Source organism: Canis lupus, chromosome 25 (assembly GCF_048164855.1).
Source record: "Canis lupus baileyi chromosome 25, mCanLup2.hap1, whole genome shotgun sequence".
NCBI classification, from domain to species: domain Eukaryota; kingdom Metazoa; phylum Chordata; class Mammalia; order Carnivora; family Canidae; genus Canis; species Canis lupus.
In genome coordinates this window covers 2,935,439-3,068,909 of record NC_132862.1, presented here as the reverse complement: position 1 = coordinate 3,068,909, position 133,471 = coordinate 2,935,439, and the positions used below count along the sequence as shown (strand labels likewise).

Sequence of the window (133,471 nt, the reverse complement as noted above, 5' to 3'; positions counted from 1 at the left end):
CATCTTGAAATGGGGATAATACATAAGGTGGTTGTGAGCATATCGGATGAAGGCCCGGCCAGCATTGTTGTTCAATAAATAATCACACCACTGCCCACGGTAGTACGCTGTCCCCGCTGAGAGCACTGACGGCTCCGGTTCTGGGGAGCTACTGGCTTGGTGTCAACGCTTCTAGCTTTGTTCCTCTCTCAAGTGAGAAGAGAGCAAGGCAGGCCCTCGCACCAGCCCCTGGCTCTCTAACCTCCCTGGCCTCCTTATCTGGGCCGCAGCTAAAAAGGAGAGACTTGCGGGCCAAGGTGAGAGCCTAAGGTTGCACGCGCACGTAGGCACGCTCTGTCCACATGTGTTCATTTCAATTAGAAAAAGGCTTCTCATCCTGTACTCACTGGCTGATCCCTTTGGATCAATACTTTAGTTAGGTCTTTTGTGAAATGAAATTTATATTCACGCTCCACTGTTCCCTTAGTAACAATCTCCGGCAATCAGATCTGCTCTCTGGTGGAAATGGCCTTTGGAAAGTGCCTGTGCGGTGCACAGTTGCACGGTCTTACCTTTGCCAGAAACAGTTTTCTGATGTAGCCGGTATCTTTTCCAGAAAAAAAAAAAAAAAAAAAAAAAAGAAATTAACTACATTTAAGCAGACTTAACAAGGTCTTAAAATAGATATAAAGTGGTTTCACCCCACAAGGGGAATTCTTAAAATACTAAAGTACTGTTTTTAAGCCTAGTCAAGTACTTCAGAAAAACTAATTTACATTCCAAACAATTTCTATGCTAATTACAAATGATTCTTTCCCAACCACTAGGTAATATTTTGTGTTACTGTATGTACCTGAAATGAATAAAATTATCTTTTTCTTTCTTTTTTTTAAAGATTTTATTTATTTATTTATTCATGAGAGACAGAGAGAGAGGTGGGGGGGAGACAGAAACAGGCAGAGGGAGAAGCAGGCTCCCCGAGGGGAGCCCGATGCGGGACTCGATCCCAGGACCCTGGGATCACGCCCTGAGCCAAAGGCAGACGCTCAACCACTGGGCCACACCCAAGTGCCCCTGTTTCTTTACTTTTTTTTTTTTTAATCAATATTCACTCATTCAAACTGGCCTTCCTGCAATTCTTCCAGATTTGCATTTTTATTGTATTTCAGATGTGAATTTGAGAATTAGATCCCGTAGTATTGAGGTAAAACCACAAAGACAGATTGACCACAGTTGTCCAAATGAGATGGTTGTGAATCTCAGATTTCCACTGCTTTTGCCTTTCCACAGAAAACGAAAGCCCAGGATGCTCCTTCAGGCTGACACCAAACTTCTCAGTTTGCCTGCATCATTATCTCTCCCCCCTCGGGTCCCCCCTTTCAGCTTCCTCTCTTTTCTTATGTTTGAATAAAACTTTATTTATAAAAATGGGCAGCTGGCTTAAGGCCTCAGGTTCCTCTTTCTTAATGACCTTTCACTCTTCAGAATGGGTCTTCCCCTTGCCCTTCGCTCTGGGTCCTTCCCACCAGGGTATAGACTCAGCTACAGACAGAAAACTCTCTCCCCTACCTTCCAACCACCCCAGTCTCTCTCTCAGCCACCCCTCCCCTGGCCGGTCACATTTATTGGAAAAGTCTCTGCTTCCTCACTTCCCACTCTCAGCCCACTACCTTCCAGCTCTGCCATGGAAACTGATCTCTTGGTGGTTACCACTGGCCTCCTTGTGGGGGAATCCCGTGGCCCTTTATGAGTCCTTCCTAAGTTTTTTTTTTTTTTTTTTTTAAATTTATTTATGATAGTCACAGAGAGAGAGAGAGAGAGAGAGAGGCAGAGACACAGGCAGAGGGAGAAGCAGGCTCCATGCACCGAGAGCCCGATGTGGGATTCGATCCCGGGTCTCCAGGATCACGCCCTGGGCCAAAGGCAGGCGCTAACCCGCTGCGCCACCCAGGGATCCCTGAGTCCTTCCTTATTTAACTTGACCTCTTGGCAGTATTTGACTGCTAACCTCTCCCTCCTCTCTGGGCTTTCCTGCAGCTCGACTGGTCCCCCTCCTGCCTGGGGTAGGGGTGGGCCTTTTCTTCTTGGCCTCTCCCATAAATGCTGTTGTTCTGAGCCTCCTGTCCAAGTCCTCTCCTCCATCTACACACCCCTCCCTAGTGAGCTCATCCCACCTTGGTTTTAATGCTCACTGATGACTTCCAGGTCTGTGTCTCCAGCCCACACGTCCCTCTCGAGCTCTAGACCTCAAGCACCAGCTGCTTCTGGATGGCTTCTTGGATGTCCCCCGGCTTCTCCAACTCCTCATGTCCCAAACGCAACTGGTTATCCATCACCCCAAACTTGCTCTGTGCCCGATGATCAGAGAATGGTATTATTACCTAAGCAAATGCATGGGATTTGTTCATGACCTCCTTCTACCTATGCCCGCCCCCCTCCCAATCCGTCCATCAGTCCAACCCAGGCTTTTGACGGGTCCACCTCCAGGTTACCTCTCCAGCTCTGCCTACCTCTCCCCACCCCCACCTTGGTCCCAGCCACCAGCATCTCACCTAGGTTAGTGGGAACTCTTCTTTCTGGCCCGCACCTGTCTAGCCCCTCCAGTTCATCCTCTATACTGAAGCTGGAGAAGTTCCTCTACGATACAAATGGGTATTCCATGATGTTCTCCACTGCATGTCACTATCCTCAGGTTAAAGTCCAACCTCCTTACTAAAAGGCCCAAATTGCTTCATCTGAGCCAGCCTGCAACATGGGACACATCTCTTTCCACAGCCCTCCTCTCCCCTCATGGTCCGGTCACACTGGACTTCTTCCCTCCAGCTCCTTAGACCCACAGTTCTTTTTTTGCCTCCTGGCCTTTGCACATACCATCCCCTCTGTCTAGGACACTCTTAGGTCTGACTAACTTACTAGCAGTAAATGTGTGGTGGTGATGTGATGGAGTGGACTTCTGAGAGGGGCAGACCTGGGTCCGTATTCCAGCTCTGTCTGTGTGATCTGAAGCCTGTCCACTAACCTCTCTTAGCCTTGGTGTCCACACCTGTAGAAAGAAATAATAATGCTTGCTACGTCTGGCATATGCTGTTTTTTCTTTTCATCTACCTGACCCACCTCCACCTATTTTTTTTTAACATTTTAATTTATTTATGATAGTCACACAGAGAGAGAGAGAGAGAGAGAGAGGCAGAGACATAGGCAGAGGGAGAAGCAGGCTCCATGCACCAGGAGCCCGACGTGGGATTCGATCCCAGGTCTCCAGGATCGCTCCCTGGGCCAAAGGCAGGCGCCAAACCGCTGCGCCACCCAGGGATCCCCACCTCCACCTATTGCGCCCTCTTCCCTATTTGTGTAGAAACAGTGATGATTCCCAGCAGGCATGTTCCTATAACATGGTGAAGCTCACTCCCCCACAGATAATGGGGCCCGAGGTTGGCACATGACCCAAGCTAGACTATCAATCCCTACCACCTGAAGGAGGAGTGGGGACCCAGAGAGAGCCACATGGAGATGTTCCTGTGTGGGTGGCCTGAGCATACACCCAAAGGCTATCAGGAGCCCTGTGTCCCCGGGGGAAAGGAAACAGAGAAAGCTGGTCTGCATCAAAGAAGTTGGAAACAGGTGCACAGAAGCCAAGGCCCGGAGTGGAAGAGAGGGTGGAAACAGAGAAAGAATCTTGTGCCCTTGACAGGCTGCTTCCAGTGACTGACTGGGACCAGCTGCACAGAGTCTGGGAGAAATTCCTGCATCCTTGAACTGAAAAAAGTTTTTTGTTTTTTTTTTTTCTTAAATAGCTAGATTGGATTTCCACTACTGGGAACCAACAAAGTCCTAAGTAACTTACTGATCTTACAGAGTTATGGTGAAAGGTGGAAATGAGTAAGTGTCTGTATGGTAGGTACTCAATGAATAATAAACCATAATATTATTATTAATACATTCAGTGGATGAATGAGGTGAGGACTGAAGATATCAGAACTCTCTGGACCTGTTTCTCTAGAATAGTTTAGAAATAGGAAAAAAAAAAAAAAAGAAATAGGGTCCAGTGCTTAGTACTCTATCATCCCATGAGTAATTTTTTTTAATTAAAAAGGCAAATCATTGCATTTTGGTAATTTTGAAAGAAGGGAAAAATTACACATAATCTCACCCTACCAAATTGAAGCAAATATTTCCACTGCATATGTACAGTACATACTTGTTTTTTTTTTGTATAGTACATACTTGTAATCATGGTACACGCTGCATTTTGTGCCCAGTATTTTTCACTTAGGATATCATTAACATTTTAATATTTCTACACAGGCTTTATAATAATTTTAATGATTACATAGTATTTAATACAGTGTGTTAGATAATTTAATAAGCCTTTCTCTCTCTCTCTCTCTCTCTATATATATATATATATATTTATTTTGTTTTGTTTTGTTTTGTTTTCTACCTTATATCACATTTCAATGTATATTTTTTGTGGATAGGCTACTTTTTATTTTTGTTATTTTATTTTATTTTTTTGTTATTTTATTTTTTAAAAGATTTACTTATTTATTTGAAAGAGAGAGAGGGTATGAGTGGGGGGAGGAGCAGAGGGAGAGAATCTTCAATCTGACTCCCTACTGAGCACAGGGCCCAACTCAATCTTACGACCCTGAGATCATGACCTGAGCCAGAACCAAGACTTGGGTGCCCAACCCACTGAACCACCAGATGCTACTGGATAGGCTATTTTAAATTAGCTCACATTGATTGTTTTAATTACAAAAATAATATGCAGGACTCCATCCTGGACCCTGGGATCACACTTTGAGCCAAAGGCAGACACTCAACCACCAAGCCCCCCAGGTGCCCCCCAAGTCAAATCTTTTTTTTTTTTTTTTAATTTATTTATTTGTGATAGACATAGAGAGAGAGAGAGGCAAAGACACAGACAGAGGGAGAAGCAGGTTCCATGCCAGGAGCCCGAGTGGAACTCGGCTGGGGCTCCAGGATCGCGCCCTGGGCCAAAGACAGGCGCTAAACTGCTGAGCCACCCAGGGATCCCCCCAAGTCATATCTTAATGCATGTGTCTAATTGCAGTATTTCTTTTTTTTTTTTTAAAGATTTTATTTATTTATTCATGATAGTCACAGAGAGAGAGAGAGGCAGAGACATAGGCAGAGGGAGAAGCAGGCTCCATGCAGGGAGCCCGATGTGGGATTCGATCCAGGGTCTCCAGGATCGCGCCCTGGGCCAAAGGCAGGCGCCAAACCGCTGCGCCACCCAGGGATCCCTAATTGCAGTATTTCTTTAGGATGAACTGCTATATAACTCGAATTGTAGGTCAAGAAATATATGGATATTCTTGGGATAATTTCTAGGAAGGAAATTATGAGGTTCAGGTTTAGAAGTTCTTTAAAGCTCTTGATGTGCTATTTTGCTCTTTAAAAAAAGTCACCTTAATTTTCCAAAGTGGAATTTTAGTGGGAGAGGAGGGAAGAGTGCTTTTTTGTCCACCTGGAATCACTGGGTTATGAGGACCAGCTCTCATCCACCTTCCCTTTCTCCTCTGCACCCAGGCATTTCAGGATAATGGCAAAGATTAAACGACTTGGATTCCAGGGGCTGTTCCCACATTTCACTGACTCAATGATTCAGGCAAGTCACTTAGATGTTTCTGAGGCCTCAGTTTCCCCAACTGTTAAGTGCGGTTAATTATACCTACTCTGGAGTAGCATAGTTTTCTCAAAGGTGAAGAGGAATAATAAATCAACTATAAATCTCTGTTCTAAGCCATGCATTTGTTCAGCTTCACAAGGAGACAATGGTGTTCAGTACTGGGCTTTCTTTCTTTCTTTCTTTCTTTCTTTCTTTCTTTCTTTCTTTCTTTCTTTCTTTCTTTCTTTCTTTCTTTTATTCTTTCTTTCTTTCTTTCTTTTTTAAGATTTTAGTTATTTCTTTACGAGAGATGCAGAGAGAGAGAGGCAGAGACACAGACAGAGGGAGGAGCAGGCTCCCTGCAGGGATCCCAATGCAGGACTCCATCCCAGGACCCCGGGATCACAACCTGAGCCTGAGATGCTCAACTGCTGAGCCACCCAGGTGCCCTGGGCTGTGTTTCTGACAAGACAATGGGAGATAGGGTGGTGGAGAGTGTTGAATCATGGGATTTGACCTACCTGGCCAGTGGTAGGACAGGCAGGGGCTAGACCTCTATAAGCTCCTCCCTCTAGCCCCCACTGTCTGGATCTATTCTATGGGGCAAGGATGGTGGCCAACCTACTGTTGTAGTGGCTCCAACAGCAATGTGGGATTCTTTGGCTTTAATTCACAACCCCTTCTTCCCCCAAACCCAGGCAGCCCCTGTAGGTTCCCATGACAACAGCACGCCTGGGAAGGACCAGCCTGAGGGGGAAAAAAAAACAAACAGATTTTACTGTAAGAAAAAGTGGCCAGAAGCCACAGGCAGGGCAAGCTGAGACAAGGGCTAGTGGGGCTGGGTCCTAGGGGCAAAGACCACAGGGGTATGAGGGCAGGCTCCCTGTAGGACAATACCTGATATGTTTGGAGCACTTACTCTGGTCAGACACCATTAAATGTGCTGTATGTGTATATTGACTTGAGTCTATACGACTAACCTGTGAGGTAGGACCAAGACTGTCTCTGTTTTACAGGTGACAAGACCAGTGCAGTGAGGTTGAAACTGCAGCCTGACTTCATTCAGAGCTTGTATTATGGATCTCTAGGAAGTCATAACTCTTCCGTCTACAGCCTTTGGCAATTGATAAAGTACAGCTTCCTTCTCTCCTCACAAAAATGTTGCAAGATAGAAATTATTATTCCCATGTTACTGATGAAGAACCCTCAGGTCAGAGAGGTTAAGTGACAGGTCCCAAATCACACAGCTATGAATAGAGCTGGGATTTGAACTCAGATCTGTCTGAATCCAAAGCTCATGGTCCTTCTTCTACCAAAGTGCCTGGAAGTCCATCTGGAACTTCCTATCTGCACATAGGTACACTTGCCTGCAAGCCTGAAGAGGCAAGTCATGGTTGCTTAGTCTAGCTTTAGGGGTGTGTGTGTGGGGGGGTGTTTCTGTGCCTTTAGCCCTGTGCCAACGCTTTCCTCACACACACACACACACACACACACGCACACGCATGCGTGCATGTACTCACGCACACATGTGCACACAGGCCCTGGCAGGCTGACGCCCTCTTCCTCCCAGCCAGGAATGGGCCCGCCTACTCACAACAGACTTCCCAGGCAGGTGAGCCTGCCCACACCTGCTTGCCTCACCCGGGAGAGGCTGCTGGAAGGCACATCTCCCCAGCCCAGCTCATTCTGTGTAAACAGGCTGGGGCTTCCCAAGGAGGGAGGAAACTTCCGGAGGTCTGTGGGTCTACTGGGACTTTGGGGGATTTTTTTTTTTTTCTAAATAGTATGAGGAGCCTAAACTTCAAAGCTTGGAGCCTCAGTTGCTCCAACGTTAGGATAAGGAAGTTTCTGGCATTCCAAAAGGAAAAGTGTCCCTATTATTCTTCCAGTGTCTGTTTTTTACTTTATGTATGCGTTTTTTTTTTAAGATTGTATTTATTTATTTATTTTACAGAGAGGGAGAGAGAGAGAGAGAGAGAGAGCACAAGCAGGGGGAATAGGAGGGGGAGAAGCAGACTCCTTGCGGAGCAGGGAGCCCCATGCAGGGCTCGATCCCAGGACCCTGGGATCATGACCTGAGCCGAAGGCAGACACTTAACCACCCAGACGTCCTTCACTTAATGTATTTAATTACCTACACCTTGATTTAATTCTTTTCTGGATGTGGCCTTTGATTTTTAAAAGCCCTACAATCACTGTGGTAAGTGCAGTGGTCTTCCATCATTCTATCTTTCTTTAAAGTTTTTCTTTTATTCCAGTATAGCTAATATACAGTGTTATATTAGTAAAAGTTAGTATATTAGTAAGATTAGTAAAATTATGACATTTGCATAAGTTCAGGTGTTACAATACAGTGATTCAAGGGTTCTACACATCACTCAGTGCTCATCATGATAAGTGTACTCTTAATCCCCATCCCCTATTTCCCTCATCCCCCCCAAACCCCATTCTGGTAACCAGCAGTTTGTTCTCTATAATCAAGAGTCTGTTTCTTGGTTTGTCTCTTTTTTTTCTCTTTGTTCATTTGTTTTGTTCCTTAAGTTCAATAAATGCATGAAATCACATGGTATTTGTCTCTGACTTATTTCGCTTAGCATTATACACTCTAGCTCCATCCATGTTGTGGCAAATGGCAAGATTTCATTCTTTTTGATGGCTGAGTAATATTCCCTTGTTTATATATACCACATCTTCTTTATCCGTTCATCAGTTGATGGACACTGGGCTGCTTCCTTAATTTCGCTATGTGTAAATAATGCTGCGATAAACATAGGGGTGCATGTATTCCTTTGAAATATGTCTTTGTATTTGGGTAAATACTTAGTAGTGCAATTACTGGGTCATAGGATAGTTCTATTTTTAATTTTTTGAGAAATCCCCATACTGTCTTCCATAGACGTTTGCATTCCCACCAACAGTTCACGAAGATTCCTTTTTTCCACATCATCACCAACGCTTGTTGTTTCTTGTGTGTTTTTTTTTTTCACTTTACCCATTCTGACAGGTGTACGGTGATATCTCATTGTGGTTTTCATTTGCATTTCCTTGATGATGAGTGATGTTGAGCATCTTCTGCCCATTTTTAAATTGGATTATTTGTTTTTCGGGTATTGAGTCATAAAGGTTCTTTATATATTACGGATACTAACCCTTTATTAGATATGTCATTTGCAAACATCTTCTTGCATTTCATGGGTTTTCTTTTAGCTTTGTTGATTGTTTCCTCCTCTGTGCAGAAGATTTTTATTTTGATGAACTCTCAATAGTTTATTTTTGCTTTTGTTTCCCTTGCCTTCAGGAGACATATCTAGAGAAATGTTGCTACAGCCACAGAGAGATTACTGCCTGTGCACTCTTTAAAAATTTTTTTTAAAATTTGTTTTTAGAGGGAGAGAGTGAGAGCAGAGGCAGAGGGAGAGAGTCTCCGGTAGAATTCCCACTGAATGTGGAGCCTGACATGGGGCTTGATCTCAAGATGCTGAGATCATGACCTGAGCCAAAACCAAGAATTGGACACTCAACCAACTGAGCCAGCCAGGTGCTCCTGCCTGTGGTCTCTTCTAGGACTTTTATGGTTTTGGGTCTCACATTGAGGTCTTTAATTCTACCATTCTATCTTATCTCTGAAAGACTATTCCATATTTTCACCTGGGAACTTACCTCAAAGTTCTTAAGTAAAATCGCTACATTTGCATAAGATCAGTCATTGCACAGATTTTGGTCCTATGCCTTCTCCTTGAAAGACAGGGTATATACGGGAAACTAAAGACATATTTGGGTCCACCCCTCTTACCTCTATAGAGTCAAGGGAGGCACGAGAAACCTCTTCTGCCAAGTGCCTCTGAGGTAGTCAGATGAGGGGCGGAGACCTGAAAGCCTGTTTTACAGCAGGAAGCTTCTACACACATTTCCCCCCTAGAAGCGTAGTTAAGGTTCTTTCCCCAACTCCATCAGTCTGACTATCTGCCTCTATCCTGTTCCCCTCTGAAGCACCCACAAGACATCCTTGGGGATGACCTGGAAACCATCCTAAGCGGCTTTCTCTAGCATTCAGCAGACCCCGCCATGCTTGGGTGTAGGCCCCATTTCTGTTCCGTGCCACCCTGCCAAGGATGGGAAGGGAAGACTAGCACATTACAGCTCCCGGTTTCTCGCTTGTGTAGAAACCAGCCACGAAGCCTTATTTTTAGAGGACCCTGATGTCCATCCACAGGACAGCATGGACTCCCAAGGGGAGCGGGCAAGGGGGAGGGAGGCTGCCGAACAGGGGGCGAGGCCAAAATATGTCAATGTTGTGTTTGTGTTTCCCCCTGGGCCGGGGGGAAGGGCAGGGGAGAGCCTGGCTCACCTGAGGGCGCCTCCCTCCCCACAGGCCCCGCAGGCCGCTGGTGGGCATTTAGCAAGTGCACCCTAGGGCGGCTGGTGGTGTCCACCGGACGGCCGCACAGCACTCAAGTCTGCAAAGTCCAGACTTCTGTCTCTCCCGCCCCCTGGGAATTTCATAAATAAATCCCTGGACCTGTTCCAAGAAGAATTTCAAGGCTTCTCTGCGTGTGTGTGTTTCCAGAAACACAACAACTTTACATGCTGCCTGGTGTGCAACCTCCTAAGCAACTCCTGGGGAGGGATGAGGGCCGGGAGCCTGAGAACGGGGCCTGCCTGGGGCTGGGCCAGGGCGGGAAACCAGCAGTTAACCGGTGGCTTGGGCCGGCTCTGCAGCTGGCTCTGCAGCTGGCTCTGCTAACCTGGCGGCCGCCCAGCCGGCCCCAGGCTCAGGTTGCTCAGCCCCCTCCCCCACTCTTTGGCTTTGGCAGTATTCTCCACCAGGTTTTTGCAAAGTGCTGGGGTCTTAAAATAGCATAAAGACACACACACTCTAGACTATAGTGTCAATTCCCGTACCACAGAATCATCAGAAAGGAGGGAGAGTGGAGGGTAGAGAGAGTGGAGGGCATCTTCCTGAGCAGAGGGCAGTGTGAGTGTGAGGCCCGCCAGGAGACAGGGTGGGCAGCTGGTGTGAGGACAGGATGGAGGAACAAGGAGGAGGGACCAAGAGAGCCCATGTCTGGGTGTGTGTGACACAGTGACACAGCTGATCGTCGTGTGTGTGTGTGTGTGTGTGGTGTGTGTGTGTGTGTGTGTGTGTGTGTCTGGTATCATGAAACCAGAGGCTGTGTTGGTGTGACCAGTTTGGTGAGGAGACTCTGCATTTCCCCCTTGGACTATGCACTTCTGTAGGGCAAGAGCTAAGAACTTCATCTTAACCATCCCCACGCCCTAGCCTGGTGCCTGGCACGTAGGCACTCGATGCCTGTTCCCAGGATAAATAAATGATGGCTGGATGCATGGATTTGCCAGAACATAAAATGATAGTAATAAAGATAGTTCAACCTCAGATGGCAAAATTAGAAATGGGTGCCCCAAAGTTAGAAGGTGCGATCAATCAATATGTACTGACGGAACATCGGGAGGAAAACGGAAGTGGTGGGGTTTATGGTCTGCCTGGGGAAGGAAAGAGGAGCACACCTCGAAGCGGAAGGCTTCCTGGAGAAGTCAGGCCCTGAGCTCCTTCTGAAGGATGGGTACAATTCCTTGAGCTGGAGCTCCAGCTAAGGCGCGCAGGCTGCGAGGACCAGTACGCTCAAATCAATGGAAGTGAAAAGAGGATTTCCTGGAAAGACATGGGACTCTCAGAGAAACGGGTAGCGGAAAATACAGCTAGGACTCATGGAATCTGAGAAGACACTGGGCTGGGTATGTGTTGAGGACAATTTGACTGTTTGAGTGGGTGAGTCTGGAGGGCGTGTGTGCACATGTACACACCCACAGGCACACCACAATAATCTCTCTCTCTCTCTCTCTGCCTCTGCTCTACTCCACTCTCCTCTTCTGGCTCACCCTGATGCCACATGGTCCAGGGTGGCTTCCAGGAACTACTCTGTAGCTCCTGTCACGATCTAAGTAACTCAATTACTATGCCTCCTTGGTTCAAATGCCCACGAGAGAGAAACTAAACGGCTCAGCCAGTCTACTTATTGTTTTTCCTTGGTTCAGATGCCCAACCCTGGTGCAATCATCTGTGAACAGAGCGCAGACCATGTACTCACCCAGGAGAAGGGGGCGTTGGCTCTCACAATCCAGATGGAAAAGAAGGAACAAGGGCTATCCAGGCAGGGAGGAAACTGTGAGTGAGGATTTGAGGGGTGTGTGTGTGTGTGTGTGTGTGTGTGTAAAAGGGGTAGAAGGGAGGGAGAGAGAAGCCAGGACAACAGGAGAGCTATCAGGACCAGGATTAGTTGAGTGACCTTGGGCAAGTTATATAATCTCTGTAGGCCTCAGTCCCTCATCTCTACAATGGAGTCATGAAGATTAAATAAATATAAAGCTCCTGGGGCACCAGGCTCTCTCAATCAGAGGGGCATGCAACTTTGATCTTGGGGTGGTGAGTTGGGTGTAGAGATTACTAAAATAAACAAACTTAAAAAAAATAATCCACATAAAGCTCTTAGAGTAAATGGTCAGTTTCTGTATGCTATTTTTAAGTAAGTCTGGATGGATATTAAGTTCTCATCATGTGGAGGTCTTGACTGCCAGTTTTGGTTCTACCCTGGACATATCATCGATCTTCTCTGAACCTCAACTTCTCCTTCTGTAAAATGAGATCTGACTACTATAATTTCTAAAATCTCCTCCAGATTTAGAATGTCATGGGTTTGGCTTGGTGTTTCGGGCAATAGGGAGCCTGTATGCTGTCAAGAAGGCAGATGACAAAATGAAAGGGGATTTCTTGGACATGGGTATGCAGCGGTATGCCCGGGGCCAGCAGAGAGTGTGGCCAGGAGGTAGAGAGGTTGCAGTGCTAGCAGTATCAGAGATGTGTGGTATGAGGCTCTGGACTGGGGCCTCACTAAGGGTATGGAGAAGAAGGGGCCAGATAGGCAAAAGCGCAGAGGTCCACTACAAGAGGAGAATGACCAGCAGATCCATCCTGTGTGGCCAGAGGGCACACTCAGATATAAACAAGCATGAATCATCAAGGCTGAGGGCACCAGGCCTGTTTACCAAGGGGGCACTGGAGTGGAACGAGGTCAGAGTGGGGGTTAAGGGAAAAAATCTAAAATCGTGCAATGGCCTCTGGAGCAGCAAAAGGGTGAGAAAAGCCAGGGGAAGGTTTCCCTCAAGCACACCAGAGCTCAGCACCATCCCATGGGATCACAAGGCACAGACTGCACATGGCTGATGGCGCTGGGTCCCTGATGCTGTTGGGGCCTCTGGGTCTCAAAGAGCCACAGCAGCCCCACTGGCCAGCTTCCCATCCTCAGCCACCAGCCATAACATTCAATTCCCTCCCCTTCCTATACTGCCCTCCCTCTGCTTCCCTCAGCTCCCTGTCCGTTAGTTCACCCACCAGACCCTATCACCCCACTCCCTACCCCTTCATCCTCCAAATGTCCCCTCTTCTGCTCCCATCCAGGGCTGCTGAGTTTTTCCAGAGGAAACTGTACCAAAGCTTGTTAGGACCTCGGCTTTATGTTCTGCAACACTGTCTGGGCCCTGGTGCCACTCTGACAATCCCTTTCTGCTTTTCCATGTCCCTGCACACCTTTCCCACAGGGGCTTTTACAAATGCTCACCACTCTTCAAGCAGATCCACCGTCATATGCCATCCTGCCTCCTGACCATATTGTACCACAACAGAGGGCTATGACTGCAATTTGACTGAGAACACCCAGGTGGCCCTCTCCTGCCTGTAAACTCCCTTGGTTCACCTTCTCCTTCCAGCCTCTGGCCAAGGCTACTCCCTGTACCTCTGGATCTTGATCTGTGTTCCCCATCCATCCTGGGTTCTGGCTCCATCACTTATTCCTTCTTCTTCCTGTATCTTTGAACTCCCGTTGGCTCCTTTATTGCAGTCTAAGTTGCAATCCCTCCCTTCCTATTAAAGCAAGAAAACACAGCAAACCCTTCTGTGACCTTGTGTATCCTCCTAGAAATCTCTTCCTCTCTCTTTCTCTTGTCCAATCTGGAAATCTATATCTTTAAATTGGATTATTTAGCCCATTTGCATTTATTGTAATCATGGACATATCTGAATTTATTTTCACCATTTTGTTTAGATTTCTATTCATCTTACCTTAATATCATTTTTTCCTTTCCTTTCTTGCCTCCTTTTGGGTAGATTATTTTTTCTCATTCTATTTTCTTTCTTCTCTTCACCTGGAAGTTATGTAATCTGTTTCTCTTTTATTAGCAAATATCTGACAATAAAGTATGCATGAATTCATACATAACTTATACACTTTTTATTTAGCCTTTATTTTTTTAAAAAAAGATTTTATTTATTTATTCATGAGAGACAGAGAGAGGCAGAGACATAGGCAGAGGGAGAAGCAGGCTGCCCATAGGAAGCCTGATGTGGGACTCGATTCCAGGACTCTGGGATCATGCCCTGAACCAAAGGCAGAGGCTCAACCACTGAGCCACCCAGGTGTCCCTAGTCTATATTTTTGAAATACATTTTAAAAAATATTTTATTTATTTATTCATGAGAGACACAAAGAGAGACAGAGAGAGGCAGTGACACAGGCAGAGGGAGAAGCAGGCTCCAAGCAGGGAGCTGGACATGGGACTCAATCCTAGGTCTCCAGGATCAGGCCCTGGGCCTAAGGCGACGCTAAACCACTGAGCCACCCAGGCTGCCCTGAAAGGTATTTTTTATGGGTACAGTAGCCTCCCTTACCTGTGGTTTCCCTTTCCACAGTTTTAGTCATCTGTGGTCAACCATGGCCCAGAAGCAGATGATGCTTCTTCTGACATATTGTTGGAAAGTCAATAGAAGCCTACACTACATTATAATGCCCACGTCATTTACCTTATTCATTTCATGTTGTAGACATTTTATCATCTCACATCATCACAAGGAGAAGGGTGAGTACAGTACAATAGGATATTTTGAGAGACCACGTTTACATGACTTTTATTATAGTATATTGTTATAATTCCTCTATTTTGTTGTTATTGTTGTTAATCCCTTACTGCGCCTAATTTATAAGTTAAACTTTATCAAAGGTATGTATGTGGGCAGCCCGGGTGGCTTAGCGGTTTAGCACCGCTTTCAGCCCAGGGTGTGATCCTGGAGACCTGGGATCGAGTCCCACATCAGGCTCCCTGCATGGAGCCTGCTTCTCCCTCTGCCTGGGTCTCTGCCCCTCTCTCAGTGTCTCTCATGAATAAATAAATAAAATCTTTTTTTAAAAAAGGTGTGTATGTATGTATAGGAAAAAACAGTATATAAAGGGTTTGGTACTATCTGCAGTTTCAAGCATCCATGGGGGTCTTGGAATGTATCCTCTGTGGATAGGAGGAACTATTGTATACAATTTAAGCTGACTGTTATTTTTCTCTTGTCCCTATTTAATTGTTTTTGGATTTTTGTTTTGTTTTGTTTTGTTTTTGGATTTTTGACTACAGAGATTATATTTCTTGGAATTTTGTCTGTGAAAATTCCTTGTAGCCTGAGTTGAAGGTGGCTCATCTAGAGATGATCTGCTCTTCTTTCTTCTAGGTATTGTCAGGAGGTACCAGCAGCCCAGGACCCTTTGATTCTAAATAGTGTTTAGTTTTTCAGATCGCACCGGTAGGGGGAATTTGTAATGAGGCCAGCTTGGGGTTGTGATTCTCAGGGAAGACTTTCCCCCGTTCTCACTCAGAGCCAAGGGTCAAGTCCGGCAATTTTCCTTGCCTATCTCCTCGAGGAGTGAATTATTTCTAGTTCATCCTTCAACCTAGTATATTATTACCCATTATGGGTCACAGCTTTGTGCAGATGGTTGCTTATTAGACTCCTCACCTTGGGCAGGCCTGGGCTCTGTCTTCTGTTCCCTGTATCCTGCTTGCCTTTGAAAACCAAAATTCAAGTTCACCTTGTATACAAATAATCTCAAGGTGAAAGCCAGCTTTGCTATTCTGCTTTCCTCTCTTTTGTTCCTTAGTTTTTGACTTGAGTAATTTACTAAGCATTTTGAGTTGCTTCTTCAGCAGAAGGTTTGCTCAGGGAAACTGGTCCATCATTTTGAAGGAAATCCAAACCTCCCTCTCCGATCACAGCCACATTCTTTTATTTATTTATTTATTTATTTATTTATTTATTTATTTATCTATCTATCTATCTATCTATCTATTTATTTATTTATTTATGAGAAGGGGAGCGGAGGGGCAGAAGGAGAGAGAATCTTAAGCAGGCTCCATGCTCCATGCCCAGCACCCAGTGCAGAGCCCAAAGATGCAAGACTTGACTCAGGACCCTGAGATCATGACCTGAGCCAAAATCAAGAGTTGGACTCTTGACTGACTGAGCCACCCAGGTGCCCCTCAGCCAAGTTCTTTTAAAGAATAGATGAAAAAAAAAGAATAGATGACTCTCAGCCTTTCTAAGCCTTCATTTGCCATTCACTTGCAGCCCACCAGGCCTCTACCCCACAGTGCACTGAACCCACTCGGGTAAGCTTCACCAATGGGCTTCTAGGCAACAGATCCTAGACACTCTTTGTTCCTCATCTTACTTTACCCCTTCTCAACATTAGAAACCATTGATCTCAAGAGAACCCTTTCCTGCCTTGCTTCCATGATTCTACTCTTTCTAGGTTCTTTTCCTATTTGACTGTTCCTTCTCCATTTCCTCTTTCCTGCCAGTGTTGCTGTACTTCCAACAACACCCCTGAGCTGTTTGAACAACTATGATATGCTGCTGACTTCCAAATCCACATCTTCACAGTTCCAGTTACCTACGAGAGGCCCTTCAAACTCAGTACGCCCAATGTGGAGCTCATTACCTTTCTCCCAAACCAGCTCTTGCCAGTCTGTTGGGTGGAGCCACCAAGCATCCGGTCAACCAAGCCAGATCATCTTGGAATCGTCTGGGCCATCCCCACTTCCTTTTCACTTTCCACATCCACTCAATCTTTCAAATCTCTCAAACCCACATTTGTTATTTTTTTCTAAGACCTTATTTTTTTAAGTCATCTCTTCATCCAACGTGGGGCTGGAACTCAAAACACTGAGATCAAGAGTCATGCACTCCACTGACAGAGCCAGCCAGGTGCCCCCACATTTCTTTCCCATTTCTATCGCTGCTGCCTAGGGTCAGGTCCTCCTACTATCTTGTCTGGATTACTGGAATTGCCTCCTCTTTGGCTTCCCTACCACCAGTCCTGCCTTCCTCCAACCATCAGCACAAAGTTCAAGTTCATTTGGTTTAGCAAAGTGGTCTTTCTAAAACAAAAATATGATAAAAACAAACCAAAAACCATGTCTGCTTAGAACCTGGCCAAGAACACTGGAGAAAAGTGCATTTCCAAGTATACTTCGACATCTGTCTATCTCCACAACATCCTTGGGGGGTGGTGCCATTTTGCTCATGCTTCCCCTACATGCCAGGCAATTTTACTTCAGTATCTTGCTCATTCTGCTCTGCTCTCTCTGCTGGAAACAACCTCCTGCTTCCCCTTGCCCCACACAAACCTATCTAGGGGACGTTCTTTGATCTTCTAAGAGTCAGCTGTAGCATGGCCTCTCTGTGAAACCTTTCCCACCTCCTTAGCTTGTGCCTGCAGAGTTGAATCATCCATTCCCTCCTGAGTGCCCCCACTGACCCTTTACTGGTGTGTATTGTAGCATATATAACATATTGTTGCCTTTTTTTTTTTTTTAGAGAGAGGAGGGGGAGAGAGAATGGAGGGGTGGAAGGAGAGGGAAAGATAGAGAATCTTTTTTTTTTTAAGATTTTATTTATTTATTCATGAGAGACACACAGAGAGAAGCAGAGACATAGGCAGAGGGAGAAGTAGGCTCCCTGCGGGGAGCCCAATGCGGGATTTTCTTTTTTTAAGATTGTATTTATTTATTCATGAGAGACAAAGAAAAAGAGAGGTAGAGACAGGCAGTGGGAGCCTCCATGCAGGGAGCCCGGGGTGGAACTCGATCCTGGGACTCCAGGATCATGCCTTGGGTCGCAGGCAGACACTCAACTGCTGAGCCCCACCCAGGCGTCCCCAATGTGAGACTTGATCCCAGAACCCCGGCATCACACCCTGAGCCTAAAGCAGACACTCAACCACTGAGCCACCCAGCTGTCCCAAGAGAGAGAATCTTTTTTTTTTTTAAAGGTTTTATTTATTTATTCATGAGATACATAGAGAGAGAGAGAGAGAGAGAGGCAGAGACACAGGCAGTGGGAGAAGCACACAGAGAGCCTGATGTGGAACTCAATCCCGGGTCTCCAGGATCACACCCCGGGCTGAAGGCGGCGCTAAACCACTGAGCCACCTGGGCGTCCTGAGAGAGAGAATCTTAAGCAGGCTTCATGCCCAGTGCAGGGCCTGACGTGGGGCTTGATCAGGACCTGAGCCGAAATCAGGAGTCAGACGCTTAACTGACTGTGCCACCCAGGCGCCCTGTTGTTGCCTTTTTAAAAATACTTGTCTCTACTGTTGTAAGTTCCATAAGGGCAAGGACCGTGACTTATCTGTGTTTACATGTTACACCGGGTATACCATAGGTGCTCCATGCATGCTTGTAGAATGGATGAATGAAGATGAGCTATTACCTTCTTGAGGTTAATGAGCCTGCTGCCCACCAAGAGGAACTGTGCCAAATCCCCTAAGATGACAATGTCCTGGTGCACTGTGACTAAGACGGCAGCTGTAACACTGGATGGTGTAGTCAGTAGAGAGTGTGGGGAGTAAGCTCTGAAGAATCCCATGACAAAGGGACTGAGCAGGGCAGGCAGGAAGTTTATAGATTGTGATGTGGGTCCAGTCCTAAGATTAAGGAGGTGTACAGAAATGGACGCTTTGCTGAAGCCTTCAGGGATGGTCAGAGATCTGAGCTGTGGACGGGACACAGATAAATTGGGCTCAGTAGGGCTCGGCTCAGTACCTAAAAGGGAAGGTAGGCACATCACAGAGGAAAGCTCTAATTTGAAGGGATGGGCCAAACTCTCAGGAACGGGGAGTGAGGGTCTAACTAACCCCTCCCACACTCCAGCCAGTCTAATTTCCCCCGCTTCAGCTGGATCTTGGAGACCAGTCCTGGGGAAAGCAGGAGATGCTATGATGTTGAAGGTGCACAGGACCAGCAGGTTTGCCTTCAACACTTAATTATATGTGAGCTTCGGCAACTTGCTCACCTTCCCTAGGTCTCAACAGCCTCACCTGCAAATTGCGCACACACTGACGTGCCTCAACCACTTTACAGGATTGCAGTAAAGGTCAAATCGTCATCATAATAATAGCTATTCTTTTTATATCACTTCCTATGTGTTCAGAAGCTATGCCAAGTGCTTTACATATGATATCCTCACAGCATCTTTGTAAGCTAGAACTTTTTTTTTTTTAAAGATGTATTTACTTTAGAGAGAGAGGGAGAGAGAGAGAGAGCACAGGGGAAGGGGCAGAGGAGGAGAGAGAGAGAACTTCAAGCCGACTTGCTGCGGAGCTCGGAGCCTGACACAGGGCTCACTCTCCCAACCCTGAGACCATGACCTGAGCCAAAACCAAGAGTCGGACGCTTAACCGACTGAGCCACCCAGGTGTCCCTAGACAGAACTATTATCAGCTCCATTTTACAGACGAGTGAATCGAGGTTCGGGGAGGTAAAACGCCTTGCTCAAAGTCAATTGCTATCAAGCGAGACGGCAGAACTGGCTTTTGGGTTGTTGACCCGTGTTCTGGTTCCCCAGGCTGTGTATACAGGTACGTAGCTGACCTTGCAGTCTAGGAAGCAGCCACAGGTTCCTTCTGTATCGGTAGCACAGTGCTAGTGCTTCACAAGGTTTCGGGGAAAGACAGTCCCTTCTTTTTGGCCTCAGAAATGTCCCCCTGATGGATCAGCTTCCTCTCCCCAACCACAGGGGTTGGTGAATGTAACTGTATTGAATAGTGTCTCCCCCAAATTCATGTCCACCCAGAACCTATGAATGGGATCCTTTTTTAGAAATAGGATCTGTGCAGATAGAATCAAGTTAAAATTACTTGAACTCATACTGGATTAGGGTTGGCCCTGATCCAGTGACTGGTGTCTTTATAGGAAGAGGGAAATTTGGACACAGAGATACACGGAGAAAAGATGGCCATGTGAAAACGGAGGCAGAGAATGAAATTATGCTTCCACAAGCCAGGGAACACCAAGGATTCTGGGAACCACCAGAAGCCAGAAGAGACAAGGAAGGATTCTTCCCTAGAGGCTTCAGAGAGAGCATGGGCCTGCTGACACCCTGGTTTCAGATTTCTAGCCTCCCGAACTGCGAGAGAATAAATTTCTGTTATTTTAAGCCACCCGGTTTGTGGTACTTTGTTAAGGCTCGGTAACCCAGCGCTGCGCACATCATAGCTGGGTGCCCTAAGTATGGGTGGAGCAGAGCTTGAGAGACCAGTTAGATGGACTGGGGTGTGTGTGCCCATTTTGGGGTGATGAGGGAGAGCGGTATAAAAATAAGGTGTTTACTCATCCAGCCACTGACAAGCTTGTAGACAGGGTCTCTGCGTGACTTTGCACGTGTGTGTTTGTGTGTGAGTTGTGTCTGGGGAGTGTGGCTGCTGTCTTGTTTTTTTTCTGGATGCGAGGAGGGGCATTCTTCAGAATGGTAATAACTTATGAGGATTCCTTTTTGGGAAACGCTGCCCCCACCTCCGGTCATCCTCTCCACGCCTAGATGTTGGATGATGAGGCGCTGTAATTAGAGAGGTTAAGAGGGGCACCTGGGTGGCTCAGTGGTTGAGTGTCTCCCTTCAGCTCAGGGCCTGATCCCAGGGTCTTGGGATCGAGTCCCACATCAGGCTCCCCACAGGGATCCTGCCTCTCTCTGTGTGTCTCTCATGAGTAAATAAATCAAATCTTTTCTTTTTTTTTTTTAAAGAGAGAGAGAGAGAGGTTAAGAAACTTGACCACGTTTTCATGCCAGTTAGTAAGAAAAGGAAAAAATCAGATCTAGAACTCTGGTTCCAAAGACCTAGCCCCCTCCATGAGCTCAAATTGTTTCTCAAACTAAAGAAAGCGAAGTCTTTTCTTTTTTCTTTTTTTTTAATTTCATTCACCCATTCATGAGAGACACACAGAGAGAGGCAGAGACACAGACAGAGGGAGAAGCAAGCTCCATGCAGGGAGCTAGAGGTGGGACTCTATCCTGGGACTCGATCCCCTGACTCCAGAATCATGCCCTGGGCCAAAGGCAGGCGCCCGCCCAACTGCTGAGCCACCCAAGGATCCCCCAGCAAAGTCTTTTCAAAAAGATATGGGCGATTCAGTTAACCTTCTATAACTACTCTTCTCTAAATTTGAAAGCAACACTTGTTTATCTGTAAAATATTCAGAAAACATTGAAATACTTCAAGAAAAAAGTAAAAAAAAAAAAAGAAAGAAAGAAAAATTCTCTATCATGGCCATAACTACTGATCATATCCGGTAATCCCTTTCCACTCTTTCCCCCATACAGTTAAAATCAGAATAATAACTGTAAATAGGTTGGTCTTTTGCTTGCTCATTTAACATGATCACACAAACATCTTCTCACCGTATCAGCTTTTATAAACATAATTTTGTAATCGCTCCATAACGCTCCATCCCATGGATGGGCCCTCATTTATTGGTCTTCCATCCCTGCCTACTTTTTTTTTTTTTTAAGATTTTATTTATTCATGAGGGACACACAGAGAGAGAGGCAGAGACACAGGCAGAGGAAGAAGCAAGCTCCATGCAGGGAGCCTGATGTGGGTGGGACTCGATCCCAGGACCCCGAGGTCACGCCCTGAGCCCTGAGCCCAATGCAGATGCTCAACCCCTGAGCCCCCCGAGGCGTCCCTATCCTGCCTACTTAAGTCTCCAGCTGTTCACAACCATCAACACGCAACCTGTTAACATTTTTTCCGCGCGTGTTTTGTCATCTCTTATTATTTCTTGAAGACGGGTAACAGCAGCCCGTGGGGAATGGGTAGGGGCAGTTTTAAGGCGTTTGTTTGCTGCAGAACGTCAAACTGCTGACCTCGGGGCAGGATGCGCCTCCCGCAGTGCCCCCCTCCCCCCGCCCGCCGCCCCACGCCCCTGCAAGACCGAGCTCAGCTCAGCCCTGCAAAGGGGCGCCGCAGGCTGCGATCGCACAGGTAGTGCGTGCAGGGATCCCCGCCGCGGCCCGCAGGGGTGGGGGGAGGCGGGCGGGACAGGGAGCGGAGGGGGATGGAGGGGCGGGAGCCCGCGCGCGCGAGCCGGGTGCGGGGCAGGGAGCGGGTGAGGCGGGGTTGGGGGGGTCCGGGGCCGATCCCCGCGCGCGCCGCCCCGCCCCCGCGCGAGGCGGCCGCGGCGCCGGCCCCTCCCACCCCTTTAACACTTAAAGGGACACTCCCCTTTAAGGCGGGCGCCCGCGCGCCCCGGCCCCGCCCTTCGGGGGCGCGCGCGGCGGCGGCTCGGCCGGGAGCGCACGTGCGGGCGGGCGGGCGGGAGCGGGGGAGGGGCGGCGCCGGGGGCGCGCGCGCTGGGCGCTGCTGGGCTGCGGCGGCGGCGGCGGTTACTATGGCGGAGTCGGCCGGAGCCTCCTCCTTCCTGCCCCTCGTCGTGCTCCTGCTGGCGGGCGGCGGCGGGCCGGGGCCCCGGGGGATCCAGGGTGAGTCCCCGGCCGGGGCGGAGGCGGCGGGCGCGCGCGAGGCCCGGGGCCGCGGCCCCCTCCCCAGGCGCACGGCGCGGCGGCGCGGGGGGCGCGGGGGGCGCGGGGGAGGCGGGGGCCCGGCGGGCGCGGCGGCCCCTGCAGTCCGACCCCGCGCCGGCCCCCTCCAGCGGGGCGGGGGCCGGGGAGCCCCGGGGGCGCGCGGCCGGCTCCCTGCTCCGCGGAGGGGCGCGGGTGGGCCCCCGAGCCGCGGGGTCCGCGCGTCCAGGGCCGGGGGCCCCCCCCCAGGTGCTCTGTGCCGCCCCGAGGTCTCCTGGTGCTGCGAGCCCTTGCGCACCTCCAATGACAGGGGCAGGGGGTCTCTAACCTTCCCTTAGGGACCTGCCCTGGGGCGTCCCTACCTCCCCTCCCTCGCTCGCGTTCTGGAGAGGGAGCCCCCCCGCCCCGACGCGCAGCCCCTCCGAGTTCAGCGGGGCACCCCCCCCCCCACGGACACATGCCCGGAGGAAGCGAGACCAACAGGCCCCTAAACGTGGGTTTTTTTTTTTTCCCCTTTTTTTTTTTTTTTTGAGCTTGGCTTTGGAATCTCTCTAACCCTAGGAAACCTGGTTCCAGAACGGTTAATCTGCATCTAGGTGTATTTGCTTTCCGCCTGGCTTCCCCCCGCCCCCCACCCCCAGCGCACCGCACCCCACCCCACCCCACCCCACCCCACCCCAGGGGGCCCATTCAGGTAGTCACTTTGTGGATGCCTCTCAGGTGAAATCCTAGAACCTCCCTCCTACCCCCCAAGATCATGTAAAGATCCCACCCCTGGATGGGCTCCCCCTCACCCCCCACCCCTCCACCCCTCCGGCCCTTGGTCAGCACTTATTTACCTGCCCACACAATCCCTGTGGCCCGGCCCTGCCCCCCACGCACTCCCCCACCCTCACACACCCCTCACCTTCCAGCCCCCACAGCCTTCTGCTCCCTGATCCCACCCCCACCCTCCTCCCGGATAGAGGTGGGTACCTTTCCGTGGGACACACCGGCCTGGGCGTGTTGTTTATGAGGCTTTGGGGGCTGAGAAGAGCCGCCGAAACCCTAAAATACCCCGATTTAAGAGAGTCGTCTGGGATGTGTTTTGGCATTGGGGTAGCAGATGCAGGTTATATTTGGCAGTTCTATCGAAGTGATTATTGACCCACAGATGGATCCGGGAGAGGCGATCAGGGCTGTATTGGCCCCTGATGTACAAAGCCCGGGCTTTGACTCCTTCCTCTGCAGCCCCTCACCTCCCGGCTCTGGGAGAGCCAGTGTGCAGTTCTGTGGCTGCCCTCGCCACTAAAAATAAAGATTCTCAGGTGGGCTCAGGCTTCCTTAATAAACCAGACACACGCGAGAAGACATCAGCCTGCTTGGGAGTCTGGAAAACAAGTTCATTATCGCCAGCTTTGATATTTGTTCCCAGCGGTGGAGCCTGTGCAGTGGGGTCTTTGTTCGCTGGCTAATGCTTGTGTTAGGCACCTCGTGTGTGTTCCTGGGGCCCGCCGCTCTGCGCGCGGGTGATCTGCCGTGGGGTCTGGTGGCCGTGGGGAAGGTCTGCGAAAGGCGGCTGACAGTTGTGGTGAGATGATGCTCTCCGTGAATAATGTTTGCTTGCCGGGCCTTATCGTGGGCCATGTTTCTGGAATGTGTAACATAATGTCATTTCTCTAGTAGGATAGTAAATAAGGAGACTCAGTCTTGGGGGTTGTCATTCTTGCGTGTGTCCGGAGAAATCTTGAGGTTCTTCCCATAGAACGTTTTGTACCCTGTCCCTGATATATTGAAGATTTTTAACCACCATTTCCCTGTTGATTTGGTGTAGCGTCTGCGGGGTTTTTCTTGTGGTGAGCCTAGTTAAGAATGTTTCACTGGTAATCCAGCTTAGGACAGAGGGGTTTTTTTGTTTGTTTGTTTGTTTTATTTTATTTATTTAATTTTTTTGGTAGCCTTCCTAAAATGGATGTTTGTTAGGGTGAGGATGGGGTGGGCATGATGGGGAGTTAGTTTCTTTTTTTGGTAAATTGGAAATTAGGTTGTGTGTCCAGCAAACATTCTCGAAGGCCTTTAAACTTCTTGGCCAGACACTACAGTTTTTTCCGGGACACATGTAGTTGCCAATAGTGCATGCTACAGAGACCACTGTTGCAAAAGGCTGGAGTAAAACGTCAGTTCTGGGAAAAATAGAGGCTGTGGGATAACAAGAAGTTGATTGCTTTCCTCCCCTGCACTTCCTCTGTGCGCTCCCCTAGGTGAGCTGGGGGAGTGGCCGGGCCGGCAGCCCCGCGCCTGCCCTGCCGCTCCCTGGGACTTGACATGAGGGCAGCGGGGCTGGGTGCTCCTGCTGGCGCATTAACCGCCACTTGGGAAAAGGCCGGTGACCAGGAGAATGAATTCCGGGTTATGAGCAGCCTTCACTTGACAGGCGTAGCAGGTTTTTGAGGCCTCGCTTTGGAATTTTCACATGGGTCTTTGAAAATGTAAAGTCGCCTTAGTTGGTGGAGGGAGAACAGGACATTCATTTCTTAAGACAAAAGCAACGAGGGAGACATTTGAGGTTCTGATAGGAACATTCTGAATTTCTGTGAACAGACTTGAAAATCTAATTCCAGGCCAAGTCCTTGTACTCTCGTTGAGTGGACGCGGATTTGGGGTGCAGTGGGAGTGAGCCCTGTGAGGGAAAAAGAGAATTCTCTGGTTGGTTATTTGTTAGAAGAGCTCCTGGAACAGATGTGATTAAAACATAATAAAATGGCCACTCTGGTTAAAGGTTGGGGCCAGACGGAGGGAGGAGGCCAGATCGCAGCCCCGGAACTTTGCTCCCTTACAGGTTGTCCTTGAGCGAGTCACTTGCTTAACCTTTCGGTGACTGCCTCAGTTTTCCCTCTGCCGTGCGAGGAAGTAGTCCGTGGAGTTCCTGCTGGGACATTTGTGAGACTCACTCACTGATAGCCAGTTGGCGGAGAGGTATTTTTAGACACAGTCTCTGACTTCAGGGAACAAGCAATGTTGGGTTACTTCTTATCTTATGGGACAGAATAACATACTCTCGGGGTTGATAGAAGCACCACATGCCACAGAGTGGTTCACTTCTTCGGATTTGTGCCTTTTTTTTTTTTTTTTTTTTTTCCCGTGGACCGTTTCAGATTTCCTCCAGGTAATTTCTGTCTTTTGACAGGCGCTTACGTCGGAGACCGGGCAGGTACCTGTGCTAATCAAAGACAGTCTGGAGGGAGTGACCTGCTTTAGGCTTTATTGGTTTGGCAACGTTTTAATTCTTACGCAACTCTGGGTATGTTTATGGCACTATGTAAATGTTACATAAGAACATGGAGGCTGAGAGGTGGCTGGAATGGTGCCTGTGAACACAGGAAGGTTAGACTGAGGACTTCATCCGAAAGGACCTTGGGAATCTGCAATCAGCACAGGAAGAAGCTGCACTTCATTTTCCTCTAAAACCCTTTTTAGATGATTGTGTCTTTCAGGTGGACTGCTGTGTTATAAATAGGTTTATTCTCCACCGGTGAGCTAATTGTAACCTTGCTACCAAAATATGAATCAGTAAACGAGGAGACGAGGAGACGTGCTGCTTCTTTCGGCGTGTCCTGTTGGAGCTGCTTGTTGCGTTTGGGAACATGAGTGGAACCGCGTTGCAGTCTGCTCTCATAATAACTCGGGAGTACAGGGTGTCGAGGTGGAATGGAATTCTCAGTTCGTGGTGCTTTAGATCTTCTTTATTTTTGAAGGTTAAATTAGAATACTGAAGTGGCTCTTTTGTTTTAATTTTGAAATCCTTATTGTTTACTGTTCAAGTTTTGCTCGGAGCAGCAGCGAACATTAATTCTGGAATCCCGCCTCTTTGTCTTGAATTCTTGTGTTACTTGTCTGTTACAGTAGGAGCTGATGTAAGAGGGTCTTATCTCATTTTCCTCTCTGTGTTTATAAAAAGAAGATCCTAGAGTCCTCTTTCTCATCCATCCTTCTGACGTTGGAGGTGCTGCTGGCATTCGGAGCCCATCAGTTCCGCCTCGACTGGGAATGCTGAAGCATTTGAAGGGATCAGCTCCTCAGACCTGCAGTTCAATCTGCATTTCTCCCACTCTGTAGGCACCACCTCATGGCCAGGTTCAAATACCTACCCACCTGCTCTGGGGTTTTGCCCTTCTCAGTGCCTCTCGCACGTGTGGTTTGACCTGAGCTTGGGCTTCCAGAGGTACCGTCCCTGCTCTTGCCTCTTCTCTCTGCCTGCTGGCTTCTCCATCAAGGATAGATGTAAAACCAAGCAAAAATACGATTTCAGAGTGTATCTCTCTTTCCCTTACTTGGTAGAGCTGCCAGCGTTTGGTTGAGCCCTGAAGTTTGCATCCCAGACCATCTTACCAGCTCGCCGGGTTTCAGAGACAGTGCCACTTGAGGCACTGTCTGGTATTCTTGTTGGTTGAGGCAGCTCTGGTATTCTTTTTGGTTCTCTTTCTTCTCTCTCCACTTCATCCTAAACCTGCATTTGTCTTACTAAATATTTGGAATTTTTTTAAAGATTTTATTTATTTACTCATGGGAGACACAGAGAGAGGCAGAGACACAGGCAGAGGGAGAAGCAGGCTCCCTGCAGGGAGCCCGATGTGGGACTCGATCTCGGATCCCAGATCCCGGGATCACGGCCTGGGCCGAAGGCAGACGCTCAGCCGCTGAGCCACCCAGGCGTCCCTAAATATTTGGAATTTAACATGATGAAAGTAATTGCCCGTCCCTTTAGAGTATCCATCACTTCTGGTATTTACATGATTACATATAGGAGAGTTCTTTACTCATTAGGTTGGGTATATGCCTGGAATGGTTCTTGGCTTGGGGAAATAATCCCAAGAGAATAAGATGGACAAAAATCCCTAAATCCCTAACTGTCATGGAACTTAAAATAGCAGTGGCTTAGACAGAAAATAAATAAGTAAACACAATTCTCAGTCCTAAGTGCTCTGGAGAAAATAAAACAGAATTATGTGCTAGAGTGTGCTGAGAACCACCATGTCCTCTCTCAGATTCACTGTTTCATCTGTAAAATGAGGCTCATATAGTCAAGTGTCATTATTCATGGTACTTCTGTTCTGTAAAGTTGACTGGAACACTGGATTAGCGAGTACTGAGCCGCTGCTCCTAGGGGAATGACGGGGCTTGTTCCTGTGAGCCCCTGGTCACTATATTTCCACTGACCCATCAGTACATAACCTTGCTATGTATGTGTTTCTGTTTAAAGACGCCTTATTTAATATATATTGTTGGTTCATTAACCTTGAACTTGAGGCCAGCAGCACTATAATGCAAGCCTGAACGACAGTTATCTGATATAGGTATTTTCTCTGCAAGGCACATCATTGTCTGCTTGAGCTTTGGAACACTGGAGAGCATTTTAGCACCATTCTTGGGGGCCATTTTAAACAGTGAAATCCCCACCGCCAGCAAAAACAAAAACAAAAAGGTGAAAAGCATGGCACAGGGTATACTGTGAAAAGAACACTTATTTACAATGTGAAAGCTGAGACAAGAAGGCAGAGCATGGTTACCTTGTTTGCCATCAGCTGGGAACATGTGCATTGGGTGACTTGGTTTTTTTTTTTTTTTTACCACTCTGAACATCTGTGAATGACCATGAAAGCACCGAGAGTATTGATTTGGGGGTTACAGATAAATTTTAGTGAATATAGAATCTATGAAACATGAGAATCACCTGTATTTTGTTAAAGCTATATAGATCATTTGTGGCAGGGAAAAATTATATCCTATGGAATTCTAAGGATTCCTAGATGGTTTCATTGAACCAGAATTTGAATATAGAGAGAAGTCCCATTTCCAGCCTGTAAATATATAATAATCTGAAGTAACTATGCCTATACTTACCTGGCAGGGGAGATACCATGATCATGAAGTAACTATGCCTAAATACAGTGATCTAAGTCAATATATAGTGATAGTGAGCTGAAGATTCCTTTAGCTCACTCATTTATTGAGCACATACCATGTGCCAGGCACTGTCGTAGGTGCTAGAGATGTAACAGTAGGAGAAAGGACATACAAAAATGCCTTCGTTGATGAAGCTTAACCTTCTGGCTTGTGAGAGATAATAAGTAAAATATAAGGTGATTTTTCCTACCGCAGTCTGCCCTCTGCCTCCGCCCCCCAAGATTTCCTGCCTTTGGAATATAGGACCTTCCAATTACTGAGCATGAATCTAGGTACTGCCTTGAAGGGATTTTGCTGATGCGATTAAGGTCCCAAATCAGTTGATCTTCAGCTAAGGGGACTGGTGTGATCGACCTGATCTAACCACACTAGGTCTTTGAAAGCAGTTTTCTCAGCTGGTTGCAAAAAAAGGAAGTCAGAAATGCTCCAGCTGGTTTGGAAGAAAGTAAACATCCGTGTGTGAACTGCCCAGGGGGCCACCTGGCTGAGAGTGGTCCCTGGCTGTCAGCAAGGAGGCAAAAGGGAACCTCAGGTTTCCATCCACAAGGCAGTGGAGTTTGCCAACAACCGGTGAGCTTGAAAGAGGTCCCAGCCCTGGATGAGAAGGCAGCCCGGGCCAACCCCAGTCACGCTGTGCCTGGACTTCTGACCTACAGAAACTGAGATAGTAAATAAGTGGTGTTTTAAAAAATGTGTGTGTGGTGGCTCAGAGGGATATGTGAGGAGAAGGGAAGCAGGAAGGGAACTAGCTATCTAAGGTAAGCTCAGGGAGACTGAGACCTGGTGCCCGGTCATGCTGTTAATGGAGCTCTCATGTGAAAAGTCCTTGGACCGCACGTGGCCTTCGCCTACTGCCAGTTACCTTTTCCTAGATATTTATGATTGATTGGAGGAGAGAGGGAGAGAGGAGATTGTGGGTGCTTTGGAGATAAGTTTTTTTTTTTTTTTTTTTTTAGGTAGTCCCAATGTTTGGGTTGAGGAATCTGAACTGAAGCCTGTCTATTTTTATTAGGTAGTTATGGTGAACCTGTCTTGCCCCAGATCTTCGTGTGTTGACTTGGTGTACACTTGTGTATTACAGTTTATTTTATTTTATTTTTTTAAAGATTTTATTTATTCATGAGAGACACACAGAGAGAGAGGCAGAGACACAGGCAGAGGGAGAAGCAGGCTCCCTGCAAGGAGCCTGATGCGGGACTCCCCCTCAGGACCCTGGGATCCTGACCCGAACCGAAGGCAGACACTCAACCACTGAGCCACCCAGGTGCCCCTGTATTACAGTTTATAATCGGGGTCGATAAGATTGAATTGTAATCAGTGTTCATTTCTAACATCCAGGACCAAGCTGAATGGTGAGAGGGATACTGAGGAAAGAGTCTGTCCTTGCTCTTAAGAAGTTTACACGGATTGACCTTTCTTCTTGTTGCAACAACCACACAACTAGGAAGAGTTTTGACCCTTCTCGTGCACCTGGGTGACAGAAGTAGTAAAGGCATCTGGTTTACTGAACGTTTACTATATACTCAGGTGTGATGCTGGGGACTTGGGTTATGTCAGTTACTCTGTGCAGCTACCCTCTGAGCATTCTCATCCCCGTTTTACAGATGAGGCAACTGAGGCATGGGGAGGTTCAGTGGCTCAGGTCTATTGGACCCCAAAGCATGTGCTCTGAGTGCTGTACTGTCCCACATCCTACGAGGACTGTGCAAGTCATTTTCTAACCAGTCTCTGCCTCCAGTCTCACACCTGTCATCCATCTCGTTGCTGGATTTAACTTGGGGGAGAGCATGCCCTCTGCGTCTTGTGGTTCCACTGCTTTCATGTGGCCTCCAGGATCAACCCAGACCCCTTCACCTGGCATCATGGTGCACCTGATGTGGTCTCATCTTCCTTACTGTCCTTGTCTCCAGCTGGAACCTGGCATTGTCCATTCGCTGTGGACCTAATATGCCTTGTGTTTTGCTTGGCCTTGGCCTTCTCTTCTTGGCCAAAGTGACCACCCTCCAGTGTGGGACCTCCTTTGTCCTTCTGCTGTCCCGCTGGTCAGTGGTTCTATCCTCTCTGCTTTTCTCTTTGGTCCGTCTGCTCCTCCCACTCTCCCAGCCTCTGCCCCGTAAAAATGGATGCTAGGAACTAGTTTATTCTTTTTTATGTGGCTTTGTCCTGTCACAGACCCTTGCACATTTTAAGTACTTATAATAAGTTTGTTTAATTGGATCCATTCAGTTTTTTCCCATCCTCTCAGCAATATCCTAGGTAAATAATTCCAGTTCTGGCCTGCTGTGCTTTTGGTATCTCCTCTATATGCAGTTGGGTTTTTTGTTTTTTGTTTTTTTAAGATTTTCTGTGTTCATGAGAGACACACAGAGAGAGGCAGAGACACAGGCAGAAGGAGAAGCCGGCTCCGTGCGGGGAGCCCGATGTGGGACTCGATCCCGGGACCCTGGGATCACACCCTGGGCCAAAGGCAGATGTTCAACTGCTGAACCACCCAGACATCCCTCTATATGCAGTTTTTATCCCGGTCACTCAGAAATGCTGCAAACATTTGAGTTACTTGGAACACGATAAGCTCTCTCTTCCTACCTCACCTCTTTCATCTCTGTTTCATTCTACCACCTACCCATTTTATTCCAGCCAAATGTGCTTGATCTCAGCCTCATTAGTTTTATTCTCAGCCCTGGCTGATTTTTTTTTCTCCTTCATTGTCCCAGTTGCCTGAAACCATTCCTCCTATTCCTCTTCTCACTCAAAACCGTGACGTACACGACTCCTCTCCACTCATCCATAGTATAGTAAATAGGTCAGGAAGCAAATACAAAATACCGCTCATAAACATCCTCCCCTGCCCTAATGAGCCACAAAAACGTCTATTTAAGTGCAACAAAGAAAGAAAACAGAATGGTTTTCCATGTTCGTTATAAACTGTTAAGTAAAGGAGAAGTACCAGGTTACTTGCAGACTGTCCGAATGGGACAGCTGAGTCCATACGCTTGGGTCCGAGGAATGACCAGGCACGCTGTGTAGTAAGACGCGCTCATTCCAGTTTTACCGTGACACTCTCCTGGGCAGCAGGTGGGCCCTTGCTAAGATATTCAGGTATTTACAGTCAGCCATAAATTAAGTTGCAATGACAGGTCTCCTTAGCATAAACATCAAACGTCTCTTTTTGAGGGAGAACAAAGCTTTCATTCTCTAGACCTGAGGCTTAAGGGTGAACTTGTTTAAACAGCTCTCTAGGGTTGGGTTTGTCTCCAAGTAGAATGTCAGAAAGGCAGTTGGTGGAATAGATAGTGTGTGGAGCTGGCTTTTCAAACACCTTTCTCTTATGCAAACCCCATTCCGAGACCTTTTCCCAGATTGGAATTAAATACCAAGCTTATCAAGTGTCTTATTGTTAAATCTCTGGTTTTTTTTTTTTTTCCCCTCCTCATACAAATAGCTTCCTTTATTAAGTCAGTTACATTTTTTTTCCTAAGTGCTTTTTTTTTCACCAGTACAGTTTTTGGTTTTGTAGGTACTACTCAATTGCACATGTAAAATTTGACTTCATTTTGGCCCTTGGGTACTTGAGAGGTTTGGTTTTATTTTGTTTTAATGTGTTTTTAAAATCTAATTTTGATGATTATGAAGGGTGAAGATGTAACTTGGGTCTCTTTTATCAACCAGTAGCATCTAATTGCTTTACTTTAACACTGCATGATATTTCTACTTAGGTTTGGGTTTTCGCTGTTGGTGCATTGTCAGTTCCCAGTTATTGTCTCCCGTCACCCCTACCAGGGGAACCGACCGTTACCTCTGTTTCGTGATGGTTTCATGCCCGATGCCTCCATTTTTTAACCTGATTCAGGATTTTCCTAAACATTTTGGCAGTTGTCTAGATCAGGAGTTACTGGACAACATTTTTCTTTTTTCTTTGCCTTTTTAAAGCAGCACGACCCTTTTAAGAATACAAATGTAGAAATGTATGTACAGCAGATAAAAGCCACTCCTGGGAGAGCCCCCTTCCCTCTCAAGTTATTAGGCTGAGATTTATTGCCTGAGATTTATTAAGCGCAGCGCTATTTGCCAGGCACTTTGCTAGACACCAGTGAGAAAATGGTGAAGCAAAGCAGGGCAGTGGCTCCCCCCTTGTGGAGCTCTGAGGTTCCTGGGACATCTTGGAGAGCACAGGGATTCAGGATGAATACAGTCTGAAGAACACGAGACCTCCAGGTTGTTTTTTCCCTTGTTATTTATTTATTAATTTAAGTAACCTCGGCACCTACGGTGGGGCTCAGACTCATGACCCCAAGATCAAGAGTTGTGTGCTCTACCCTGGGCCAGGTGCCCCAAGTTGGTTTTTTTTTTCCTCTATGCACGTATTAGGTGTTTAATGTTTTAGTTTTATAATTGAGATTATACATACTGCTTTTCAAAGACTTGGTATTTTTTAAATTTATGGTAAAACACAACAGAAAATTTACAATTTTTAACCATTTTATTTATTTTCATTTTTAACTATTTTAAAGTGTATAATTCAGTGGTGTTAAGTACTTTCATAATGTTATCACCACTATCTAGTACTAGAACTTTTTCCTTACCCCAGAGGAAACCCAGTAACCCATTAAGCAGTTACTTCCCATCCTCCCTCCCACTCTGCCCCCAGCCCCTGACAACCATTAATGTGCTTCCTGGATATTTAATGTAAATGGAATCATAGGGCAGCCCGGATGGCTCAGTGGTTTAGTGCCGCCTTCAGCCCAGGGCGTGATCCTGGAGACCCGGGATCGAGGATCGAGTCCCACGTCGGACTCCCTGCATGGAGCCTGCTTCTCCCTCTGCCTGTGTCTCTGCGCCTCTCTCTCTCTCTCTCTCTCTCTCATGAAAAAATAAATAAAAATAAATAAATGGAATCATAAGCTTTCACTTTACATAGTGTTTTTAAAGTTCATATTGTAGTGTATATCAAAAGTTTATTCATTTTTATGACTGAATAATACACCACTGTTTGAATAGACCACATTTTGGTTTGCCTTCATTATTTGATAGACATTTGGGTTGTTTCCACCTTTGACTATATGCGTAGTGCTACTATGAACATTCGTGTGCAAGTTTTTGTATGAACACTTATTTCCAGTCTTTTGGATATACACCTATGAGTAGAATTGCTGGGTTATATGGTAATTCAACATTTAATTTATGGAGGAACCATTGAACTGTTTTGCCCTGAGCCAAAGGCAGACCCTTAACCACTGAGCCACCCAGGCATCCCATCTTTTTCATTTTCTTATGGCCTTCCTAGTGGGTGTGAAGTGGTGTCTCGTGGTTTTGATTTACACCTACATTTAAAATTCATTTGCATCTGGGATGATATTGGACATCTTTTCATGTGCTTGTTGGCCATTTGTGTATCTTTTTTGGGGAAATGTCTATTCAAGTCCTTTGCCCATTTTTTAATTGTTTTATGTTGAGTTATGAGTTCTTTTATTATTGTTATTATTTTTTTTTATTCATGAGAGACAGAGAGAGAGAGGCAGAAACATAAGCAGAGGGAGAAACAGGCAGCATGCATGGAGCCTGATGTGGGACTCAATCCCAGGACTCTGGGATCATGCCCTGAGCCAAAGGCAGGCGCTCAGCCACAGCCACCCAGGCGTCCTGGGTTATGAGTTCTTTATGTATTCTGAATACTAGGCAGTTATTAGATACATGACTTACAAATATTTTCTCCTGTTCCATAGGTTGTTTTGTATTCTCTTGATATTGTCCATTGATGCACAGAAGGTTTTATTTTTTTAAGATTTTAATTGTTCATTTGACAGAAAATGAGAGCCCAAGCAGGGGAGCAGCAGGAGAAGAGGGAGAAGCAGGCTCCCCCCTGAGCAGGGAGCCTAATATGGGGCTCAATCCCAGGGCCTCAGGATCATGACCTGAGCCGAAGGCAGACAGACGCCTGACTGACTGAGCCACCCACGTACCCCACGGAAGGTTTTAATTTTGATGAAGGCCAGTTTATGTATTTTTCTTTTGTCACTTGTACTTTGGGTATGCTATCTAAGACAGCGTTGCTAAATCCAAAGTCCTGAAGCTTTACCTCTGTTTTTTTTTTTTAAGTTTTAGAAGTTTTAGAATACAAGTCATAGCTTTTATATATTTAGCTCATTGATCCGTTTTGAATTAATTTTTTGTATATGGGGACGCCTGGGTGGCTCAGCAGTTATACATTTGCCTTCGGCTCAGGGTGTGATCCTGGGTCCTGGGATCGAGTCCCACGTCGGGCTCCCTGCATGGAGCCTGCTTCTCCCTCTGCCTGTGTTTCTGCCTCTCTCTGTGTCTCTCAGGAATAGATAAATAAAATCTTTAAAAAAAAAATGTTGTATATGGTGTGAAGTAAGGGTCGACTTCATTCTTTTGCATGTGGATATCTACTTGTCTAGCATCATTTGTTGAAGACTAGTCCTTCCCCCTGAATGGTCTAGACATTCTTGTCAAGAATAAGTCAGTTATGGTTGTATAGGTTGGTTTCTGGACTCTCAATTCTATCCCATTGCTTTATGTGGCTATACTTAATGCCACTACCACACTGTTTTGATTGCTATAGCTTTGTAGTACGTTCTGAAATCAGGAAGTGTGAGTCATCCAACTTTGTTCTTCTTTTTCCCCCAAGATCATTTTGGCTACTCAGACTCAGAGTTGCAGTCCTGTCCTATCCTCAGGAAGCTGTAGGGGGATTGGATAAGGTCCAAGGAAGACTAATTAAAATAATCATGCGTTGTAATAGGCTATTCTTATCAGTTTGGCCTGTCTGATGGATGCTGCCATCTGGAAGGAGGAGGGCGGAGAGTCAGTTTATGATCGAACCGTAATGTGAAGAGGAAGGGCTACACAAGCTGGTTTGGGCAGCTCATCTTGGATGCTGTAGAACTAGAAAGCTGCCCGGTGAGGTTTGGAAGAGGCGAGCTTAGTGTCTTAGCGTACCTGAGCAGGACAGTGCCCTGTGGTGCTACAAAACTGGTGAAGCTTATTATCCCAAGGAGTGATTAATATAAGCTAAAAATCATAAATATTGTAGCTTTACAATGTTTAAGGACGTTTGTGGATCTTTATCTGCCGGGACAACTGCGGATGTTTTGTGGCTTGCCTCTTACCTTCTGAGGTTGGTGCCGCCACCTGTGCTCTCCCCCCCGCCCCCCCCCCCCGCCCCGTGCCCTGGAGATGTGTTCTGGGGCAGAGTAGTGGACTGAGTGGCTGAGTCTGTGCCCGGAGGGCGGTTTTGGGAATTCCCATGAGCCACGGGCCCGCTGAGTCCTCCCGGTATATGCCAGTGGGTCAGAGAACCCAGCCCATTGCCCTGCCTGCAGTGGGGTTGTCTTCGCCGAGACTCAGCTGTTAATGCCTCCGTAACACGCAGCTAGACGGAGGCTGCGCAGGTTGGGACTTGTTGGTCTTCCTCAAAATACAGCCTCGCTCATGAATCAAATTTGCATCTACATCCTACCACAAACCACCTTCTAATCATATGTTGGAGCCACATTCAAATCCTGCTTAGGTGGTTTTGTCTTCAGTTTAGTTTTGACAGACTTGTTAAGAGCACAGTGCTGTGCTAGTGAGAGCTTTGTTCTAAGCACTTTCGTGGGGGCAGGGAGAGGGAGAGAGAGGATCCCGATCCCACCACCCCGAGATCAGGAGCTGAGCTGAAATCCAGAGTCGGCCGCCTCACCTACTGAGCGGCCCGGGCGCCCCCGCCTTCTGACCACTTTTTAATTCGGTTGTGTCTCCAGTGATTGTGTTACTCCTCTGTTACTGGTTTTCCAACTTATGTTATTTCTACTATGTAACTCCTTGGTTGTGGAATATGGAGAGTCTTAGGTATGTATTGTTTATATGCATGTGTGTAGACTGATTTAACCTGATGAGTCACTGCGAAGTAGATTATAAAGGGCTATTAGCATTCATTAGTCCAGATTTAGTTTTCAAAGAAATCGCGCATAGTTTTGTGATTTCGCATGCTAGTACGTTTATGGTTAAATTCAGTTATTTTTTATGATTTTATTGTCACTTTATTTTGAAAAATGGATGTTAACAGAAAACTGGCCCTAATGTCTATCTTTAAAGTTAAGGAAAAAGTATATCCAATATAAAGCAGAACTTCCCAGTGTTGGATCAGTGGTCCAGACAATGTGAATTTAAAAACAAACTGGATTCAAATTTCAACTGGAGGATTTTAGAGGTCACCTAGTTCATTGCCTTCTTTCTGATTAATCATGAGGAAAATGAGGCTCAGAGAGGTTAAATGACTCGCCCAATGCCACACGACTAGTTACTGGCAGAGCTGAGGCTAAAACAGTCTCTTGCTGTGCTTGCTGTGGTCTTACGGTAACTTGCCACTTCCTAATTAGTGGTTAAAGAGACATTTTCTGTGTGCGAGCCTGCGTGTGCATGCCTGTTTATGTTTGAGTGTTATATTCAGAGGAGAGATTAGAATTTATTGAGCACCTATTTGCTGAGCACTTTTAAAATGTGTTATTCCATATAATTCACACACAGCCCTGTAAAGTGATTATCCCCAGTCCCACTCGACAGATTAGGAAACCAGGGTGCAGGAAGGTTACGAGCGTGCTCGAGGTCACGTGGTTAACGTTAGCGCTGGTGTTGGGGCCTTGGGTCTTCGTGACCCGTCCCTGCCCTAGTGCCCTGCTGTGGCTCTAGCGGTAGTGACCGAAGCCTTTTCAGGGGTGCGAGCAGTCGTGATGGTTCTCTCAAAAATACATCTTTTTCAGACTTCTCCCTCACTCTGTAAACTCTGTCGATGTACCCAGATGTGCGCAGAGAGAACCTTCCTCAGGACACTCACCGCGCTTAGCGGATGTTTGGCTAATCTTCATACCATCTCCGTAAGATAAATGGCATTTTCTGGCTAGGCGGCCGAGGCCCGGGTAGATTCAGAGACTTGCCTAATCCCTTATCACAAACCCGCATGGCCCTGCTCCCAGTTCCGCTCTTCATCCCGTCTCACATAGATTTCGCCACTTTTGTTCTTTCCTGTCTTACACCAAGATTGTTTAAGTACTTCCCAAAAATAATGAGCCACGTGTGGGTGTGTTCGTTCTCCAGAATGAATCACTGTGAAAGAGGCCGTGAACCAGCGGAGGGAGAAGTATCTGGAGCTGGAGCCTCTTGGCCCTGCCGTCTGCTAATTGACAGACTCCGAAGCGAGCCCTTTCTCAGAGGCGGCTCGGGCCTGGCCCCGCGTCCCGGGCGCTCGGAATCGCCCTCGGCGCCCGGAATAGCCCCGACGCTGTTCTCTTTGCCGCGTGTCACGCACGGCACACGTGTTGAGAGGTGTGCACCCCACGGGGAACCCCTTTGTGCCCGCGGCCTCCCCGACCCACGGGGGAGGGGCGCCAGCGGGGGTAGAGGGCTGGGCCTGAGGATCCGAGGGGTGCAGGAGTAAACTCCAGTTAGCGGGAAAAATAAGAGGGGGAGCAAAAAGAGGTATTTGGGGGGGATGAGGCGGTTCCTTCGTCTTTCTTGTGTCTAAAAAGGTTGGAATCCAAGTTTAGGAAGGATGTACTTTTAAAATTCCTTTTATGATTTGGACCCTAGTCCGAAGGGTACCTGCTTTAAACTTCCTGCCCTTGAAAATAGCACGTTACCCTCCGTCAGCAGGGCGTCAGCAGGCAGCCCGGGTGGAATTTCTCCCAGAAGAAAGGGCTCTGATCAGAGGCCTCCTGGGGAGGCTCCACAGCCGCAGCGCAGCGGCGTTTACCTGTCAGCGTGCACGCTCCTTTGTCTCCTCGGGTGGGAGTGGCGAGGGATTGCATCATTTATGGAAAGCCTGAGGAAGGGGCCTTGGGCACGGAGAGGTTTAGAATCCGTCCTTGGAACTGAAAAGCCGAGAGATGCCTTCCAGTGTGTTGCAGGGAGAGACAAAGATAGCCTGTTCACAGCCTGAAGGGGTGAGTTACAACAGGCGCGTTTTTCACGGGGCTGGTCATAAATGTCTCTTCTCCAGGGGCCTTGGTTTGAATGTAGTCCCACTTGGTACCCAGATAGTATTGGCTGAGTGTCCGGCCGGGACTTGGGTGGGCCCTGCAGCCTCCACTGCCTGCGGGCCGAAGGCATCATTCAGCTCCGGCTCCCAACCTCAGGGTCCTGGTGGCCGCAGCCACACTCCTGCCCGTTCCGAGAGGTCAGGGCTAGGTTAGGCCCATGGGAGACCGTGTTGGGGAGAACCAACTGCCGCTGTCTGTGCTATTCTTGTTAGACGGATAAATAAAGGATCTCAGATTCCAGGGCTGCTGAACTGGCTTTCAGAGGCGCCAAATTCATTTACAGTAATTTCCTGTCAACAGTGCACACTTATGTATAAAACACACCCAGCAGAACTCATTAGACCCAGGCATGATTGCACAAACTGCCTATTTCAGGGGGGAAAAGCATGTGTATGTGTGTTTGTATGTATAAAATATGTATTTATGTATATAGTGTGTGTGTATATATATATAATAAAGATATATAATATTTTTTAAATGATATCCAGGGACCTTCCAGAGTAGGTTAAATTTATTGAACACTTTATGCGTCAGCCCATTTAATCCTCACAATAACTTTACGAGTTAGGCGTTAATATTATCCTCTTTGGAGGTTATTCTTTTTCCCCCCCATGAGAGGTGCACCTACCATGGACTAAAGGGAGGAGGACGACATTGGACTAGTGGATGGGAAGCTTTTCAAAGGAAGTGATGCTTAGGCTGAATTTTAAAGGATTTGTGAGAAGTAGCCAGGAAGAAAAGCATTGCCGCAAAAGAATGTGTGAGAGCATGCATACTGCATTCAGAAAACTGTGGGCATGCCTAGTGCCAGAGAAAGAAGATGGGGTTGATGAGCCATCCTCAAGCAAGGGAGCCTGGGTGGTTTTGGATGGAGGATGGAGGGGTGGGGCGGGAGGTGGAATCTGTATCCTCTGAGGGGAAAGTGCCTTCCTCTCATCCTCAGGCATCTACATTTAAAGGAAAACTTCATTCCCAGCCACAAAATAATGTGTAGTAAGTCTAAGGCAAAGTTCAGAAGGTTTTTTTTCTGTTTCTCATAGGCCTAAGATAGGGTACTTAGAAGAAAAAGTTGGGGCTTGGAAGCCTGAATGAACAGGCGAAAAGTTGGTGCTCCCATTGATGGTGTCGTCTCTCTGGCCCTATCTCCATCAAAGCTCCTTATTTGGGAACATCAAGTGTGCTAGAGGATTATATTCTAAGTCTGGAAAAGGACCTAGGATAAGATCTCACCGTTAATGTCAGTGTACTCCCAAATTTCCTGCAGCTCTGCAGTGTGCGTGTACCAGCTGCCTCCAGGCCAACTACACGTGTGAAACAGATGGGGCCTGCATGGTTTCCATTTTCAACCTGGATGGGATGGAGCACCACGTGCGCACCTGCATCCCCAAAGTGGAGCTGGTCCCCGCTGGGAAGCCCTTCTACTGTCTGAGCTCTGAGGATCTCCGCAACACCCACTGCTGCTATACTGACTTCTGTAACAAGATCGACCTGAGGGTGCCCAGTGGTGAGTGGACACCCTTGTTGGACTATTGGCTCATCCTGGAGGTAGGGCACCCCTGCCATCTCATCCTACTCTACTCTTCCCCAATCCCTTTGTTTGGTGATAGGTAAAGGTACCTTTTGGATGTTCCCCAACATGACGAGGGGATGGGATTCCTCCCCAGTCAGATTTGTAGACAAGAGTTTGGGGAAGACAGATTGTCAAGAGGTGAAAGCCACATTTTGGATGCTGGCTGAGCAGCCATGGGCAGCTGGTGAGGAGTGGGAGAGCCAGGCAGGGATCCCCATGGGAAGGTATGGAGATAGCCCCTGATCTGCGTGAAGGCAGCTGCTGGGTGAGTGTGATGGCAAGATGGGAAGAGGGGCCGGAGTTGGAAAAGAAGGACAGCAGTCGGGGCTGCGAAGTATTAGCTGGCAGCCCTTTGCAAGTGTCCCATTTAGAAGGCATGACTGGGGAGAGCAGAGGAGGAGGGACTTCCAGCTGCAGGGCTTAAAGCAGCTGTTTCGAGTGGAAGCGTAGAACCTGGCATCTGTCTGGGGCACTGAGGTGGGACGGCCCCGGGAAATGCCGAGGATGACAGGGAGTTGTGAGCTGGACTGTCGTCGTAACGGGCTCCTCCGTTAGAGAGGTTCACATATGAGGGCGCCAGGCACACCCAGAGCCCGGTAAGACCAGCGAGGTCAAGAGCACCTTGAGCGCAGGCAGGAGGGAAAGGGCACATTCCCGCGGACGGGGGTGTCGGGGACAGAGAGGGCCAGAGCTTTCCCGCGTTTTTACCGTGTTCTTTCCCTCTCCTCTCTCACTTGACCCAGGTCACCTCAAGGAGTCTGAGCACCCTTCCATGTGGGGCCCCGTGGAGCTGGTAGGCATTATTGCTGGCCCAGTGTTCCTCCTGTTTCTCATCATCATCATTGTTTTCCTTGTCATTAACTATCATCAGCGTGTCTATCACAACCGCCAGAGACTGGACATGGAAGATCCCTCGTGTGAGATGTGTCTCTCCAAAGACAAGACGCTCCAGGATCTTGTCTACGATCTCTCCACATCAGGGTCTGGCTCAGGTACTGAGTCCTTCAGCAATTGTGTCTGTCGTTGGTCTTCGTCACCATTTCCCAGCAGGGATAGACCATTCACGGAGAAGGCTGGGCCTTGCACTTGTTTCTGCCGGCACCAAGGCGTTTGGTTTCAGGACACCCCTTCTTTTGGAGTCTGATATGTAATAAGACAATGGGTCCACAGAAAATCTTTGATTCCCTGGGATTCCAAAGGTCAAGAGTAAAACTCTCCATTCCAGAAACCCCGCCTCTCTCCCAGTCTTGTAAGCGTACATCTATTAAAATTCACCTGGTTCCATCTGAGCAGTAGAGTGCTCAATTGAAGGGCCCCTTGGAGAAACAGGAGTGTGCCGGGTTTCTGTGAGGTGGTGACAGCTAATCATTGATCTCTGAGCAACCACAAGGGGAGTTTAAGGACATTGAGTAAAGCTGAGAGCTGGGGTTTGGTGAATCATTGACTTGTACCCGTTGCCCAAGGGTTTTTTTTGGTGGGGGTTACATAAAGGCAGCTTGGGCTTGCAGCTTGGTGTCAGTACCCTTTGTTTCCTGCACTGCCTATTGGTAACCGAGTCTTTCTTAGCTGAGGGAATTGAACTGAACCCTGGCCCTTGAAGTGAGCTCAGAATTCAGGATAAAGGGCCTGGGGTTGCTCAGGTCTCAGGGTATAGCTCAGCGAGCTATTAGATGTGAAACGACTGCAAAAGAGTCTTTTTATTTTTAATGAAGATAGACCATTATTTTAGTGATGGTGGTATTCTTTTCTTGTGGAAAAAAATCATCTGCAAAGGTCTCTATTGCCATTCTAGTTAAAACATACGGAATCATATTGTGAGAATTTTGTGTGTGTTTATGGTATGTTTCCTTGCCATGTGACAAGACTATTGTTCTGTAGGGAAATTATGCCATCAGTCATGGCCAGACATTCCTCCTTGAACACAGGGAATACTTTTGAGCTGTGACATCTCCTGAATTTCAGTGGTTTTGCCTTTATTAAGCTCTGCAGTAGAGAGTGCCAAAATGATGGATATATTTAAAAGCTGCATATTTTTAGGAAGAGAGAAAATATATGTCTTGTTCTTTGCTGAAAGAGGTAGGGCAGTGGTTAGAACTGCCTGACTGACTCTCTGACTTGATTTGCTGTCACAGGAGGGTAGCTCAGGTTTTCTGGAGTCTTTTTTAAGATCAGAACTAGCTGAGGCCAGTGAAGGTCCATGGTGGTTACTTAGTCATCTGGAGTAAAATGATTAATAACTATTTCTCCTTGGATATTTAGTCCCTTCTTAATCCCCAATGCAGGGCTTCCAAGCTGTTCGAGTTTCAATACTGTGGTTTTTAAAGTAGTAAGTCCATGCTGCTTATGTGACTTTCAATTCCCTTTAACAAATACGTGTCGAATGCCCTCTGGGTGGCACAAGGTAAAGAAAGATAAAAAAGGCTGACCCAGGACTGGGTAGAAGAGACCGGGATTGCTGGGAAAGGGTCTCCTGGGGGGAGGATGCGTTTAAAGGGGTCTTGAAGACTTGAGTTGGAGGTTTTAAGAGTGGTAAGAGGACAGGGAACATTTCAGGCCAAGGAAAACCCCTTGAGTGAAAGGACAAAAAGGCACCAAAGTTCACCATGTGTTGAGGGAATGATAAAGAGACTGGCGTGCCCTGCCCACGCTGGGGGGTGAGGACGGGGGTGGGGACTGGCAGGACAGCCCGGGTGGGAAGGACCTTGGGTGCCGTGCTTTCTCCAGTACGGTGAGAGGCATCTACTGGAAGTTTTCATGTGGCAACATAAATGTTCTTATTTTCCCATGGAAGGAATTCTGGCAGTGGTGTGGGGTGAATTCACTCATTCACCAGCCTCCTGTTAGGGCAGGGTGAGGCAGGGCTGCGTGTGGGTGTGCAGGGCAGGAGCAGGGCGACCAGGGAGGCGGAAAGACCAGTTGGAAGTCTTTTAAAGAAGGGCCAGGACTCGGGCAGGCACAGAGGAGATGGATGGGAGGGTTGTGTAGTGTTGTAGTTGGAAGCGTGGACTTTGGGAGACAGTTCTAGACGTTAGTCCCATCTTTGACACTTGCTGCCTGTATGAGTTCAAAGGAGTTACGTAACTTTCCCTTTCAAGCTTTAGTTTTCCCATCTGTAAAATGGGGATAATAACACTGTCTACCTACCGTACAGGTGGTTGTGAGGAAATGAGATAATCTGTGTAAAGCCTTTATCATAGTGCCTGGTGCACCGTAAGCATCCAGTAAGTGGCCTTCCCATCCGCAGGGCGTAGGGGTTAATAACATGTTTATTTGGTCTGGGAGAGGAAGTGAGAGCTCCGAGTCCGTCTTGATGGATAGATAGGGAGACTACTGACGGGGACAAATGAAGCAGTAAATGAGCCCTGTAAAGACAGTAGAGTCACCCTGAGGGTCAGCGTGGGCAGCCTTGTGTGCCGCATGTGGAGCTGGCCCGGGGAGCAGGGAGCAGGGGGAGCAGGGGGAGCGGGGCGCGGTGGGAGCCTCGTAGCCCCAGCCGCCGCCTGGCTTTCGTGGGCCACGCAGCGGCGCCCTCTAGTGGCTGCGGAGCAGGGCAGCCCGGGCACCCCCAGCCCCAAGCCCGGCCTTCACCTTCTCTGCCCTCTTCCCTCTTCAGTCAGCATAAAGCAGATGTGCGTGGACCGGCCCGCGGGAGGCTGGCTGCATGGTTGGCAAATCTGGTCAGATGCTGTGTGCAAACCTGTCGCCCGTACTAACTGAAAGGAGAAATGGCTTAGATAAGGCACGGCTAATGGCATGCGTTTCCCTTCCTTGTGTTCACTCACTCCTAGTCGCGGCCTTGCTTGGCCCTCTGCTGGCTCCCCGGGCCGTGGTGCAGCGGCTGCAGCTCGCCCTGGTCGGTGGACCGGGGCAGAGCGGAGGCACTGTGTGGTCATGGCCTTTCCAGTGTGGCAGTGAGAGTGGGAGTTGCAAAGCTTAGCAAAATTTACAATGTCCGCTTTCTTTCTGTTTTTTGGTCCACAGGGTTGCCCCTGTTCGTCCAGCGCACCGTGGCCCGAACCATCGTTTTACAGGAGATTATTGGCAAGGGCCGATTTGGGGAAGTGTGGCGCGGCCGCTGGAGGGGTGGTGATGTGGCTGTGAAGATTTTCTCTTCTCGTGAAGAACGGTCTTGGTTCCGGGAAGCAGAGATATACCAGACGGTCATGCTGCGCCACGAAAACATCCTTGGATTTATTGCTGCTGACAATAAAGGTAACGAGCTGGGTTTGGAGCCAACAGCAGCCCCAGGTGGAGGGGTGACTGGCGAAGTTGAGCACCTGTGGGCTGCCTTCATAGTTATTACCTGTAGAAGGAGAATCTGAATAAGCCGACGGTCCTTCAGCTTCTCTTCTGTGGAAAGCTTATATAGAAACCCAGGCTGTTAAGCAAACAGTCATTAAGCAGATAAACAAGATAAACCCCTCACCCTTCCGGCTCACTTCCTGTTCCTAACACCCCTTCCCCGCACTCCTAGCAGCGTAGTCCTGGCAGGGGCTCCAGTTAATTGACCTTGAAAATCACTGGAATGAAGAATTGTGGCCTCAACTCCTGCCAGAGAAGAATAGCCCAGAAAAGTATGGGATGTGCGTTCTGTGACACAATCAGCATCATACACGCTTGTAGTGCAGCAGGCGCAGCAGGGATGACCTGGCTGCCCCCAGAATGTTACCTTGTGGTCTCTCAGGCTCGGCTTGTGGACTGCCTGGACCTGAGGTCTCTTGGTTCCTCCTTCCTCTCCCTTCTGATTTTTCTTTTCTTTTTTTTTTAATGTTTTTTTTTTTCTTTATTTATTCATAAGAGACAGAGAGAGAGAGAGGCGGAGACACAGGCAGAGGGAGAAGCAGGCTCCATGCGGGGAGCCCGACATGGGACTCGATCCCAGCACCCCGGGATCACGTCCTGAGCCGAAGGCAGGCGCGAAACGCTGAGCCACCTGGGCGTCCCCCTTCGATTTTTCTTTAGTTTTTGAGTCCCTCTTGTGTGGCCAGGCACGTCCTTGTTTTGAGGGGGCCTTGCTGACCAGCAAAGGAGAAGTAAACTAATGGTTGATACAGGACGTAATCAAACAGCAAGCTGTTCTAGTGAGCACGAATTGGGAGAGAGATAGGGGTCAGGGAGGCCATACCTGAGCTTGATCGAGGACAAGGTCAAGAAGAAAAATCAGCGAGAAGGACACTGCAGACGCGCGTGTAGAGGTTTGGAACCTCGCAAGTAATATGGACGCTCTCTAGGTGGGGGGCAGTGGATGCCGGAGTGAAGGGCCTCCTTGAGAGGATTACATTTTATTCTGAGATAGTAATTGGAATTTCATTCATTAATTCATGAACATTCAGTGACCACTGTGATCATCACACGTAAGAATGACTCACAGTCCTAGCCCTCACGCTCCTAGCGGGGGCGGGGGAGGGGGGGCAGCAGACAGTGGCCAGGTAGTGCACCTGAAGTCAGAAAAGCCGTGAGATGTTTGCAGCTTACATTTTAGAAGAGTCTCCCTGGCAGTTGAGACCCAGGCTGCTCCCGTGACACGGCAGTTTTTACAAGTTAGTGTCTACAAAGCCTACGGAAGATGCTAAGTATTTATTTTTCCTTCCTAAAACAACAACAGACTGCTGATTCTTCACATTGCTGTGGGGGTTGGTCATGGCCTCAACTGCCCCCAAGCTGAAGAGGCTCGGACTTCAACGCAAGGGGAAGGAGGGGAAGGGAGAAAGTGTTTACTCTGAGTAAGCTGTGCCTTTTCAAAACAGCAGCATCTTTTGATGACAGTTGAATTTCACCTACAGTTTAAAGGCTCAGAAGATGCCTTCCCTTTAACTTTAACTGCCTACCAGGGTCCTCGCAGCTTCAGGGCCGGTTGGAGTGCAAGCGTATGTTGGGTAGACCCCTGACTGGTCAACCGGAAGCCAGGCCTGGTGCTGTTCCAAGAGCCACTCCCTTTATTGATTCTGGCGGTTCATGTGCGCGGGGATCTGGCTGTAAAAACTCACGTTAGGGCCAAGGGAGGAGAAAATCGGACTCCTTCGTTTTTGCCTTTTTAGCATGATATATATATAGTATAGTGTCCTGGAACTAGCACCAGCCTGGAATCTGGAGATCTCAATCCAATTTCCAATCTTCCTATTGACAGCCGCATAACCTAATTAGATTACCAGCTTTGGGTTTTTTTTCCTCCTTCCTACTACACACTGCCTCTCATCCCCCACCCCGTATAAAAGTGCACACTGTCCACCTTCCATTGCTCTTCTCAGGAGAAGATGACCTCTCTGGAATACTTGGAATTGTGCTCTTCATGCATTGAAAAGCATTTTTTTTAGTCTGGAATACAATAACGCACAAAGGAGCTCTTTACTCTTCTCCCAGGGAGAGAGCTCATGGCTCGGTAGGAGCAGTGGACTGAAAGGAAACATTACAGATGAGCCAGCTGCTGGGGCTAGGCTGTGCTCACAGGATCTTGGAGCACAGAGGAGGGTCTGCGAAGCTTTCCTCCTTGGCAGCGGTGGGTGCAGCCAGTCATGGTCTAAAGAGTAGGTCTTGGGATCCCTGGGTGGTGCAGCGGTTTGGCGCCTGCCTTTGGCCCAGGGCACGGTCCTGGATATCCGGGATCGAATCCCACGTCGGGCTCCCGGTGCATGGAGCCTGCTTCTCCCTCTGCCTGTGTCTCTGCCTCTCTCTCTCTCTCACTGTGTGCCTATCATAAGTAAATTTTAAAAAGTTTAAAAAAAAAAAAAAGAGTAGGTCTTGTTCTTGACCCTGAGGGCCACCTGCAAGAAAGAAGGGAGCGTGTCTAAGAAAGTATGTTGTTCTTCTGTCCTTCCTCAAGGACACACACTGGTGAATAAGTGTAGATGAAGTGGGGGCGCCCGGGCGGCTCAGCGGTTTGGTGCCTGCCTTTGGCCCAGAGCATGATCCTGGAGTCCCGAGATCGAGTCCCACATCAGGCTCCCTGCAGGGAGCCTGCTTCTCCCTCTGCCTGTGTCTCTGCCTCTCTCTGTGTCTCTCATGAATAAATAAATAAAATCTTAAAAAAAAAAAGTGTAGATGAAATGAGTACAGAGGGGGAGCCTCAGGAGGTATGGAGGCAAGAAGCATGGATTCAGGAATATCTCGGTGGAGTTCGTGTCGTTCACATATTCTTTTTCTCCTGCCTTAACCTTTCTGCTGGTAGTTGTGCCTCTTCCAGAACTCCTCTGTGGTTCTCTGCAGATAATGGCACCTGGACACAGCTGTGGCTCGTCTCAGACTACCATGAGCATGGCTCCCTGTTTGATTATCTTAACCGATACACGGTGACGATCGAGGGGATGATTAAGCTGGCCTTGTCTGCGGCTAGCGGGCTAGCACACCTGCACATGGAGATCGTGGGTACCCAAGGTGAGTGAGTGGACCCCGCCGAGGGGCAGTAACATTGAGTAGACTTTAAAGGCCTGTACCATTCCTGATTTAGTTCCCAGGACTCTTTTCTTTTTAATGAGGTTGGAGGTGGGCCTAACCTCAGAGAGAGAGTTGAGTTTTTCTTGAGAATGAGAGGTGTCTGCAGTGGGGTTTCTTCAACCTCCGTCTCGGGCTCTAGAACATAAAGATTCCATTGTTTGTCATTTGGTGGCCAGGCATGATTGTTGGGTGGTGAGCTCAGCCTGCGTTCTGAGTTGTCACCCCAGAAGCCCACCATACACATGTGAAAGAATGGAGCCAAGAAGCAACAACCAGCTAGGGCAGAGGAGCAGCAGTGGGGTAATCCCGCACGTTCACTGTTGGGACAGTTGGCTTACGGACTGCATAGTGCGTTAGACACTGGGCTTTACTAACCTAGGAAGGTTCTGGAGGAAAAAGACCCCGAGCTTCCTTGTTTGTTGACTGTAACATCAGCTCTTTGGGGGATCGTGGTTCTCCTCAAGCTGGCAGGCTGTGCTGGCCGTGCTGGCTGTGCTGATTCCTGGTTGACCAGGGCAGCAGCTCCTGCCGCCCATGACAGAAAACCAGCCATTAGTGTTGGATCCTGTTCCTCGCTCGCCCCTGTGGTGACAGTAGTGGTCCTTATCTTTGCCTGTTTGATGGTGAGAAGCTTAGCCAGTGCAGCAGCTTTTCCTGGGATTCCTTGGCAGTTCTGACCCGGAGCGTATCAGTTCAGGAAGGCGAGGAGGAGGAGTAGAAGGAATGGTAAGAGCTAATACACCTTTCAAAGCACTTCACTTACTTGAATTAGTGAATTTAATCCTCACATTGCCCTGAGGTAAGGACTGGGGTAGCCTTATCTTACAGAAGAGAAGACAGAGGTACACATGGGTCAGGTTGATTTTTTTTTAGGGTTATCGGGTTAGTGGGAGGCAAAGCCAGAACTCGGACCCATACAGTCTGGTTCCAGAGTCTATGTTTTTAACATTTTCGCTATCTCTCTGTAAAGATCCCTATTTTTTTCTCTGCCAGGGAAGCCTGGAATTGCTCATCGAGACTTAAAATCCAAGAACATCCTGGTGAAGAAAAATGGCATGTGCGCCATAGCAGACCTGGGCCTGGCCGTCCGCCATGATGCGGTCACTGACACCATTGACATTGCCCCAAATCAGAGGGTGGGAACCAAACGGTAGGAAGGCCCTGGGCCTCTGCCCTTGCCTTACCTTTGTACTGAGTAGCTCATGGGCACCCTCTCCCATCTACACAGGAGACAGAAGCATAGAGAAGGAGGTGTGGCCCTTACTCTGAGACAGCTGAAAGCTGAATTGAAACCCCACTCCCCACACTGGAATGCTGCACTGGGGGCATCTAACAGATACAGGTGCCATGAGCATGGCTCCATAGAACTATATACACCTAGCTAGCTGTTCATGGTATTGGGTAGGGAGAGGCAGCACAGAAAGAATGTGCAGGAAGACTTGGGAGATGGGCAGCAGGCTCAGCTGGGACAGAGGAAGTAGGTGCCACCAAAGGGGTGCTCGTGTGGAGACCCTGAGGAGGCAGGGAGTAGGTCCTGCTGGGGGTTAGAGAGCAGGTTTTCCGAGCTGGAGCAGAGGTGTTCTAGGTCAGAGACTGTGGGGGCAGCTTGAGGATTATGGGCCTGCTCCCTGCCTCCTACAGAAGTGAGGTAAGACATAAGGACCGTGACTGTAGATTGACTTCCTGAGTTAGAAATGCAACTGTCGTCTAATGGGTCAGAAGAGGAAGTCTGTTTACCTGCCAGATCTCAATGCATTTCACTCAAGTGTGCTGTTGCTTTCCCCCTTCCTCCTGACCTGAATGAGTGCAGCTACCGAGGCCCCAGAGTGTGTGTGAGGCCTGATGACCTTCTTGGGGCGAACGGGGCGGGGGGGGGGGGTGCGGTGAGGAGAGTGGCATGAGTAGTCTTAATTAACTGAGGGACACTTTGATGATCACCTAGAATTAATTTTCATTTCTCTGTAATTAGGTAAGATAACAAAAGAGATTCAGAATGAAATTTAAGCTCAGCCCATCACCGTGGCTACATTTAATAAAGCCCAAGACCCCAGCAGCAACCAGATATTATGGATCGTTACTGCCCTGTGACCCACTGTACAAATACTTCTGCCAAGAAATCAAAGCATGCTTAAAATACATCTCAATGGTTAAAAAATAAGTGCAGCCGAGTAGCACCCAACCTCTGCTGAAGGATTTGGATTCGAATCCAAAGCATGGGAGTTTGCAGTAAAGAGAATTGATCACTTCCTGCTCCCCAAGGGGCATTCTTGGGGTGATGCCTTCCCACATTGAGGGCCCCTGAATCACTACTTGGATTTAAACAAAGAAATCATCCTTCCCTCTGCATCATCTTGTTTCCTTTGCTGTTGCAGATACATGGCCCCCGAAGTGCTCGATGAAACCATTAACATGAAGCACTTTGACTCCTTCAAATGTGCTGATATCTATGCCCTCGGGCTCGTATACTGGGAGATTGCTCGGAGATGCAATTCTGGAGGTACCTTTCTTTTTTTGCCTTTTCTTGTTTCTACATCCCAGTACAGGTTGCTGGATCACCTGAGGGTGCTCGTGAGAGGGCTGGTGTTTCATTGCCTCCTTTCTTTTTACAACATGTTGGGTGTTTAGTGCCGCGGCCCATCACACATAGATGAGGGAACTTCAGATGTGGTTGTACAAAAGGTGTGTTGACTGTTGAATAGTGGTTTTTTTTTTTCTTTTTTGAGTGAGAGAATGCACACGTGTGCTAATGATTGGGGGAACAGAGGGAGAGAGAGAATCTCAAGCAGGCCCCACACCCAGTGCAGAGCATGAGTAGGGCTCAATCTCACAACCCTGAGATCATGGCCTGAGCCAAAATCAGGAGTCAGCTGCTTAACTGACTGAGCCACCCAGATGCCCTTCTTGAATAGTGTTTTAAATTGTGGTACCCATGGGACGCCTGGGTGGCTCAGCAGTTGAGCGTCTGCCTTCGGCCCAAGGCGTGATCCCGAGGTTCCGGGATCGAGTCCATCAGGCTCCCTGAAGGGAGCCTGCTTCTCCCTCCGCCTGTGTCTCTGCCCTCTCTCTGTGTCTCTCATGAATGAATAGATAAAGCCTTTTTTTTTTTTTTTTTTTTTGATAAAGCCTTTTTTTAAAAAAAATTGTGCTACTCATTCTGGAGGCTTGTTTGGCTTATTTTTGTTTGTTTTTGTTGTTGCTTTTTTTTTTTTTTTTACCCTTTTTATACCTTATCCTTATTATATCCCTTATATACCTTTACTTATATTCCTTACATATAAGGGATACTTATATACTTATATCCCTTACATACCTTTATATCCTTATTAATCCTTGGAGGTTGGGAAAGCCCTGGGCAGGAATGGTCAGGACTGATGCAGGGCGTCTCCTTTACATGACAGGCGGTGGGTATGTTTTGGTACCAGCTCTCAGGCCGCAGTGCTGGGGTTTTGTTGATAAAATAATAGTGGTAGTTTCTGAATGTGGAACAGACAGCTTTTACTAACATAGAATTTTCTCAAAATGAGGTTTTTGTTCTGTGATTTTTTTCTTACATCTTTGGCATTTGCACCTGCCCACCCATGTCAGAATCCCATAAAAGGTAGTATCAGATGTAGCAGGAAACATTTTTTGTCACTAGCTTAGTGTATCAGTATTTTATTCAGTGACTTCCAAGTGTTCTGTTCACCTGAACAGGCTCAAGAACCACTAGAACCTTTCCTTCAGCCATTTATCTCTGATGTAAGAGATTCAGGTCAATGGAAATGAAATAAATTAAAATTAAATGAACTTAAAAGAACCAGTCAGTCTCCCAGCAGAGCTCTCTTCTGTTTTACTGTCCTTTTCCATCTCTGATAGGTTTGGGAAGATTCACAATATGGAGCCAGGCACCCAAGTATTATTCATGGAATTGGACATCTAACATTTTTTTAAATTTATTTTTTAGGTAAACTCTGCCCTCAACGTGAGGCTCAAACTACATGATCCTGAGATCAGGAGTCACATGCTCTGCTAGACTGAGCCAGCCAGGCTCCCCTAATATTTTGACCATTATATACAGATAGATTGAGAAAAACCTGGGCAGCCCAGGGGGCTCAGCGGTTTAGCACCGCCTTTAGCCCAGGGTGTGGTCCTGGAGACCTGGGATCGAGTCCCACATCGGGCTCCCTGCATGGGGCCTGCTTCTCCCTCTGCCTTTTGTCTGTGCCTCCCTCTCTCTGTGTCTCTCATGAATAAATAAATAAAATCTTAAAAAAAAAAAAAAAAAAAAAAACCTGGTTACACAGATCTTAAACTGTGAATAAGTTAATTTGTTCTTTCTCACACCATCCAGAAATTGGGGCTAAGTACTATATTCACTACTCACTATGTATGAACTTACCTAATCTGTACTATAAAACCTAAGAGGTGGGTACTGTTATTTTCATAATTTTGTACATGAGAATGTGTCACAGCAAAATTAGGTAATTTTTCCAAAGTCATGAAGCTAATAAAGTAGGATTGAAACATGGGCAGATTGAGGCATCTGGATGGCTTAGCAGTTGAGCATCTGCCTTCAGCTCACGGCGAGAACCCTGTCCCAGGGTCGAGTCCCGCGTTGGTCTCCCTGCATGGAGCCTGCTTCTCCCTCTGCCTGTGTCTCTGCCTCTCTCTCTGTGTGTCTCATGAATAAATAAATAAAATCTTTAAAAAAAAATAAATAACATCAGTCCTGATTGAGATTTCCCAAGTTGCCTCCAGATTTTTTAAAAACAGTTTATTTAAATTAGAGTTCAAATAACGTCCATCCATTGCAATTGATTGATACACGTCTTAAGTCTCTTATAATCTACAGATTCCTCCTCTACTTTTTTTTCTTCAGCAGTTTAGTCTATTGGCGAATCCAGGTCCTTTGCCCTGTAAAGTTTTCCTATCTAGATTTTGCCAATCACCTTTTTGTGGCATTCACGTTTTACCATTCCTGTGGATTTCCTGTGATAGTTACATCTAACGATTAGAATCTCATCTCCTCTCTCTCTCTCTCTCTCTCTCTCTCACACACACACACACACATATATACACACATTTATATACACACACAGATTTTTTTCCCCCCAAAGTTCTCTTACCAGGCACACAATGCTGGTTATCTCTTTGTTTGTGTCTCTGTGATGTTAACAGCCATCAGTGGTCTTGTCCAAGCCCAATTAATCCTCAAATATTAGCTAGAGTTCTTTATTTTTTTTAATTTAAACAAATTTTTTAAGTAAACTCTACTCCACAACATGGGGCTTGAACTCACATCTTGATGAGTTGCATGCTCTCCTGTCTGAGCCAGCCAGGTGCCCCTAGATTTCCTCTTTAAAGAGAAACTTCCCCTAATTGTCTGTTAGGTTACCAAGATGTGTAATTTGAATAGGGAAGGCAGGAAAAATACTACTTGATTCTTTCCATTTATTTACCATTTTCTTTCTTTTTTTAAATTGTTATTTATTTATTCATGAGAGAGAGAGAGGCAGAGACACAGGCAGAGGGAGAAGCAGGCTCCATGCCGGGAGCCCGACGTGGGACTTGATCCCAGGTCTCCAGGATCACACCCTGAGCTGAAGGCGGCACTAAACTGCTGAGCCCCCTGGGCTGCCCCCATTTTTCAAAACAATGAAAAATGAGCTTGTTCTCTCTTATCCTGTAAAAGTGACTGAAGTTTTTGGTATTTTTTTTTTAAAGTATCATGAACTGGTGGGTTTAAAATATTTTAAAATATTTGCTTCCATTGAAGTGATTAATTAGTCTTGTGCTTAAATGTTCTCATCTCTGGCCACTTGGGAGCTTTTCAAGTTGGTGCCTTTTGACATGACCTTAGTATTTTTTGATAGTTTGCTTGCTTTGAAAAAGGTGTTCCTGGCTAACCTTGTGCATCTCTTATCCCATTCCTGGAACCCGCCCGCCTCTCCAAGGAGCCCGAGCTCCTCTTAGAAGAGCGGGAATCGTATTTAGATCGCAGTGTAAGTGTTGTCATAGATTTTTGAGTACTGCCCTGCTTCTGTTGATAAGTCAGGTGGACCTTTTCTTTTCTCTCAGGAGTCCATGAAGAATATCAGCTGCCATATTACGACTTAGTGCCCTCTGACCCTTCCATTGAGGAAATGCGGAAGGTCGTGTGTGACCAGAAGCTACGTCCCAACATCCCCAACTGGTGGCAGAGCTATGAGGTAGGAAGCTTCCCTGCCTCCTGTGGCTTTTCCATCTGCCTGATTTTTCTACTTTAGAAAAAGGGTTTCCTAATTAAAAAAAAAGTAAAAAAGGGGTTTCCCAGCAAGGAGGCCAAGCCCAGAGGTAACCCCTGAGTGTGTCAGTTATATAGTACTACATGCTGTTGTATACTAAGCCCTGAGGGTCCATGGTGCCTTGTCCTGGGCCTGTAGGTCCTCTTACGAATGGACAGCCTAGTGGAAGAAAAATCTGTATGTTGGGGACCAAGCCAAGAGGTAGTCAACAAGAGGCAGAAAGACTGAGTGGGGCCTCTTAGACCCATCTAACTAGAGACATGGCTCTGCTACCACAGAGGGGAGCTGAGCTCTGTACAAGAGACCAGGAGAGGAATCCGTAAAAGAAGCTTAGCCTGGGTATAGAAGAATCACAGGAAGGACTTAGCCAGAAGACAGGTCTGTGAGGGAGGAGTGTGTGAAGGATTGAGGGTTTGGAGGGTTGGAATTTGGAGGAGCAGGCAGCTGAAGTGGGGCAGAGGCAGCATTTGGGGGGAAATGGAAGTTTATGGCATAGGTTTCTTATGAATATGGCATTCTGGGGTCCTCGAGTCTTCAAGGGGCACAGGGCTTGTGTAGCCAAGTACACGCGGGCCTCCTTTGCCCTCGAGGCTCTGCTTTTAGGGACTAGAACCACTAGAGGGCATTTCTGCATTTAAGAACGAAATCCCTTCGTTCACATTTGAGGTGCTGTCTTCCTGTTGCATAATAGCATTTTCCAAAATGTTTCTCAACACCCTCAGGTCAGGGTTTCTAAGGATGAGGGTGAGGCTGAAAGAGCTGGTCTTTAGCTGCCCCTGTCCCACACGCTCTTCAGTCAGTTTTTGACATTTTGAAACCCAGTGGCCTAGAGTAGCAGCTGGGGACTTCTGTGGCGCCCAGGAGCCAGCAGAGTACGTAGGCGACCGTCCGGATCCATCTGTTGGCCTGACCACCGTGCAGCGGCCGTGTACCTTCCCGCCCCTGACAGGATTGCTGTGCGGGGGCTCCTGTCCTGTTTTTTCTCCACCTTCAGTCTATCTGTGAGCTGTGGGGTCGCAGCCGTGCACGTACTCGTGCCAGGCTGGGTCCGTGTTGTGCCCGGTTCATACAGTCCAGAACCGTCGAGACGGATCTTCCAGGCCGACAGCACGGATTTTCAGAGCCCTGCTGTTTTGGGTGCCCCCATGCAGAGCACGCCAGCCCCGGGCCGGCTGAGTGCGCTCGCAGGGCAGGCCTCCCCTGCCCAGGCCCGGGGGAGGGCCCCGGTGGGCGTGGAGGGAGGCGCCGCAGGGAGGGGACCGGGCCAGGCTCTGCTGAGCGCCAGGAGACACGGTGCTCAGGAAGGCCCCCGGGGCGGGGTCCCTGACGGCCTTGTGGTCCCCGCGCAGGCGCTGCGGGTGATGGGGAAGATGATGCGGGAGTGCTGGTACGCCAACGGCGCGGCCCGCCTGACCGCCCTGCGCATTAAGAAGACCCTGTCTCAGCTCAGCGTGCAGGAAGATGTGAAGATCTAAGCCTCGCCCTCCCTGCACGCGGCCCGGGCAGCGGGAACTACGCGCAGCTGCCGTGCGGAGCGTCCGATGGAGGCCTACCTCTCGTTTCTGCCCAGCCCTCTGTGGCCAGGAGCCCTGGCCCGAAAGAGGGACCGAGCCCGGGAGACTCCGTCACTCCCATGTTGGGTTTGAGACACAGACACCTTTTATATTTACCTCCTACGGCATGGAGACTCTGAGAGTGGACAGGGTGGAGAACTCGATGCCACACCTCAGACTGGCTGTGGTGGGAAGTCCCCGGACCCGGCGCGCCTGGCGGGTGGTCAGGAGTGGCGGCAGGCAGCCTGGGGGCACCCAGGAGAAGCCAGCGTCGCCGGTGCCGGTGCCGGTGCCGTCGCCCGGGCCCAGTGCGGAGCAGCACTGAGGGTTTTCCTCCAGGGACCAACCCAAGCACTCCGAGGTGGAGGTGGCCGGAGGCGCCGCCGGGCGGCCCCTCTCCCAGGCAGCTCTGGGCCCCGCGCCCCTCCTGCCGCCGCGGACACCTGGAGGGACCGCCAGCCGAGACGGGATCTGCCGCCTGTCTGTCCAGCCGTGTGTGCATGTGCCGAGGTGCGTCCCCTGTTGTGCCTGGTCCGTGCCACGCCCTTACACATGTGTGTGTGTGTACGTGTGTGTCTGTAGGTGCGCACTTACCTGCTTGAGCTTTCTGTGCATGTGCAGGTCGGGGGTGTGGTCGTCATGCCGTCTGCGTGCTGGTGCCTCTGTGCAGTAGTGAGCAGCGTCCAGTTTTCCCTGGTGCCCTTCCCAGAGGTCTCCCTCCCGGCCCACCCCCACCCCCACCCCCACCCCCGCGGTGGGACTCCTTTCCCAGCAGGCTGCTCCACCCACCCGTGTCAGCGCCTCTATTTCAGACCGTGGAACCAAAGCTGGCCCCGCTGTCCATGTCAGGCGAGGCTTTTGGGTCCAAGTGTGAGGCGGGGGTGGGCAGGGAAAGAATCTGAGTGGAAGTCTCGGGTGTTGTGATCAGCGGCAACCGTGGGAAATGAGCCAGCCCAAGGGCATCGTCCTCAATGGCATCAAGGGAGGGCGGAGGGCTTTGAAGCCCAGATCCTGGGACTCCGATTGGAATGTCACATCTGTCTTTCATATCCCAGATTCTGGAAACAGCAGTGTATATTTTTGGTGGTGATGGGTTTAGGGTGGGGAAGGGAAGGGGGGGCGAGGAGTGGGGAGGGAGTCGGGGTGGGAGGGAGGCATCTGCATGGGTCTTCTACTGGATTATCCGATCACGGTGGAGGGAAGATGTGAGACTTGCACCCACTTCAGGGGCCCTAGGAAAGGGAACAGCCCGAGCCAAACCTGTTATTTTAACCTGAGTATAGTATTTAATGATGCCTAGAAGCACGGTTGTGGGTGGTGGTTTGGTCAGCATATCTTAGGTATATAATAACCTTGAAGCCATAACTTTTAAACTGGAGTGGTTTGGTTTTCTTTCTTCTTTCCTTCTTTCCTTCCTTCGTTCCTTCGTTCCTTTGTTCCTTCCTTCTCTCTTTTTTAATTTTATTGGAAGGGTCTGAATTTAACTTTTTTTAATATTGTTAAGTTTTTATAAAAGGAAAACCATCTCTATGTGATGATTACCTCTCAATCTCTTTGTTTTTAAAGAAATTCCTACAAAACAACCACAAAAAAGTGCTCCAATCAAACGCACATAGCTCAATCACACTGGAAATGTTTGTCCTTGCACCTGAGCCTGTTCCCACTGAGCAGTGAGAGTTCCTCCCTCTTTGCCCCGGAGGTTAGTCTCTCTTGCACTGTGCACCCCCTGCCCCCAGTTCTGTGAGTGGTTTTTGCATCAGGGCCCTATCCTTTTGTGCATCGTTCAGCTGGTTGCACCTTTTCCTCCAGGCTCTTATTCAACAGATGTTTGCCGAGTGCCTGTCGAGTGTCAGGCACTGTGCTGGGCACTTGGAATATATAGATGTGAGCAAGACAGGCGTCGGTCCTCCTCTGGGAGCACTGAAGAAGGGGCTGATTCAAGTCAGTGGGTGCCTGTTTCAAGACCAGAAGTTTGCATAGTTGGTTCTGAGAGCCTTTTGAGCCTGGAACGATTGCTCTTAGAGAAGACCACCGAGGAGCAGGTTGTCTCCCCACCCCAAAGAGCCCGGTGGTGGGCAGCGAGACCCTCCGGGCATTCGCTCCCAGCCTCCCTCCTGCCCCCGGGGGAGGCGGATGGTGTTTGCAGCCTGAGAGCTCGCCCGCCTCCAGCCCAGTGACTCTCTGCCAAAGCTTGTGGAGGAGGGGCGAGCCTCGCCCTGCTTACGGGGGTCTCCCCAATGCTCCTGGTCTTCCTATTTATTTTCCTGATGTGTTGCTTCTTTCCTTGCATTAAAGGAGATCTGCGCCTCACCCTTTGGGCCAATTTACTGGCTACTGACTAATTTCCCTTGAATACCAATTGTGTCATTAGGGGGACCTTCTTGCCCCACCCCTGCTGATCCCCCCACATTTGCCCTGCAGCAGAACCTGGCAGGGCAGAGGCGGTAATGGAACTTAGACTCCTGTGCCCAAAGTCACAACCAGCCTCTGGGATCTGCCAACACTCCTCGACCCAGGGACTCCCAAGCCACTAGCCTGTTTCCCAGGGGGCCCTTCTGGCCTCACACCCTGGGGAAGAGTGAGCAGTTTTTTGGGGAAGCTCCCACCCCCATCCCCGCCACTCTCAACACCAAGAGTTAGGAGTTAGAGAGGTGGGGGGACACTAAAGCCCGAAGCCGTGGTTTTTGGCCCCTGGGGCTAACCCTGATCCATAGGGCTACCTGCACCTCTGGATTCTGGATTCACAGACCAAGTCCAAGCCCGTTCTTACGTCGCCATCAAGGCCCCCGAACGGCATTCTCGGTACTTCTGTTTGTTTTTGTACATTTTATTAGAAAGGACTGTAAAATAGCCACTTAGACACTTTACCTCTTCAGTATGCAAATGTAAATAAGTTGTAATATAGGAGATCTTTTGTTTTAATATAAGAATGAGCCTGTCCAATTTCTGCTGTACATTATTAAAGTTTTATTCACAGAGCTTTTCTGGCGTCCTCTGTCTTTCGTGCGTGTAGACCGACTGCCCAGCTCTTGGGGGAGAGGCGAACGGGGCGGCCGTCCTGAGGTGCTGTGACCACCCAGTCACGGCCGGTCCCGTTGTCCTCGTCGGAAGAGGAGCTGGTCGGAACGGGGGTCTTCCTCCCTGAAACGCAGGGAGCGGCCTGGCCTGTGCGAGGGAGCACCTTTTCTTGGGCTTTGTCTGGATCTGCTTGTGCCTTTCAGCTTCTCTCCGTGTACAGAACACGGTCTTGATGCCGGTGCGTCCCCAGCCACCGACTCTCGAAGGCAGCCGGAGAGCTCTGCTCGGTCTGGGCCTTGCCCCTTGTCGACGAGAGAGTAAATGTGAACCGGGGGCACTTAGGTGACTGAGATGGGAGCCTTCTGTGGCTCCTCGGCTTTTCAGGGTGTGGGTGGCGGTGAATGTCTTTCTCTAGGCCACAGGAACCCAAGGTAGCAAGTCCTCGAGTCATGGAAGCTCAAGTGTAGCTGGGACCCTAGAGGCCGCCTGCCTGGTCCCTCGGTGTCAGGCACTGGACTCCCCTGCACACCGGCCCCCTGCTGCCGGCCCTCGCCTTCCACACCTGCACCTGCAGCCCATCTGCTCAGTCGCAGGCCCTCGTGGAACCAGGCAGCCTCTGGCGACTTCTCCACAGGCCGTTGAGAGCAGACCTCTTTCTTCCCTGTGCGGCCCTTCAGTTAACAGTAGTTAGGGTCCCTGAAAACTCACCGTGTGCCCAACAGCGCACCGAGTTTGCCTTATGTACATGAACTGCTCTGACCCTCAAACAGCCTAGGAGGTGGGCTTACTCTCTCCCTTTGTGGATTAGGAGCTGAGGGTTAGGTCATGAGCTGGTCGTCTGTGGAGCTCGCAGGGTGGGAAAGACCTTGGGTCCAGGGTGCGCCTGTGCACTGTCCTGCCCGCGTGGTTCCCCGCCCCCGCCCGTGCCCACTGCTCCCCCCTGAACCTAGCTAGGGCCTGCAGCCAGGACGGGCAGCTAGCATAAGCAAAGCGCGGACCGGAACAAGAATCAGGTTGTGTCCGACTCTCGCGGGTCACATGCGAGGACCCCAGGACTGCATCTCCTGGGTTGAGTGAAGCACAGCCACCTTCTTCATCCCGCACGTGGGAAGTCGGTATTTTGAACTCAAGCGCAGGACCTTACATGTTTGCCCTGTTAAATTTCACCAGAGAATGTGCTCTGGCTCCAGCCTGTCTGTATTTAAGAATCCTGATTGTGGGGGCGCCTGGCGAGCTTAGTCGGTAGAGCATGTGACTCTTATCTCGGGATTGAGTTCAAATCCCAAGTTGGGTGTAGAGATTACTTAAAAATAAAATTTAAAAAAATAAAAATGCTGATTGTTATCCAGAGTTTTCCATTGTTCTCTCATCTGAGACTGTTGGGCTGGGGAAAATCCAGTAACTCACCTCTAAAAGTTGGCTTTAAGTTTGGCACATATCCCAGTCACCTGGAATAGCTGCTAATTAAATTGTCCTTGTGCCCTCGCCATAATTCATTTATGGACAGAGATAACAGCAGAAGTCCAAATATCTCTCTGAAGTGGCAAGGTATTATTGTGGCTGTTGCATCTCTTTGTTGAAAGAAAGGTGAAGTGGCTTATGGGGAATCTCAACCCCATTAAAAAGCCTTCCTGTGAAGAATCCGTCATCTTGCGGGGCATGGACCTAAAACTCATTAGGCTATGGGTTGCGGCTTCAGCTTTACCATTCTGAACATCAGAATGGCAACTGTTGTGATGCCCCTTTGTGTGCCCTTGACACAAAAGTCTCACCTTTGTGAGGCCCATGACACAGGAGACCTGGATTCCTTTGAACAGTGTATCACTTGGGTTTTTGTTAAACACATTGTAAATTTTTGTTCCCACCAGGTTGTGTCTTCTGATCTTTACAATCCGGAGAACATGCTTGCTAAGTACAACCAAAACAAAATTAAAGTAGTGGAGTTCAAGAGACACTCAGGAACATGTGAGGGATGCATAATGAAGGTGGCGGGAGGGGGGGAAGGCTTTGGAACAAGCCAGGAATAGTGTACTAGGGTTTTCCAGAGGAACAGAATGGATGGATGGACAGATGGACGGATGGACAGATGGACAGATGGATGGATGGATGGGCTGATGGGTGGGTGGGTGGGTGGGCTGATGGATGGATGGACGGGCAGATGGACAGACGGGCAGGTGGGCTGATGGATGGATGGATAGATGGACGGATGGACGGGCGGACAGACGGGTGGGTGGATGGATGGGTGGATGGATGGGTGGATATTTTAGGGAAGTGACTCATGACTGTGGGGGCTGGCAGGTTTGAAATCAGGCCGACAGCTAGAGATCCAGGGAAGAGTTGACATTACAGTCTTGGGTCCGAAGGCAGTTCCTTCTTCCTCGGGGACTGCAGTTGGTTACGGCCTTCAACTGATTGGACGAGGCCCATCCGCATAATGGAGGGTAATCTGCTTTATTCAAAATCTGATTTAGGGATGCCCGGGTGGCTCAGCGGTTGAGCATCTGCCCTCAGCCCAGGGCGTGATCCTGGAGACCTGGGATCGAGTCCCACGTGGGGCTCCCTGCAGGGAGCCTGCTTCTCCCTCTGCCTGTGTCTCTGCCTCTGTGTCTCTCATGAATAAATAAATCTTTTTTAAAAATCTGATTAAAAATTTTTTTAAAAAAAGACTGACAGAGTGAAGGAGCACAAGCATAAGCAAAGGGAGCTGCAGAGGGATTGGGAGAAGCACAAGGGAGAGGGACAAACAGACTCCCCGCTGAGCAGGGAGCCCCGATGAGGGGCTCGATCCCAGGACCCCGGGAACATGACCCGAGCCGAAGGCAGACGCTTAACCGACTGGGCCACCCGGGCACTGCTGCTGACTTCAATGTCATCACATCTAAAACACATCTTCACAGCAACATCTAGACAGGTTTCACCAAACAACGGGCACCAAACCTTGGAGGTCATTGGACATCCCACACTCGGACAGGATGGAGCTTAAGGAACATGGCAGAGCCTTGGGTCCATCTGGGGCCGCTCCTTGGGAGCCGTGGATGGGGGCTAACGGTGTAGGAAGGTCTAAGGAACAACTGGATAGACGAGGCTCTTTAATTTGTTGAGCGACCCTAATGTGTACAGCGGACAATACCAAGGCCGCCTATGGCCCTCGCCCTTCGAGACAGAGGGCTTGTACAGAACAATAGGGCAGAGTGTGGTGTGTGCCAAGGGAGCCCCGTGCATCCCTGCCCCCCAGGGGCTCCCCAACTGCTGGACTGGACCAGCACGTAGATGACCACACGTGCGAGGCACATGCTGGGTAGGGGTTGACCCAGGGCATCTCAGGAGCACAGGGTGACGTTAGTTGGGGTCAGGAGAGGGGACCTCTCTGTTTTGTTGTAGGTGTTGGCCTGCTGACTGAGGAGAGGGTTCTAGTCAAAAAGAGTGTGTCACCAAGAGCCACAGATGTCCTCAGCTAAGGCTAGAGCAAGGGAGCCGGAGCTGCAACGAGGGAGCCTGCTGGGGCTGTCACACGCTGAGAAGACTCCATCCCTTGTGACAGCTACCTGCGGCCGTCGAGCCAGCAGTCTGGGCTCAGCCTCCAAATGTTTCTCCGTAGCACAGCTGGCGTGGAGTTGCCATAGGTTGAAACCTCTCTGGGGTCCCTGCTTCCTGGCGGAGGGCATAGGCCATTGGCAGGGTCTGGCAGGGGAGTCCCGTGGTCCTGTCTAGGAAGGTCACGGTGCACACAGCCGGTGCGGGGGGGATATGGGGGGGAGATGGTGGCGGGCAGAGCGCACAGGTTTGGGGCGTGACCAGAGGCAGGCAGAGAAAGAGGGGGGCTGACTTCAGATCGGAAGAGGTGGGAGGAACTTAGTTGGGTGCAAACACCACTGTGCCCAGGGAGAGGGAACCAGGGATGAGCCACCAGAGCCAAGGGGGAGGTGGGCCGGGGTGTCCGAGGCCCCAAGGTCCGTGGTTTCTGCCTCCTGTTACCCGGTGTCCTAGCAGAGGCGTGTGGATGCTGTGAGGAAGGCTGGGGAGTTACCCCTCCCTCTGTGCATCCAGCCTGCTCACGTTGGAGACCCCGTGCCATCCCCACCGAGAGGCAAGGTGCTCCCAGGCCTCTGGCCAGACTGCACCCAGAGGCCACCCATATCCAACACAAACTACTTTATCTGCTTTGCCCTGACTCCCAGACGCCCCAGCACAGGCTCTGGGGGCTGCGCTGGATCCTCCCTGCTGCTGGGCTCCCCTGGGCCCCAGCACCAGGCACACACACACACACACACACACACACACACACACACACACACATGCTCTCTCTCTCTCTGTCTCTCCAGTGGAAACTGTTGGGCAATAAGAACCAGTAGGAAAAACAACCACTCCCTGCCCAGGCAGCTGCCCACCGGCTGTCTGTGCCTCCCTCGCTGTCATGCGACCAGGGGGCCCAGGCCCTCATTTGCGCCAGAGCACCCGCTGAGGCCCAGGCCCCTCTCTCCCACCTCCCGGCTCAGAAGCAGCACCAGTGCCCACACAGGAGCCTCGGCGACCTGTTACTCATCGTCCCAGGTCTGGGATCAAGTGACGATGCTGGAGCTGAGTTAGACTCCAGAGCGGCCCGAGCTGCTGGTGCTCTCGCCCCAAGTGCCCCGACTCCCCGACGGTACCCTAGACCTGAGCACGGTGGTGGGGACAGCATTCAGCTGTCCCGCTTCCTCCGCCGGGGACTGGGGACCCGTAGGCATCCAGGCAGGGGCTCGTCCCAGAGAGAAGGGGTGTCCCGCGGCCCTGGGCTGAGCCCCCAGCACAGACAGACAGCCCCATCCTGAGAGCAGAGCCAGGGCAGCTGGAGCGAAAGTAAGAAAAGCTGGGGAGCTGCTCATTCTGACAGGGACTGGCTCGGGGATAAGCTACAGATTGAGTGCAGATGTCTGGGGAGCCGGAGCCCTGGGACTTGTGCAAGGAGGCCTCCCGGAGGGACGTGTCCTCGCACGCAGTTGCAGGCAGCGTGCAGCATGCCCCCCCATCCTCCCCGCCACCCCCGAGCTTTAAGGAGCTGCGGAAGGTAGGATGGGGAGAACAGATGCTAGACAAGAGACTGGGCTTAGGAGGAAGTCGCGGAGGGTGGGAGAAGGCACAGCTTCAAGGACCCCGCGTGTCTGCCGCCCAGAGGACGCCCGCCAGCTGTCTGCCCTCTGTCGGTTGAGTCTGCGCCTGCGGCACAGCAGCCCTGGGGTTGGGGGGTTGGGGGGTGTCACAAACAGAACTTCCGAACCGCGACAGCGGCCAGGCTCCAGAACTCGGTGACCCAAGCGTGGCGTCTCAGCGGGACACAGGCCCTCTTGCACCGGAGGAGACGGAGGAGCCGCGGGAGCTCCGCAAACCCTGCTCTGGGCCCAGGTGGAGGCTGGGCTCCAACCAGACCGGCCTGTGCTCGAAGACTCTCCAGCAAGAGACGTGTGGCCACCAGGGGGCATCGCCACCCAGGTCGTGTGGCATCCTGGGCTCCCCATCCATCCCCTCCCTGGACCCACGGGGAGCAGGAAGCGGGCACAGATGTCAGGCCCCGGGCAGCTCCTAGCCGCTGAATGCAGTCCGGAGACCTCGGGTCTAGTGGCTTCTAGCGCCCGGCCTGCCGCCGGCTCTCCTCCCTGGCCTCGGTTGGCCCCCTCTGTCCTTGCACCTGTGTCGTGCCCGGGCCCGGGGCCCTTCCTTGGCTCTCCAGCTCCGGGCCAGAGGGCAGGGTGCAGTGAGCCTCGCAGGAACTGCATCTCCTGGGCCCACCCTGACCCTGGGGTTCCGAGCTACTGGGCCTCTCTGCTGCTGCGCCCTCCCTGGGGGGCAGAAAGGCGGCCTCCGGGCCAGGCCAGGGGGAGGAGTGCCTCAGGGGCTGAGACACAGGTGCCCTGTCCTGTCGCCCACGGCGCCCACCGCTCCAGCTTTCAGACAAGGCCGAGTCTTTGGGTCGCTGGCCCTTCCCACGACAGGTGCCCTTCCGCTGCTCCCTCCAGGGATGGCGGACCAGGAGCCCAGAGAACAGAAGCCATCGCCTCTCGCTCCGCACCGCCACCCGCACCCCCACCCGCACCCCAGGCGCCGTCTGTCGGGGGCAGGCAGCAGACGGTCCGGGGGTCCATCTGTGATCGCGCTTCACAATACAGTCCCGTGTTTCCCCACCAACACCCCCTCGGGCCCTCGGCTGATGGCCACTTGGTGGTGCCCGGGGGAGGTGGGAGGAGGGAGAGGAAGGCACCGAAGGAGCTGGCCCTCAGCTCCCAGCAGCCCGTGGCCCCCGTCTGCCGCCCCCCACCCAGCAAGCAGCCTGCCATCTGGACTTGTGCACCCCTCCCACCCACACCTCCCGTGGGCGCCGGGCCCGGGGCTGGGGCCAGGGCCGGGGCAGAGCCGGATCCGGAGGCAAGGGAGCACAGAGACAGAGCCCTTCGGGGCTCTCAGGGGGGACCTGGCCGCCTGCCTCCGCACTCGCCAGGCCGGCGCTACCGCAGCTTGCGACGGGGAAGCAGGCAGGGCCGCGCCACGCCAGCCTGGGCCGCACCGGGCGAATGGGGACCCAAGGGACACAGCGTCTCACCGGGTGGGATCGCAGGCTCTGGAACTGGGCTGCCTGGGTTTGAGTCTCGGCTCTGCCACTCAGGGGCCTAGAGCGAGTCACTCAACCCCTCTGGGCCTCAGTTTCCTCACGTGTGAGGTATCGATTTCATAGGGTTGCTAGGAAGAGCGAGTTAATGCACGCAAGGAACAGCACCCGCAGGACAGTGTGCGCAGCCCCATGGCAACTGCCCAATAAATGTCAGCTGTAAAGGCGTAACGTGGGTTTGGGAAGACTGGGGAAGGGGACAGATGGGGACAGTACCCCCCAGCCTCCGTCCGGTGGCCACTGGTGGGGTGCGGAGGCCCCCAGCTTGTGCTGACGCCCTGTGGTGGCTAGCTGCTCTTTAGACGCCAAGACTGGCCTTCCACTTCCTCCTCTCACTTCTTATTTGGGCACCTCTGACGACAGAGACTTCAGCTGGGCCACCCCAGTCTCTCCCACTGCCTGGCAGCCACGGTAACACAAGCGGCAGGTCGGGGGCTGGGGGGAAGATGATCCCAAAGACCGGTCAGACAGTGGTGGAGCACCCCCCTGCCCCCCAGCACCCACGCAGCTCAGGCACGGTCTCCCCCCCCCCCCCCCCCCCCCCCCCCCCCCCCCCGCCAGCAGTCAACACAGAGTGAAGATTTTTCTGCTGCAAAAAGGAGCATCTGAGCTCCAACCTCAGGAGCTGGGGAAAGGCACATTCAGGAGGGACCGCTCCTGACCCCCGGTGGGGACAGGCCGTGGGTGTCCACTGCCTCCTTTTTCACCTCTTCTGGGGCAGCTCTGGAAGGGGAAATCCTCGGCCCTCACCCCCGCCCCCCCGCGGGGCTCGTGCAGAGCCAGGAGTATTTCTAACCTTCACTTCCTTCAGGCACTTCACCCCCCTTTGTCCATACCCCTGCCCCCGCACTGCCCTCCCGACCCTCCCCTCCCTAAAGGCTCCCGCAGCCCCCCCGATGGCCTAGACTCTTCCCCTGGGCTTCCAACGACCCCTCTCTGTGCCCCCCACGCCACCAGATTCTCCATGAATCTCCAAAGCCATCCGTCTCGGGATTTTCAAACCTCGTGCACAAGCCCCTTCACACGCCCGCACACGCACGCAGACACGCACACCCGCCGCAGGTACCCGGGGGACCCCCGGCCCCGCCCCAGGGTGCCCCGCGCCCCTCCCCCGCGGCCAGGCTTCCCCCGGGGCGCGCCCGGGTCTCTGGGCTTCCCCAGCCCCGCGGGGCTGGGGACGCCGCGGGCGGGGCTCGGGGCAGCGGCCCCCGGGGGCGGGGCCTGCCGCTCAGGGGCGTGGCTACGCGAGGCCCCGCCCCCCGCCCCGCCCCGCTCCCCGAGCCTATAAAGGGAAGCGGCCCGCCGCCCGCCCGGCTGGCAGCCCCGAGCCGCTGGCAGCCCCACGCGCCGAGCGAGCGCCGCCTCCGAGGGTCGCCGGGCGCCGGAGCCATGACCCTCCGCCGACTCAGGAAGCTGCAGCAGAAGGAGGAGGCGGCGGCCGCCCCGGACCCCGCCGCCCGGGCTCCCGACTCGGGAGCGGCCCCCGCCACCCCCGCCGCGACCCCGGCCTCGGGCCCCCGTGCGGCCGCCGCCGGCCCCGCGGCCCCCGGAGACGAGCTGTACGCGGCGCTGGAGGACTATCACCCGGCCGAGCTGTACCGCGCGCTCGCCGTGTCCGGGGGCACCCTGCCCCGCCGGAAGGTGCGTGCCGCCCCCGCCCCGCCCCGCCCCGCCCCGGCCCCGGCCCCCGCCCCCCGCGAGCGCGCCGAGCCCGCAGCTGCGCCCGCCGACCCCGCCGCGCACTCCTCGGGGCCCGCGGCTCCCCCGCGCGCTCGTCCTGCTGTCCGTCGCTCGGCCCCCGAGGCCCCCTCGGCCCGGTCCTGCAAAGGCGCGAGCCTGCCCCCGCCGCCCCCGAGCCCGCGGCTCCCCGTCTCGCTCCTCTCCTCGCCGACTCCTCCCGAGCACCCCTGCTCCTACCCGCTCCGTCCGGCCCTCCGCGCCCCTGGGCCCCGCCCCCCGCGCCCCGCGCCCCGCGCCCCGCGCCCAGGTGTCTCCATCACCCCCCCACCCCCCCCGGGAGCTCCCGTCTGCGCGGCTCCGGTTGCCCCGAGGAGGCCCGGGAGCCGCGCGGGGAGCGGGCGCGGGTGGGGTCCCCGGAGCTCACGCTTCCGAGGGGACGCGCGGGTTGCTGCGCTCCGGCTGCCGCCCGGCCCGGCGTCGGGGTGCGGGGCGCGGGGCGCGGGGTGCGGGGCGCCCGGGACTCGGCCGGGACCGGACGCGGCGGGAGGGGGCGCCGGCGCCCGCGGGGCAGGAAGGATGCGAGCCGCGCCCGCCTTCTGCGGCTCCCCCTCCGCGGGGCGCTTCCTCCGGCCTGGGGCACCTGAGCGCTCAGAAGTGGGGACACGCGCCCAGGTTAGGGAGAGGGCGCTGGTGGCCTTTCCTCGCTCAGTCCCCCCGCCCTCCCCTGGCCCCTGGCTCCCCCCCATACAATGAACAGCTTGTTGAGAATTTGCATTTTATGAAAATCGGAATGAAAGACAAAGGGGTCTCTCTATGCTGCGCAGCCCTTCCGTCCCGGCCCGTTTGGGAGCTGCCCCCACCCCTGAGGCCAGTCTTGGGTTCTGGAGAAAGAGGACTCCCTTCTCTTCCCAGCCTCGGGTGGGCCCCGGGGGAGGGTTGACTGGGCGGTTGAGGGCGCGCGGGACCAGGGCTGGTCTGGCAGGGCCTCCTCCAAGGCCCAACATTTTAGGGAACCAGAGAGAGAGGAGCCGCTCCCGGGGCCCCAAGGAGGCAGGAACCCTCGGCTCTGACAGCTCCCTCCCGCCCACCTCCCCAAAACCCTCCCAGTCTCTCTCCTAAGTATAGTGAGACTTAAGGACAAGTTTGAGATTCGGTTTGTGTTTGTTTTGTCCCAGAGAGCAACAAAATAAACAGCAATGTCCAGAACCCCTGGTGGAGCAGGGCGCAGCTGGACACCTGCAGCTGGGATCCACAGTGGGCCCCTGAAACAGCCTGTGGTTTGGGGGAGGAGGGTTGGCCCTACCCTCTCCTGGTTTTCCAAGTTCAGGCTGGGATTGCCAGCCCTCCAGACCTGGGTCTCTGACCCCAGCTTCCCCAAGTGGCTGAGACATTAGAAGGAGATGCCTAACTGTGTGGCAGCGGGTCTCTGGAGGACCTTGATAGGCAAGCCCAGGGTCCCCCTGCCCTTCCTTGGCAACATCTGTAAAGAGCCTCTGCCTCGGCTTTCAGGGTTTGGAGGGCGCCTGAGCCCTGCAGACACACACCCCGAGGGTAGAGACTATTCTAGCTTAATGAGTCCCCTCAGCGCCCCGGGCCTGGACCAGCCACAGTGCTGAGAGTTTCGTGCATCTGGACCCCAGGAGGACTGCTGTGTCTCACAGTCTCCCTTATGGGGTAGAGCCTTACGGAGAATTTTGTGGAGTGATGCTGGAGCCGAGCGGCACTCAGCAAATAGTCACGCTGTTGCCGAAGCAAGTATGGAACTGGGACCAGCCAGGCGGGCACCAGGAAGTGAGGTGCTGGGTCCAGGGGCTGGAGCTCAGGGGAGAGTCTTCCCAGAGTGGACTCTCAGCACCTGCTCCAGGACAGTCCTCCTCTCACCTGCTCTTTCCTCTCTTTCTTCCCACCCAGGGCTCAGGATTCCGCTGGAAGAATCTCAGCCACAGTCCTGAACAGCAGCGGTGAGTCACCAGCACCCCGGAGCCCCTGCCCTGGTCCAAAAGGGTGAGGAGCTGGGGTGGGGGTGGAGGGCAGCACGACACAGCTCTCAGCCCAGGGGGAGTCATGCTCCTACCCTTTCAGCGTGGTTCCCTCACTAGGAGTGAGGGGCAGGTGGGGGTGTGGGCTGTGTTAAGGGGGTGGCAGAGAAAGGAGGTAGGGACTTTTGAGTCATCAGGTACTCCTCATGCCACCCCCAGTCCCTGCCAGTCACCCCTCCTGGGCAGATCTAGATCTGGGAGGGGGAGGAAGTAGAAGTCCTTGGGGGCTCCCCTGAGAGCTCTCCCAGCCCCAGCAAAGCCCCAGGGGGCCCAGACCGTAGCCCAGCTGTGTCCAGCTGTGTCCAGCTGTGTCCAACTGCTTGAGTGTGGCCACCTCCTGCCTCCAGGAGCTCCGTCCTCTGCTGCTCCCATCCCATGGCAGCCCTCTTTGGAAGCATCCGACGTGAGGGCAGAAGTAGGCGCTGCCCTCAGGCCCTGCGCCGCTCAGGCCCAGGCAGACTGGGGCCTGGCTTCTGAAGTGGATCAGCGGACTCCAGCCGGCTAGCTAGATTGGCCTGTTGGGCCCTTGAGCTAAGAGTTGTTTTTATATTTCTAAAGGGTTGTAAAAATAACAACAAAGAACAATATAGGACAGAGGCCCAACGGAGCCCGCAGAGAAAGCCTAAAATATTTACTAGCTGGCCCTCTGCAGAAAAAAGTTTGCCAACACTTGAAGAAACCCAGAGTAACCCAGAACTTCAGTCACCCTGTTGCCCGCCCGACACAAAACACACGGAGCAGGCGGCCCAGCGATCCCAGTGGGGAGGCGCTCCAGGGAGCACTGGGAGTTGCTTGCTGCTCAGCATTTGGGGGGCATCTGGGTCGGGCTGGGAGCTGTGGACCCGGGTCTCCAGGGCCTTTCTGAGGCCGGGAGACTCGAAGGGGCCTTTGGAGGCTGCTGTGACTCTGCCTCTGGCAGGGGCGGGAAGGAAGGGGGTGGGGGTGGGCAGAGGAAACTCTGGGCTCCCCCAGCAGGCGAGGATCTGGAGCGGCTCCAGACCATTGTGTCCGGCGGGCAGGCCTTCAGTGCGGGAAGGGGCGGCCTCCAGGCTCCCCTCCCCCCCGGCCTCACATCTGGTGGGCTGGGCTGGCCGGCGCAGCTGGGAGGAGCAGCTGTGGTCTGGGCTGAGCCTCGTGACCGGCCTCCGGGGGTGGGGCCAGCACGCTCCCCAGGGCCTGGAGTGGGGCCCCGGCTAGGCAGCGAGTGGTACTCCAGGGCTCACCAGAAAGCTGCAGGCCTGCCTCCCAAACTCCGGAGGCCCGATCCCTCTGGGGACCAGCCTACGCTGGAGGCCAGACTGATTGATTCTCTGTGGCTCCACGAAGCTGATTTCAGCTGGGGACTGGGACGGGCGTTCCAGCGACCCATGATGAGAGTGAGTTGTCGCTGGAGACAGTGAGCCCCGCCGGGTGTTCTAGAGCAGACCCCAACGTCAGTGGAAGGCCACGCGATGGGACCACCAAGCTCCTTCTAACCTGACAGTCCCGAAATGGCCCCCGTGTCCCCTTGCAGGAAAGTGCTGACTTTGGAGAAGGAGGAGAACCAGACCTTCGGCTTTGAGATCCAGGTGGGAGAAGCTGGGTGCAGAGGAAGGGGGGGATACGGAGGCCGGCCCGAGGGAGGGCTGGACCCTGCCGCAGCCCTGGCTGATGGTTCCCCTGCCCGTTACAGACTTACGGCCTCCACCACCGGGAGGAGCAGCGCGTGGAGATGGTGACTTTTGTCTGCCGGGTCCATGAGTCCAGCCCTGCCCAGCTGGCCGGGCTCACACCAGGTGAGGTCTGAGCCCAGGTCGCAAGGCTCCGGGCAGGCGGGATGGCCTTACTCCCAAGCAGAGGGGGTGAGAAATCACTTCTGGAATCAACTCCCCTTCCTTCTCCTGTTTTGAGAAGGCGGGAAAGAGGAATGGATAGAGTTTAAGCTTTGGATCCAGGCAAATTGGCCACGTACTGTGTGCTCTCAAGCAGTCCCAGCTGCAAAATGGGGGCAATGACCCGCCAAGGGTTTCCCTGGGCACAGAGCCGAGGCCTGGTGAGTGGCAGATGTTGCTGCTACTGTTTGCCTCCTCCTGGAGTTCTGGCCCTCTGGCCCTGGGCAGGAGTCGGGGAAGGTGCGCCACCCCATTAGATCTGCTTGATGGCGGCGATCAGGGCATCCTGTGCCAACCTGGCCCAACTCCGCGGGGCACCTGTGTTACTTCCTCCAACAAGGAAATGGTGCCTCCAGTTGGGGGGCCCTTGGGATTGGCTAAGTCTAGAGTCCCCAGGCCCCCCAGGAAGGGGATTGAGACTGTATGAACGCCCCCCCAATTCCATCACCACTTTCTTCTCTAAGCCCCCGCCTCCTTGCCCACTTACCAGCAGCCCCTGGTAGCCTAGTGGTGTACGGCAACTCTGCAAAACGCTCTGAGGCCCGCTCTCCCTCCTGATCCCCGAAGTAGCCACAGTGAGGATCCACATCCTTTTTCTACAGATGGGAAATGGGGCCCTTGGAGATGGTGGCTTGCCCTGCCTCGAGTCAGGAGGCTCTGCGGTGGCGCGGGGAGTCAGAAGCCGAGGCCTCTCATGCCTGGGGCCAGTGGTAGTTCCCAGCTGCGTGCTCCTCACCCTGACCCCTTCCTGTCTTGGCTGGGTCTCATGACCGCCTGTGGGCTAGACAGGAGTAACCGGCTCCGGTGGCAGCCCACGGTTGCTGAGAGGGCTCGGCCTTTGGGTGCAGTCTCCTGAGGATGGGGTGAAGGTGTGGGTGAATGAGGGCCCCATGCCCCGGTGCTGGGCCAGGACCAGGTTTCCCCACGACTATGGCGAGTGGCAGGAGGGAGCTCAGGAGTGTTCTGTGGGGTTATGACCCTGACCCTTTCCAGCTAAGCTAGGGGGCTGGGACCGTCCCGTCCCGTCATGCCCCATGGGACACACGCTGACCCTCCTCTCCGCCTGGCAGGAGACACCATCGCCAGTGTCAACGGCCTGAACGTGGAGGGCATTCGGCATCGAGAGATTGTTGACATCATTAAGGCATCGGGCAACGTTCTCAGGTACGTCTGCGTGCCGCCGCCGTCCTTGAAGATTCCCCAGCTCAGCTTCTCTCTGTGTTTCCACACCCCGTGGGCTCTCTCAGCCTCTGATTCCCCAACCTCCTCAGGCTGGAAACTCTCTACGGGACGTCCATCCGGAAGGCGGAACTGGAGGCCCGGCTGCAGTACCTGAAGGTAGAGCAGCCCCGGGGAACGCCCAGCCGCCACCCTCTCCTCCCCAAGCCCGTGCCTCCAGGCCTCACTCTTTAGTTGGGGGCTCCTTGATCTGTCTGAACCTGCCTTGAAAAAAACCTTAAGGTGCCTCCTGGGTGCCGCCTGAGCCCTCCCAGCCTGCGCCTACCCACCTCCTGACAGTGCGACCACGTGGGGGGGTGTCTCTTGCAGCAAACCCTGTATGAGAAGTGGGGAGAGTACAGGTCCCTAATGGTGCAAGAGCAGCGGCTGGTGCATGGTGAGTAGGGGTGGGGGTGCAGAGGGTCCCCTACGGACACCCCTAGTCATGCTTCCCCCGCCAAGGGAGGGGTTCCCGCCGTCTCCAAAGTGAAGAAAGGTTGGGTGCGCTCGGGGTGCAGCCCTGGCCTGGGGTATGTGACCCAGACATTTGCGCTTAACGGGGGCCCCAGTGTCACGGGGGTCCTCAGGAGCACTGCGTGCATGCCCGGTTCCACGGAGGAGCCCCGTGCACGGGTCCCCGCGCCCTGACCGCCCCCCCGCCCCCCCGCAGGCCTGGTGGTGAAGGACCCGAGCATCTACGACACGCTGGAGTCGGTGCGCTCCTGCCTGTACGGGGCGGGGCTGCTGCCGGGCTCGCTGCCCTTCGGGCCCCTGCTGGCGGCGCCCGGGGGTCCCCGCGGGGCTGCGCGGCGGGCGGGGGGCGACGCGGACGACGCCGTCTACCACACGTGCTTCTTCGGGGCCGCCGAGCCCGCGCCCCCGCCCGCCCGCGCCCGCGCCCCCGCCGAGCCCCCCGCGCCCCCGGCCGCGCCCCCGGCCCGGGCTGCGCTGAGCCGAAGCGCCAGCGTGCGGTGCGGGGGCCCCGGGGGCGGCGGGGGCGGCGGCGGCGGGGGCGCGGGGGGCGCGCTCTGGACTGAGGCCCGCGAGCAGGCCCTGTGCGCCCCGGGGCTGCGCAAGGCCAAGTACCGCAGCTTCCGCCGGCGGCTGCTCAAGTTCATCCCCGGACTCAACCGCTCCCTGGAGGAGGAGGAGAGCCAGCTGTAGGGCGGCCGGGGCGGGAAGCTATTTATTTATTTATTCGTGGCAGCCTGCGCGGAAAGGGGGCGGCGGGGGGGGGGGGGGACCCCAGGAGCCCAGCAGCCCAGCGCCAAGGGGGAGGGTCCCCCGCCCCAGCTGGCCTGCCGCCCCCCACCCATGCAAGGGCGCCCACACACCTCCCCGCCTCCTCTAACCCCGGCGGGGAGCTTGGTTGGGTTGGGGACGGTTTGGGGGCGTTCATCCTACATCCAGGTCTGCAGTGCCTTGTGGGGTGTCCAGGAGAACTCCCCTGGAGGGGAGGAGCCCCGTCCCACGAAGCCCTCTCCCCAGCTTTACGTGCTCCTCGCCCTGGCCCTGGGGGACACAGGGCCTGGGGTCGGGCCTCCCCACTCCCTCCACGCACAGCCTCCCAAGGTGCTGGGCCCCCTCCTTCCCGGCCTGGACCCCTAAGGGCTTGGCCCCTCCCAGGGGCCTGTAACTAAGTTGGGTCCTGCCGGGCAGGGGTCCCGGGTTCTTCTCCGCCCCCTTGGGGGACAGGAATGGGCACGTCCAGGTGGGGTGGGGGCAGCACAGACTGTTCCGCCGTTTTGCATATTGTTGCTTCTGAACCACAAACTGTATAAAATTGACGGTTTTTTTGCATCTGTTGTCAGCGTGGTGACTGCGGGGGTGGGGGGTGGGGGCAGGATTGGGCTCCAGCAAGCTCCGACTCTACCACGCACCCCATCCCCCAACACACACGCCTCCCCCCCCCCCCCACATAGACATGCGGCGCACACTGTATTTTACATCTTATTTGCTTGGAGCCTGCAGCCAGGGGGATTTTGACTTACATGTGTGAACCTGAGCAAGAGGCCCCACACCCTCCCCAGAACTCGGGTGCTTCCCTGCCCAAGACTCCCAGCAGGTGGTGGCCAAGCCTCCTCTAAAGTCCTCGCCCGCCCTGCCCTGCCCTGCGCAAATAATTGTGCTTGGAACCCTCTGGGCCCTGGGCCTGGGTCACCCACAGCCACCCCGCCTGTGACCCGCCCAACCACTGACTGCTCCATTGTCGTCGAACTCCCTACTTCTAGAATGAGATTCTAAGTCCCACGCCGGCTTATCTGACCCTCGCCCGCCTCGTTTTCTTTTTTTTTTTTAATTTTTTTAAGGTATTTATTTATTTATGATAGTCACAGAGAGAGAGAGAGAGGCAGAGACACAGGCAGAGGGAGAAGCAGGCTCCATGCACCGGGAGCCCGATGTGGGATTCGATCCCGGGTCTCCAGGATCGCGCCCTGGGCCAAAGGCAGGCGCCAAACCGCTGCACCATCCAGGGATCCCCCGCCTCGTTTTCTTGTCCTCCTTCTCGCTTCCTGCTCTGGCCCTTTTGCTCCTTCGGGTGCGCTTCCCACCCCATCCACTCGGGGCCTCTGCATTCACTCTTCCCATAATTGGCCCCTTCAGTCCTCAGCTCTGCCTCCCGAGGGACTCCCCACCCAGTCTGAAGTAGCCGCACCTTCCACCGTGACAGAGGCCTGCTTTTTTCTGTCCTACTACTCATCACCGTCCACGGTTGTCTTGACTTTTGTGGATTCTGGTGTTTGCCTGGCTCCCGTCCCTATTACGAGGCACACTCCTTGCAGCGGGGCCCAGGGATCTTTCCTGTCTTAATCTGCTGCTTTAATTCCTGCCTGGTACGAGCTCATAGTAGAACCCCGATAACGACAGTGTGTGCCCACAGCATGTCCGTGAGGTGGATGCTACCTTTCTTGGCGGTGACCAAGGGCAAGCGACCTGTCTAGGGTCACACATAAAGCAAGTAGCAGAGCTGGGCCAGAGACTGGAGCCTCGTGTGCCCGTCCTCCCTGGCAGTGACCAGCATACAAGGAATAGCTTCAAGGGGTCTAAGCGGCCCCCTCCCCGATCCAGGCCATCTCCCACCTGCACCACTGCACTTGCCTCCTGCATGGGCTCCCTGCTGCCTCTCTTGGCCCCAAGACCCCTTCACACAGTTTGGGAAATTGGATCATAATCCTCCTCACTTAAAACCCCTATGGCTTTCCTTCAAATAAAAGAATAAAATCCAAACTACTGCCTGTGGCTCACCCATAACATGTTGTCCTTCTGGGCAGACAAATGACAAAAGGACGCACCTTCCTCTGAGCTGACAGCAGCCACACAGGCCCAAGAATTTGGTACCTGGGAGCCGTCGTGCTGGGATGCCCGGCAGGAGGCCCTGCAGGCCAGAGCTCTGGCCCTCTCCGTTTCTCCTCCCCTGACACACGTCTCGTGTTCTCGTGTGTAAGCCACACGCTTCTTCCTGGTCTCATTCCTCAAGCGTGCCAAGCTCTTTCTCGTCTCTGCCCTTTGCCCATGCAGCGCTCTCCGCCTGGAATCCTCTTCTTCACCAGGCTGATTCCTCAGCTTAACACTTTCTCAGCTTTCCCAGATCAGATTAGGCTTCATCTCCAGGCCTCTAGTTGGGTTTTTTTGTTTGTTTGTTTGTTTGTTTTTTCCTTCACACCACTTACTCCCCATTGGTAACTATACCGACTTCTTTGCATAGGTGTCTGCGCCCTAAGGCAGGCACCACAGGGAAACTCAGCCTTGCTTACCTTGTGCCTCCAGGGCCTGACACGGGTGGCACGCAGCAGGTGCTCAATAGTGGGGCCGGGCCAGCCGAGGGGAGGTCATCGCCCCCCCCAGCCCCGCTCCAGCTGATGCTGGCATCTGCGGGCCCCTCTCATTATATCCCTTCGGGGCTGGGTGTCAGCTCCAGGCCTGACACCTGCACCTGGCCGCCCTGCCCTCCCTGGTTCCCGGGGAGGGAGGACATTTGATTAAGAAAATGGAGCTTCCCCAAGCTCCCTGTTTGAACAGCTGCTCTGAGCCACGACAAACAGCAGCTCCCAGAGGCTCAGGTCTCAGGGAGGGGCCCTACCTTTGTTCCCAGCGCCCAGGACTGCCAGGAGACCAGCCGCCCAGGGGAAGCCTAGCACCTTCGTGGGGGCAGGGTCTGTGGCCTCCCCGGCTCTCCTCCCAGCAGAGCTACCAGCCCCTCGCTGAGCAGCCTCTTCCTCCCTCCCCTCCTCCCGTGCAGCTAGCCCTGGGAGTGATGTCGGTACCCCTCACCCAGGTGGAAGGGGGCTCCTGGCTCGGGCACGCACTGAGCAGGGTGAGGGGGTGCCCAGAGGGGGGCTGGATCCCACCTCACAGATGATGGGATGACGGCACCAGCACAGCAGCCTCCTGCCGTGTAGGTGGGTGACAGGGAGTGACTAATGTGCGAGCTGTGATGCTAAAAATTAACCCAGGGATCGTGTTTGGTGGAGGGTGGGGGTGGATGGGAAGGGAGCAGGGACGCGGAATAGTGTGTGGCTGGTATTCCCCTGCCCCTGCCTCCCCTCCTTCAACTCCCACCAGCCTTCTGGTCCCCTCAATGCCTCGGGGGACTCTGTGGGAGCCCTTCCCCAACCCCAGGCCACGAGGGGCCCCGAATAATTCCAGGGAGAAGAGTGGACGCCGCTCTAGGTCTTGTGCGCCGTAGAGTCAGGACACAGCCCTGCAGAGGGAGTTGTGGTCTGGGGTCCCTGCAGAGCCCTGCCTCTGCCCCCATCTCCCTAGCATGGTGGCTGCAGGCCCCTGAGTGCCCCTGGGGCTTCCCCTCTTCCCCAGGCAGAGCTCTGCTCAGGAGTGGAGTGGGGAGCAGAAGTAGACAGTGCACAGAGACAAGGGCAGGTTTCCATCAGCAGTGGAGTTGGGGGTGCGGTACCTGAAGGAAAGGACAGGACCTGTCTCCCAGAACACCTGCATATACCAGCACGCACTAAACACTTCCAGAGCCATTGACCACCTCGGCCTCACAGCGTATCTGAGAACCATGTGCCACTGTCCCCACTTTACAGATGAAGAGGAGGCTCAGAATTGGAGAAGTTGGATGCCTGGGTGGCTCAGTGGTTGAGCATCTGCCTTTGGCTCAGGTTGTCATCCTGGGGTCCTGGGATCGAGGCCCACATCGGGCTCCCCGCAGGGAGCCCGCTTCTCCCTCTGCCGGTGTCTGCCTCTCTGTCTCTCATGAATAAATAAATAAAATATATCTTAAAAAATTAGAGAAGTTAAGGTAGCACAGCTAGTCCCTGGCAGAGCCAGCATTCCCGAGAGCCCGGATTGGGCAGAGGGAAGACTTCCTGAATGAAGGAGTGTGTGAAGGACAGGATGTCAAGATGCTAAGGAACCATTTAGAGGAGCCACTTCTGGGGAGGGAAAGAGGGAGCATGGAGGGTGGATGAAAGGTGGGACCTGGGGGAGCAGGGTCTGAGATGTGCCAGAGAGCAGATGGAGATCAGGTCCAGGGGGATCCAGGCTCCATGTGCGTGCTGTGCTAGAGCAAGGTGAGAACATTCCCATCTAAGGATCGAGGGGCTCTTGAAACTGGGCTCTGGGTGCCACAAAGGGACCTGGGCTTGGAGAAGAGCTTTGCTGACACATATAAGAAGACACGTTAGAAGGAGTAACTCATAAACCCTCCCATTTTGCTTGGAGACAAAACCAGAGAACTTGAGCTGAAGGGCGGCCCGAGAAGAGATAAGATAGGAGAAAGCACTTTCTGCTCACTAATTAGTCACTCCTAAAGTCGGGGAAGTGAGAGGCTGTGGGACTCCCCGGGGGTCAGAGAAATGCCAGGCTGTCTAGTCCGGAGGCTGTCTGGCCCGCGCTGAGGCTGCATGGGCTGGCCTAAAGGAGGAGGAGCGGGCTGAGGGAGGCGGAGAGAAAGGAGCCTGGGGTGGGGAGAAGCCGAGGACCAAGGAGGGCTCCTCAAAGCGTTGAAAGAGCCAAAAGAGAGAGAGAGAGAGAGAGAGATGACACCGCAGGCGAGCCCGACCCCTCGTGGTGACCTCAGAACACTGCACCTCTCAGCCCTGACCTTACAGAAATAGGGTGCGGGGTCTGCAGAGCAGGCCTGCCCCACCCACGCTCTCCCAGAGGGGAGCCGCTTCTGGCCTCTGAACCACAACCCATCCGAAGCTCCCTGCGACCTCGATTCTCCTGGCGCTGGGTGGGCCGTTCAGACCACACTGCTTGAAGGCAGGTAAGTCTGAACGAACGAACAAGGCATTCAGAACTGATAAATCATCACGCTTAATTTATTTCAACCACCATAGCTTCTCTGTGTGGAGGCCCACTGAGTCTGAAGGTGCATAGACTGGAGTTGGGGGGTAGTGGAACACGCCTGCTGAACCGCAAGACGCGGAATTTCTGCCCTAAGGGAGACCTCCTAAACTTCAGGGGATGCTTTGCTCCTGGAGTTTCAAAAACACACCAATTTACACACAAAGAAAAAATTATGGAAAAGAAGGGTGCTAATTAGTAGCAAGAAAACAGGTAAGGATAAATCTTATTGGAAAAGCATATGTGCTGCCAAAGCAAGCACGGACAAGTAAATACACAGGGGCACCTGGGTGGCTCAGTTAAGTGTCTGCCTTCAGCTCAGGTCACGATCCCGGGGTCCTGGGATTGAGCCCCACATTGGGCTCCCTGCTCAGCAACGGGTCTGCTTCTCCCTCTCTCTGGCTGCTGCTCCCCCTGCTTTGCTCTCTCTCTGTCAAATAAATAAATAAAATATTTTTAAAAAGTAAATATATAGTAAAGGTAGTAGGTTAATTATTACAAAGCTAGTATGAAGGTTAAAAGACAAAAGTAGTAAAAATCGCCTCTCCCTCTCTCTCTCTGAATGAATAAATAAATTCTTAAAAAAAAATAAAACAGATTGTTATAAGTTGTTATATGTAAGCCTCACAGTAATCACAAAGCAAAAACCTATAGTAAATACATAAAAAACTAAAGAGAAAGGAACTTAAGTATAGCACTAAGGAACGTCGTCAGGCCACAAAGGAAAAAAGCAAGAAAAGAAGAAATGAGCAGACAGGAACTACAAAAACAGCCAAAGGGGATCCCTGGGTGGCTCAGTGGTTTGGTGCCTGCCTTCGGTCCAAGGTATGATCCTGGAGTCCCGGGATCGAGTCCCACATCGGCCTCCCTGTGTGAGATTTGTCTCTCTGTCTATGTCTCTGCCTCTCTCTGTGTGTGTGTCTCTCATGAGTAAATAAATAAAATCTTAAAAAAAAAAAAACAGCCAGAAAACAATTAATTAACAAAATGCCAATAAGCATATGCTTTTTTAAATTTTTTTAAGATTATTTATTTATTTATTCGTGAGAGACACACACACACACAGAGAGAGGCAGAGACACAGGCAGAGGGAGAAGCGGGCTCCATGCAGGGAGCCCGATGTGGGACTCGATCCTGGGTCTCCAAGATCAGGCCCTGGGCCAAAGGTGGCGCTAAACCGCTGAGCCACCCGGGCTGTCCTAATACTGACTTTAGATGTAAATGGACTAAATTCTTCAATCAAATGACATAGTGGCTGAATGAATTAAAAAAAAAAAGAAAGAATACCTGGGGATCCCTGGGTCGCTCAGCGGTTTATAGTGCCTCCCTTCCGCCCAGGGCGTGATCCTGGAGTTCCAGGATCAAGTTCCTCATCAGGGTCCCTGCATGGAGCCTGCTTCTCCCTCTGCCTGTGTCTCTGCCTCTCTCTCTCTCTCTCTCTCTCATGAATAAATAAATAAAATCTTAAAAAAAAAAAAAAGAATACCCTTCTATGTGCTGCCTACAAGAGACACACTTTAGATGCAAGGACACATAAAAGCTGAAAGTAAAGGATGGAAAAGATATTTCAGGCAAATGGAGACCAAAAGAAAGCTGGAGTAGCTATGCTTCTATTAGACAAAATCCAGCAAGAGGATATAACAACTGTAAATATTTATGCACCCAACATAGGAGCACCTAAATGTATAAAGCAAACATGAATGGACCTAATGGGAGAAAATGACAGCAATACAATAATAGTAGGGAATTTTAATACCCACCATTTACATGACTGGATAGATCATCCAGATAGGAAATCAATAATAAACATGGCCTTAAATGACATGTGAAACCAGATGGACTAAACAGACATTTATAGAACATTCCACCAAAAAGCAACAGAAATATACATTCTTCTCAAATGCACAAGGAACATTCTCCAGGAGAGATGATATGTTAGGCCACAAAACAAGGCTTACTAGATTGAAAAGAATTGAAATCATATCAAGCATCTTTTCCAACCACAATGGTATGAAACTAGAAATTAATTACATGAGGAAAACTGGAAAATTCACAAATATGTGGAGATTAAAACGTGCCACTGGGCATGGCACTAGGCCAAAGAAGAAGTCAAAGGAGAAACAAGGACACCTGGCTGGCTGTCAGTAGAGTGTACAACTCTCAATCTCAGAGTGCTGAGCTCAAGCCCCACATTGGGTATGGAGCTTATTAAAAAAAAAAAAAAATTCCTTGAGACAAGTGCAAATGGCAATAGAATATACCAAAATTTATGGGTCACAGCAAAAGCAATTCTAAGAGGGAAGTTCACAGTAAGAAATACCTATCTCAAGAAACGAGAAAAGCCTCAAATAAACAACCTAACTTAATGCCTCAAGGAACTACAATAAAATAAATGAAGCCCAAATTTAGTAGAGAAAGGAAATAACATAGAGAAGAAAAAAATGGAACAGAAACTCAAAAGACAGTAGAAAAGATCAAGAGCTGGTTCCTCGAAAAGATAGATAATACCGACAAACCTTTAGCTAGACTCATCAAGAAAAAAAAGAAAGAGGACTCAAATAGAATCAAATGAAAGAGGAATTGTCACACCTGACACCACAGAAACACAAAGGATAATAAGGACCACTCTGAACGATTACGTGCAATAGATTACACAACCTAGAAGTGGCTACTTTCCTAGAAATGTGCAACCTACCAAGACTGGATTAGGAAGAAACAGAAAATCTGAATGGGCTGATTACTAGTAAAGATATTGAATCAGTCATCAAAAACCTTCCTGCATGGGGCGCCTGGGTGGCTCAGTGGTTAAGCATCCGTCTTTGGCTCAGGTCACGATCCCGGAGTCCTGGGATCAAGTCCCCACATCGGGCTCCCTGCAGGGAGCTTGCTTCTTTCTCCCTCTGCCGATGTCTCTGCCTCTTTCTGTGTCTCTCATGAATAAATAAACAAAATATTTAAGGAAAAAAAAAAACCCTCCTGCAAACAAAAGTCCAAGATCTGATGGATTTAGTGGTGAATTCTACCACACATTCAAATACTTAATATCAATCCTTCTCAAACTCCTCCAAAAAATAGAAGAGGGGAACAGTCTTAAACACACTTTACAAGGCCAGCATTACTCTGATACCAAAACCAGACACAGATGTCACAAAACAAGGGAATCACAGGCCAATATCACCAATGAACATAGAGGCAAAAATTCTCAATGAAACATTAGCAAACTGAATTCAACAGTACCTGAAAAGAATCACACACCACGATCAAGTGGGGTTTATTCCAGGGATGCAAGGATGGTTCAACATCCACAGATCAGTCCATGTGATTACACCAATAAACAAAATGAAACATAAAAATCATACGACTATCTCAATAGATGCAGAAAGAGCATTTGACAAAGTTCAACATCCACTTATGATAAAAACTCTGAACAAAGTTGGCACCCGAACACAACAAAGACCATGTACGACAAACCCACAGCAAACATCCTACCCAATGGCAAAAGGCTAAAAGCTTTTCCCCTAAGATTAGGAACAAGGCAAGGATATCTACTCTTGCCAGTTTTATTTAACATTGTATTGGCAGACCTGGTCAGAGCAATTAGGCAAGATAAAGAAAAAAAAGGCATACAAATTGGAAAGGAAGTAGTAAAACTGTCAGTATTTGCAGGTGACATGATAGTATATAAAGACTCTATCCCCAATCTGCCAGAACTAATAAATAGATTCAGTAAAGTTGCAGGATACAAAATCAATACATGAAAATCTGTTGTGTTTCTAAACACCAACAATGTTTACAATAAAGAACTATCAGAAATTTACAATTTCACCATAAAGAATAAAATACCTAGGAATAGATTTAACCAAGTAGGTGAAAGACCTGTACATTGAAACCCACAAGACATTAATAATGAAAGAAATAAAAAAAGACAAATAAATGGAAAGCCCATGCTCATGGATGGGAAGAATTATATTGGTAAACCAATGTCTATACTACCCAAAGCAATCTACGGATTCAATGTAATCATCATCAAAATTCCAATGGTATTCTTAACAGAAATCAAACAATCCTAAAATTTGTATGGAACCACAAAAGTCCCCGAATAGCCAAAGGAATCCTGAGAAAGAACAAAGTTGGAGGCATCACATTCCCTTATTTCAAACTATATTATAAGGCAGCAGTAATTAAAATAGTATGGTATTGGCATAAAAACAGACACAGGACCAAATGAACAGAACGGAGATCCCAGGAATAAATCCATGCTGATATGGTTAATTTACTACGAGGGAGCCAAGAATATACAATGGAGAAAGGACAGACTCTTCAATAAATGGTGCTGGGAAAACTGGACAGCCACATGTAAAAAACTGAAACTAGACGACTGTCTTACACCACACACAAAAATTCCCTCAGAATTGAACGTAAGACCTGAAACCATGAAACTCCTAGAAGAAAACGTAGGCGGTAAGCTCCCTGACACAGATCTTGATGATGATCTAACACCAAAAACAAAAGTGACAAAAGCAAAAATAAGTAAGTAGGACCACATCAAACTGAAAAGATTCTGCACCCCAAAGGAAACCATTAACAAAATGAAAAGGCAACCTACTCAACGGGAGAAAATATTTGCAAATCATGTATCTAGGGATCCCTGGGTGGCGCAGCGGTTTGGCACCTGCCTTTGGCCCGGGACGCGATCCTGGAGACCCGGGATCGAATCCCACGTCGGGCTCCCTGCATGGAGCCTGCTTCTCCCTCTGCCTGTGTCTCTGCCTCTCTCTCTCTCTCTCTCTGTGTGACTATCATGAATAAATAAAATCTTTAAAAAAAAATCATGTATCTAATAAGGGGCTAGTATCCAAAATAGGTAAAGAACTCCTACAAAACCCAAACGATCCATGTTAAAAATGAGCAGAGGGGGACACTTGGATGGCTTAGTCAGTTAAGCATCCTACTTGATCTCAGCTCAGATCTTGATCTCAGGATCATGAGTTCAAGCCCCATGTTGGGCTCCACACTGGGCATTAGAACCCTCTTTCTTCCTTCCTTTCTTTCTTTCTTTCTTTCTTTCTTTCTTTCTTTCTTTCTTTCTTTCTTTCTTAATTTATTTATTTATTTATGAGAGACACAGAGAGAGAGAGAGGCAGAGACACAGGCATAGGGAGAAGCAGGCTCCCTGCAGGGAGCCCGATGAGGGACTCATCCTGGGTCCCAGGATCACACCATGAGCCAAAGGCAGACGCTCAACTGCTGAGCCACGCAGGCGTCCCTGGAACCTACTTTAAAAGAAAAAAAAAAAAAGGATGAAAAAAATGGGCAGAGGATTTGAATAGAAATTTTTCCAAAAAAGACACACAGATGGCCAAAGACTCATGAGAAGATGCTCAACATCACTCATCATCAGAAATGCAAATCAAAACCACAATGAGTTGTCACCTTATACCTGTCAGAATGGCTGGTATCAAAAAAAAAAAAAAAAGAAGAAGAAGAAGAAGAAGAAGAAATAATAAGTGTTGACAAGGATGTGGAGAAAAAGAAACCCCCCTGCACGGTCGGTGGGAATGGAAACTGGTGCAGCTACTGTGGAAACAGCATGGAGTCTTCTCAAAAAATGAAAACTGGAATTACCATATGATCTGGCCATTCCACTTGTGGGTATTTATCTGAAGAAAATGAAAACACTAATTTGAAAAGTTATCTGCACCCTCATGTTTACTGAAGCATTATTTATAATAGCCAAGATACGGAAACACTGAGTCTCTAAAGGGCTGAATGGACGAAGAAATCATGGTAGATATTATGTATTCCTCAGCCATAAAAGGCAACTTGCCTTCTGCGGCAACAGGGATGGACCTCAAGGGCATCGTGCTAAGTGAAATAAGTCAGAGGCAGACAACTACTATATGATCTCTCATATATGGAATCTAAAACAAAAACAGGGATCCCTGGGTGGGTCAGCGGTTTGGCGCCTGCCTTCGGCCCAGGGCATGATCCTGGGGTCCCGGGATTGAGTCCCACGTCGGGCTCCTGGCATGGAGCCTGCTTCTCCCTCTGCCTGTGTCTCTGCCTCTCTCTCTGTGTCTTTCATGAATAAATAAAATCTTTTTAAAATATAAAATAAAATAAAATAAAATAAAATAAAATAAAATAAAATAAAATAAAATAAAAAAACAAAAACAACCCAAACTGATAGATACAGATAAGAAATTGGTGATAGCAAGAGGCAGGAGGTGGGGGATGTGATAAATGGGTGAATTGTTTTGATTTTGTTGTTGTTTAAATAAATTGAATAAAAACATTTTTTAAAGTAAAACTTATGCAAACAGTGACCCTCTGGGCCTCTTTCCCCAATGCTTCCCCCGCAGAGTCACTCAAGAACCCCCTCACAGCTGGCCAGATTGAGACGGGACGGCCCCCCACCTGCTGCCTCACAGCAGAAGGACGGGCCACCCGGGGCCCACCACATGTAGCATGCTCAGCTCTCTCCACATCTCCCTGTAATTGAGGCCTGGCTCTCACCCCACTTTCTCTGAAAAACTGGTCTCTGGTGAAGTGAGACTGCAAGACCAGTGATGACCAACTGTGGCAACAAACCACCTGCGAGACATTTACAGTAACTAAGACCCTACCCCTTCCCTTGAGATTCTGATTCAGGACTCTCGGGGTAGGCCGCGGCTCCGGTGTTTTATTTATTTATTTATTTATTTATTTATTTATTTATTTATTTATTTATTTATTTATTATTTTTTTTTTAATAAATTTTTATTTATTTATGATAGTCACACAGAGAAAGGGAGAGAGGCAGAGACACAGGCAGAGGGAGTGCTTCAGGCTCCATGCACCGGGAGCCTGATGTGGGATTCGATCCCGGGTCTTCAGGATCAGGCCCTGGGCCAAAGGCAGGCGCCAAACCGCTGCGCCACTCAGGGATCCCTTTTTTTTTTTTTTAAATAAATGTTTATTTATTTATGATAGCTCCGGTGTTTTAAAGCCACCCCAGGTGCTCAGGGAGCAATTACTGAATGGATGATGACTGAAGATGCTTCTATAGACCTCTGAGCTCCCTCCCACCTAGAACCCTGGCACTCCACGGACCACCGAAGTCTGGCTCCCCTGAGGTCACATCATCCACAGGGAACGATGACCCATGTGGCCCTTTCTGGCCCTTTCTGCCCCGCCGGGCGGTGGCCGCTCCCCCACAGGCTGGGAGCTCTTGGAGGGCAGGAGACCTCATCGGACACAGGTGTGTCCACACCTTGGTAGGAGCCGGTGTGGGCACACTGCAGAGGCACCCGGGACCTGCTCCAGGCCGCAGGCAGGTGCTCAGGGGGGAGGGGAGGGGACAGGAGTCTGGCACCTGGGGGGCAGGCAGGCTAGGTCTTCCCTGCAGGTGGCTGGTCCTTATGGGTTCATCTCTAGGCTAATGGCTGGGGTGGGGGCGTCCGCAGGGGGAGAGCAGACTCGTGGTGGTGCTCGGTGGGGGAGCCCCAGGAGCTGCCTCAAGGGGCACAGGAGTGACCTTCAGGTTCTGGGTTTGGTTGAAGTGGGCTGGGGGTGGGGGTGCCACGTCAGGGCACCACCTGGAATCAGCGGGCGGAAGAGGAGGAGGAGGAGGAGGGCCCTCCCCCCACCCTCAAGCTGCTGATTGCAGACGCAGATTCCAGCCTGGGGGCGCAGCCGTCATTAGCCGGGCTGGGGGTGGAGACGGGGCCTCTGGGTTGCGTTTGGCTGGAAGCTGGGAGGGAAGCAGGTGGCAAAGCTCGAGTGCGTGACCGCCTCCCTGCAGCAGCGAATCCCTCCGCCCCGGGAAGCCCCACAGACGCTCTGCACCCCCGACCCCGACCCCGCCCCCGCCCGCGCCGGGACCTGCTCTCGGCAGACGCCCGCCCGGCTGCAAACCCCCGCTCGCCCGCGCGCGCCCCGGCACCTGACCCAGGGCGGGCACCCACCCTGCAGCCCGGGCACCCACCCCGCACCCTGGCACCTGACCCAGGGCCCAGCACCTGACCCGGGGCGGGCACCCACCCCGCAGCCCGGGCACCCACCCCGCACCCTGGCACCTGACCCGGGGCGGGCACCCACCCGACGGCCCGGGCCACCTCTCCGGGGAGTAGTCCCCTCCCCCTCCCCCGCCCTCCCGCGCCGCAGGCCCCTCTGCACCCCTCGGCACCCCTTGGAGCAGGTGGGCGGCTCGGGGTCCGCGAGGGCGCTCGGCGCAGGGGGCGTGGCCCGGGCGGCCTCGCGGAGCCTGGGGCGCCGCCGCCCCCTGCCGGGCAGACCCGGGAAGCGCGTCCCCGCGGGGTGTGCCTCCCGCGCCGCCGCTGCTCCCGGGCCTCCCTCTCCGCCCTCCGTGACCTCCGCCCCAGGGCTCCGGACGCGCGCCCGAGGACGGGGACGGGGACGGGCACTGGCTCTCGGTGCACAGCGAGGCGCGCTGCTGGGCCTCTCCTACTTCCCGGGGCGTGGGTCACGTTTAGGGGGGACCACCCTCCCCCCACCCTCCCGTCCGTGGCCCATGTGGAGCTGCAGACGGTTCACCCCTAGGGATCCTCCCATTTTGATACACGGCCTGGTAGTCCTTGCCCCTACACAGAAGCATACACACGGATTTTAATAAAAATGTGACCATACCCTATACCCTACCTACTGTTTTATATCTGGCTTTTTTTCCCCCTCTCCAGGTGCACAGGTCCTGGCTAAAAGCCTGGACTCTGCAGTCAGACAGACACCTGGATTCAAGTCCTTCTGTCCTCAGGCAAACCACGGAGCCTCTGCCCTTCGCAGCCCGTTTCCCGTCTACAAAATGGTGCTGATGCCAGGAACAGCCCGTTCGCAGGCCCTGGCACATCCACCCCAGAACCTGGGTCAGCCGTGTTGTCTTGTGGTTGTATTTTGAGCAAGACTCTTCTCCAGCCCCGGGATTCTTGGAGTGTGCAAGATGTTCCCCCTTGTACGTGAGCCGAAACAGCCCGGGGCGGAGAGCCGTCCATCTCCCGGCTGCCCCCACCCCAAAGCCGCTCTTGGCTCACGGGTCCCATTATCCTTCCAGCACACTCGGAATTCCCCCTCCTAAGTGCACTGCAACCGCCCTCTGCCTCACCGGCCTTCCCCCACATAAGGGCTCTAACCCTCCCTTCCCTGGGGTCCCTGCTACCTGGAGCCCCTCTGGCTGTTCCTTTGTGATTAGCAGCCCCAGGGGCGCCTGGCTGGCTCAGAGGATTAAGTGTCTGCCTTTGGCTCAGGTCATGATCTCAGGGTCCTGGGATCTAGCCCCCCCACCCCCTCCACCCCCATCAGGCTCCCTGCTCAGTGGGGAGTCTACCTCTCCCTCTCCCTCTCATAAATAAATAAATAAATAAATAAATAAATAAATAAATAAATAAATAAATAAATAAATAAATAAAACCTTTAAACCCCCCCCCCTCTCTCTCTCTCTCTCTCTATATATATATATATATATACACATATATATATATAAAATTAGCAGCCCCAGGCATTCCGATGCCACTTACTTGCCCTGTCTACACAGCACTTCTTGGTATGAGGCATTATGTTACATATGTGTTTATCTGTACCTCCCCTCTCCCCAGCAATATATCTTTTTTATTTTATTTTATTTATGTATTTGAGGTAGAGCACACGAACAAGTAGGGTGGAGGGGCAGAGGGACAGGGAGAAGCGGGTTCCCTGCAGAGCGGGGAGCGGGGTGCAAGGCCTGATCCCAGGACCTTGAGGCCACGACCCGGAGCCAAAGGCGGACACTGAACCGACGGAGCCACCCCGGCGCCCCTCCCCAGCAACATAATCTTCAAGGAAGTAGAGACTTACGGAGGGTTTTTTATTGCTCTCCCACCCCTGTGGTCCCTAGAAGACTGCCCGGCACAGAGTGGGCCCTGGACAGGTTGGGGTGTATGAGTAAGCCCCCGCTCGCAGGCTCCCTTCCCAGGCAGCTGCCCGCCAGAGGCCACGTGTGTCCAGCAGAGGGCACCACCGCACAGCATTTTGGGGGTGGTCCGGCCTGGGACTAGGATGGGAGAAGCTGATGAAGCCCACGGGCTTCCCACCCTGTGGGCCTCCGTGGGGCTCCTGGGCTGAGCTGTCCTGCAGCGCGGAGCTGGGGAGCCCTGGCCCCGTCCTCCAGCAGCCCGGTGCCCGAGGTCGGAGTACCCTGACCGCTGCCCCGAGACACATGCTAGCAGCTGATGCCTCTGGGTGGGTCACGCCGGCCGGGCTGTGCCAAATGAGGGCAGTGACACCAGCTGCGAGGCTTGCTCGCCGGTTCGCCCCCGGGCCCAGAGAGAAGCGTGCTCCACGTGTTTTGTGAACGTAAATACCAGGCAAATGTGATTTCTACACGCCTTCGCTGGTGGTGGCGGCAGGTCAGCAACAGAAGAGGAGAGATCCGAGGGCACTTGAAGGGAATTGCCAGGCTCAAGGGAGGTGGGCTTAGGAAGATCAAGACAGCGAAGGAGGAAGAAGTTGTTAAAAATAACAACTACCTTTCACCAAGAGCTTATTAGGAGCCAAGGCTGAGGAAAGTGATCTGGAAGGCGGGCTAATTATAGCCAACACTTAGACGATGCTGCCCTGTGCCAGGCACCGCTCAAGTGCTCCTTGCCTACAAACTCATCGGGTCGTCACAACTTGGGGAGCTGTGGCCCATCACTGCCTCCAGGCTGCACATGAAGAAGCTTAAATCCCCAGCTTGAGCAGCTTGCCCGAGGCCACACAGATAGGGCAGGGATACAGACTTAGGCAATCGGCCTCCCGGTTCCCAAGCCCCCGTGGTCACAACCACTCGGAGAAGCAGCTCTTATTGTTGTTTCCCGGGTGGGAAATTGAGGCTCAGCAGGCTTTACAAAGGCTACTAAGGCCATGATGCAAACAGGTGTATTTGAACCCTGCTTGAACCCTGCGTGGTACCTCCCAGTCCCCGTGGAGTCCAGCAAGGAAGGGGCTGGGGGGTGGGCCTGGGGTGTCTCCGAGGGACCAGCAGCAGACACGCCTGCTTTCCCCTCTGAGGGTTGGGGGGGCGGTAAGAGAACAGAGGCCGCGTGGGGCCCAGTGGTTGAAAGAGGCTGCTGGGCGCTTCAAGTTCATGGAAGGAAGGAGGCTGAGCCGCCTTCTGGGCCAAGATGGGAGGGAGGAAATGAAAAGGGTGCTGGTACACGCCAGGCTGTTCACCGTGATTCCACCCAGGCCCATGAGCTCCCTCCCCTCCCCGCCACCCCGTCCACCCCTTCCACAGGTAGAAAAGGGGCGCTGAGGGGCTGGCCGGATAGTGGGAGGTGGGAGCAGCCCCATCCCTTGCCACGAAGGCCCCCAGCCCAGCCCCTGGCTTCCAGCCTGTTACATAAGCTGCTCCATACCCGGGGACTGGAAATAGCCACGGCAGTGCCGGGCTGGGCCGGGGGCATGATGAATGGTCCCCAGGAGCATCAGCTGACCGCTCCCGAAGTGACCTGAGGGCCTGCCGGCGGCTCAGGTTACCCAGCCCTCCCTGGGAGGAGGCCCTGCCTGGCTTGCAGAGGACAGTTCCAAAGTGACTCTGCGTCTGGACATTTATGGTGCGAGCGTCTGAAGGATCATCCTACTCACAAGCCTGAGTGGCTAGGGCAGCTCATAGCCACACTCCGCCCCCGCAGGCCCCCAGGATGCTGGGAGCCGAGCCGAGCCCACAGAAAGTGCTCTGGGGTCCCTGGAGCCAGCACCAGGGACAGCGGGAAGCTCTGCTCCTCTGAGTCCTCCACTCAGGGCCCCAACAGAGAGCAGGAGGACATTGAGAAGTTGGGGGGGATGGGGACAGCTGGAGGCTGTGGGCCGCACTGTTCCGGGGCGACTCTCCAGCCCAACCCCGCACCCACGTCACACCTGCCCGGTCACTGCCCTTATGGCCCCTCAATCGGAGGAGGGGCTCATGCACTCTGACGCCTGTGGAAAGGGCAGAGCCGCTCGACCTCTCGTCACCAGGCGCACACCCCTCCTCCTGAACACAACTTGGGCACACCCTCACAGAGCCCCCGGGGCATGGGGGGCTGTTCTCCCAGTGTACGGGGATCGTGTGTGGAGAATGATGATAAGGGGGGACGCCTGGGGGGCTCAGTGCTTGAGCGTCTGCCTTGAGCCCAGGGCGTGACCCCGGGATCCTGGGATCGAGTCCCACATCGGGCTCCCTGCAGGAAACCTGCTTCTCCCTCTGCCTGTGTCCCTGCCTCTCTCTGTGTGTCTCTCATGAATAAATAAATAAAATCTTAAAAAAAAAAAGAGTGATGATAATGGCTATTGCAATTTTGTGCCTTTAAGTTACTTAGTCCTCCAAAAACAAATGACAACAACCAAATAACAACCACCGCCCTCTCCCTAAAAATATAAGATTAACGCTTTATGTTACCTAGCAATTAGATCAGCTAAGTATTTTCCCCCAAATCCTTGCGTGGAATGAGCACTCCCATCTGAGGGAGTTAAGACCTCTTTACTCCAAGACTCCAGAACCCTCTGACACGTAGCAACGCCCCAACTGGAGCAGCGTGGGAAGTTTTACAAAATCAACAGAAGGCAGGTGAGTTGCCCAACAGAGGCAGTTATCTTCCTGACGACAGATTCCCTGCTCAGTGACCAGACCGACAGACAGACACACACACGGGCACACGCCGTGCTGCTGTTCTTGGCGATCAGGAGTGGGGGCGGACCTCCCCTGCCAACAGCCGTCTCCGGAAAGGCCTGCCTGTGCCCGGGCACTGTCCACCCTCTGCCACCCTCCTGTGCGCCTGTGGGTCCTGGACCTCTGGGCCCGTGGAGGAGGCACAGGAGAGACAGGCCCCAAAGGCACGCCTGAGGGTTAAGGGATACCCATCCCGCTGCCAGGTAAACCCATACGGAGAAGGGCCTGGCCTCTCCTGTTCCCCTGTCTGCCTCCGTGTCTCTCCAGGCGCTCCCCTGGGAGTTGTCACCGGTAACCAAAGCTGGCTCTGCTGGTGAGAGCCGGAGGAGGTGTCGCTTGGCAACAAGGACAGCACACAAGATCCAGCTAATCTGGGTTGCCCTGGCAGGCAGCTGCCTGCTGGCTACCAGCAGACCCCCAGACACAGATGCTTAAAATTTTCTACCTATTTCTGCATCAGGAAACGCCAAGTTCTAGGCGAGTTCCAGAAACCCCAAAACGTCTGGGCTGAGAACGCTTTTTCTCCCCATCCTTCCTATCCTCCCCGTCCCTATTCCTTTTCTTGAGCCCTATCTCCCCTCACAGCCCAGTGACCTCTCTGGGGATCCGAGGCCCTGGTACCAGCCGTGAGATTGAAGGCGGGTCAGTTCACCTCTCTGAACCGCACACTGCAATCGGGGAGGCAGTAACTGGCGGTTCAGTGCATAGGCTTTGAGGCCCTGCTGGCCTGGACACTAATCTGCACCGTGCTATTTCTCAGCTGTGCGACATCTGGCATGTTCTTTAGCCTCCCGGAGCCTTGGTTCCTCCAAGGCTCCACACTAAATAGTGCCCACTTTAGAAGGCTGTTGAAAGAAAGAAGAGACAAAGCAAGGAAAGTGCTTGGCCCAATGCCTGGCACACGGTCCTGCAGCCCTGGGCCAGGCGCTCCTCTCTGGCCGCACGTCCCGACACCCTCTAGTCACTGGGCTCGGGTCATTCACCTTCCTCTGCTGCTCCAGGGAACCAGACTCTCTCCCTGCTCTCCTTTTGCACATATTGTTCCCTCTCCCTGGAAAAATTGACACCCCCCCATGCTCCACCTGACAAAGACTCCTCAGTTGAAAAATTACTTTCTTGGAGAAGCATTCCCTTACCCGTCACCTCTTCTAAATTACAGCTCCCCATTAAATATCTTGTTGGCATCCTGCATTTAGTTTTTCTCTTCTCCCTCTCTCTCTCTCTCTTTTCCCCCCCAGGGCTCAAATGATTTACTGCACAGTACTTCTTACCCATTCGGCTGCCCCTGGATGGGCAGCCCTCTCGTTTTCTCTCTCTTTTTTTTTTAAAGATTTATTTATTTATTCATGATAGACATAGAGAGAGAGAGAGAGAGAGAGAGAGGCAGAGACACAGGCAGAGGGAGAAGCAGGCTCCATACCGGGAGCCCGACACAGGACTCGATCCTGGGCCTCCAGAATCGCCCCCTGGGCCAAAGGCAGGTGCCAAACCGCTGAACCACCCAGGGATCCCCTCGTTTTCTCTTTATGGCACTTATTTATTACTTATTCCCAAGGTGGTTTAGCATTAGTCTCCCCTACTGGGCTGTAAGAGTTCATGTGGGAGGACAGAGGCTGTGTCTGTTTTGTTCTTTAGGATGTCTCCACGGAGGACTTGGCCTAGGTGTTCTCCAAAGTACGTTCCAGCTCCTGTATCTCTTTATTCCTTTGTTTGTTTGCTTTTTGAGGAAGTGGGGAACAGAAGGAGAAGGAGAGAGAGAGAATCAAGCAGACTCCATGGCCAGCGGAGCCCCACTCAAGGCTCCACCTCACAACCCTGAGATCCCAACCTGAACAGAAATGGAGTAGGAGGGTTAACGCACTGAGCCACTTAGACACCCCTGTTTCTCTTTATTTATTTGTTCCTCTTCCTCAGCTCCAAGTTGACCTAAATACTTAAAAAAAAAAAAAAAAGATTTGATTTATTTATTCATGAGAGACACAGAGAAAGAGGAGGGGCAGAGACCCAGGCAGAGGGAGAAGCAGGCGCCCTGCAGGGAGCCCGATGCATGCGGGGGCTGCACCCCAGAACCCCGGGGTCCCGCCCTGAGCTGAAGGCAGATGCTCCCTCACTGAGCCCCCCCAGGCGTCCCCTGACCTAAATACTTTTTGCATCATTTCTTAGGTTCACCGACTCTCCAAGAAACGAGGTCTAACTGGAAAGACAGCTCAAGAATTAAGGGAGTTGGGCAGCCCGGGTGGCTCCGCGGTTTAGCGCCGCCTTGAGCCCAGGGCGTGATCCTGGAGACTCGGGATCCAGTCCCACGTCGGGCTCCCTGCACAGAGCCTGCTTCTCCCTCTGCCTGTGTCTCTCAGGAATAAATAAAATCTTAAAAAAAAAGAAAAGACTTGAGGGAGTTGAGCCTTGAGTCCACTCTCCTGTCCCCCGGGGACGGGCTGGACCAGGCCCCAGCCCCTGCGGACTTAGGGACCCCCTCCCTCCCCGACCCGGGGCGCGCGGGTCCTCGCCCAGGCGGCTATTTGCATACCCCGCACCGGGAGGAAGCGGAGGCCCAGCGGCTGATTTGCATACGCTCGCGCTATTGGTCGGAAGGGCCGCAAGGCAGCCAATGGTTTGCGGCGGCGTGCGCCCCGCGGCCCCGCCTCGGTGACGTAATGGAAGGCTGGCGGCGCGGCGCGGGCTCCCCCCTCCGCGCGGTGACGTAGCGGCTTCCCCGGGCCGCACCCGGCGGCGGGCGGCGGGGGGCGCGGCCGGGGCTGAGCGCGGCGGCGGGGCCCGGCCCTGTTCCTTCCGGCCTGGCGTTCCGGTCCCGGCCCCGCGGGAGGCCCCGCCGGGCCAGGTCTGACTCTGGCGAGGCGGAGGGAAATCTGGAAGCAGACGCTGGAGGATTAGCAAACGCAGCTCCTCCGGGAGTCGCCGACCAGCCTCTCTCTCGCTCGTGAATCACGTAGCCCCGTAACATTCTGCATGTGTTTACGACAAGCCTGTTTGATTTTGTGACTTTAAAAAAAAAAAAATTAAGTTGTCGAGGTTTGCTGCTTGTTTGCAATGAAGGGCCTGGCTTGCATTTAGGGGAAATCTTGGCCTTCGTTCCAGCCTAGTGACCTTGGTCGCTTTTTCTTGCTGGGCCTTTCTCTCATGACAACCAGGGAAAAAGCAAACGTGGAGGCACTTTCGAAAAAGCACCCAGCCAGGCCTCCTCCTCCTCCTTATGTAATTCAGAGCGTGTAACCCCATCCGGGCGGTGTCCCTGGGAGGCCCCTGATCCCTGGGAGAGCCCCAGGAAGGCCCTGCCCTGTCTTTGCGTCCCTATTTTTCCCCCCTTGAATTGCTCCTAAAACTGGGGAGGGGTGGGGGATCCCAGCGAAGTCTTTCTTGATTTCTCAGGATGAGGAAGGGAACCATGAAAGGAATCCCCTCCATAGCCCCTCTCCTCACTCAGGACAGGGGAGCCCCTGCTGGCCCCACAGGGGCTGGGGAACCAACCCCCTTGACACACTTTTACCCCCAGCTCCCGTGGGCCAGGGGTGTCATGGGGTAGAACCGTGACTCCCTGACTGGGTGGATCAAGAGTTTGCTGCTGTGAGAGGGAGGGGCGTGTGGGGAAGACCACCAGGGCTCCGGCTATCCAGGCTCTGGGGCTTTCCACCCCCAGGCTCTCCACCCTGTCCCCCACTCGGTACCTAAAACCTTCAAGGTCAGCCTTTCCCCTCCATGGATGCCCTTCCTTCTCTCTGCCTTGCCTGGTCCTCTCCCTTTACACCCTGAGTGCTCCATGTTCTCTTCTTCAAGGGAGGCCTCTCAGATTAACCCTCCAAATTCCCATCCCAGTGCCAGCTGGAGGCCTCCTGGAGGCCACCCTTGGCGTCTTCTGGCAATGTTTTCATAACCATTCCGTGTCCTGCCTCCCCCATCACACTGGGAAGCAACTTTCCGCCCCAAGAGCTTGTCCTTCTCCCTTGGGAATTTCCCAGACTGTGTGACAGCACTGGCCAAGGGGCCTGTTTTCCCCTCCGGTCCTAGCTCCTGCTAGTCCAACACACGTGGTTGGACTTCCCTCTCGTCAGTTTTCCCATCTGCCAAAGGGGCTCGTGTGGTAGTTCCTGGAACTTGTATAGCAAGAAGAAGGGCTCGAAGGAACAAGATGGTGCGTAGAAACTGGAGCCCTGGTCTGGGAGTCAGAAGACCAGGGCTGTGGTCTTAGCTTGGACACTGACTAGCTGAGTGGCCTGGGTCAAGGAGGCGAGGGGGGCGCTGAGAGCTATTGGACGTCTGTAATGACACTAAAAGGTGACATGGCCTCCATCACTGTGTAGCTCCTTCTCAAGCCCTCAGATAAAACATACCAGCTGGACAAAGCGAGGTGCGTATCCTGCATGTGCACATTCAGGACCAGTTCCCAGGTCCCCCAAGGCCTCTTGCGTGGAAGTAGCAGGTCTGCTACATGAGCCAGGCTACTTCCTACATCCTTTGTAACCACTACCAAAGACACACTCTTCACGACAGCTCCGTGACATCTTGTCATCGGTATGTTTTCATCTTCTTGTTTTAAGCGAAGAAACTGAAGCCCAGACCGGATGAGTAATTTCCCTGAAGTCACACAGTTGGTAATAGTTGGCACCGGCCTCTTGAACCTATGCTCCTTCCACCACCCCGTGCGGCCATCGGAAGCCACACAGGTGTGTGTGTGTGTGTGTGCTTTGGCATGACATATCTTAGTATATGATTTACTTGATTATAAAACAGGAGAATATATAATAAAGCCAAGTTGTGCTAAAGTATTTATAGAAGGGAGAGACCTCTGTGGGTTGGAAGCCTTCATGGAAAAACTGGTAATCAAGCCTTTTTCTTTCTTTCTTTCTTTCTTTTTTTTTTTTTTATCCTTCCTGTCCAAATAAATGTATTTCTCCTACACAGGCAAATATTTTTAAAATGTATTTCGAAAGTTAGATTTCTGGAAAAAGAAAAAGAGAGGGTGGGGGTAGTGGCTTCTTGAAAACGCCTAATTGGAAGGAGCTGCTGGGCTAGGAAGGAGAAGGGGGTGCTGGCCCCAAGGCCTCCCTACCTTGCCATTTTGAAGCTTCAGTTTTTTTTTTTTTTATTTCTATGTCCGCCTAATCCTCGAATCTGGGAAAGAAATGTCGAGGTTCCGAGGAGAACCTGGATTTTGAGACCAACCAGAGGTCCTTGGGATCATTCTGAAGAACGAGAGAAAGGGGCTTCTGAGTTGCAGCAGTTTAGGACAGGTCCACAAAAGGATTTCTGCGGGTGGGCAGGGAGGTGGGGAGAGGAATGTGGCCCCTGGAATGAGGGCTGAGTGGGGCTGTGGGGCCTCTTTTGGACAGTTTTGAATACAGAGGAGATTCTTTGCTGCGTGGGGCCTGGCTTGGGTGCTGGGGATATGATAGCATGCTTGTAATTTAAGGTGGCTCTAAAAATGAGCAGGGCCTGGTGGCTGGTGCAGCAGAGTCCTGGGTCCTGGGTCCTGCCTCATGGCTCTTCCCCGCAACAGAGGAGCAGACCCGGTAACCCAGCCCCACCCAGTCAGCCCCCACCCAGTCCCACTCCCCAGCCTTGGCCTGCCTTCCCTGAACCGGCCACTCGGCCACTCTGCATCGGGAGCTGGTGGGGGGCGGCAGGGGGAGAAGGATTTGCTCTGGACAAGGTAGTTCCCTCCCAGGTGTGAGAGAGAAACCTTCCGAGTACTCCCACCCCTAGGACTATGCTTACTGAGGAGGCAGAGGCTTGGAGACTCGGGCCAGAAGAGGGGGGACACTCATGGCTTCCTGGGCCCTGTGGGGAGCCCCTGTGTATTTCCTGCACTAAGCCCTCCTGTGTGGATTGGGGGAAGTCAGACTCCGAGGAGGGAGCAAGGAGAAGAAGGTAACTATGAGTGCCTACTGTGTACAGGGCACCTGCGCAGCTGTTCCATCTCCCGATCACCCGAAAAGGTGGTTCATAGTATCACCCTCGTTTTATGGGTAAGGAAGCCAAGGTCAGAGGGGCCACGTGACTTGCCCTTGGTCACACGGGAGCGCGGGAACAGCTGGATCAGGGAAGCCACCACCCGCCGCGCCCAGCCCTGCCCTCCCACCTCGGGGAATGCCTCCGCCCCCGCTGCGCGCTTGCATGGAAGCTGGGCACCTGCGCGCGGGGTCCCTGGCCCTTGCGGGGTGGCACGCAGGCCAAGCCATCGAGGCGGGGCGGTGGGTGGGGGGGGGGGCGCCCAAGTCTCCGAGGCCCGGGCCCTGTCCTCTTGGCCAGCCCAGGTGCTGTGCGGCTCCGGGCCCCCGCGGGGCCTCTCTGGGCGCCCCTCTCCCGTCTCCATCCCGGGACGCCCCGGGTGACCTTCATAACCCAGCTCCAGGTGTGCTGCCTGGAAGGTGCCAGCAGGCCCCAGGGCCGTCCCGGCCGAGCGCGCCCCCGGCCGCAGCGGGGCGGGTTATGTAACGGGGTGCGCGGGGGGGGGGGTGCGCGGGGCGGGGCGCTCGCGGCTATTCCGGGCGCCGCTATTTTTAGCCCCATTGATGAGGCTGCGTCGGCCGCCGCCGCCGGGATTCCGGAGACGTCAATGGGCGCGCGTCACGGTCCCCGCCCGCCCACCGGGGGAGGCGCGCCCGGGGCTGGGACGGCGGCGCTGGCGGCGCGGGCTGCGGGGGCGGGGGGCGCGGCCGCGGCCGGAACTGCGGGGCGGGGGGCTGCCCGGGGCGGGGGGCTCCGAGCCGCGGCCGCACGAGCGCGCGGCGGCGGCGGCGGACAGGCGGGGCCCCCGCGCCCCCCGGCCCCGGCCCCGGCCCCCCGGCATGGGCGCCCTGCGGTGCGGAGCGGCTCCCCGCGGGCGGTGCGCGGCCCCGGAAGGCGGGGGTGCCGAGGCGAGCGGAGCTCGGCGGCCCAGGTGACGGGGGCCGGGTGGGGGGCGACGGGGTCCCCGGGACGCCCGGGACGGTGCGGTCTCCGCGAGGGCCGGGAGCCACGCTGGGAGTCCCGGGGTCGGGGCGCAGCGTGTGCGGGGGGGTCCCGCGGGGGTCGGGGTGCAGCTGTGCGGGGGGGTCCCGCGGGGGTCGGGGTGCAGCTGTGCGGGGTGTTGGGGGGGTGCAGCTGTGCGGGGGAGCAGGGGGTGCAGCGTGTGCTGGGGGGTCCCGCGGGGGTCGGGGTGCAGCTGTGCGGGGGGGCGGGGGGTGCAGCGTGTGCTGGGGGGTCCCGCGGGGGTCGGGGTGCAGCTGTGCGGGGTGCTGGGGGGGTGCAGCTGTGCGGGGGAGCAGGGGGTGCAGCGTGTGCTGGGGGGTCCCGCGGGGGTCGGGGTGCAGCTGTGCGGGGGGGCGGGGGGTGCAGCGTGTGCTGGGGGGTCCCGCGGGGGTCGGGGTGCAGCTGTGCGGGGTGCTGGGGGGTGCAGCGTGTGCGGGGGGGCGGGGGTTGCAGCGTGTGCGGGGGGGGGGTCCCGCGGGGGGTCGAGGTGCAGCTGTGCGGGGGGGCGGGGGATGCAGCGTGTGCTGGGGGGTCCCGCGGGGGTCGGGGTGCAGCTGTGCGGGGTGCTGGGGGGTGCAGCGTGTGCGGGGGGGCGGGGGTTGCAGCGTGTGCGGGGGGGGTCCCGCGGGGGGTCGGGGTGCAGCTGTGCGGGGGGGGCGGGGGGTGCAGCGTGTGCTGGGGGGTCCCGCGGGGGGTCGAGGCGCAGCGTGTGCGGGGGCGGGGGGTGGGGGGCTGGTTCCCGGAGGAACCTGCGGGCTCAGAGTCAGCCCCGGGCGCGAGTGTGGCGGCCCAGGCTTTCCAAGGCTTTCTCTCCCGGCCGTGGAGGGTGGGGTTTGGCCCACGGGGCGCTGGAGGTGGCCAGGCCGAGACATTCCTTCCATTTCCCCGCCGGCTGCGGGCGGGGCGGGGGGGTGGGGGCGATGGGTTCCAGGAGTCCAGGAGTTGGGGAGGGGAGGGACCAGACTTGCCCGGTGCAACCCCATCCTGGGATTGAGTAGAAGAAATCGAACCGGAGAGGGTCAGGTAGAGTCAGGAGCCGACCTGGGGTTAGAAATGCTTCAGAAGAGGCACTTACAGGGCTTTCCAGCGAAGCATTCATTTGGACTTGGGGCTAGTGTTGGGGCACGCAGGGCAAAGGAAGGCCGGGGAGAGGTAGGTGTCTTCACAAAAGCTGTGCCCAAAGGGTGCTGATGGCTCAGGGGGCTGATAACACCCTGGACAGGGGGCTGGGGGGGCGGGCTACAGCCATGGTCCTACACCCACTGCAAGTGAACCTTTAGATCAGTGCTTTGGATGAAGACTTAAAAGGGAGGCCGGCTGACTCTTTCTAAAGACCTAGAGCCAAGGGGAATGACAGGTGTACGATAGGATAAAATCAAGATTCCAGATGATGGCAGCCGGGCAGAAGGGTGGACCAAGATGAACAAGATGAATGTGACTGATTATAAATGTTGGGGCCTGTGCTGGAGTGAAGAAAATTAGTTGCAGGAGTTCAGGCCTAGAGCCTGACTCTAAGGGCCAGAGCCTCCCACTTGCTTTCTGGAGTCAGCTGCCTGACAGCTCTGTGCAATCTGAGACCTCTACCCACTAGAGTCGTCCAAGCGGGGAAGAAGGAGGCCTGGCCCTGGGGCTCCCTGGGTCCTAATCCTGGCTTTGTCACTTCCTAGCTGTGTGACCTTCAGCAAGTTGCATAGCATTGTTGCACCTTAGTGTCCCCTCTGGTAAAACTTAGTTCGTTATAATAATCTCTTCCTCGTAGCGTCATGAGGCCGAAATGAGAACGTGCATGTAAAGTGCTTGGTGATGTGTCTAGCGCATGGTGTTCAGTAGGTGTTATCTGCTGTTATATTGTTAATACTAGTAGTGTGCCCGTTTCTGGGGGGCAGGGGGACTTGGCCGATGCAGAGCTTATATCCAGGAAGGCACCAGGGCTGCAGAGGGTCTGCCCACCACATCCTGTGGTGAGGAGAAGTTGAGTTAAGAGAAGACAAATACTTGGTAGGAAGGAGGAGGAGGTTTGGGGGGGCCTGTGTGGAGCTGGGATGCAGGGCTGGGGCTCTAGGAGTCGGGGTCGTAGCCCAGCATAGGGAAGGATCCTCGGACTTTGGATCTGCCGTCGAACAGAAGGGACAGTTCCTTAGCTCCGGTGTCCTTTCCATACCTTCTTCCAGGCAGCTGGCCGGTTCTCTCAGCCTAGCTCTTTTTTGTTTTTAAAGATTTTATTTGTTCATGAGAGACACAGAGAGAGAGGCAGAGACCTAAGCAGAGGGAGAAGCAGGCTCTACTCTGGGAGCCTGATGAGGGACTCGATCCCAGGACCCCGGGATCACGCCCTGCGCCAAAGGCAGACGCTCAGCCACTGAGCCACCCAGGCGCCCCCCGCTCAGCCCGGTTCTGAGGCAGGCATGCGTGAGTCTTCTTCGGCAACATTCCTCAAATATTTCCCAAGTACCTAGTAGTGCTGAGCTGTGTTTGGGAGAGTGAAGACCACAGCGATTAGGACAGATGAGTGAACAGCTCGGCAGCATTAGTCCACTGCAACTAATCAAACCAGGGCCATGTGCGGGCGGTGGGGGCCGAGGCTCTCCAAGGAGGTGAAAGAGGACAGGAGGCCTGGCTGCTGAGAAGGAGCTAAGCATACAGACCTCCCGGGCAATGGCCTCGGTGGAGGGGACAGCCAAAGCAAAGGCCCTGCCTGGGGAGAGAAAGCCCGTGTGCAGGGGGCACAGCAAGGAGGGGGTGCAAGAGCTGGGTCCCAGGTCTGGCCTGATGCTTCCACACCACTTAGGGGGCATCAGTCTCTTCTCCAAGCCCTAGGCTCGCCCTCTGCACAGGTAACTCGGCCCTAGGCTCGCCCTCTGCACAGGTGACTGACCTGGATTCATTCCCCCATCACAGCCTCCCAGGGCCCAGACATGGGGTTCGTGGCTCACTGCCTGGCTTGCTGAGGCCCTCAGTCGAGGCTTGTGGAGGGAATTTTGATCTGAGACAGGAGATGGCATCAGATATCGGCTCCGAGATGTTAAGAAGCACTTTCTGGGCATGACCAATCCCCGACTCTGGCCCCTATTTCTCAGAGACTGGGGAAGATGAGTGCGGAAGACCTGGGCACTTGGGCGGGCCTGACTGTGGTGGGAGCTGTTGGTCCTTCCTGCCCTTCCTCCTCAGCTGTGGACTGGTAGGGAGAAAAGGGAAGGTTGTGCAGGGGAGCCCTGGGGCCTTATTGCAGGCCTGTTTCCGGGGTACGGGACGATGATGGTGTCACTCTGGGAAGCAGGTGTAGCCTGTGAGCTGAGACAGGTTGGAAGCTGATTTGGCCACCTTTTTTATTTTTATTTTTATTATTTTTTTAAGATTTTGTTTATTTATTCGTGAGAGACACAGAGAGGCAGAGACAGGCAGAGGGAGAAGCAGGCTCCCAGGACCCTGGGATCATGCCTGAGCCACCCAGGTGCCCCCTGATTTTGCCCTCTGTTAGGGTTGGAAGCCCCCCAGATGCTCAAGACTGCTCCCCTGCCTTTCACTCCCGGTGCCTTCACCCCTTGGTCTCCATTTCACGCAGAGGAGCATGGGAGTGCTCATAGCTCTTTTAGAGGAGGATCTGGGTACCGTGGTGCAGAGTAGCTCCCTTTAGTCTGTGGACCCTGGGGCAGGGAGGGGTCAGGAGGGCAAGGAAGCCCATTACATCATGTAGCCTCCTCCTTGCACCCTCTACCTCCCAGCATGGGAGCATCTACTTCCCTTTTCCCACGCCTCACATTGCCCCAGAGGGCACCCGGTCCTGCTCTCACTTTGAGGCTCAGTTGAGAGAGGAGAGGGCTGAATTGGGGTGAGAAAAAGGGAAGGAGAGATGTAGGGCCTGGAGTACTCTGGCTGGAAGGGTGGTGCTCACATTTGGCTCTGGAAGGGGAGACCGGGTGCCCAGAGATGGCTTGGAATAAAACCCAGGGCCTGCGACTGGCTCTGACGTGTCCTCATTTAATTTCTCCTAATAACGATAGTGCTGTTGTACGTGTGTCTGGCGCTCTGCTTTGTCCTTTACACACGTGGACTCATTTTAAGTCCCCCGGCAGCCCCGTGGTTGTTCATTTCGGAGATGTCTATCACCGGTTGGCATTTCCACAGTGGGGGAACCTGGGGCGCAGAGAGGTTCTGCAACTTGCTCAGGATTACAGGTGACAGAGCCAGGACTTGAACGCAGGTGCCGGGGTTCCAGCGTCGGGGCCCTTAACCACTTTGCTTCAAGTTGGGCCTTCGTGTTTGGGGCCCAGAGTGGCTTCACAGAGTTTTTCCTGGGAGTCCCCATTGCTCTGGTTAGGAGTCTGGGCTGCCTGGAGTTGGGGTGATTGAGCCCCTGCCCTGTGGGGTCCTCAGAGACTTTAGGGCCCAATGTGGAGCCCCCTAGGGAGAGAGGGGTATTATTAGCCCTGTCTTCACAGTAGCTCCCTTTTCTCTGCCTACAAAATGCCCTTTTGTGCACATCAGGGCCAAGTGTTGGACTGAAGCCTCCCCACCCAACGCAGGAGTGGGGAGGACACTGAGGGGCTGGATGCTGGCACGTGTCTCCGTGGCCCTGAGACGGCCCAGATACCGGCAGCAGTTCCTGATCACGTCCCATGTCCCCAAGAACTGTTTGCCTGGGGCTCTGTGTGCCTCCCGGTTCTGCTGCCCAGCCCAGGGCAGTCCTCGGGCTGGCCTGTCGCCTCTCATGGCCTGGGTCCCGCCCCTGTTTCTACTCCTGTGTTTCCTGGCTGTGCTGTCTCTAGGGATTGTCCCTGCTGGCGGGTTCCTCCTCACTCACACTGATTCTCCCTCCGTAGGCTTCCACCATGGACAGAGGCCCGCCCTGGTCCCTCTCTGGTGTCCCAGTTCCTTCTGCCAGACCCTGAAGGCCCAGGGGTCGGTTGACTGTTGTCCGAAGTCTGTTGGCTCATCCAGACTGGTAAGTGCTCTACAGTTGTCTTTTGTACACCTCTGGGGCCCTCAAGCAGGTGGGGCTGGGGGGCAGAGGTGGGTGTGAAGCTGCCGTAAGTGGATGTGGTTTGGGGGATGGAGGGGGAAGCCCTGCAGAGGTGGCAGGCGAGGTGCTGCTCAACTCCGGGAGATCTGATTTCTTTGGTGATGGGGGTGGGGGGTGAGGGGGGATGGAGAGGGGGAAAGCCCAGCTTTCTTAGCAGGATAGGCTGAGGGGCTCTGTCTGGGGGGCATGGGCTGCTGTGGGAGGAGAGGGGCAAGGGTGGGGGTGAATGACGACTGTTACCAAGGCAGCATGTGTCTGGTTCTAATGGGGTGTGGCCGGATGGCTCAAGGCCAGGCTGGGAGTATAGCGGGGCAGGGCGGGCAGGGCGGGCATAGGGGATAGGAAATTGGTTTGTTTCCAGGGCGTACACCAGGGGAGTGCACCGGGGCAAGGCTGGGATCATCTCCTGCAAGAGGGCAGTGACCACCCCCTTCCTCCACGGCAGGTATGGGGAGGTGCTTCTATGCAGGGGGAGGATCTTCCTGACAAAGGGCAGTGCTAGACCCTCCACGATTCACCCAGCAGCCCGGAGCGGGAGAGTCTCAGACTTGTGGCCACGGCCAGAGGGATTCTAGGCCTCTAGTCCACCTTCTCCTCCTATGGATGAAGAAACGGAGTTATAGAGCAGAGAAGTGACTTTTTAAGATCCTATAGTGAGGATGTGTAGAGCAGAGTTTATTTTTTTTAAATATTTAATTTATTTATTCATGAAAGAGAGAGGGAGCAAGGGGCAGAGACACAGGCAGAGGGAGAAGCAGGTTCCCTGCTAGGAGCCTGATGTGGGACTCGATCCCGGATCCCGGGTACATGCCCTGGGCCAAAGGCAGACGCTCAACTGCTGAGCCACCCAGGCGTCCCTAGAGCAAAGCTTAGAATCAAGTTCTCCCAGAGGCCCAACCTGCTGGTGGACACACGCCTTCCTCGCCTGAGGACACTTCTGGAGAAGGTACAAGCAGATTCAGGGGTGAGGGGTGGAGTGTAGGAATTGAATTTTCACCTGGCCTTTCCTGAGCCATCTCAGATAATAGGATGGGGCCAAGGGCACCACGGTCCTGGTTACCGTGTTTACCTAAGAGAGCTGGAGTTCAGCCTGACACCCGGGCCGGGGACCTGTGATGGCCTTCCTCTTCCCCCAGAACTGTCTCCGTGCCACAGCCCCCTTCAGGCCTTGAGAGATCCCCAGATGAAGTAGGAGCTGGCTCTGTATCTCCCCCAACGCCCCAGACACCATTGTCTCATGTGGTGTTGGCGTTCAGGGCACAGGGAGTCCCACGGAGGTGGCTGCCAATGGGGGAGGATGGGGTGTCCAGTCGGAGCCTGGGTGGAAGGAGGGGAAGCCCTGGGAAGCAGGGCCTCCTGTTCCAGGGGCTGGGCTGGGTGTGCACCTGGCCGCCCGCTGGCAGCAGGCTCCGTGCCACCGACCTTGGGCTGGGGGCAGGGAGAGGAATTACTGTACGGAGGAGAGGCAGGTGTCCCTGGTCAGCCGGGGATCTGGACCCGGGAGGCACGTGAGTGAAGATGACAGCAGCAGGCCAGATGGCTTCCCCCAGCCCGGCCCCCACCCCTACCTTCCCTCCGGGTACAGAGCGGCCCCCGTGGGCAGAGTGCTTGTGTTCCCCTCGTTGTCTGGGTGATGGTGGTGCCTGAGTGGAACTCCCATGCCATATACACTGCCAAGGCCACCTCGAGGGGCTGCCAGCCGGGGCCCCGTGAGTGCTAGAGCTGTTGGTCTTGTGACGTGGGCACCTGTGTGCCAGGCCCGGGCACGGGCCCAGGGTCACGCTCACGCCGGGGCTCCCGTCAGCTGACTATTTTGGGCTCTTGCTGACCTGGGCCAAAGTCAGGCCTCCGCCAGGAGGGCCCCGAGGCAGCTCCCTCTGTCCCCAGAGGCCGGCTCTGGTTTCGGCTATATAAACAGAGCAGGACATGCTGGCTTGGAGACAGCTCCACGTCCTAAGCCCGCTCAGCTGGTGCATAGCCTTGGCCGGGCAGGCCGGGCTAACCGGGCAGTCCCGTCTGCTCCCGCAGGGCTCCCTGAGGCCGCCAGGAAGAGCCCCTGACCAACCCCGGGATTCTCGCCTGGTGCAGCTGTCCAGGATCTCGGAGAGTCTAAGCAGATCGTGAAGAGATAGCTGGTGAGTCTCAGGGATGGGGAAACTGAGGCACAGGAGCTGAGCTGTGTGGCTCTTGTGCCATTGTGACCATCCGTGTTGTGGTTTCTTTGGCCTTGAGAGGAGGGGGGCGGAGGAGGAAACAGGAAGGGCTGACCTTCCCAGGCAGTGAGAGTAAAGCTTGACCGGAGTTGGGTGGTGGGGGGGAGCTGCCCTTGGGAACTCGCTGTGGTCAAGAGCTGGGAGACAGGGAAGGAGACAGGTGCTGGCATCTCTTCGCCCTCCTTGGAGACTTCCACCGCGCTCTCGGTCCTCCCCTTCTGCTGCCCCGGCCCTGGAGGAGGCACGGGCCTGCTAGGCTGGGGAGGGACGCTGAAGTGGACTGGGTGTCCCTGGGTGGGGGGCCTCTGCGTGGGTCCCTGAGCAGGGTCCCTGAGCCCCCTTACCCCCTGTTGGTTGGGTCTAGGGGACCTGGCTTCCCGGAGCCCTCAGCCCCTGCCCTGCTCTCCTTGCCTGGCTCCCTCGCTGGTCTTGGTGCCTGCGAAACAGGGCTGGAGCAAGGTCTGGCAAGTCCGCCAACCATCCTGCCACAAACACGCTCCCCGGGCCCGGGGCCAGGGGCTGCAGCCCGGCATGGAATAAGTGGCAGCTCCTGACGTGGGACGCTCTTGTGCTCTCCTCGGTTCTCAAAAAAAAAAAAAAATTTTCCCCCTTTCTGAACGTGAGTCTCTAAATGAATCCAGAGCCTGTGACTAAAAATACTTTAACAATAGGAAAATGCATCAGTCTTTCCGGCTGGGGCTCGTTATCGGAGGGTTTTTATTTTGGAATTTGAAATTTTGCCCAAGGAGGCTGGGTGGAGACCTTGGGCAGGGGCAGGAGAATTTGGTGGGTGGTGATGTTCTGCAAGGTGGTGGGAGGCCCTCCAAGGGTGGAGGAGAGGAGCTGGCCGGGAGCTGAGCAGGCTCGGGGGGCACGGAGGAGCCGCGAGGAGGGTGCAGCGGAGGCGTGGGCCGAGCCTTCCCAGAGGCACTCGGTGATCTTGTCTGCGTTTCTCCAGCACCAGCGCTGTCTGGCTCTTCTTCCCAAAGTCTGATCTTACTCTTTCGTGCTGATGCTAATTCCTCCTAGCCCTGGAGGGAGGTGAGGGTCGGACTGAGGCAGCCTGGACTAGAGACAGCCTCCCTGGAGAGGGCCCTGACCTCCTCAACTCACAGGCTTTCTCCAGAGTATTAGTTGAGCACTTGCTGCATACAGAGGCTGGTATTTTCCCAGTGCTGGGTGGAGCCACGTCTCTGGGCACGCTCTCATTTCCTTCCACTCAGCCCTGGAGGGGGAAGAGGTGTGGATGGGGTTACTGGTCTCCATTTCTTGAAGGGGGTGCTGACTCCCGAGTCCAGCTGAAGGTCCTGGTATGGGCCTGCCCACCTGCCCCAGGATCCCAGCTGCGGGGTCCTGGAGTCCGGGGCCCCAGGCACTGCTCCATTTCACTGCTGAGCCTCCCGGTGCCCTTAATGAACTGAGCCCTCCCAGCCCCGGGGAGTGTGGAGCGTCTGCCTTGGGCAGATGAGGAACGGCCTCGGAGAGGGCAAGGGACTGGCCCCAGGTGACACAGCAGGCTTCCCAGCTTCTGGTCACAGATGCCTCTGAGAGCCCCCCATCTTCTGTCCCTGCCAGGGCTGGGGCAGGAAGCGGGGGGGGGGGGGGGCAGTGGGAATCTGTTTCCATGGAGGTGACGGCATGTGTGGTCGCGGCAGAGCCAGAGCCAGGGCCAGGGCCGAGGGATGAGAGCCAGAGGCCGGGGCCTGACCCAGCTGCTGGCGGGAGGGCCCCTGGGGTGGCAGGCGCTGCTCCCTCGCCCACAGCACAAGTCTTCCTCCCCACTGCCGAGGCAGGAAGAGGAATGACCAGGTCGTGCGGCGGAAGGGGGGACACTCCCGTGGCAGCAGGAGGCAGAGGTCATCCCTGGGCCCACCACGCGGGAAGCGTGTGGAGGCCTGTGGGTGGGGACGGTCTTGGTGAAAGTAGGGCAAGTCCCTGACCGGTGCTGGGGCGGGGGTGAGGGCTGGTACAGGGGTGGGGGTCAGCGTGGGAAAGAGGCCGGGCACTTCCACTTCCTCATTGCCTGTTTACCCACATCCACATCCACCCTCTGGGCTGGTGAACGATGCTGGACGCAGGCTGCCCATCCGGGGCCTGCCCTGGGCTAGTTACTGTTGATGCATGAAGCTGCCCCCCCTGCTGAGGTCGGGGAGCCAGGGCCTTGCTCTCACATTCACACATAGGTGTGAGGGATGAGTCAGCACATTAGTCCCCAGGCCACATTACCCTCGGCTAGGAGGGACAGGGGCTCTCAGGAAACATCCAGGGTTGACGGAAGGCATCCTGTGTGAAGACCCCTGTCTAACGGGAGACGATCGCCTCTGCTAACTGTAGTTGTGCCCTGCGTGTGCCCACACACCACCTTCGTGATGGGAAACGGGCACTGTCCTCTGATGCCAGCAACACACACTTGAATGAATCTGTCCTCAATGAATTCCAGCAGCGTTCTGCGTCCGTGTGAATGAATGCGTCTCTCCCATTTAGGCGTGGCTATTTTTGAAACTTTTGTCTTTGAAAATGTAACCTACATCACAGAAAAGTGCACAAATCATAGGTGTGAAATCTTTTTTTTTTTTTTTTAAGATTTTATTTTTTCATCCATGAGAGACACAGAGAGAAAGGCAGAGTCACAGGCAGAGGGAGACGCAGGCTCCCTGCAGGGAGCCCGATGCGGGACTCGATCCCGGGACCCTGGAACCCCAGGACCATGACTTGAGCCAAAGGCAGATGCTCAACCGCTGAGCCCCTCAGGTGCCCCCCATAGTGTGAAATCTTAAGAGGACAGTGGGATGACTTTTCCCGGGTGAACACACCTGGCTGATCCTTGCCCTGGTTGGAAACTGGAATGCTTCCGGTCCCACCAAAGACCCCCTCATAGGTGCTGCTGTTTCCAAATATAGACTGTGTGTGTGTGTGTGTGTGTGCGTGCGTGTGCTTGCACACACTTGGATCTGTGTACACTGGGAAGAGCCAAGGCCCAGCAGGCCAGAAGCCACTGTCTGCAGTCCAGAGTGGATCCATGGGCTCAGCACAGGCTTTGGGGGTCAGGGCACCTATATTTGCGTCCTGCCCCCGAGCCTCCATCTCCTCGTTGATAAAATTTGGGTCACAATTCTAAACCTGAAAGGTGGGGGGAGGAATTGACAGGAAGAAACCCTGTGCAGTGCCATGGACTGAGGTCTGACCCTCGAGGTATTCCCCATAATCCCCTTCACCTGTGAGAAGGTGCCTATTATGAAGAGTTAGGCTGGGGAAGGGGGATGGCCTGAAGTCTTGGAGGAGGAGCAGGATTAGAGCAGGAGGGAGGAAGAGGGGTCACTATGAGTGGTGAGAAGTTTCACCCCAAGGTCCTTTTAGGGGAGCAGCAGGGAGCTAGAGGTAATGAGAACACTGGTGCGCTGGGCCAGGCTGTGCTGTGGGAGGCGGGCGGGGACTGTCGTCTCATCTCCCACATGACCTCGTCTCTCCCCGCGCCTCTTGGGCTGTCATGGCCCTGCCTTGCCTTCTAGTCCTTCCCTCTAGTTTTGAATCTCTCCCATCATTACCCCTTTGGTCATTACCTGTCCCTCCCACCCCACACCTCACCCCACAAGGGGCTGTTCACCCTGACCTCGCTCTTGGGGACTGGACTGGGGGACCCCTTGGGAGGCTAAGACCAGCTTAGGCTCCAGGCTTGCCAGGGTCTGCCTTCATTGAGCCTGTCCCCAGAGTTGCACCTTAGCCAGATTCCCCCTCAGAGCTCCAGGATGCCCTGGAGGGCATCTGTCCCACAGGGATGAGACCCAGGGTCCCAAAACCCCTCTTGCCTCAAGCTGGTGCTCCACAGGAGTGAATTTTCACCACTGAAGGGGTGGCCCTGGCTGTGCTCCCACAGAGGGACTCTGCCTTTTTTTTCCTTAGTTGCTTATTTCCAGAGCATAGTGTAGACAGAGCCCGCAGCATCCCTGCCTCCACGAACATGGCCAAGTGGTGGCTGTGGTTGTCTTCCCCTCCATCTGCCTTTGGGGCAGTGAGAATGCAGCCTCCAAACCTGTAGTATCCCGGGGACGTGGGGCCTGGGCTGCAGGCACACATCTGAAGGCTGATGCTGAGATCTGGAGATTTAGGCCAGGCCCTGGGGCAGCTCCTCACCACGCTTAGTTCCCTGGGGCTCCCGGGTGGGCTGGCCACAGATTGGTCCAGCTGCCCCGTAATACACCTGTTTAGCTGGTGCGGGATGGTGGGAACATTGACTTGGCTAATCATGTTTTGCTAACATTGGGATTTTTTGTTTTGCTTTTTTGTTTGTTTGTTTTTTGAGAAAGGCCCTGCTGGGGTGGAGGGAGGCATCCCAGGGTGGGGTGACAGGCTAGATGGGAAGCCAGCCCATGATGTGGCTGGGGCTAGCTTCCCCAGCCCAAACTTGCTATATACTTCTGAGCAAGGCATGGCTCCTCTGGGAATCATTGGGTCCTAATCTGAAAATAGGATGATGTGAATTATATTGGGGGGCAGCCCGGGTGGCTCAGTGGTTTAGCCTTGCCTTCAGCCCAGGGCCTGATCCCAGAGACCCAGGATCAAGTCCCACGTCGGGCTCCCTGCATGGAGCCTGCTTCTCCCTCTGCCTGTGTCTCTGCCCCCCCACCCCCGTGTCTCTCATGAATAAATAAACAAAATCTTAAAAAAAAATTTATATTGGCAGTTTTCTATTTTTTTTAATTATTTTCTTTCTCTTTAAATCCCTATTTTAAAAAAAGATTTATTTATTTTAGAGAGAGAGGGAGCACGAGCCAAAGGAGGGGCAGAGGAGAGGGGGAAAGAGAAGCAGACCCCCACTGAGCATGGAGCCCCACCCCCACCCACCCCCATGGGGTTCCATCTCACGACCCTGAGATCCCTGAGAGATCCCTGAAATCCGGGACCTGAGCTGAAATCAAGTCAGACCCTTAACTGAGCGAGCCACCCAGGTGCCCCATATTTGCAGTTTTAAAGCCTTTTTGTTTTTTTCTTTCTTTGGAATCTCTTTTCCAAGCAAAATCTATGCAAAAACCCAACACAAAGAAAAATAAAACTTTGGTGTGGAAGTGGAGTGTGGATCTTGGATAGGCCCCGGTGCATTATTCGGCCCACGCTTCACCTCCGCCCAGATGGCCCTGAAGGGTCTTCGGATGATGGTTTGGGAAAGACCAGAGCTTTCCGAAGACTGGTCCATGTTGAGACTGTATGCTGAAGTGGGGGAGCTGTGGCAAGTTCTGACCAGATCCCTGAGTGAGATTGCTGTTGCATGAGACTGCTCCGCTGGTGGGGAGGGGGCGTTTGGGAAGAGGAGACAAGCTGGTCTAAGGGGCCATTTCCTTACTGGTTGTGGGCAAGGAGAAGTGGAGGTCACTGGCCTCACTCAGCGGGCCTGCTGTCCTGCACCAGTGAGGCGTGGGCTGTGGCTGGCAGTAGGAACGGGGATCCGAGAGACGTTCCAAGATAGAATTTCAAGAAAAAATGAGAAGTTGCTTGTGGGGCATCAGGAGCAGAGATGGGGCAGTGGGCAGAGGGGGTACAGCGAGGACAAGCTCTGTGGGCACCGCATGAGGTTCGAGATGCTGGCCGGACCTTTGGGCAGCAGGAGAGGCTGGAAACTAGGGTGTGGGAAACCCAACCCGAGAGGTGAGAGTGGAAGTGAGGAGGAACAGGAAGTGCCTCAAGGCTAGGGGGAAGTGCTGTCGGGTGGCCAGATGAGGTGAGAGTAGGGCCATCAGCGCAGGCGCAGTGGAAGCAGGAACTCTTCGAGCTGACTTGCGGGGAGAAGGGGACCGGGTGGGACCCCAGTGTTTGGGGGGGGTGTCTCTTCTTGTAAACGTTAGCACTCCTATCCCTCTCTCTCTTACTTAGCAGGTGCAGGCTCCCCAGGTTCAGGGGTGGAATGGGGGTGTCGAGGTGACAACCAGACCAGGGAGGCCTCCAGGTGGCTGCAGTGCGGCCTGTGCCCGATCCATCGATGCAGCCCTGGCCATCCCTTCTGGCTTCACGGGGCAGGTCGAGGCTACCCTCTCCACAGGTGGTCAGGGGAGGGCGTGAGAAGATCCCCTAGAGATGCAGTGAGAGGCCCTGGGGGGGGGGGGGCAGCGTGTGCCACCACCTCGCCGTGTGACCTTGAGCAAGTGCCATCATTTCCGAGCTTGTTTATTTATAAAATGGGGAAAAAGAGTCGGCACAAATTTGACCAGATTTCTCAGGCCCCGCCCGGTTCTGAAATTCGGTCATTTCCCAGCTGCAGCGCACCCACCCTGGAAGGGACTGGGAAGCGATCAGGGCCAGCGCGTGGAGCGGGGCCCACCGGCCAACGCCTGCCCTCGGAAGGTGCCCTGCGTGGGAGAGTAGGGGGCGGAGGCAAGCGGGGGGGGGGGGCTCGAGGCTCAGACGACCCGGTGACCCTGCTGCTGGGGAGTAAGTGGCCGCGCTGCGCCGCGGGCTGGAGGGGCGCAGGCTGCGGGGGGGGGGGGGGGCGGGGTGCGCCCCGAGGTGCGCCCCAGGCCTCCGGGGAGGCTGCGCGGCTGCGAAGGCGGAGCAGCGGGCGCTGCAGGGAGCTCAGCCCGGGGAAGCCCCGCGGCCGCGGCTCTAGAGCGCCCCCTCCTCGGGGTGGCGCGGCCCGGGGCGCGCGGGGCGGGGGGAGCCTCGGGAGTCCGCGAGCTGCTATTTTTAGCGGGCGCGGCGGGCGCGCGGGGACTATTTATAGATCAAACAATCCGCGCTCCCTGCGTCAATGGAACCCCGCGTGCGTCACGCGCGCAGACATTCCAGCCTCTCGCCCCGCCCCCCGGGCTCCCCGGCCCGCGCCTCCCCCCGCCGCCTCCCGCCGGAACCGCGCCGCCCCCCGCGCCCTTGTATGGCCACAGCTCGCCGGGCCGCGTGCGTCAGTGGCGCCCCCGCCCCTCGCCGTGCGTCACGGAGCGCTTAAGAGGAGGGTCGGGCTGCGCCGGGGAGCCCCAGCGGCACAGGCTGCGGAGCCCGGAGCGCGCGGCCGGGAGCGCACACGCGGGACGGACGGGCGGGCGGAGCGGAGCCGCCGGGTAGGTGCCCCGCGGGGAGCGTGCGCCCCAGCCCCGGCTTTCGGGGGTGTTGCACGGGGGAGACGGCCGTCCGCGCGGGCAGAAAGGATGTTGTGGGGTCGGCGTGCAGGGGCGCGGGCGCTGGGTGCAGCCCGGGCGTCGGGGGGAGCGCTTGCAGCGGGGGCACGACCCGGGCCGCACTCCAGCCCCCGGGCGCCCGAGAGGTGCAAGGTGGAAGCCAGGTGGAAGCCGCGGGGGGGGGTGGGGTGGAGTTGGAGTTGGCACCGGGAGTGGGGACTTGCTGGGGACGAGGCTGCCTGTGGTTCAGCGCCCCCCCCCCCCCACTTGGGTGCCCGAGTGGCCCAGGGCGCCCCGGACCGAGGTGCTGATGGGCTCTCGGTACAGTGGGGCGGGGTGTGTGTGTGTGTGTATGGGGGGGAAGATCCCCAGAACTTGAGTTGCAAGGATCCGCGGGAATCCTGCCAGCTCTGGGTTTCCAAAAGGGTCTCCTTCCTCCCCGGCTGGTCGGCCTCCCCCGCCCCCCCCCCCCGTTCCTTTAGTTGTTTTCTTAACACGTTAGAGGCTGTGGCTTAGTTTGCAGGGATCCCCGAAGTTGGTGCCTGAGCGGTGTTAGGAGACTTCTGGATTGCTGGAGGAAGTGGCCAGCATGGGGGGCTTGGCTGAGCTGTGGAGGGGGGCTGCTGGTGTTCCACTCAGTCTTCTTAGAGGCAGGGTCTGGGAAGCACCGGGAAGATTGTCCTGTGGGGCGTGGGGGGGGGGTGCGGACAGAGGAGAGAGAGAGAGAGAGAGAGGTGTGGAAATCTTGGTCCTTGGGGATCCCGAGTGAGAATTGCTCATGTTGGAGTCCCTGGTGTAGTACCTGAAGGACACCCCCCCCAGCCCCACAGGCCGGTCACACCCGTGCCCCCCTCCCCCCAGTCCCCGTTGGATCCTACAGGTAGGGTGCAGCCCGCAGCTTGTTCAGCGTAACAGGTGCAAACCACATTGTTGCCAGGACCTGCCTGAAGCCGGATCCTCCCTGTTCCCTCCTCCAGCCCCGCCTCTTCCTCCTCCCTGGGGGACTGCTTCTCCCCCACTCCCTTGACGCTGGATGCAGGTCCATATCTGCTGTAGTTAAGTACCTGCGCCGAGGGGGGTGGAGGGGGAGGACAGGTTGGTGGGGGTTGATCCGGATGTGGGATGTCCAAGTGGAGAAACAGGATTTGAATAAGGCTGGAACACCCAGCCTTATTCCAGGTGGCTGCTACCTCTTCTCCACCCCAAACCCATCCCTGCCCCGGCTGTCCTAGCGCAGGGAGACGTGGCCACTCTTATCTCTTGCAGGTGCCGCGTATGCCTGCGGGCGGGCGGGTGGGCACTACGGGGTGGCTGGTGCAGAGCTTGAGGGGCTGTGTGGCCCCCGGCCGGTTGTGGCAGTGTCAGGCCAGGGGTGCGTCGCCCGTGGAGGTGGGAGAGGGCTGGACCCAGACGATACCCCCCCGCCCCCCGCCCCGGGCTCTTGGCCAGGAGGTGGTGCCAGCCTTTGCCCCCTCTCTCTGTTCCCTTGATCGTGGCACTCTGTGTTCCAGCTTGCTTTCTTGCCCCGCCCCCCCCCCCTCCCGGCCCTGGCTGGGAGGGCCAGAGCCGTGCAGACCCCAGGGGTGGACATGGGATGGGAACCCGTCCCGGGGCCGCCTCTGCGCTAGTTTGCCACGGGTCTGCAAACTTGAGGATCTCCTTCTAAGTGGTGCTGTCTCTGCCCCTTCAGGCCGCTCATGATTGAGGGTGTAACCAACCCTCTTTGCCTGAGCGCCTGGGTTATTCAGGGCCCAGAAACTCCTTCGTGGAGGGACCCAGGCGGGGGCAGGATGGCTTCCATCTGCCCACCTCCCGCCAACAGGCTCCTCCCTGTATGGCCACCTCGAGTCTGCTGGACTCAGAGTTCTCTTATAAAACTAACAAGAGGCGATGCTTTGGGGGTAGCAGAGAAATTCTTCTTAGGGACTGTCCATTCTCCTGGAAGTCTAGGGGGCCTGTTCTCTCCTCCTTCCTGCCCCTATTCGGCTTCCCTCCGGCGTACAGCCTTTAAAGGTCTGGAGCCCGGCTACTTGATCCCCTGGGGAACTGGGGATTGCTGAGGAGGGCCGGGGCTCCCTTCCTTTTTGCCTTTGGGAGCATCCCAGGCGGTGCCGAGTGGGTGCCCATCCCCAGATGGCAGGACTGGGGTGCGCGTGGGAGCTGCAGCCTTTGTTCAGTGTGTCGGGTGGGGGCAGGGATGGGGGACAGGCTCGGGGCTGCTTAGGCCTCTTGCTTAGCAGCTGGGCCATCAGTCTCGACTCCTCTTCCATTTTCAGGATGTCCTTCCCAGGCACCGTGGGGGGAGGAGGAGAGGGGGCTTTGCAAAGGCTGTGCTGTGCCTGGGAATATTCCCAGAAGTGCCAGGTTGGAGAAATGACATACCTTCACCCAGAGAGTGGGCTAAGTAAGGCTTTGCCTGGCTGCCTCTCCCACCCACCCTTCTTCCAGCCCCTGCCCACGCCTTACCCGGTGCGGGAGGGCAGGGGGCTGAAGGAACACAGCTTCCCCCTGTTCCAGCAGAGAAATGCTGGCTAGATGCCTTCCCTAGGGTTCCCAGGCTGACCGGGGTGTGGCTGGCCTTCCAGCTGAGCCCACTCCTGCTGGGCCACTGCCCGGGGGCTTTGTGACATGAGGGTTGAGATGGCACTCCGGCTGCGGACCAGGGTTTCTGGGTTCTCTGCTGGGCCATGGTGCCCTGCGTCTGGCTGGGACTCCTGCCACCTGGCTGCTCAGGGACCTAAGAGGTCAGGCTTCAGGCTTCTCTCGCTGACTCTCACTCCCCCCAATCTTGGTCTCCTCCCCCTGCAGAGATGCCCTGTATCCAAGCCCAATATGGGACACCAGCACCAAGCCCAGGACCCCGAGACCACCTGGCAAGCGACCCCCTGACCCCCGAGCTCAGCAAGCCCACCATGGACCTGGCCAGCCCTGAGGCAGCCCCCACCGCCCCCACGGCCCTGCCCAGCTTCAGCACTTTCATGGACGGCTACACGGGGGAGTTTGACACCTTCCTGTACCAGCTGCCGGGAACGGCCCAGCCATGCTCTTCGGCCTCCTCTTCGGCCTCCTCCACGTCCTCCTCCTCGGCCACCTCCCCCGCCTCTGCTTCCTTCAAGTTTGAGGACTTCCAGGTGTACGGCTGCTACCCTGGCCCCCTGAGCGGTCCCCTGGACGAGACCCTGTCCTCCAGCGGTTCCGACTACTACGGCAGCCCCTGCTCAGCGCCGTCCCCGTCCACGCCCAGCTTCCAGCCACCCCAGCTCTCTCCCTGGGATGGCTCGTTCGGCCCCTTCTCACCCAGCCAGACGTACGAAGGCCTGCGGGCATGGACAGAGCAACTGCCCAAGGCTTCTGGGCACCCCCAGCCGCCCGCCTTTTTTTCCTTCAGCCCCCCTACTGGTCCCAGTCCCAGCCTTGCCCAGAGCCCCTTGAAGCTGTTCCCCTCACAGGCCACCTGCCAGCTGGGGGAGAGAGAAAGTTATTCCATATCCACGGCTTTCCCGGGCCTGGCGCCCACTTCTCCACACCTCGACGGCCCAGGGATGCTGGACGCACCGGTGCCTTCGGCCAAGGCCCGGAGCGGGGCCCCCAGTGGAAGCGAGGGCCGCTGTGCCGTGTGTGGGGACAACGCTTCGTGCCAGCATTACGGCGTCCGCACCTGCGAGGGCTGTAAGGGCTTCTTCAAGGTACTGGGCTGCCCTGGCTGCGGCTTTTTGTGGGAAGCGGGCAAGGCCGGTCTCTTTTCCCAGCAGGTTGTCTCTGTGGCAGTCTCCCTGGGGTTCTCTTCCCAACTAGTCCTGCCCTTCAGGAAGGGGTCACCTCTGCAGGTGGGCCACCCTCCTGGGGACCCACAGATGGCAGCGGGCTGCCTGTAGAGGGGTGGTGACACGTGGGCGAGGGTGCAGGCTGCGGGGGTGCCCCCGGGAGGGTACATTCGAAAGGCCAGCCTCTGGTTTCCCTTTGCCCGTCCTCCCCCAACCCAAGGTCCTGGTGAGAAGGGGGCCCCAGGCACTCATGTTCCTGGCGTGAGATAAAAGGATCCGGGAAGAGGGCTGGGGGTGGACTAGGGAACAGGCCGTATGTTTGTCCCAGCTCTGGGTGCCTGCTCAGCTTCCCGTCCCCACCCCCTACCCCTCCTCTGTCCTCGCTTGTCTGTCCCGGAAAAGGCACGTTGAGAAGTCCAGATACCTGGGCTGCCAGGGAGCCCCGAACCCCTGGCCCCTGATCTTGTGTCCTGGAGGGGAGGGGGGTCTCCCTCCTTCGGCAAAAACCTCCCCCAGTGTCCCCAAGATTTTCTCCTTCCTCCCCCCCCCACCCCCCGCCATCTCTCCCTCCCCTGCCACCCAAATGTTAGAAAAATAGCTGTGAACAGAGGGTGCTTTTGTCTGTGATGGCAGCAGGATCTGGACAGTCCCCTCCCCTGCCCCCCCCCCCCCGCCCGACTCTGACAGCCTGTTCCCTGTTGCCCCCCCATCCAGCGCACAGTACAGAAAAACGCCAAGTACATCTGCCTGGCTAACAAGGACTGCCCTGTGGACAAGAGGCGGCGAAACCGCTGCCAGTTCTGTCGCTTCCAGAAGTGCCTGGCCGTAGGCATGGTGAAGGAAGGTGGGTGGCTGGATGGGCTGGCCGGACAGAGGCAGGCCTGAGGGGGGCAGGGGGGCCGTCCCAAGACATCTGTCCTGGTGGGCCGCGGTGGATGGCATGATCTGACCTTACCTGCCTGCACTCCACCTCTGGTCCACCTGCCTGGCTCATCGGGGGCGGGAGGGTGCTCTCTATAGGGTCTCAGGGGCTCTAGGTCCTTAGGCTCCAAGGGACCTCGAGCATTGATGCACAGAACCTGAGTGGAGAGTTCCTTCCCTGGACCCCTTCCTCCCTTCCTTAGCCCTGCCCGTTTCTCTGCAGTTGTCCGGACAGACAGCCTGAAGGGGCGGCGGGGTCGGCTCCCTTCGAAGCCCAAGCAGCCCCCGGACGCCTCCCCTGCCAACCTCCTCACGTCCCTGGTCAGGGCACACCTGGACTCCGGGCCCAGCACAGCCAAACTGGACTACTCCAAGGTGAGGCCCGGCGCGCTCCACACCTAGGGCCTTGGTGCACACTGCACGCAGGCCCCGCCCCAGGCCAACAGGTCGGGGAGAGCGGAGCCCCCTTTGGGCTGCTTGGCTGGAACAGTGCACCCCCCTTAGGTGGGCGGCCAGTTAGAAAAATGTGCTGCTTCCAGCAGCCTCAGCCCCGGGTTGGTGTCTGAGAATTGGCGAGCAGGAGCAGGGACTGAACCTCGGTTCCTCTCTCGCCGCTTCTCCCCGCCCCCCGGGATCTGGTGATCATCCGAGTGGGGGACGGGGCTGTACGAGGGGGCCCCGGTGCAGGGCCCTTCACGTGGCGGTGCTGACCCCGCCCGACCACCTCAGTTCCAGGAGCTGGTACTGCCCCACTTCGGGAAGGAAGATGCCGGGGACGTGCAGCAGTTCTACGACCTGCTTTCGGGTTCCCTGGAGGTCATCCGCAAGTGGGCCGAGAAGATCCCCGGCTTTGCCGAGCTGTCCCCGGGTGACCAGGACCTGCTGCTGGAGTCGGCCTTCCTGGAGCTCTTCATCCTCCGCCTGGCCTACCGGTGAGTTGCCGTTGCACGCTCAGCCCCTCGCCTGCTGCCCTGTCCTCGGGCCCCCCACCGCCCTGACCCACATCTGCATCATCCCTCCCCGCCAGCTCGAAGCCGGCCGAGGGGAAGCTCATCTTCTGCTCGGGCCTGGTGCTCCACCGGCTGCAGTGCGCCCGCGGCTTTGGCGACTGGATCGACAGCATTCTGGCCTTCTCTCGGTCCCTGCACGGCCTGGTGGTGGACGTCCCTGCCTTCGCCTGCCTCTCGGCGCTCGTCCTCATCACAGGTGAGTGGCCAGTGGGGAGCCCGGGAGGGTGAGGGCCCGGCATCTGGCACTTCGGGGGGCGGGGGGGCCCACATTTCGGAGTGAGGGCACCCAGATGCAGAGAGGGGCAAGCATTCGCTCAGAGTGACACAGCTAGGAGGCAGCAGAGCCAGGGTCCAGGCCCCGCAGCGTCTGACCGCAAAGCCCAAGGCAGTCTGTGAATCATCCCCTGCCCTCCAGGATGCACCCTGCGTAGCTGTCGTGTGGGGCCTGGGGTTTTGGGTTTGTTTTTAAAATCTTCTGAATTATGTCACATGCAGGAGAGCTTACGGATGCTAAACCTTGGTGAGCTCAGCACACCCACGTAGCCAGCACCTAGACCAGGAAACAGAACCCCACCTTGTACCTATCCCCCTAGTGTCGTCAGCTCCCCCAAGGGTAACCGTTGCCCTGACCTCCAGCAGCATTAGGTTACCTGTGCCTGTTGGTTACTTTATGCAAGTACAGTTACTCAGGACACAATTTTTTGGTGTTAAGCGAAGAGGTTTTCAGATCTCTTTTTTTTTTCTTTTAATTTTTTTTAAAGCCCCCGAATCTGCACCCATTTCCCTTTCCGCTTAAATTCCACAGAGGACCCAGCCAATATAGTACAAAATCCGGGGCACTTTGGGCTGAAGGAGTGGTGGGTTTTGGAATCAGCTTTCCGTGGAGGTGACCTCTAAACCATACTGCTCGGCTCCAGGGCTTCTCAGAACCAACAGGGAGAGAACCACTGGCCAAGGCAGAAAACCTGGTTAGGGATTTAGTTCGTTTGAGTGACCTTGGGCCAGTCATTTAACCTCTTAGGGCCTCAGTTTCTCATTTGGAAGATGAGGATAACGAGTACGACTGCCTGTCGAGACCACTGGACTTCCAGTGGGGCCTGAATACGGCTCCTGCGGGAACTTTTTTTTGCAGAGCGCAGGGGAGTGTGAGGGATAGCCAGTGGGGACAGTTCTTGGGCAGGGAGCAAGTGGGGCGAGGCGGGGTCTTGAGGTACGGGAGTGGCTGTTCCTCTGGCAGGTGGCTGACCTGCCCCTTCCCCTCTGTGCCCCCCTAGACCGGCACGGGCTGCAAGAGCCAAGGCGGGTGGAGGAGCTGCAAAATCGCATCGCCAGCTGCCTGAAGGAGCACGTCTCGGCCGTGGCGGGCGAACCGCAGCCGGCCAGCTGCCTGTCACGCCTGCTGGGCAAGCTCCCCGAGCTGCGGACCCTGTGCACCCAGGGCTTGCAACGCATCTTCTACCTCAAGCTGGAGGACTTGGTGCCCCCTCCGCCCATTGTCGACAAGATCTTTATGGACACACTGCCCTTCTGACCCCAGCCCAGGAACACGCGTGCGCCGTGAATGCACGCTCCTACACCACCCCACGTGCCTTTAGCCCATGGCCCACGGACCCTCAGAGCACCCCCAGCCTGGGCTTGAGCCGCAGACCAGCCGGCCTCCGCCCTTGTACTGGGTGGTTGGCAGGGAGCTCACGCCCTGGGGGAGGGGGATGCATTCATGGGGGTGACCCCTACTACTTGTCTTAGCCCCCAGCCCAGCCCTGGCCTTCATGTTTTTGTAAGATAAACCGTTTTTAACACACACCGCCGTGCTGTAAATAAGCCAGATGCTGCTGTAAATATAGGAAGGAAGAGGCCGAGATGGGAGTGGGGGCTCGGAGGGAGGGGCGGCCCCCACCAGCCCGGGCAAGCCTCTCCCGCCTCCTTGCACCTGCTCTCTCTTCCCACCCTCTTTCCACATGTACATAACCTTACTCTACAAAGAAGACAAATGACAGATTCTGACATTTATATTTGTGTATTTTCCTGGATTTATAGTATGTGACTTTTCTGATTAATATATTTAATATATTGAATAAAAAATAGGCCTGTAGCTGAAATCGGGAGCCTGTCTATCTCTGACACCTTCCCCCACACCACAGCTCCCTGCCCCCCGCCCCCTGTCCCCCATAATTACCGAAGAGACAGAAATAACTCTAGGTAAGTAGTGGATATTACCAACCTGAGCTAACAGGCCTCAGTTTACTCTTCTGTAAGAGGTGGATAATAATGACACCCACTCCTTGGGGGCGTTACACAGAGCGCTCAGACTAGTCTCGAATGTGCGGAGAGCCTTGGATAAGCCCCTGCCTCGTGGATGGGGCCTGCAGCAGAGCCCAGCTGGCTGAGGGACGAGAGCACCACTCTGGGGTCACGGTCTCTGATTGGGCTTCTCCATCTGCAAAACGGCGAGGGGCAGTGCCTACCTCGTGTTGTTGCTGGGAGTACAGGAGCTTGGGCGGGAGGGCTGAGCCTGGGGCTGGGTACAGGGCAGCCCAGGATGACGTTAGCTGTTGTTAGTAGAAGTTTCTTTTCTGTCTGCATTTTCACCATTCCTCCGGACCTGCCTGGCACCCCAGTAATAAGAGCCGGGTTGCTGGTGGCCCTTGTCCCTTTGGTAAAAAGATTGTTCTGGGGTGCCTACCTGTACTCAAGTGCCCCTCCGTACATCCTCCAACTTCCAAGCTCATCAGTTGCTTAACTGGCTTAAAATGCGGATTCCTCAGATCTATGTCAGAAACTCCGATTAGCTGAGGGGTAGGACCCATGAATCTGCGCTTATGCCAAACACCCAGAGTGCTTGCCAGGCAGGTGTCTCAGAGCCACTTTTTTGAGAAACATGAACCTAGGTCAGCCCTAGCCTGAGAGGGCCGAGGTAGGGGTCCAGCCCCCTTCACTGAGCTCAGTGTCTTTCTAGATTTCTTCCCAAGGACCTGGTAGGAGACCTGAAAGCACTGCCCCTTACACCTGCTCCTCACAACCCTTGGCCCAGGACTCGAGTCTCCACCTTTGTGGCCCCTGCCTGGATGGAAGTCATATAAACTAGGGATTTGCTCCGGAGGATGGAATCAAGGGCCTTTCCTAGTGCTCCAGCCACAGCCCCGGGAGCTCTCGACCACATGCCCTCACTTGAATGCTAGGAAGTCAGTGCAGCCCCAGGCCTTGTCAAGGGTCTCCATGTGGTTGGGGTGGGGAGCCCTGGGCCCCACGCACGGTGGCCACCACCTCCAGCATGTGTCCCCGGCACCCCCAGCCAGAGTCCCCGAATGAGCCTCTGTCAAAGCCCATACTTGGCAACGTCCAAGGCAGGCAGGGGTCAGTTAGATCTGCTTCTATTCTCTGCCCTGCCTCCAGCTCCATGCTGCTCTCTGAGAAGCCCCTCTTCCTCCCTGAGTCTTGATTTCCCCATCCGCTCACTGGGGAGGTGGGTGTAGTGGCAGTCCTCTGGTTAGGAGCAGAGATTGCTGGGAAATCTCCCACCAGCTGTGGGATTGGATGGAGTCCTGTCCCTTTGGGTCACTCTCTTCCATACCCTCGACTTCAGCAAAGATAGATGCGGAGCACAGGGCAGAGGATGGGCAGGGGCAGGAGCTGGGGCAGGGGCAGGGGCGGGCCGTGGAGAATCTTGGTCCATATGGGTATCTATGCCCGTAGTGATGATAATCACCACCACCTACGAGGTTCCATCACCCACCAAGTTCTTTTCACATGATATTTGTCATTTTGCACCCTCACTACCACCCTATGAGTTGAGTGTGGTTATCTCCACCGCATGGACAGGGAGCAGAGCCGAGTAGCAGAGAGCAAGACCCCTGGAGCTGGACTACCTGGCTCTAAGTCTTGGTTCCAGAGCTCCTTCTAGCTGTGGAATTTTGGCTAAGTTAGCATCTCCCTGTGTGAATGGGGAAACAACTGTATCTATCGCGTAGAGTTGCTACAGTGACCAAGTGTTTCAGACAGCGCCTGGTGGGGAGCAAACACCGGATAAATCATAGCTGTTGCTTTTACAAAAGAGGAGAAAGGAAATGACTTTCCCAAGGTCACTCGCCTTCTAAGTGGCGGAGCAGGGTGTGTCTAACGACCTAACCACTAGGCCTCCCTGCCCAGGCCTCGTAAATGGAAGGCGCTCGCTCCATCCATCCCACGGTGGCTCCTCTCCAGGACTCGGCCACTGGGGTACAGGGTGGGAGGCTGATTTCCCCAGCCCCGCCCTGCCCCACCCTGCCCCGCCCTAGGGCCGAGCCCCGAGGCAGGCCCTTTCTTTCCACTGAGCAACTGGAAGAACTGGCCCCCGAGTCTTGCTAGGGGCTGGGAGGGCGAACAAGGGGGCATTGAGCCTGGTGGGGCCTCACAATGGCTGCTCTGTCCCGGCTAGCCGGGGGCTGGGCCCGTTTCCGACGGGGACAATAGTCAAAAGGCAGTGACGCCGGCAGGGCCTGGAATCCCAGGCGGGATTTTCCAAGGCCTCAAAGCCTGCTGTTTGTCCTCACATGGAGACCCAGGAAGCCTGCCTCCCTGTCCCCCCCCACCCCACCCACGCTGGGCCCTGTGCCCAGAGGCCCTGGCCCCCTCCCCAGGCCCGAGGTGCCACTGTGACGGGCTGGGGTGGCTCTGAGGCCTAGGATCCGAGTGGGCGCTCTGCACCCCGGAGTCTGTCTGGTGCCCTCCTCTGGGGCCTGGGCTCTGGCCACGGGGACACTTGGTTTAGGAGGGAGCCGGCGAAGGTCGGCCTCAGGGAGGCCCTGAAGGTCACGGCACGGCCCGGACCTGAGCCGCGGTGTGGTGCCCCGCGCTGGGCCCTGGGCGGCCTGCTCCGTGCGGCGTGGGCAGGGCCGGGGCCCTCCTGCCACGACAGCCAGGCCCGGGGTGTCCCGGGGTTCTCGCTTGAATCTGAACCGAAACCCCAGAACGGCGGGGCCTCCTCCCAAGGTCCTCAGAAGATGGGGCTGAGGGCTGAGCTTCCGGCCGCCCCCCGGGAGGACACAGCCCGGCGCCAACCCCCGCGCGCCCCTGCTCCCGGCTCAGGCTCCGGCCGTGCCCTGTCCCTTTGGGTCACTCCCGGCTGGGGCTGCTGGGGGCCGTCTAGGCTGGCCCGGGGACCTCGAAGCCGCCAGCCTCCAGCTGTGAGGGCAGGAAGGAGTTAGCGCGAGGCTGAGCAAACCCCCCCCTACTCCCCCAATACTGCCTTCCGCATGCAGCCAGGGACGTGCTGAGGGCAGGAGGCCCATCCCAGGGTCCCCAGCTAGGCTCCGAGCTGGCCTGAGGACCATGGGGCCCTGGAGCCTTTGGCCTTGGCTCCTGCCCCCTTTCCCCCACCACAGGCCTGTGCTCTGTCTTCTTCCTACCGTCCTGGCTCCCCCTGGCCTCCTGCTGGGCCCTGACCCTGCCAGGCCAGGGATTGGGGTGGGCACCTGAGGTCTCCTCAAGGTCTGACCCAGGCCCTGGCACCGTCCAGCCCCTACCCAGGCATGGCCGCGGGGACTGGGGGTGGCAGCCGGGCCGGGAGTTGGGTGCCGGGGCAGGGGGGTGTAGGGGGGCCGCCCTGGCACGTGCTGTGTTAGCAGGGAGCGGTGCCCAGCTGCAAGCCGGGCGGCCGGGAGGCTGACTGTCACTGCCCTCCTCGTCGGGCACATCGCAGGGACCAGGCCCCCACCCAGCCAGGCCTTGGAGACCTGGACCCTAATCTGGGAACTGGGGCACTAAGAGGATAGACAGATGCCCTCAACCTCACAAGAGACCAGGGGTACATGGAGAGAACCCCTTACTGGGGTGGGGGGATACCCTCTCCCTTTGCAAGGACAGTCACAGAGAATCCTCTGGCCCAGGGAACAGATACACGGCTCCCAAAGGAACTGGTGCACAGACCTTGCAGGACAGTGAGACGACGGACCCCCGACCCCTGGGGACCCAAACAGAAACTAGCCCCCATCCCACCCCCGACTTGGCCAGGGAGACAAACACACGCACCTCCCCAGAGCGAGTAGCCGCCACCCGTCGCCACCGTCCCCAGCACCGAAGGACACGGGCCCACCTCCCCCAGGAGAGAAGGCAGCGTGGGCCGGGTCCAGAGGCTGCCTGCGGAGGTCGGGGCTGGGAGGCGCCTCTTTCTCACGCTCTCTGCCACCCCCGTCGGAAGCCCAGCCACTTCCTCTGCCTCGGAGGACGGGTGCTGGGGGGGATGGGGGAGCCCCTGCCCGGGGACCCCAGCGGGGGAGGGGGACACATGTCAGAAGGCGACGGCCGACTCTCCTTGGCCCGGCAGCCTGGCCAGGGTTAGAGGGTCAGCAGACAGGGTGCTGGCTGCCGGGCCAGGCGAGGCACCGTCAGGAGCCCCCGGCCTGACGTCAGCCCCACTCATTGTTGTTGCTGGGGCTTGAGTCACTCCCCGTGACGCCACTGGGGTCAGCTCCGGAGCGACTGGGGGTGGCCTGCAGGGCCAGCTTCGGGGCTCAGCTCTCCCCTGGGCACAGGCTAGGATGGGGTGGGGCCGTCCAAGGCCACAGTCACCGCGCACAGCCAGCTGCCTACTCCCAAGGTCCTGGGTTGGCCTTCAAGGTCCCTGCACAGGCCTTCGCCGCCGGCCCGGCCGCCTGGCTGGCCGGGGCGCTGGGCTCTCCGTGTTCGCCTCCCTTGCCTCGAGAGCCTCGGTTTCCAGCCTGAGCTCTCAGCGAGAAGTCTCCCCCAAGCCTTTTCCTTCTCCAGGAAGCAGCACCCCTCCCCCCGCCCCCAGAATAATTCCCTGTAGCTCCACTCCTTTCTGGAACCACTCGCCCTCCCTGCGCATCCCCTCACGTCCCATCCTGTGCCCTCTGCAGCCATCTCAGTCTTCTGGGGGCCAGTCACCCCTCACCTTGCTGAAAGTAGGGCTCGGGCCCCTTCTTCATTCTCAGTGTACGGCAGCAGTCTCCACCCTCGCCCCTTCTGGTCCCCGTAAAGCCTGCTGCCATTTCTTTCACATCAGGTCTTGTGTTCTCCTGTGCAGGTGCAGCCCCCTGACCCATTTCCTTTGCAAGACTTTGAGCTTCCAGAGGGCCACGTTGTCCTCCTTGGTATGACACGGTGTAGCGTGCGGATAGTTACATATGCGTGGCATGAGTGAATGAATGAATGAATGAATGAATAAACAAGTGAATGAACAAGTGATTATATCTTGAGGGGCACCGGGCTGGCTTAGTCCCTAGAGCATGAGACCCTTAAACTCAGGTGGTGAGTTCAAGCCCGATGTGGGGTGCAGAGTTTTCTTAAAAGTAAAATCTCTAAAAACAATGGAAAAAAGATTATATCTTGATCATGAAGAGAGTGGCATGGGGTGGGATAATTCACGCCACATGGTCTCTCTTTTTGGACCCTTCCTCCATGACAGGACCACCCACACGGACATAGGACGCAAGGTCTGAGCTGCAGTGAGAGCTGCCCTGCAAGGATCTGGGGAAGTAAGAGGAGGCAAGGACTGGCCAGCATCTGGCGGGAGACAAGCAAGGTGAGAGGGCTTAGCCTCAGCCTCAGGCAGAAAAGTCTCCAGGGACACAGTGAGTTTTGGAGGAGGGACAAGAGTGGGTGGAATGAGGACAGAGGAGCATGTGGCCTTGGCAAGTGTGTTAGTCAGGGTTCTACAGGGAAAGGGAACTAATAGGATGTATATCTGTAGGAGATTTATTATGAGGAATTGGCGCATGTGGTTATGGAGGCTGACAAGGCCCCAGATCTGCAGTCGGCAAGCGGGAGCCCCAGGCAGGGCAGGTATTGCAGGAAACAAGCAAACAAGCAAACAAACTAATGTCCCACCTTGAAAGCAGTCAGGAGTTCTCCTTAGCTGTGGCAGGCTGAGCCCTTTTATGCTAGCCGGGCCTTCAACTGATTGGACGGGGCCCACCTTCATTAAGTGAGGCAGAGGTCTGCTCTACTCAAGGCTACCAGATTCAAATGTTGATCTCATTCAGAAAATGCCCCCACAGACACACCCAGAATAATGTTTGATCAAGTGTCTGGGGCAGCCCCGGTGGCTCAGTGGTTTAGTGCCACCTTCGGCCCAGGGCCTGATCCTGGAGACCCGGGATCGAGTCCCACGTCGGGCTCCCTGCATGGAGCCTCCTTCTCCCTCTGCCTGTGTCTCTGCCTCTCTCTCTCTCTCTCTCTCTTTCTCATGAATAAATAAATAAAGTCTTTAAAAAAATTAGCCATCAAAGTAAGTCACTACATATCACTGAGCCTCAGCTTCATTATCTGTAAATTGGGGGAGGGGGGATTGTACTTACCTTCAAAGGTAGATGGAGAAATCAGCATGATAGTGGATTCAAAGTGCTGGTGGTGTGCCTCAGGCTCAGGGCTGGGGAGCAATGATGAAGTCAGGATAGTGGCCTCCAAGGGGTGTAGGGTGTCAAGGGTAGAGGAGAGCTCAGCCACTCCCTTCACTGATCCCCTCGGCCACCCAGGGCTGGTTCTCACCTCCTTGGGCCCCCCTTTTTTGGCTCCTCATACACTCTCTCCTCGCAGCATTTTATGCTGATTCCTCCTGGTTAAGTCCAGGTGCAGCCCGAGGAGGCTGCTGGTCTGTAAGGTAGGCAGCTCTCTCACTCCTGAGGCTGGGGTTACCCTGAGGCTGCCAGGGGACAGGTAGCTGCACCTGGGATGGAGACAAACCAGAGACCGAGGCTGCACAGGGACCCAACTGCGGAGAGGAGGAGGAGGAGAAGGAGGAGGAGGAGAAGGAGGAGGAGGAGGAGGAGGAGGAGGAGGAGGAGGAGGAGGAGGAGGGTGGGTAGGGAACTGATGAGGAGGGGGAAGGGTCAGCCAGAAAAGGAGTGGTGTGGTGGTTTAGAAAACCTGGTGGGATTTAAAAACAAAAACAAAAACAAAAACAAAAACAAAAACAAACCTGGTGGACCTGGGGATCAAGCCTCCCGACACCCTCCCTGCTCAGTGGGGAGCCTGCTTCTCCCTCTCCCTCTGCCCCTCCTCCCACTTGTGTGCACACACTCTCTCTCTCAAATAAATAAAGTCTTCAAAAATAATTAAAAAAAAAAAAACAAGAAAAACAAACCTGGTGGGAGGGTGTCTGGGTAGCTCAATCGGTTAAAGTGTCAAAACTCTTGATTTTTGACTCAGGTCATGATCCCAGCGTCGTGAGACTGAGCCCTGTGACTGGCTCCGTGCTCAACTCAGAGTCTGCTTGAGATCCCCTTTCCCTCTCCCCTGCTCCTCCCTGCATCAAACTCTCTCTCTTCCCCCTTTCTCTAAAACAAACAAATAAATAAAATCTTTAATTGAAAAAAAAAAAAAAGAAAAACTGGTGGGAGAGGGGAAGCCTAAAGGGTGGGTGGGTGACACTGGTGTGCTGGAGCCAGCTGGCACTGGTGCTGGAGACCCCACTGTACCTCTGACGATCAAAATGTAATCCTTCATTCATTCTGGACTCTGCACTCAGTGACGTCCCGTAGCTTCAAATCAGACATCGTAGAAAACAACAAACACTAAACTGATCAAGGCATTTTCCCACTAGAGAGCAGGCTTTGGAGTGGGGTGCACCGGAGAACGGTGGTGCGTGGGGAGGATCAGGGTGGAGGAACCAGAAAGAAACCCCCTGTAGTGGTATGGAATCCTGCATTTGAACCCCAGGCTCTGCTACTTACTGGGTGACCTTGGGCAAGTTATTTAACCTCTCCCAGCATCAGTTTCTGTTTCTTTTCTTTCTTTCTTTTTCTTTCTTTCTCCTTCCTTCCTTCCTTCCTTCCTTCCTTCCTTCCTTCCTTCCTTCCCTCCCTCCCTCCCTCCCTCCTCCCTCCCTCCCTCCCTCTCTCTCTCTCTCTCTCTCTCTCTCTCTCTTTCTTTCTTTCTTTCTTTCTTTCTTTCTTCTTGTTTCAGAGAGAGAGAGAGAAAGAGAGAGCCAGCATGAGTGGGGTGAAGTGGGGGGGAGAGGGAGAGGGAAAGGAGACTCCCTGCTGACCAGAGAGTCCCACACCAGGCTAATCCCAAGACCCTGGGATCATGACCTGAGCCACCCAGGTGCCTGCGGCGTCAGTTTCTTTATCTGCCTTCTAGTATCGATCGTTATCAGGCTTAAATTTTTTGAAAAAGATTTTATTTATTTATCCATGAGGGACACAGAGAGGGAGGCAGAGACACAGGCAGAGGGAGAAGCAGGCTCCCTGGGGGGAACCTGCTGTGGGGCTGAATCCCAGGACCCTGGGGTCATGACCTGAGCCAAAGGCAGATGCTCACCCGGGGGGCCACCCGGGCGCCCCCAGGTTTGAATCAATTCATATGCATAAAGCGCTTAGAATCCTGCTCTTTACCTTGCGCTCCACGAATGGTACCTATTGTTATGTTGAGAGAGAAGGTGTGTGTTAGGAAAAGGAGCATCTTGGTCCTCGAGTAACTCGGCTGTGTGTGGGGTGGGGCTTGCGGGGTTCTGGGGGCGCTCAGAAAACAAGGGGTAAACCTCGGCCTGCCCCGGGCTTGCCATCTGGGCGGAAAAGCAGAAGGGACGCGGCACTAAAAATGCACTCATTCGTGTAGGGCTTTACATTCCGCAAAGACCTCTGGTGGGAATTCTCTCTCGTGAGCCTCACAACAGCGCCCCATTCATAGAGGAGAACATCGGAAAGGGTGAGTGACGTCAGGAGGCTCCCACGGGTGGGGGGCAACGGCGGAGTGAGGCGCCCTGGGGGCTGTCCCCAGGTGGGCCGCGGCAGCCCGCCGGGCGCTCCTCTCGCCGGCGCCCCGGGCCGGGAGGCTGCTCCGCGCACTGCGCAAGCCGAGGCCTGGCGGTGCCTCCAGCGCCCGCCTCCCGCCCGCCTCCGACGGCCCGAGGGCTCCGCGCCGATGACTCCGCTCGGCCTCGGGGGGCGACCGAGAGCCCGCGGCCCGGCCCGGCCCGCCTCCCGCCTCCCGCCTCCCGCCTCCCGCCTCCCGCCTCGTCTCTATGGCGGAAGTGCGGGCCCGGCGGCGCCCGAGGAGCTCGCGGCGGGGAGTGGGCCCGTCCGCCCCGCCGTCCCGTCCCCGCCGAGGCCCCGCGGCCGGCAGGTGACCCGCGACTCGGGAGGGCCGTGCGCGCGGCCGGGCCGGGCGGTGATCGCGCACCTGCCGGGGGCCCCGGGGCGAGGGGGGGGCCGGGGGGCGGGGGAGGGGCGGGGGGAGCCTCCGGGGAGCGGGGGGGGGGAGCGGGGGACAGGGGTGAGCGGGGAAGGAGCCGGGGGGCAGGGGAGGGGCGGGGGGAGCCGCCGGGGAGCAGGGGGGAGCGGGGAAGGGGCCGGGGACAGGGGTGAGCGGGTAGGGGCCGGGGGACAGGGGAGGGGCGGGGGGGAGCCTCCGGGGAGCAGGGGGGAGCGGGGAGGGGGCCGGGGGGGCAGGGGAGGGGCGGGGAGGGGGCCGGGGGGGGCAGGGGAGGGGCGGGGAGGGGCGGGGGGAGCCGCCAGGGGGCGGGGAGGGGCGGTGGGGAGCCGCCGGGGAGCAGGGGGAAGCGGGGAAGAGGCGGGGGGGCGGGGGGAGCCGCCAGGGGGCGGGGAGGGGCGGGGTGGGGAGCCGCCGGGGAGCAGGGGAGCGGGGGTCGGGGAGGGGCGGGGGAGCGGGGGGGGCCCCTGCCGAGGGGCGGGGGACAGGGGTGAGCGGGGAAGAGGCAGGGGAGGGGCGGGGGGAGCCTCCGGGGAGCAGGGGGGAGCGGGGAGGGGGCCGGGGGGGCAGGGGAGGGGCGGGGAGGGGGCCGGGGGGGGCAGGGGAGGGGCGGGGAGGGGCGGGGGGAGCCGCCAGGGGGCGGGGAGGGGCGGTGGGGAGCCGCCGGGGAGCAGGGGGAAGCGGGGAAGAGGCGGGGGGGCGGGGGGAGCCGCCAGGGGGCGGGGAGGGGCGGGGTGGGGAGCCGCCGGGGAGCAGGGGAGCGGGGGTCGGGGAGGGGCGGGGGAGCGGGGGGGGCCCCTGCCGAGGGGCGGGGGACAGGGGTGAGCGGGGAAGAGGCAGGGGAGGGGCGGGGGGAGCCGCCGGGGAGCAGGGGGGAGCGGGGAGGGGGCCGGGGGGGCAGGGGAGGGGCGGGGAGGGGGCCGGGGGGGGCAGGGGAGGGGCGGGGAGGAGCCGGGGGGGAGCAGGGGGGAGCGGGGAAGGGGCCGGGGACAGGGGTGAGCGGGTAGGGGCCGGGGGACAGGGGAGGGGCGGGGGGAGCCTCCGGGGAGCAGGGGGGAGCGGGGAAGGGGCAGGGGAGGGGCGGGGAGGAGCCAGGGGGGAGCGGGGAGGGGGGCGGGGAGGGGCGGGGGAGCCGCCAGGGGGCGGGGAGGGGCGGTGGGGAGCCGCCGGGGAGCAGGGGGAAGCGGGGAAGAGGCGGGGGGGCGGGGGGAGCCGCCAGGGGGCGGGGAGGGGCGGGGTGGGGAGCCGCCGGGGAGCAGGGGAGCGGGGGTCGGGGAGGGGCAGGGGAGCGGGGGGGGGGGGCCCTGCCGAGGGGCGGGGGACAGGGGTGAGCGGGGAAGAGGCAGGGGAGGGGCGGGGGGAGCCGCCGGGAGCAGGGGGGATCGGGGAGGGGGCCGGAGGGGCAGGGAAGAGGCGGGGGGGCGGGGGGAGCCGCTGGGGTGCAGGGGAGCGGGGGTCGGGGAGGGGCGGGGGGGGGCAGCTGCCGAGGGGCGGGGGGGCGGGGAGGGAGCCGCCGGGGGGCGGGGGGGGGGCCGGCGGGGGCTGTGGTCGCGCTCCCGCCGGGAGCCCCGGGGGCGGGGGGGGGGGGCGAGGGGGCCGGAGGGAGCCTCCCGAGGGCGGGGGGTGGGTGCAGCTCCTGCCGTCCGCCCCCTGCCCCCTTCCCTGCGCGGCTCGCGGGCGCTCCCCGGGCATCCCTCCCCCCCTCCCCGTTGGAGGGAGCCAGGGGACCCGCGCAAGGCCCTCCCTGCGCCCGCGGCCCTCCCTGCGGCCCCCGCCCCGCGTCCGACGCCGACGCCGAGCCTTCTGTGTTTGCTCCTAGGCCACCCCCTGCGCTCAGTCGGGGCGCACCTGCCGAGGGGACACCTGCGCGCGGGGAGCAGCCGGGACCTGGTCCGCGCCGGAGGGACCCGCGCTCGGCCTGTTCGGGTAAGTGGGCGTGGGGCTGCGCTGGCTGCAGCCTGGCCCTGTGCTCCACCTGGCCTGGCGGTGGGGGTGGGGGGAGGGGCCGCACGAGCTCAGGCCAGGGGTGGTTTGCTGCGGGGTTGGTGGGGTCGGTCAGTACCGACTTCCTGGAGGAGGTGTGAGAATGGGGGAAGGCCCAGGGCGAGGGGCCGAAGTAAGTGGCCTGGGTGAAGGTTTGTGGGGGACACCGGAAGCAGGGGCAGCTGGGCCAGGGCTGGGAGCCTCGCTGGGGGGGGGCCTGTTTAGGGAAATCTTACTAGAGGGCAGAAGTGAGCAGGAGAGCAGGAGTCCCGAGCGCCGGCCATACCAGCCCAGCAGCCCCTGGAGGACCTGGAGCCTCTGGGTCACGCTGAGTCATCAAGCCGATGCTTTGTACTAGGTCCCAGGCACCGGGCTCCCAGGGATGAGTAGGGTCCAGTCCTCGCCCTGGAGGATGTGTCTGTCTAGTGGGAGGGCCAGGACGGGAGCACGCGGTGAAGAGAGGTGACGAGAGGACTGCCGGGACAGGGAGGCCCGGGCCGGTACCGGGCGGGAGGCAGAGCCAGCTGGACCTCGGGCCGTGCGGAGGCTGCCTCGTGGTCACTGCTGAGCGCCGCTGTTGAGTGGAGATTGAGACGAGCTGAAATACACCTGGAGGAAGCTGCCAGATAAGATGTGGCGGCCAGCGGCCAGCTGGCGTGGGTGTGGGGCCCGGGGACCTCTACCCTGTGGTAGGAGTGGGCGGTGATGGTCCAGGTACCTGAAAGGCCCATTAGTGGAAAGGGGGTGAACCTTACTCTGTGTGGCTCCTCGAATCAAAACTACGGCCAGGGGATCCCTGGGTGGCGCAGCGGTTTAGCACCTGCCTTTGGCCCAGGGCGCGATCCTGGAGACCCGGGATCAAATCCCACATCGGGCTCCCGGTGCAGGGAGCCTGCTCCTCTCTCTGCCTATGTCTCTGCCTCTCGCTCTCTCTCTCTCTGTGTGACTATCATAAATTAAAAAAAAAAAAAAAAAAAAAAAAAAAAAAACTACGGCCAGCCGTGTGAAGCGCTGCAGGTGGCTTCCTCCTGTACAAGGAATGGCTGAGCAGAGCGGTCTCAGAATGGGACGGTGCGCTGGGACGGGTGGTGAGCTCCCCGTCAGGGCAGGTTTGTAAGCTGAACACTCGGCAAGAAATTCGACTGTTTTCCTCCTCCTTTGGGGCTCATATTCAGTTGTTTACCAAGGCCTGGTTCTCAGGTGTGTTCTGGCCTTCGCCCTCGGCCCACCAGTTCTGTGTCATAGCCTGTGTCCCCTCAGCCACCGTGATCGTAACGAATTATAGTGGCGGAGGATACTTAGTGTTTCCTACTTGCCAGGTACTGCTTTAAAACTGCTTTGCAGGGGCTAATCCCTGGGACAGTCCTTTCAGGGTAGCTTTTATAGATCCCGTGTATATAGATTTGGGAAACTGAGGCACATGGGAGTTAAGTAGCTTGTCCAAGATCACACAGTGAGCCAGTGGCAGAGCCGGGCCATCTAGCTTTAGAGTCACTGTTCTTAACCACTATTCTGGTGTGTTTTATATACGTGATTTTATTTGATCCCCACAAGAATCTGTATTTACAGGTAAAGCACACGTAGAGAGGGTGAGTGATTTTCGTGAGGTCACAGAGCTAGGTACAGAGGAGCTAGGGTTCCACCCGGGACCATTGGACATGACCCCCCCCCCCCACTCTGCACTTCACTGCCCCGCGTCCCACGGCGCTGCGTCTGTAACTCCCTCCTGATGCGGCTTCCAGCTGGACCTCTTCTTGCCCAGCCCTTCTGCCTTAAATCTAAAAGTTTTTACCCTGGAGGCTGTGGCTGGCCCTGGCACCGGGTGAGATTTGGGGTGTGTGCGTGTCAGTCAGGTGTTAGAGCCCTGTCTTCATAGTTTTTACTGATTTCTCCAAGCAGTTTCTGGCCGCAAAATAGTTGAGAGCCATCCTTCGCCTTGTGTCCTGAGTTAACTTTCTGACACGCAGATCTGATCTTGGCACAGCAGGGCATTGACCCTCCACCGCCCTCAGCAGGGTCCGGATGCCTTAACCCGGTCATCCAAGGCCCAGGCAGTCAGGCTCCAGGCTTCCTTTTCCTTGTCCTCCCGCCTTGTGCTCTGGCCGCTCAGGTAACATTACCTGCCTCACTCTAGCGCTGCGGCTTCTCAGGGGCAGGGGCCCTGCTTGCCTCGAACGGCCAGTGCCTGACGGCTGCTGCACGGGGACCGTTTGCCGTCCGCTGCGCTGGACGCCCTACTGAAGTCAAGCCTTTGCTGTTGTTTGCCGGTAGCTTTGGAGCTCCCTTCCCCTTCTCCTCCCACGAGCCTTCCGATAGTAGGCCTTGTCGGGATGCAGAGAAGGGCCAGCAGAGGCAGAGGCTGGCTGGGCCGGGAGGAAGTGGACAGGTAACCTGTGGGTCAGTGAGAAGGTGTGAGCTCTCTGACCTGGCTGCTCTTGCAGGGTGGCCCCTGGCCGGGGTGAAGCTCCCCGTCTCGGTTCCCGTCCCCCGCCCTGGTGTGGGCTGCTGGCCTCAGGATGAACTGTCGCTCGGAGGTGCTGGAGGTGTCGGTGGAGGGGCGGCAGGTGGAGGAGGCCATGCTGGCCGTGCTGCACACAGTGCTGCTGCACCGTAGCACAGGCAAGTTCCACTACAAGAAGGAGGGCACCTACTCCATTGGCACCGTGGGCACCCAGGATGTGGACTGTGACTTCATTGACTTCACCTACGTGCGCGTCTCCTCCGAGGAGCTGGACCGTGCCCTGCGCAAGGTTGTGGGCGAATTCAAGGTAGGGGTGCAGCCCGGCGGCTGGCAGGGGGTCCTCAGGCCAGC

The 133,471-nt window shown here is 54.7% G+C and overlaps 4 protein-coding genes across 14 annotated transcripts in view; all 4 read left to right on the top strand.

The window, feature by feature from the left end:
- Positions 1-22,118: 22,118 nt before the first annotated feature.
- On the top strand, positions 22,119-58,079 carry ACVR1B (activin A receptor type 1B). 5 transcript variants are annotated; one of them, XM_072797845.1, is made up of 9 exons: positions 22,119-22,265; positions 39,549-39,788; positions 40,598-40,846; positions 43,836-44,066; positions 47,058-47,225; positions 48,279-48,435; positions 49,658-49,782; positions 53,343-53,473; positions 54,898-58,079. In XM_072797845.1, the coding sequence occupies exons 1-9, from the start codon at positions 22,175-22,177 to the stop codon at positions 55,021-55,023; spliced, it is 1,518 nt and encodes a 505-aa protein (XP_072653946.1). In that variant the 5' UTR covers positions 22,119-22,174; the 3' UTR covers positions 55,024-58,079. The 5 variants fall into 5 exon arrangements, with proteins under 5 accessions (XP_072653946.1, XP_072653947.1, XP_072653948.1 ...); XM_072797846.1 differs by having other exon boundaries at positions 39,549-39,829; positions 40,726-40,846; XM_072797847.1 differs by lacking the exon at positions 22,119-22,265 and adding an exon at positions 38,168-38,188.
- Positions 58,080-66,083: 8,004 nt separating this feature from the next.
- On the top strand, positions 66,084-73,367 carry TAMALIN (trafficking regulator and scaffold protein tamalin). Of its 2 annotated transcripts, none has more exons than XM_072797843.1 (8): positions 66,084-66,400; positions 68,351-68,400; positions 69,992-70,046; positions 70,151-70,253; positions 71,420-71,513; positions 71,621-71,687; positions 71,898-71,964; positions 72,238-73,367. In XM_072797843.1, exons 1-8 carry the CDS (start codon positions 66,149-66,151, stop codon positions 72,729-72,731), a joined length of 1,182 nt encoding a protein of 393 aa, XP_072653944.1. In that variant the 5' UTR covers positions 66,084-66,148; the 3' UTR covers positions 72,732-73,367. The 2 variants fall into 2 exon arrangements, with proteins under 2 accessions (XP_072653944.1, XP_072653945.1); XM_072797844.1 differs by lacking the exon at positions 66,084-66,400 and adding an exon at positions 67,001-67,111.
- A 24,044-nt stretch (positions 73,368-97,411) lies between these two features.
- On the top strand, positions 97,412-119,627 carry NR4A1 (nuclear receptor subfamily 4 group A member 1). Of its 5 annotated transcripts, XM_072797839.1 has the most exons (10): positions 97,412-97,429; positions 102,321-102,442; positions 102,882-102,965; positions 104,549-104,655; positions 114,642-115,519; positions 116,312-116,441; positions 116,742-116,893; positions 117,248-117,450; positions 117,546-117,724; positions 118,803-119,627. In XM_072797839.1, the coding sequence occupies exons 5-10, from the start codon at positions 114,644-114,646 to the stop codon at positions 119,057-119,059; spliced, it is 1,797 nt and encodes a 598-aa protein (XP_072653940.1). In that variant the 5' UTR covers positions 97,412-97,429; positions 102,321-102,442; positions 102,882-102,965; positions 104,549-104,655; positions 114,642-114,643; the 3' UTR covers positions 119,060-119,627. The 5 variants fall into 5 exon arrangements, with proteins under 5 accessions (XP_072653940.1, XP_072653943.1, XP_072653942.1 ...); XM_072797842.1 differs by lacking the exon at positions 102,882-102,965 and having other exon boundaries at positions 97,414-97,429; XM_072797841.1 differs by lacking the exons at positions 97,412-97,429; positions 102,321-102,442; positions 102,882-102,965 and adding an exon at positions 103,012-103,466.
- An 8,842-nt stretch (positions 119,628-128,469) lies between these two features.
- ATG101 (autophagy related 101) overlaps positions 128,470-133,471 on the top strand; it is a 7,850-nt gene continuing 2,848 nt past the window's right edge. Inside the window, exons 1-3 of one of the 2 annotated variants that reach the window (XM_072797835.1) lie at positions 128,470-128,589; positions 130,496-130,602; positions 133,101-133,427. In XM_072797835.1, the coding sequence (XP_072653936.1) occupies positions 133,176-133,427 (252 nt within the window). In that variant the 5' untranslated portion in view covers positions 128,470-128,589; positions 130,496-130,602; positions 133,101-133,175. Of the gene's footprint in view, positions 128,590-130,495; positions 130,603-132,370; positions 132,482-133,100; positions 133,428-133,471 lie in introns of those variants that run through there. The other variant, XM_072797836.1, reaches the window with a different exon arrangement.

Bases quoted from the DNA above. Each gene is read 5' to 3' on its own strand.
- ACVR1B (XM_072797845.1), top strand. From the start codon at position 22,175: ATGGCGGAGTCGGCCGGAGCCTCCTCCTTCCTGCCCCTCGTCGTGCTC. The intron at 44,067-47,057 runs GTAACGAGCTGG...GGTTCTCTGCAG, and splicing joins TATTGCTGCTGACAATAAAG to ATAATGGCACCTGGACACAG. The intron at 53,474-54,897 runs GTAGGAAGCTTC...GTCCCCGCGCAG, and splicing joins ACTGGTGGCAGAGCTATGAG to GCGCTGCGGGTGATGGGGAA.
- TAMALIN (XM_072797843.1), top strand. From the start codon at position 66,149: ATGACCCTCCGCCGACTCAGGAAGCTGCAGCAGAAGGAGGAGGCGGCG. The intron at 71,688-71,897 runs GTAGAGCAGCCC...TGTCTCTTGCAG, and splicing joins CCCGGCTGCAGTACCTGAAG to CAAACCCTGTATGAGAAGTG. The intron at 71,965-72,237 runs GTGAGTAGGGGT...GCCCCCCCGCAG, and splicing joins AGAGCAGCGGCTGGTGCATG to GCCTGGTGGTGAAGGACCCG.
- NR4A1 (XM_072797839.1), top strand. From the start codon at position 114,644: ATGCCCTGTATCCAAGCCCAATATGGGACACCAGCACCAAGCCCAGGA. The intron at 116,442-116,741 runs GTGGGTGGCTGG...GTTTCTCTGCAG, and splicing joins CGTAGGCATGGTGAAGGAAG to TTGTCCGGACAGACAGCCTG. The intron at 116,894-117,247 runs GTGAGGCCCGGC...CGACCACCTCAG, and splicing joins CCAAACTGGACTACTCCAAG to TTCCAGGAGCTGGTACTGCC.